This window comes from Medicago sativa, chromosome 6 (genome assembly GCF_051527215.1).
Source record: "Medicago sativa cultivar Bolivia chromosome 6, Bolivia_mono, whole genome shotgun sequence".
NCBI classification, from domain to species: Eukaryota; Viridiplantae; Streptophyta; class Magnoliopsida; order Fabales; family Fabaceae; genus Medicago; species Medicago sativa.
Genome location: NC_140754.1, coordinates 8,755,863 through 8,876,721, shown reverse-complemented (window position 1 = coordinate 8,876,721; position 120,859 = coordinate 8,755,863). Strand labels below are relative to the sequence as shown.

The following is a 120,859-nucleotide window of genomic DNA, read 5'->3' as shown; positions in this document are numbered from 1 at the left end:
ATTTTTTTAAGATCATTTAGGATGGCAAGTGATGTCGTTTCTGCTTTTTGAGATACATGTTTGTTTCATCCTTCAGTTTGTAATTTAGGCGTTTTAGTGCTTCTAGGCGATTTGATTTTGCTAACGGCGCTTGAGGCGTTTCCTATTCTTTGGTCTTGTGTGCATTCTTTTGAAAGCGTTTGATATATGTGGCTTAGTGTCGATGATGTTAGAGCCTTATTTAAAGGTCAGCTTTTTCCTTGGCGATTTCTGAAGAAAGTTTATTTGCAAAGTTCGTGTGTAGAACCCTTTGTGGCGTATGTGTATGTTTAGAGTCTCATAGGATCGACATTAATATTTGTTCAAAGCCTCTTAGGGCTGACAACGCGTTCAGAGCCTTATAGGGTTGACGTTAATATATGTTCATAGCCTCTTTATGGATGACAACGCGTTCAAAGCCTTATAGGGTTGACACCACGTTCAGAGCCTCGTGGGGTTGACGTTAAGATTTGTTCAGAGCCTAATAGGGTTTACACCACGTTCAGAGCCTTGTGGGGTTGACATTAAGATTTGTTCAGAGCCTCTTTAAGGTTGACAACGCGTTCAGAGCCTCATAGGGTTGATGCCACGTTTAGGGCCCCGTGGGGTTGACGTTAAGATTTGTTCAGGGCCTCTTTAGGGTTGATAATGCTTTCAGAGCCTCATAGGGTTGACGCCACGTTCAGAGCCTCGTGGGGGTTGACGTAATGGTGACGTTCAGAGCCCTCTTTTGGGGTTGACGTAATGTCGACGTTCAGAACCCTCTTTAAGGGTTGACGGAATGGAGAAGTTCATAGCCCACTTAAGGGTTGCAATGGAGACGCTCAGAGCCCTCTTTAAGGGTTGACGGAATGTCGACGTTCAGAGCCCTCGTTAAGGGTGGACGGAAATGATGACGTTCAGAGCCCTCTTTAAAGTTGAAGGAATGTCGACATTCAGAGCCCTCTTTAAGGGTTGACGGAATGGCGACGTTCAGAGCCCTCATTAATGGTTGACGGAATGCTTTACTCTGCAAGTATTATTTTCCTTTATCTTTTTCTTTATTTCTGCTGGAATCGGGTAGGGAGGACGATAACACTTTTCAGAAAGTAGGGTGCCTCGTTAAAAAAAACATGCAAAACAAATCTCAAGGGTCGAAAAAGGATAGGATAACTCAACGTCATCTTCCTGTTCTCAATGGCGGGACAATTTCTTCCATATGCATTCATTCTCCATGTTCGGATTCCATCGAGCTGTTTTGTGAGTTCTTTTTTAATTTTGCCCTTGGCGATCTTGTACGATTTATCTGAAATATAGCAATACTTGCAGGCTTCAGAATTGGTAAATAATGCAATCTCAAATATAGTCCATCATAATCTCTCAGAAACATCTACTTTCTTCCCATTAAATTGGAGCTAACTCGCCAATTCAGATATTTTATGTATTCCCCCTTTAACTTTAAACAACTCTTCCATCTCTTTATTAAATTTGAATTAATTATTTGTTGTCATCTTCTTATTAATTCGCCCATATTTTCTACTCCCCTTCCTATTCTTTTCATTTTCTTACTAAATTTGAAATAACCTTCTTACATGATTATCTTGTGCTTTCAATCCTTTTCTTTTTCTTCTATTAGATTGGAACTAAGTCTTCCTACTACTTCTCTTAAATCGAAATTCGCTACTTACTTATTAGATTTAAACTAACTCGCCCATTTTGTTCTTTTATTTTATACTCCTTATTTTTCTCCTACTAACTTGAATTTTAACTTGCTTGGTATTTTATTTTCTATGTCTTTATTTTCTTCTACTCCAAATTTATTCTTCTATGTGGGTCTGACGCTATTAATCCATTATTTTTGGCAGTTAGTTCAGTTCGCAAAGTAAATGGTACATGAAAGGGGTTCCCAGGAAAGAGAGGTGGGTCACTTAGGCCTCTTAAATACCAAGACTTTCCTCGTCAGAATCTCTCACATGTGACCTTTTAACAATACGACACTTTAATTCCTCTACGGGGTGCCTAGAGTAGTCTTTCTTCCATTAACTTGGTCCTACCTCTTGTGTTTTACTCATCTTTTTTTTTTATTAAATTGTAACTAAACCGCAAAGCGAGAATTAAGATCAAGTGAAGCAAGTTAAGTTTAAATCTAATTGTTCATAAGACTGATTGTCCACAGGTTATGTATATGCACCGAAAAACAATTGCAAAATGAACAAAATCGATAAGAGCCTTCGAAAAAGCATGAGGAATTAATTTGGTAAGTAATGTTCTACATACCAACTCTATGCGTAAAAATATATTGAAGATATATTTTTTATGCACAGTAAAATTGTAAAATTAAACGAAATTGTGATTGATTTAGGGTCCGTTTGTTACGGATTAAAATAAAAATGATTTTCACATAAAATAATTTAGAGATTATTTTTTAGAGATTTTATGAAAAATCAGAATCTATTTTGCATTTGTTTACCGTAATAAAAATCACTTTTTTTAAAAAATAATTTAGTTTGTTTGGATCCAGCTATATAAAAGCGATTATTTTGTTACAAAATTAGTTCAATATTTAGATCCATATTTTCTCTCTCCTCTAAAAAAAATCTATTTTTTGAGAAGCTGCTCTCAACAGCTTCTCATTTGAAGCTGTTTTTAGATTTTTTTTTAGATTCTGATTTTTTTAATAATCTGTAACAAACGGATGCAATATTCTTAAAAGTGATTATTTTCTTAAAAAAAGTGATTTTTTCCTAAAAAAAGTTATAACAAACGGGCTCTTAATTTTGCTACGTATATTCGGATTGCTTCACAAAATATATTAAAAACAATTTTTATTAGATGTGTAAATGTATTGAACGAAAACTCTTCTTCAAATAAAAAAGGGTAAATATATTTTCTCAAAATATATTGGGCGAGAAATTTTCTTGAAATCAAATAGTGAAATATATTTTCTCAAAATATATTGGGCGAGAAATTTTGTTCAAATCTAAAAGTGTAAATATATTTTCTCAAAATATATTGGGCGAGAAATTTTCTTCAATGTCTAAAAGTGTAAATATATTTCCTTTCTCTAAATATATTGGGTGAAAAATTTTCTTCAAATCTAAAAGTGTAAATATATTTTCTCAAAATATATTGGGCAATAAATTTTGTTCAAATCAAATAGTATATTTATATTTTTACAAATTAAGTTTGTAAATAAATTTTCTTCAAATCAAATAGTGTGTGTATATATATATATATATATATATATATATATATATATATATATATATATATATATTCTCAAAATATATTAATCAAAAAATTTCTTCAAATCAAAAAGTGGAAATTTTGCTCAATTTTATTTTGAAATAGTAAAAAGTAATTTACCCAACATTGAAACATATAGATTAAGCTTAATATAATTAAAAGATGATAGTTCCTGGCAGGGTCTTATTGCTATCACAAAAGAAAAGAACGCCCTAAAAGAATGAAAGCACATGACACCGAAATACCAAACAACAAATATTGTCGATGAAAGTTTGAAGCAATTAAAATAACTAAAACATGACGGATGTACGATAATCTACCAATTAAAATCAACATATAATATATATGCATATATAAAAGAATTGATGAAACCGACGTGTGCATGTGAGTATAAGAGCATGTTATTTGTTCATATGGTCAAAATTTTAGAAGTATAAAACCTGATTTGGTTGTCGGGATCGTTGCTTCTGAGGATATATTTGTGGTTCGCCGGTGAGTACCGATGTTGGTTTGGTTTTCGCCAGCCATCTTTTCTTCGAGATTGCCGAGAAGTTTATCTAATTCGTCGGCTACCATTTTTTGAGGTCGCCGGTAGGTTTTTAGGTTTTTGTCGGCTACCATTTTTTGAGGTCGCCGGTAGGTTTTTAGGTTTTTGAATGTGGTGTATGTTTATGAACCCGTATAGAAGAATAAATTGGGCAAAAGATCTAGAAGGAAATAAGGACATAGAAAATAAGATAACAAGCGAGTTAGTTTCAAGTTAATAAGAGACAAAGAATAAGCGTAAAATAAGAGTATGAAGTGGGCAAGGTAGTTCAAATAGGGAGGTAGCGAACTATGTTTTACGAGAAGAATTAGGATAAAATAGAAGACTACTCGGTTCCAATTTAATAGAAGAAACAAAGCTGAGTAGAAGCACAAGATAATTAAGTAAAACGGTTATTTCGAATCTAGTAGGAGAATGAAAAAGAATGGGATGAAGAGTAGAAAATATGGGCGAGTTAAAGAAGACAAAGAGTACTTAGTTCCTATTAAATATGAATGCTTACGATTTAAGACTCCCTTATTTAACTGATTACTTTGAAGTTCGGAAGTAATGTTATATTTCAAATAACTCAAGTTCGGGATGCAAACAAGCCCGCCAAGGGCGAGATTAAACAAATAAGAGAATCCATCAAACAACACGCCAAAATTTAAATGTTGAAAAAAGAATGCATATGGAAGGAACAGTCCCACCATTAAAAAGCATAAAGGTGAAACGCAGAATTATACTAAGCTTTCTCGAACTTTGAAATTTGTTTTGCAGGTTTTTTAAGGAGGCACCTTGCCTTATGAAAATTGTTGTCGTCTTCTCTACTTGATCCCAGATGAAATGAGGAAAAAAACAAAGGCAAAAAATACTTGCTGAATGTCGCCATTGCGTAAACCCTGAAAGAGGGCTCTGAATTTCGACATTACGTCAACCCTGAAAGGGGCTCTGAACGTCGCCATTCTGTCAACCCTGAAAGAGGGCTCTGAACGTCGACATTACGTCAACCCTGAAAGATGGCCCTGAACGTTGCTATTACGTCAACCCCAAGAGGCTCTGAAAGTGGCGTCAGCCCTATGAGGCTCTGAACGCGTTGTCAACACTAAAGAGGCTTTGAACAAATCTTAATGTCAACCCCATGAGGCTCTGAATGTGGCGTCAACCCTACGAGGCTCTGAATGCGTTATCAATGCTAAATAGGCTCTGAACATATATTAACGTCAACCCTATGAAGCTCTGAACGTATTGTCAACCCTAAGAGGCTCTGAACAAATATTAATGTCAACCTTATGAGACTCTGAACATACATACGCCACAAAGGGTTCTACACACAAACTTCGCAAAAAAAAAAAAACTCTCTTTAGAAATCGCCAAGGAAAAAGCTAACCATTAAATAAGGCTTTAACATTATCGATACTAAGCCACGTACATCAAACACTTTCAAAAGAACGCACACAAGACCAAAGAATAGGAAATGCCTCAGGTGCCGTTAGCAAAATCAAATCGCCTAGAAGCACTAAAACGCGTAAATTACAAACTGAAGGACGAAACAAACACGTAATCTCAAAAAGCAGAAACGACATCACTTGCCATCCGAAATTATCTTAAAAAGAGTCCAACTAGCCCTCAGGAACCATAAACAAGCCTGAAGAAATACATTCAAGAAGAAACTTCACCCTTTTTCTATGAAAAAACCTTCAAAAAATTCCCCTACCAAAGCACAATAAAAGACCGCCTCAAAAGGCTTATTCACCATCTCGCCATCCTGAACAAACCTTGCAAGACCATAAATCTCAGCGAAAAAGGCAATTTCAAGAAAGAAGGTAAGCATTTTTGTTAAAAACAAAAAAAAGACAAAGTCAAAGTAAATTAAAGCTACGAGTAAAATTGCTAAGACGCCAGACATAACTGCTCAATAAAATTACAGGGATTCAAAAAGGTGCTACAACATCATCCAAAATGCGCAAAGCTCGCCAATGGATGTGTAAAATGAAGACGTCGCCCATACTCCAATATCCAGATCAACGTCATAATTAATCACTTTGCCTTGTTCCAAGACCTGTGCTTGGGGGTTGTGGACTATCGACTTCATAATTAATCACTTCACCTGATCCCAAGACTCGTGCTTGGGGGGTTGTTAACCATCAGTATATGACTAAGTACCAATAAATCCTCGAAAGATCAGCATATGCTTAAGGAAAAACCCACGAAGCCCCCAAGGGGGACCTGATGCTTAGCGTGACCACTCTATGGGGGGCTCTGAAGCTTCAGCGGGAACATCCAGAGACACCTGCAAAGTACAGGCAAACGCCATACAATAACTTTTTAAGAAAGGAACGTCAAAATAATCACTTCGCCTTGTCCCAAGACTCGTACTTGGGGCTGTAAACCGTTAATACCTTCCTTAGGACCTAGGAGTCCTCCCAAAAGGGTCTTAGGGCCCTCCTAGAGGTCTCAACGCCCTTTAAAGGGCTCTAAGGCCTAGGGTGCGCCCCCCCGAGGACGCCACCTCCACCGGCTTAAGTCACAAGTAATCAAGCCCGTAGAGGGCTATAAATACCACCCCTGAGAGCCATCTCAAGGTCTAACACCCTACTTCTAATAAGCGGTAAAACGCGCGAATATACGAATATATTCTAGAAATAGATGCTACGTCATCACAACAAAAACAACATACATGTATAAATTGTCAAGTCTCATAAACATAGCAGCGGAACATATATAAAACCATGTGAATAACATCTCCAAATCTCATGACAATAAATACATCTCTCAGATACAATCAATGTCTCAACTCCAACTACATAATCAAAACAAGATCCAACATGCAAGTACTACCCTAGACCAGAGCCCTAATCTAGACACTTGCATATAAAAAGGAGGAACTCCGTTCCTCGGCAACATCAAGCACACAATCTAAGCACCCTGCACTCCATCTACCCGTCCATACGGAAAGGCAGGTGGTAAACCAATGAGGGTTTGCATTACATCATCATAATCCATATGAAAACATAGCATTCAAGGATTCATACATATCACATATACATAACTATCCCTCCTAGAATACTAGCATCACATGATTATCCCCAATCACTTGCGCTTCAAGCTATCACGTTATCATCATAGCACAACAGACATATATAATCTTTAATCAAGTCATCGACAAGAGTTCATCATTTATCAACATCCATCAAATGAAAATATTACTCACCTCATTACTCATCTAGCATGCTTAATTCAACAAGTACAATCCATCATTTCAAGTTATAAGCTAGCAATCATCATTATCAAAGGAATCATATATATATATATATATATATATATATATATATATATATATATATATATACACACACACACACATATACAATTCTCACCTCATTAGTATTATCAAAGTAATTATCATCAAATAGATTCACCAAGTGTATAAGCACAAGCAAGTAAAACATGCAATTAGAGAATAGTTAGATTATTCACAATCATCAACAAAATTGACAAATGTACATATACACTAATCCACACAATCACAACATTCATCAAAATCCACCAATGCACAAATTCACCAAGTCACATATTCAATTATGACACAACTCATCAATTATTCAAATGCATGCAATGTTCTAGACTCTTCTAGATGCATGCGGTACCAGATCACCTCAAGGTCGTCACCTTCGATGCAACAAAAACATTGTAATCACCTCAATTGGATATAAAATCCACCACCATCAGTCATGAATGCATGAACATATGACTCGACTCAATGCATATGTTCACACAAACAATAATCATCTCACCATCACCATCATTTTGCATACATGCGTTCACCAACAAGATCACCATCAATACTAGCATGTATGAATTCACCACCAACAATCAACATTTAACATGTTCAACAAACAACATAACATAAACATGTTCATCACCATTCAATTAGTATATATGCATCGACAACAATTCACCACCACTTGACATATATACAATCACCCACAACATCCACAATTCAATCAACATATAGTTGTCACATATATACATCATCAATCATCTCCACATAAATCAACATATAGTTGCCACATTTCCACATAATTCCTTACAATTTAAATAAAGGAACAAATACAACATATGATCACAAACATCATATTCATCACTCAACAACCATTCATACATCATCTCATAATCATATTAATCTATTCATAAAGGGTTCACAAGCAATTGACTCTCAAAAATCATTTTCTACCAAATTAGTCTCCAAAAATCACAACATTGAAAATAATTGAGTCATCTAACCAAAACCAAGTAAACAAGTTCCAATGCCTCAACTAAGCATACCTCTAGGCCACATATGAGTGCAGTAGAGGATACCTTGGCGTTTCACCGGCCAAATACGACGAATTCATAAAAATCACAAAGTTCGTCTCCCTTTATCACTTTTCAAGGAAATTTCCATTTTCAAAGCAAAACAAGTTAAAACTTGGTGAAACCATTCACAACCATTTTTAGAAGTCATATAAACATCATACATACTTAACCCTACTGCATTCCCTTGAGAAAACAAGTTTCGGAAAAAAAATCAGCGTTCTTGGACATTTCTTGAACAATCAACAATAAGCTTGATTAAATCCAAGGAGTCAAGTTCAACCCAATTCTTTTGATGTTTCCAAAGGTTTAGAAGACCTAGAAAATAGCGAAAAACATCAAAGGAATCGATTTTGGAAGTCCGGAATTGGTCCTAAAGCGCCCAATCAAGGAACAACAAAATTGTTGCCCTGAAGGGGCTGCCTGGCTGCGCCTAGGCGTAGGTGTGCTGCGCTCAAGCGTGAGCAGCCAGCAACCTGACGCATGTGCTGCAGTTCAGTGCAGTCCCGGCTCTTCCGGTTCGTTGTTTTGTTCGTAAAATCTCGACCGTTAACCCAAATTCAATTCTGTTTTCGCCTACGCGTTCTACTCAATTAATCCTATCATATTTTTCTAAAAAACTATACTTTCACATTCTCAAACCAGCTTATCCCAGAATCACTTATTTTCAAAAGCACTTAAAAATCACTTTTACAAGAAATCCTAATTTTCTCCCAAACGATTTCTCAATACTAATCAATGGCCAAAAACAGAAAATCATTATACATTCAACTTGTTTCATTCATTAAAAATCATCAACATCACAATTCAACTTAATTTCATCAAAAATTCACCAATTCACCAATTTGCCACAACTTTCAACAACAACAATAAACTCATCAATAATTCATCATTCCAATGACACCCATTGCATCAATTCAGCAACGGCATATGCCAAGATAACAACAACAATATTTGAACATGATTTCATCCACAATTCAACAACAACAACTTCATTCATCATCAATTTATCAACCACAACATTTTTCATCATCAATTTCACTCAAGAACATGTTATATGCATATAAACCCATTTTGTTATGCAAATTCAACAACAACAACAACACAATTATCATACAAATCATGTTCCCAAACATAACAAATAACAACAACAATCATGCACGAATTTACACCAATTAAAATCAATTCATCAATTTCATAAAAATGGGTAAAAGGGAAAAGTTATGAAATTATGAGTGAAGCCTAACCCTCTTACCTCTAGCACCAAGAATCTCTAACTCAAGCTTCAATTTAGCTCCTAGATGATGAATTCCTCTTGTAGCTCTAGCCTCCAACCCCTTTCTCTTGTTCTTCCTCTTCAACCCTTATCTTCTCTCTATCTCTATCTTAATTGTGAAAATGAAATGAAAATGTTGGTAAAGCCCCAATTTCACTACCAACTAGTGTTTATATAGGCTCACCTAATTGGGCTCAACTCACAATATCTTAATGGGCCTAACCTATTTCTATTCCAACCCCAAAAATGTTACTACTCACTTAACAGTAAAATATAACATTAACGGTCACTTAACAGTAAACTAAATAAATTACTACAACTCCCTAGCACTTAGTAAAATAACAACTCTCACTAAGCATCAAAACTAATCCTCAACCAAATTAAAAATTACCCCTACTCTCAAAATGACCATAATGCCCCTAAGTCCAAAATGACTAAAATACCCTTCTAACACCGAATTCTACAATTCCCAACCAAAAATACACACAGAGGCAAATAATCACATAAGAGCACATATAACACACATAAATAAATAATAAAATAAATCTAGCGAAAATCGGGCTGTTACAACTCTCCCCCACTAAAAAGAATTTTCGCCCTCGAAAATTACCTGAAGGAAACAACTCTGGATACGCAACCCTCATCCTACTCTCCGATTCCCAAGTGGCACTCTCACCAGTCGGTCCAACCTAAATCATTTTAACCAAAACGATTTCCTTGCCACGCAACTGCTTCACTTCCCGATCCTCAATCCTCACTGACCAAGTCTCAACGGTAAACATTCGACCTAACTGACACCTTGCTCCAACACACAAGCTCTCAACAAATCTTCCAAACTCTGAATAGTCCTCTCCGTTTGACCATCAGTCTGGGGATGATAAGCAGAACTCAACCTCAACTTAGTCCCCAAAGCGACTTGCAAACTCTCCCAAAACATAGAAGTAAACCTCGAATCCCGATCCGACACAATACTAGAAGGAATACCATGCAATCTAACAATCTGCTCAATGTAGATCTCAGCCAACTTCGCCACAGACATACCGGTCTTAATAGGAACAAAATGTGCCGACTTCGTCAACCTATCAACAATCACCCAAATTGAATCAAAACCCTTAACAGTCTTCGGCAAAGCTCCAACAAAATCCATAGAAATACTATCCCACTTCCACTCTGGCACGAACAACGGTTGCATCAAATCTGACGGCTCTGATGTTCAATCTTAGACTTCTGACAAACCAAACAAGCATACACAAACTCTGCGATCTTTTTCTTCATTCCAGGCCACCAAAACAACCTCTTCAAGTCCTGATACATCTTAGTCGCTCCTGGATGAATACTCAAACTACTTCTGTGACCTTCATCCAAAATCCTTCTCTTAAGCTCAAGAACATCTGGTACACAAACACGATCACGAAACATCAAAACACCGTTCTCACCCAACTTGAAGTCTCCACCCTTACCTTGGTTAACCAAAACCACTCGATCTACAAGTTCCAAATCTTCCTTCTGACCATTCTTGATCTCTTCCAAAATATTACTCGTCAGCTTCAACATTCCTAACCGCACACCATCCGGCGTCAACTCGCTAACCAAACTCAAATCTCAGAACTGCTCAATCAACTCCAACTCCTTAACCATTAAAGCAGACATATGCAACGACTTCCTACTCAAAGCATCAGCAACAACATTTGCCTTCCCAGGTGATAACTCAACTGAAAATCGAAATCCTTAAGATACTCCAACCATCTCCTCTGCCTCATATTCAACTTCTTATGGTCAAACAAGTACTTCAAACTCTTGTGATCACTGAACACTTCAAATTTAGAACCATACAGATAATGCCTCCAAATCTTCAACACATACACAACGGCCGCCAATTCCAAATCATGAGTCGGATAATTCTTCTCATGCACTTTCAACTGCCTCGAAGCATAAGCCACAACCTGACGATTCTGCATAAGCACACCACCAAGACCCATCTTAGAAGCATCACAATACACAACAAACGATTCCTTTGGATTCGGCACAATGTGTGTGTTCTATTTTATATGGGAGCCCCATTCTCTATTTTTTCAATTCACATCACATTAGCTCAAAGTCTTATTGTTTAGTGTTTAATCTTCCAATATTTTCTTCTAACTTCACATCAATGTATTAACACAATGCACACACATAAAAATATATAAGATCCATTATTTATTTAAAATTAGATATTATTTAATTATTTTTTTTCTAATTTTTTTCTCAAATGTGTATGCACCCAAATGAAGCGCAAACCATTAATTATTTTTTTCTAGATTTTTCAGTTTCCATTGTAGAGCTTCTCTAGCACTTAGAATTCACTTTGAATTTTAAAATTATGAACAATGTAAAATGTTTTTTTTTAAAAAAAAAAAATTAAATGTTTTTGAAATATTATATAATCATTTATCATATTGTTAATTCAATTTTCTAAAAATCATTTTATAATGTCTGTAATTAAAAAAATCATTTATCATGAATCAATATATGAAATGCGTATTTAAATCTATTTTTTTTTATCAATAAAAAAACCAACGAAAGGAAAAACAAAAGGAAAAAACTACAAGTCCTGATACGAGGACCACCAAACTTGGCCATTACGTAATTGCATACATCATCTTTTAATACGGTCTTGTTTGTTGGTTAAAATTTATTAATCTACCAAATCTATATGAAATTTATATGGATTTTAACAAATAAAATGTGTGATAAACTTCATATATTTTTTTCATGGTTGAGGAGCACCCAACTTGGCCATCAAGTGATTCATTTCAAGTCAATGAATACATATCTTTATTTGTCATTTTCTTCTGTTGGAAATTTCTTGCCTGCTCGTGAATTCAGCAGCAGTTCGAAAGGTTGACCTATTCGGGAGCCTTTGTCAGTTATGGGCTTTGCTACTTTAAAGCCAAAAATTTCACTAGTTTGTGTTTCAAATTTTCCATTGCTATGCTCTAGATCTATTGCATTTCTTTCATGTTTTGTGTTGGTAAGTTTTAATTGATGACTGAATTTAATCTTTCTATTTTGTGTTTGAGAATCAGAGCAGTTTGCATTCATTTCAAGCAAATAACTTTTTCCATTTCCAGCCTTTGTCACCATCAGCAACTCCTTTGGTAGTGTGGTGTAGAAACTTGAGACATGTGATCCCATACATATATGCTTAGGTTTATATTATGAAAGATGTTTCATTAGAGTTAGAAATTGATGTTTGTTTGTTAGTTTTAATTCAAGTTTTATTAGTTTTTGATTCAAGTTTGTTTGGATTCAATCCTCCTCAAGTATAGGTAATTCAGGCTCCACAAAAAATTTCATACTAGTTTGTATTTTTTGTTGCAGAGGAAAGCAGAAATGATTTTGCATTAGATTCTCTTCATTATTTCTTATTAAACAGTAAAATATGGAGAAATGTATAGATTGTTCATCTAGTTTTGAGTTTGTGAAATTATCTTCGATGCATTGTGGTTTAAAGGAATAAAAGAGAAATTGGAGATCATAGATTCAATTTTTCACTAAAAAGTGGATTGATAGCCAACATTTGTTACTTCAAAAATCATATTATGACCATATTAGTGAAATTCATCTATCATATTGCGATAGATATTGGTTTTGTGGTTTAAAGGAATAACAAAGAAATTATTGTTAGCCCATAAATCTTCCATGTATTGTTAATCAAACAATGTTAAGATGAAGAATTGTTTTTCATTCATGACATGATAATAGACAACTTTATTTTTGTTTTCTTTGAAGAAAAAAAAATGTCAGTTATGGGCTTTGTTTTTCTACTTTAAAGCCAAAAATTTCACTATTTTGTGTTAGTTTGCATTTGTTTCAAGCAAATAACTTTTTTCCATTTCCAGCCTTTGTCACCATCAACAACTTCTTTGGTAGTGTGGTATAGAAACTTGAGACATGTGATCACACACATATATGCTTATGTTTATATTGGGTTAATTTTCAGTCCTTACATTTTACGCCCTTTTGAAGAATAATCCCTACATTTCATTAAATATTTTTAAAATCCTCATATTTTATCTCCGTTATCAAAATTAATCTCTACTGTTAATTCTCTAACGGAATGTTGGAGTAGCGGTTAGTGGATCCCAATTATTTTAAGGTTATTGAAATGTAAGGACTATTCTTCAAAGTCACGCAAAATATAGGGACCAAAAACATATTTAACACTAAAATAATTGGGACCCATTAACTGCAACATCAGCATTCCGTTAGAGAATTAACAGCGGGGACTAATTTTGATAACAGAGATAAAATGTGAGGATTTTAAAAATATTTAATGAAATGTAGGGACTATTCTTCAAAGGGATGCAAAATGTAAGGACTAAAAACATATTTAACCCTTTATATTATGAAGATGTTTCATTAGAGTTAGAAATTGTTGTTTGCGTGTTAGTTTTTATTCAAGTTTAATTAGCCTAAAGGTAGGTCAAAAGACAAATCCTTCATGTTTATGATCTCAGTAATATTTTGAACAAACAAAGTAAGTTCATTGTTTGATCAAGTGATGTTTTGAGTATTCACGAGTTTATGGTGTCACTCACAATTTTATTCTACTTGAAACTAATAATAAGAAAGCCATTTTTGCCAAGGAACATATAAGTAAAAATGTGTTACAATATTTGCTGCCTTCTACAAATTGCTATTATCAAGAGAAAGGCAAACTCATATTGCAGTAATAATTAATAGCTCTAGTAAGATCAATTACACAATACTATAGACATTCAATCAACACAATAAATTGTAAATAGTAACTAATCGTTGATTGTATCAACGATTTTCTTCATGTTTGTTGCATAAGTTCTCAATACTATTTAAATAAACAAACATGAAAAGACATAATTAATCTGATCAAAATAAAACAAAGTAACATGCTTCAAGTTGAAGCTATCATTCCCACTGAAATGGCGGAAGAACCCACACTGAAGGTGGCATCCGTGTGAACCAATGTTCGAAATTGCAATGCTTACTAAAGCTTCCATCTTTTACATTATAGATTTTCATATCAAATGGTCCATTAGGGTAAGGATCCGGTACATCTTCGAAATAATCATCGGTGTAATAAATTGAATCCTTTTGTAGATAATTACCAAAATACGAAGCCGACATAGATACAGAATCACTATCACCCACAAATAAAACATTGTCTCCCAAACTATCAAGCTTTAACATTTGTATAAGCTTACCACTTTGAAGATCCAATTCCAACTTATACACTTCGAATCTTTTAGTACCACTACTAGACAAGTTACTATCTTCATCATCAGTGTCATCATCGGGAAAACCAATAAATTTCCTTACAAGCCACAAGTCTCCCTCCAATGATTTCACAAAATATGCTCGATGAGCAAAATCACCCCCCCATGGTGAAACAACATTAGGAATGATCTTCTCACAATCAAAAGAATCCTTCGAGTTACAAATATCAAAAGAGACAATGTTATTCCATCGTCCTGCGGCATAGACTAACCCTTTATAAAATATAACATCGCTGAAGCAAAAATAGTCGTCATCAACATAAGTCCAAAACTTTTGTCCAGCTTTTATGAAAGCAAGACATTTACGCGTACCATAAATTGCAACTACAACATAATCGTGAGGCCTAATTGTAGGATTTGCCGATAAAATAACCTTATGAACGTTACATTCATAATATCTAACTCTTCTATATATATCTGGCATGTAGATGGGTGGTAGAGGGATGGAAACTAGATTTTTGAAGGGATTTAGTAGGGTTATAATTGTAAGTTTGGAAATAAAATCCACCTTTGCTACCCAGCCATGACTTGAACCACAAAGCCTCTTGTTATAAGGGAGTGGTAATTGGAAGTGGTAAATTTTGTTGGATGAAATCCCATATAAACATCTCTTTGTTCTACACCTTCTTTTTGTGGGAATCATTAGCATAGGTAATACATTGTTTTTGATTTGGCGATTTTGATAACTAAACTTTGCAATGGAATACCAATTCTTGCATACCACGCTGAAATAAATGTGATCGATACGCTCTACTAACTTGTTAAAAATCAAACTAAGAGGAAGTGCTTCTAAGTTTCCCCAATCTACTGCCTCCATTGACAAGAAATTAAAGATATTGAAACCCCAAATAGTAATAATATTATAGGAAATAAGAAAAAGGGATTAGGTTAAAGAGTTACCAAAACATACTCTAGGGATCTCTTGATTTCAATCACCGGTGCCTGTAAACCCTTGAAGTTGCAAATCAAGGTTTCCTAATGAAATATATTGCTGCAGTTTGGTATATTTATAGGAGTAAACTATTTTTGGACTAAATCAGTAGCCAAATTTTTGAACTAAATTTTTTCTCAACTAAAATCATGAGGCTGAAATATTTTTTCATAACAAATTTTCAACAAAAATATCTCAGATACAAGCATAAAATCTGCATGAAAGAGAGAAAAAAACGTTACCTACAATTAATAGTAATGATGAGGGAATTAAAATTTAGACTTCAACTGTTTGATTTGATAACATGAAGGAAGATACTAGATAGAGTGAGAAATATTGGAGAAAATCTGATCTAGATGATGTGTGTATATAAATGCCAAAAGCAGTGTTTTATGAAGTTGTACTTTGTACCGGTGAGCATGTGTGTAACCGTACGAAAAATAAAAACCAATGAGATAAAATAAAATCACTTATTATAAAATAAAAATAAATCCCTTAAAAAAATTAAAACAAATAAGTAAACTTCATTTATGATTTTTATGATTTGGTGTTTTTTTTTTTTTTGGTAGAAGATTTGGTGTGTTTTTAATATTTTATATTCTTTCTTATACACCCATACTTTTTTATCTATTTTTTAAGGGACTTTTTTATATTATTGAAAGTGAGTTTTTTTTCCTTCTGATATATTTTTTACGGGACTTTTTTATATCATTGAGTTTTTTTCTTTTGACTAGCGAAAAGACGGACACTCACGTGCCCGTCTTTCCGCTCTTTATTGCGCTAACTTTTAAAAATTATTAACAGTGTTTTTTATATGAAATTTTGATTTGGATTAAAACTAAAAATATAAATGTTTGTTGCTTTCGAGTTATAACAAATCAAAGTAATCATAATTATTTATTTCAATGACACCAACAATATAACAAAAAATATATATAATCTAAATTCTTTTTTTTTAATGACACCAACAACGATCTTTACTATAGAAAAAGTTGTTTAAGAGTATAACTGGGATAATGAAAAAGTAAGTATAGATACAAACATCTAGTTTGTTACACTTTTTAAATGATAAAGGAAAACACTGGACATTTGTGTTTGTTACACTTTTATTTTATTAATATTTAAATTTATTCTTATATATTTGTTACATATGTTATTTGTATTAAAAATCAAGGACATTTTTGGAAAGAAAAAGCCAACCCAAAAAAGCCGAAAGGGGTAGTCTTCTTTATATATAATATAGATATAGATATCATGATGATAGTTTGATCCAATAATGATAAGCGAAATGGCTCTAACCTATGTAGTCCGGACATTTTTAATTGAAGACATGTCGGTGATGCTAACACAACACTGACGTGCATGATTATATTCAATCACGTTTAACTTTTTCAAATTATTACCTGCATGGCTAAGTGTGTGTCGGTGCATCATAGCTAGTAACTAAACTAAAAGTACGATGAAAATGATAAAAGACCATATATATAGATGAAATTTGAAATGCCAAACGCTCCATGCTTATTATCTCACAGTAATTCCATGATGAAGCAAAGTTATAGTTTCAGACAATCACACATGAAACTAGAGTAAGTGATTATTCACAACCCCTTCCCTTTAGCTCTAGGGCTTATTTGTGTTAAGACTTTTTATACAATTCGCGCTGATGCACATTCGGATTTCAGTGACAACCGTTCAATATTCTCCGATTGACATTCATATAAAGTGAAAGTTAAGCCCAAAATATATCAAAAGTTAAGAAGAGTATATGATGATTATGAAAAAATAGATATCATTTCTTCTGCCTACAAAAGAATTGATTGAAAATGTAACCCTCTTTACTATGCTCAACTATTCTTCCAACCTGCACTTTGGTTTCATTAACACTTCACAAAGTGTTTCTGTAAGTTTCAACGCTCACATGGATTCAGCTCATGTATTTTTCTCAGAACTCCTATGGATCATAATTGAGTTGCATAACATTTCAATTTTTGTTCTCCTAAAACTGTTCTATTTTTTTACGATATTATCTATAAGGAAGCTATATTGATCTAAAAAACCTTTATAATTTAAAAGGTCCTCATGAAATTTATTGCTTTTTGCAGTTAAGGGCAATGAAGTTAGCCCTGACACAAACGCAAACACGGACACGACACTGATATTGACATGTAATACCGGTAATAATTTTAAAAAATATAAGTGATTAAATGTAACTAATAACCACATGCAAGGTGCCATGTTGATGTCCAACACTTACATGTGTTGGCCACCGGACACGCCTTCAATGTAAAGTGTCGGTGTACACTGAAAAGTGGACAGAACCATTTGCCATTCTTATAGCAGCTAAATTGGGATAGACAACACTTTCGAGGAGTATCTACTAACATGGTTCTAGATTGCGGCTGCAATATAAAGATTTTAGAGGTCTCTGGAAAGGCATTACCACTACAATAGCGGCTGCATTTTGCTGCAATATCAACGTTCATAGTGTAATCGCAGCCTCAAATTTAGAATCATGCCTACTAAAACAAGAGGACTAAAGATTTTTCCATATCAGATTCACAAATGCTAATCCATCAGATTTTCTCTCTCCAAATATCTTGACAGTCTCGTAAGACAAGAAACTAGAATGATGACAATTAGAAATATGAAACATACCGCTTTCGCAATAATCTCTGTGCTGTGTTGAATATCAGCTGTGACTTCAAAAAGCACCCATGCCAATTTGTCGCTGTTGGCATCATCTGATATATACTGAATGCCCTTTTTTGATATCTTGAGGCTTCCATCCATGTTTTGCCTCCATCAACAGACACATCTACTCTCTATATGCCTCTGCCACCACCTGATGCGGCATAACCGCTAATTTTTACCTGCACAATATATGCCAGAATTAGGACTTAAGTCAACTACCAATACCAAAAATATAGTTAAGGGACCAAAAACACATTTAAGCCTTATAAATATGAAATAACATTAAAAAAAAATATGTTTAATTAATATTTTTTTTAATTAAGATAACAAGGGTAAAATTGAGTGAAAAAATGATAAGCAATAAGTTACTTAAAGAAGCTTATCAAAAAACCATATAAGCCGGTAAAAGTAAGCTCGTGAGAAAACCACGATTATCAAACGAGTCTATTTCAGTCATGTCATGTGAGCTTATAAGATATGAGTTATAAGTTAGCTTATTCTGCTGCAAAGAGTTTGGTATACACAACACTCTTAATATTTTTTTACACTGGCAGTCAATCATAACGATCAATTATTGAAAAGGTTTCGTAACTACTTCTGAAGCCACATTTGTTGTGATTTATCGACATTGTAAAACTTTTATATGTATGAAAATTAATCTTTATTCATTATCATGACTAGTTTGGTATTTATGAACAGATACTGTGTGGAAATATTTGGTCTTGTGGGACATTCCAAACAGCTCTTTATGAAAGATATCAGGCTAGTTAATTTGTCATCTTTTGGGAAATTAGAATTCAGAATTCAGTTAGGATTTTCTTAGGGTCTGTTTGGATCGACTTATTTGAGCTTATCTACTGACATAGACAACCATTGAGACTGGAAATAACTTGTGACATGTCCATACATTGATTTCAGCTTATTGCCATACTCTCTAAATAGTTTATGAAACAACTAATAGCTAATACAAAAATAGTTCGATTTTGTATTATGTTGTAGAAATAGCTTATAAATTAATTAGCACTTTTATGATAAGCCCTTATGCTATAAGTGATTAATGAAGTTGCTTGTCCAAAAGTAGCATAAAGTTATCTATTCTTGTTTTAATTGTTTTGGAGAGAAAATTGCCAAATGTCAAATTGTTAACTTGTGTATAAGCTTTTTATACAATTAAAGAAAATGAGGGTACATCTATACTATTTCTATAAACAACATACTCAAATAAGCTAAAACAACATACGAGCAAGTCATAAGCTATCTTTGTAAGCTCTCTTAAGAACTTACACAAGTGCTCATGTCATAAGACAAGTTTAAATCAGCTCTTCTAAACTTTCGCTGAATTATTGATTTGTTGGTTCATTATTATTACATTCTTGTGATGCAAGGAAGTAACATTGTTATTTTGATGGCAGGAAGCGTCCGAAGTATAATGTAACTGCCACACTGCATGTATGTGTTCTGTTGCTAACTTTGATTGAAATGGAGAAGTGGTTGTTTTGGTGTTTTTAGTTTTTACATCGATTTTAGGATTTCTAAATCATTCTGCAAACAAATTGTGTCAGTGCACAGGGAATCCGAGGACTGCTATGAGCAAGACAAGGACAGTGAAAGGGGTTGGATGTGATGTTTCTGCTATTGGAAATGGTTAGTGTTGTCAGCTTAATGTTGTGTTTGGATATCCAATAGTGCATGCAGTGGACAAGTATAAATAGAATTAAATAAAATTACAATTTTTTAATCCTATATCCTCGAAACAGAGAAGTAAAGGGTGGAAGTTTAACATTGGAAAGTAGAAATGTTTCATTATATTCCACTCCATTCTATGAATCTAAAGATTTTGGCCAAAGGGGTGTTTGAAAAGAATGTCTTAGACCTTTTATGAGTCAGGGTAGTTAGTTAGGCCGAAGTGCTAGCAAAGAAACCTGACTTGTATTTGATCTCTGGATGGCGTAGTCCTCAATGAAACATAGATGCCCTTTCAATGCTTAGCTAGAGACAACCCTGTTTGGATGTACGGCTTAATTAACTACTTATAATATAATCGCTTATCATATAAGTACTTATGTATAAGCTACTATTATTACAAAAGATAAACTAAAGTCAAACTATTTTCATAACCTAACCTGGAGAGCTTATGGAAATAAGCTGTAAATAGCTTATGGATTTGTCTTCCCTTAACTAAAAAACAGATTATTTCAGTATTTTATCTTTATTTCCGTTACGTATTTTGGTCCCTTCCGTTAAATAAATTCAAAAAAATTCAAAAAAAACGTTAGGGTTCATGATCTTCATCATCAACAACACACCAACCCAGATTTTGGGACCAAAACGATACCAAATAAATACTTAAGGGACCAAAAGAACATTTAAGTTTTTTTTTTATCATTTTCTTCATCTTCATCAAAACTCATATTCATCAAATCTGTCACCGTCTCCTCCTCTTCCCCAAATTGGAAATCGTAAATCTGGAACCTTCTCCACCTCTTCCCCAAATCGCAAACCCCTTACCCAAATTCTGGAACATAACTTTTTAAAACCCCTTACCTAAATCTGGAACCTTCTACTCCTCTTCCCCAAATCACAAACCACCAACCCAGAAACACAAACATACATCACAAACATATTCCTCTTCTTTCTAGGTGCTTCAAAACTCAAACCCAAAAATATGAAATCTCTATCCTTGAAACAGAAACTGAATCATCGAATCTGAAAACTCAAATCTGAAAACCGTATTCCTCTTTTTGCACCATCATTAATTCTTAGGAAAATTGATTCTTTACCATCACGAAAATTGATTTGCTGATTTTGTTTCGAATTTGTGTGTGTTTTTTTTTGTTTTGTTTGTAATTTGAGGTTTCAGATTTAGGTGTTTTTGCTTCATCATTGCGTTTGTGTGGTTTAAAGAATTGGTCGTTTCTGAATTTGGAAATTGTGTTGTAGATGCTGCTGCTAGTTGTTGTTTTTGTGGATGTTTTGAAGATTTTGAAGGTGAGAAAAACACAAGAAGGGGGGTTGAATTGTGTTTTGAAAAATTCTTCTTTTCTCCTAAAAACTGAACACACTGATCAGAAGCTAAGTGAGACAGCTTCTGAAGTGATAATCAGAATCTAAATGCAGCGGAATAAAACAGAGAGAGAGAAGAAGAACGACACAAAGCAATTATACTGGTTCCTTCCACAATCCGGAAGTAGTCCAGTCCCCCTTGCACTTCCAAGGAGATTTCACTATGAGTAATATCTGATTACAAATGCTCAAGCACACAAGCAAGAGACTTCCAATGCTCAAGCACACAAGCAAGAGACTTCCTTTGCTCAAGAACACAATCAAGAGACTTCCTGCTCAAGCACAACTGCAAGAGACTTCCTAACTAAACAAAATTACACAGAAAATTGTTTAAGGTTGAACACTTGATATACAATCAGAGGTGCTCTCAATACAAATCAGATACAGACTCAATGGACTTAAGAATTTCTAAGATATGACTTTTAGACACAGAAATTCTAAGTGAATGCAGAACAATTTCAGCAGAGATTTGGCACTTGTAAAAATGTTATGAGTCTTTCGTTTAGCGTTCTTGCATTACCAAATCTTTAGGTCTTCACTCTTTTATATAGAGGTGTGAAAGAGACGTTGTGAAATTGCCAGCACACCAAAGAGTCGTTGTTGAAGCTTGATCTTTCACCAATGATCTTTTGCCTGATTTGGTTGTTGTCCTATGAAGAACCAATTTGAAATCCATTCCTTATCCAAAGGAACATATATGCAGGCGAGACCGTATTCTGGAGCTGTTTTCTTGTCTTGAAGCGTGGACACAAAACAGAGTAGTGGAGAACGTGGCTGTACAATTCGTACAATAGTACAATGTCAACGCTTTCGTCTAAATTGCAAGCACATGCCTTCAAACACCTTTGAAATAACCGTTGCAATGTTCCACTGATTTTCTGTTGTGTTTTCGAAACCAATAGACAGCTTTTGCAATGTAGATTCTTCAATCTTTGAATGTTTTGCAAATCCAGTTGATCTTCAGCTTCTGGTGAAATGACTTCTGATGAGGCAGCTTCTGATGATGCAGCTTCTGATGAAGCAGCTTCTGCAGCTTCTGATGGTGCAGCTTCTTCAGCTTCTGATGATGTGGCTTCTGGACCTCTTGTCTTCAGAAGCACTATTCTTCAGGAGCAGTATTTCTTCAGGAGCAGCTTGACTTCAGGAGCGCTTTGCCTTCAGAATCATCTAAGCTTCATTTTCTTTTGCTCTTTATTTGCTCATTCAGAACCAATGATGATGTAACTTTATAATTATGGTCCTGTACACTTGAACAAATATTAGCTAGTCCAATTTACAATTTTTAATACCTTGTTATCATCAAAACTCTTTAAGGTTCATTGTTAAACACATTTTGTTCCAACAATCTCCCCCTTTTTGATGATGACAAACAAAAGTATTTAAAATTGATCAATTGTTGTTAATCTAATTAACAAGTTGACTTTGGGGTTCTGAGGTTTGTAAGCTCAGAGTCTGAGGTTTGTAAGCTCAAACTCCCCCTGAGTCTGATAGTCTTTAAGGTGAGGTTTGTAAGCTCCCCCTAAGTTCTATCCAGGTTAATTAAATTCATTTTTCGCACAATAAAAATATCAGAGCTTTAAAAAATTGAATCATTGAAAGAATTAACTTATAGATAAGAAGAATGGTTCAATTAATTTTACTTGAATTTTGATACTTCTTCGTTCGTTCATAGCTCATACCAATAAGGTAAAAAAAATGATAGAAGTTTTTCAAAAAATTCAAATGCCATTAATGTTAATGGGGCTCAGAGCCTTTAAATACTTGTCACATATACTCCCCCTTTTGTCATTATCAAAAAAAATGAGATAAAAATAAGCATAAAAGACAAAAAGATTTTGAGAAAAACTCAAACATGAGAGAGTATACTAAGAAATTAACTAAATAAATCAGACCAAAGTATATGAACATGAATATCCAATTATCAGAAGCAGCTAAGCAGTCAGAATCATTTAAGCATTCAGAAGTATAGAAAAATAAAACAAGATGGTTTCAGAAGCAAGGACTAAAAATTTAAAACACACAACAAACAAAAGATAACACTAAGGTGTGCAACTAATGATTGGTTTGTTGTTGTTTCTTCATCTTCTCCATTTCTTCAGTTTTTGTCTTCAACAATTCTTCAAGGTATTGTTGCCTCTGGAGAAGAGCCTGTTCCCTTTCCTTAGCCTCTTGTTGCTGCTGTGCCATCTGTTTCTTCAGAAGCTTACACAACCTTGCTTCTCTGGTCAAGTAGTCCTTTTCTGAGAAGAAAGGTTGGTTTGCCAGGAGCAGTGTAGAACTTCTTACTCTGAGATTCTGCTTCAGATGCTCCATTAAATTCCTGACTAGCTTCCTTGCTTCTGATGCACTTAGCCTTTACATTTTCAATAAGCTCAGCTGCCCGGTTCTGAAGAGATGCCCAGGAGTCTTCATATGCGTTGGTGAGATCAATTGACCTTCTTTGATCCACCAGATTATGCATTTGACTAAGGATTGTGAGAAGCTCAGCATTAATATATCCAGATTCCAGGATGTTTATGGGTGGTTGTTCAAGGGTTTCAAGATCAGAATCACTGTTTTCCAGGTCTTGAACAGGGTTAGGAACTGGAATGGTAAAGTGTGTTTGTGTGTTTGAAGATGAGGGCTGGTCAGAAGCAATGTGTGCGGTAGAGGTTGAGGCTTGAACATTGACTTGAGAGTTGTCAACATCCATGGGAGTTGGTTCTGGGGAGTGTTCAATTTCAGTTGGTGGTTGTTGTGGTGAAGTTGATGTTTGAGTGTTGAGTTGGGGGTCAATGGTAGCTGTTGGTGATTGTGGGGGTGTTGTGGGTTTATGTGGTTTAGGGTTTTGTTGATGGGGGTTTTCTGAAACAACATTTTCAGAAGCAGCTGCTTCTGAAGTTGGTTCAGAGGCTTTTTCTGAGGTAGACTCAACATTTTTTAGAGGAATCATGTTGAAGGGTTGAATGTTAAGGGGTTGAGGGTTAAGGCGAAAGATAGTATCAATGACTCTTTCTCTCTGCTCAGCCATTTCAGCCAACTTCTCATTAATTATGTGACCAACTGGTTCATAAGTAGTTGACTGAGAGGGCTTTGTGTTGGTTTTGGTTGATGTTGACTGGCATTTTACTGGTATTTGAAAAAGTTGAGCTAAGGGTATATCATCATCAGAATCATCAGAATCTGATAATGATGAGGATTTGGAATCTGATGATATATTAATTACCTTCTCTGGTTCAGGATCAGAATCCTCTTTAGCAGACTCACTGGTCATCAGCATCAGTTGCTTGGCTTCTGAAACTACAGACTCTTGTAGGTCAGCAGCAATTTCCAAGACTTTTTCAGCTGCTGCCTTCTTCCCTTGTAAGTCCTTTAACTCCAAATCAGAAGCAGCTTGAGCTGTCATGGTGATATGAGAAAAATCCTTGGTCCTCCTCAAAGCTGCCTTCCTCTTCCTCTTTGGTATAGCTGGTTGTACAGGGGCAATACCGGAACTTAGGACTACACAAGAGTTGTTGTCTTCAGCTACTTCTTCAATTGATGACATTGCAGAACCACCAATCTTAAGCTTGACAGAAGCAGGTCTTGCCTTCTTAGCAGATTCTTCAACCTTCAGATACTCTTCTTTGGTCATTTTCCTCTTAACACTCCTGCTTTTTGCCAGAGGCACAGTACCACCATACATTTCCTCAGGTACCTCATCCAACCTGATGACCTCTTTGGTTGCCACATAGTGTTCCTTGATGTACCTCATCTGTACTTCAATAGGATCCTGTTTGCAGATGGGTGGAAAATCCCTCATAAGATCAGACACGACATGAGATTCACTTAGATCAGTTCTAAGTTTGGTGACCTTGCTGATCAGCTTCATGTTCTTGAGAGTTTGAGCATTTATGAATGCTCCAGTTTTTGTATCCAGCATCTGATCTGTGTAGCCTTGAGCTCTGCTTAAATTGTCCAAGACACCTCCTTGATAGAATATCTCTGATAAGAGTGTGCCACAAGGAACCCAAGGCCTTGGTTTGTCCTTCAGCTGACTCTGTTTCAGACACTCTACCAAGTACTTGAACATGTATTTGGGCACATTCACCTTTTCCTTCTTGATGAGGTGCTGGAGAAAGACCTTCTGAGCCAAATTTGGTTTCTCATTATCACCACATGGAAACAAATCCTCATTCTGAATCTTCAGAAGCATCTTGGTTTCCATGTTTAATTCAGCATATTTCTTCTCCTTTTCAGAATTGTATATAACCAAGTTAGCTCTTTCCTTCCAAATGCGTTGTTCAGCAGCACTTGAAAGATCAATTCCAGAGTAATATCCAGACGCTTCAACCTTAAGAACAGCTTCTATTTGCCATTGAGTAATTCTTACTGGAATACAGCAGATACTTGATCTGATTTCATCCTCAACAAACGGCGCAAGACCCATTTCTTCTCTTGTTTTCCCTTTTAATTCAGGATACATTAACACCATCTGACTTTCCTCAGCTAGGGATGCCGCTCTGTTGTAAAATTTTGCTCTTACCCAGAAGTGTCTAACCAGAGCCTCGTATGTTGGTCCATTCAACATTTTGAAGTAATGCATGAGTCCTTGCTCTTCAAAGTAGCTTCTGATCCAACACTTATGAAAACTCAGAGAATCAAAATCCACTGGATTCTCTATCTGAACTTGTAAATCCCATTCTTCCAATTTCATGCTTCTTCCTCTGTAGTCATATTCCGGGACCATTCGTGAAGTAGATACTAAATCTTCTTGTTGCGAACTTGATGATGCCATTTGATGAATGACGAAGATTTGAAGAAGATGAAGATTTTAGGGTTCTAAGGTTGAGAGAATGCGCTTACTTCGCAAGAGGTTTGAGAGCAAATGTGTTTGTTGTGAGTGAGTAGTGTGTGAATTGTCAAAGTGTTAAAAGTAAAACGATTGCAATTCAAAAGAGACAAACAAACATAACATTAATGACAAAATTGGGGGCGCGTGAAAAGTACTTTCAAAGCTAAAATCATCATTGCCCTTTTAGTTATACACCAACACATACAGGCCACGTAAGAAGTTCACAGAGTAACTACCAAGTTAGTGGGCCAGAAGTTACTTTTTAAAAGGTAACTTCCAACGTTTCCACTAATTCAACTATTCAGAAGCAACAAATCCAGCTTCTGGACTTCAGATGCTGACGTCATCATCAGAAGCGAGTTTTCCTCAGAACCTCAATAAAGGGCTTCTGATGGACTACTGCTTCTGAACTAACTTCAGAACCTAAAATCCTATTCAGGAGCAAGCAAACATCTAATCAGACACGTAATGCATGTTCAAATTTTTCTTTATAAAATCAAATCTTTCAACAGTTAAAGGCTTAGTAAATATATCAGCCCATTGATTTTCAGTATCAATGAATTGTATATCTAAAATTCCTTTTTGAACATAATCTCTGATAAAATGGTGTTTGATTTCAATGTGCTTAGCTCTTGAATGCAAAATTGGATTTTTAGACAAACAAATAGCAGCAGTATTATCACAATAAATGGGAATACTGTTAGCAGTTATCTGATAATCTTCCAACTGATGTTTCATCCAAAGTAGTTGTGTACAACAACTTGCAGCTGAAATGTATTATGCTTCTGCTGTAGACATAGCAATAGTTGTTTGTCTTTTGCTGGCCCAGGATATAAGATTATCACCCAGAAATTGACAATTGCCACTGGTTGACTTTCTTTCAATCCTATCACCAGCGTAATCAGCATCACAGAATCCAATTAGCTTATAATCTAAGGATTTCCTATAAAGGAGTCCAAGATTAGTTGTTCCTTTCAAATACCTGAAGATTCTCTTGACAGCAGTCATATGAGATTCTCTAGGATCTGATTGGAATCTTGCACACAAGCATACACTGAATAAAATATCTGGCCTAGATGCAGTGAGGTATAACAAAGAACCAATCATACCTCTATACAGCTTCTGATCTACTTTAGCTCCTTCATCTTCTTTGCTTAAGGTGCACGTAGGGTGCATTGGAGTGTTCATCACTTTACAATCTTCAAGTTTGAACTTCTTCAGAAGCTCCTTTGTGTACTTTGATTGATGAACATAGACTCCATCTTTGCATTGATTGATTTGAATGCCAAGGAAGAACTTCAGCTCTCCCATCATGCTCATTTCAAATTCATCCTGCATTAACTCAGAAAATTCCTTGCAAAGAGATGCATTAGTAGAACCAAATATTATATCATCAACATATATTTGCACAACAAGAATATCTTTCCCAAGGGTCCTTCTGAAGAGTGTAGTATCAACCTGTCCTCTTTTAAAATCATTCTTGATTAAGAAATTACTTAGTCTATCATACCAAGCTCTGGGAGCTTGTTTCAAGCCATATAGTGATTTCTTCAGTTTAAAAACATGGTCAGGATATTAAATATCCTCAAATCCAGGAGGTTGCTTGACATACACTTCTTCTTCTATGACACCATTTAGAAATGCACTCTTGACATCCATTTGATATAATATTATGCCATGATTAACTGCATAGGAAAGAAGTAACCTGATTGCTTCCAATCTTGCAACTGGAGCAAACGTTTCAGTATAATCAATGCCTTCTTGTTGACTATACCCTTGTGCAACAAGCCTGGCTTTGTTTCTTGTTACTTCACCTTGCTCATTCAGCTTGTTTCTGAATACCCATTTTGTTCCAATAATGTTCTTGTGCTGAAGTTTGGGTACAAGATCCCACACATCATTTCTTTGAAATTGATTCAACTCTTCTTGCATAGCTAGGATCCATCCATCATCTGAAAGTGCTTCATCAACTGTTGTAGGTTCAATCATTGAGATTAGTCCAATCATTGACTCCACTTGTCTGAAATGTGATCTTGTTCTTCTTGGACTATCTTTGTTTCCAATGATTAGCTCCTCAGGATGTGAAGACTTGTGTTTGAATGTGTTTCTGGGAGGATCTGCTTGATGTGAGCCATCTTGTGCTTCATCAGAAGCAGCTTCATCTTGTGCTTCTGATGTGGGTTCAGCTTCTGGACTATCTTCAGACTCAGCTATCTGATCAGGTTCTGGAGTAGCTTCAGGAACCTGTATCTCTGCAAAACTTTCACCTTGCTTTGAAGTTTTATCTTCAAGCTCCTTGTCATCAAATTTAACGTGCATAGATTCTTCAACACAGAGTGTTTCTGAATTATACACTCTGTATGCCTTTGACCTTTCAGAGTAACCTAAAAAGATTCCTCTTTGGGCCTTGGCATCAAATTTCTTTAGGTAGAGCTTGTTGTTCAGAATGTAACATGTACATCCAAATTGATGAAAGTAAGAGATATTGGGTTTTCTTCCTTTAAAGAGTTCATATGCTGTTTTCTCCAAAATAGGTCTGATATAGATCCTGTTTTGAACATAGCATGCTGTATTCACTGCTTCTGCCCAAAAATGTTTTGGTAAATTGTTTTCATGAATCATGGTTCTGGCCATTTCTTGTAAAGTTCTATTCTTTCTCTCTACAACCCCATTTTGTTGTGGTGTTCTAGGAGAAGAGAATTCATGGAAAATTCCATGTTTTTCACAAAAAGCTTCAAATGGCTCATTTTCAAATTCTCCACCATGATCACTTCTGACTTTCAAAATTTTTGATTCTTTTTCAGATTGAATTTGAGTGCAGAAGCTACTGAATACATCACACACAACATCTTTACTCTTTATGAATTTCACCCAAGTCCATCTGCTGTAATCATCAACAATGACTAATCCATATTTACTTCCATATAAGGATGCAGTACTCACTGGTCCAAATAAATCAATATGGAGTAATTCTAAAGGTCTTGAGGTTGAAACAATGTCTTTGGTTTTAAAAGATGATTTCACAATTTTCCCTCTCTGACGTGCACCACAGAGTGCATCTGAATGATAGTCAATGTCTGGTAGCCCTTTCACAAGTTGTAACTTACTAAGCTTAGAGATTAACCTCCAGTTAGCATGTCCCAACCTTCTGTGCCACATCCATTTCTTATCATTCACTGATAGTAGGCAAACTACCTTCTGATCAGCCAGTTCAGAAAAATTGATTTTATAGACATTGTCAACTCTCTTTCCCTTGAACACAATGGATTTGTCTTCCTTGTTGATTACTGTACAGTTGGGTTTTTCAAAAAGCACATCATAACCATTATCACAAAATTGACTAATGCTCAAAAGGTTATGTTCAAGACCATCTACCAACCATACATTATTAATTGAGGTAGAGGAATTACCAATAGTTCCTGTACCTATGATCTTGCCTGACTGGTTGCCTCCAAATTTCACATTTCCTCCCTCTTTCATTGTTAGGCTGAGGAACATGGACTTGTCTCCTGTCATGTGTCTTGAGCAACCGCTGTCTAGGTACCATGATCTTTGCTTTGGCACTGCTCTTAGACATACCTGCATCATTGACATTTTTAGATTTAGGTACCCATTGTTCTATGGGTCCTGGAAGGTTAGTACTTAAGGCTTTACTCTTCACTTCTTGTACCTTGTGCTGTGAGTTGGGTTGCTTCTGATTAACCATCACCTTAGGTTTTGGTATTTCAGAAGCAGTAACTGTCTTCTTCTGAAACTTGGACTTTAGAGCCCCAGATTTTGGTTTTACCAGACTCTGAGGAATAGGTTCTGATCTTTTCAGGATCCTAACCTTTGAAGTCTTGGAATCAGATTTGATCATAACCTTTGACTTAGAGTTCTTTGGCTTTGAAGTAATCTTAGCCTTAGAACTAGAAGCTTCAGGTTCTGATTGAACAACAGTTTCCAACTCAGCCCCTTCTGGTACAAAGAAGGTTTTCAGTCCTTCCTTGATGCATTCACAACAAGATTTTAGATTGGTTTTCTCAAGTTTCACTTCTGGAAAACCAATTCCTCTGCCATTGTTCTTGTAAATGCTATAAATCATAGAAGCTACTCTGCTTCTGTCAATGCCAGATATAATAAAATCTTCAAGAGCAATTTCATGGTTACTTAAAGGTTTTTCATTACACTTTTCTTGTAGCTTCTGACATAAGAACCTGAGCTGATCTTCATATGTTTTACACATGAAGTCAAAGCCCCTAAGTCCTTGTTCAGAAGCTTTCAGATCCAATAGAGTTGATTTTTGCTGTTGTACCAAATCAGCATATTTTTCTTTTAAATCCTTCAACTCATTGGTTCTTACTTCAAAATGTGTAAGATTCTTTAAGTGACTCAACAAGTTCATCTCTGGGAATTTTGGAATATACCTCGTTTTCATCTTCTGAGTCTGAATCTGATCCAGCTTCTGAAGTTGCTGTTGCTACCAACCCAACAGCTACCTTTGCATCTTCATCAGCTTCCTCTTTATCAGATCCAGATTCACTACCCAAATCATCCCAGGTTGCCATTAAACTCTGCTTAATCTGCTTCTTGAGTTTGCTTGGTTTGAATGTAGACCTCTTTGACTTGTCCTTTGACTTTTCTCTTTGAAGATCAGGGCATTCAGCAATGAAGTGTCCAGGCTTCTTACAGTTGAAGCATCCCTTCTGATCTTCTTTCTTTGAGCTTCTGGAGTTACCCCTTCTGGAGAGAAACTTTCTGTTCTTCTTGGCCAGATATTGAAGTCTGTTTGAGAGCATGGCCATTTCAGCAGCATCTGGTTCAGAATCTGAACTTGACTGTTCTTCCTCTTCAGATTCAACTACTTTGAGAGCTTTTGATGACTTGCCTTTGGATGGAAGAGCTATTGATTTACTCTTCTTAGTAGACTCATGTTCATTAAGACTTAACTCATGAACTTTGAGAGAACTAACAAGATCTTCGACACTTAAAGTGTTTAAATCTTTAGCTTCCTCAATGGCAGTCACTTTTGGTCTCCATCTGGCAGGTAAGCTTCTGAGTATCTTGCTTACATGATCAGAAGCAACATAGCTCTTCTTTAGAATCTGTAGCCCAGAAACTAAGGTTTGAAACCTTGAGTACATCTCCTCAATAGTTTCATCATCCTTCATCTTGAATAACTCATACTGATGTACGAGCAGGAGAGCCTTTGCTTCTTTGACCTTCTTGCTCCCTTCATAATTTGAACAGAGAGAAGCAAACATAGCTTTAGCAGTGGATTTGTCACTCATCTTCATATACTCTGTTTTGGGTATGGCAGTGACAAGGGCTCCTCTGATAATATGATGCTTCTTGTAAAGTTCCCTCAGTTCTGGAGTATGTTTCTTTCTATCCACAGCAGCTCCTTCTTCATCAAGGACTAAATCACCAACACCATCTTCCAGAATATCCCATAATTCTTCATCTAGGCTCATGATGTAACTGTAAAAATTGGTCTTCCACCAAGAGAACTCTTCAGCATCTCCATTGAACTTTGGAACTTTTCCAACACTGGTTTTCTTACTATCACTATAATCATGTGAGACATTTTTATAGCTAGTATCACCAGGACCAGTAGGAGGAGGAGTAGACATGTTTTTCTCAGATCTTTGACTGTTGCACGGTTAAGTGTTACACAACAGACCAAGGCTCTAGATACCAATTGAAGGTGAGAAAAACACAAGAAGGGGGGTTGAATTGTGTTTTGAAAAATTCTTCTTTTCTCCTAAAAACTGAACACACTGATCAGAAGCTAAGTGAGACAGCTTCTGAAGTGATAATCAGAATCTAAATGCAGCGGAATAAAACAGAGAGAGAGAAGAAGAACGACACAAAGCAATTATACTGGTTCCTTCCACAATCCGGAAGTAGTCCAGTCCCCCTTGCACTTCCAAGGAGATTTCACTATGAGTAATATCTGATTACAAATGCTCAAGCACACAAGCAAGAGACTTCCAATGCTCAAGCACACAAGCAAGAGACTTCCTTTGCTCAAGAACACAATCAAGAGACTTCCTGCTCAAGCACAACTGCAAGAGACTTCCTAACTAAACAAAATTACATAGAAAATTGTTTAAGGTTGAACACTTGATATACAATCAGAGGTGCTCTCAATACAAATCAGATACAGACTCAATGGACTTAAGAATTTCTAATATATGACTTTTAGACACAGAAATTCTAAGTGAATGCAGAACAATTTCAGCAGAGATTTGGCACTTGTAAAAATGTTATGAGTCTTTCGTTTAGCGTTCTTGCATTACCAAATCTTTAGGTCTTCACTCCTTTATATAGAGGTGTGAAAGAGACGTTGTGAAATTGCCAGCACACCAAAGAGTCGTTGTTGAAGCTTGATCTTTCACCAATGATCTTTTGCCTGATTTGGTTGTTGTCCTATGAAGAACCAATTTGAAATCCATTCCTTATCCAAAGGAACATATATGCAGGCGAGACCGTATTCTGGAGCTGTTTTCTTGTCTTGAAGCGTGGACACAAAACAGAGTAGTGGAGAACGTGGCTGTACAATTCGTACAATAGTACAATGTCAACGCTTTCGTCCAAATTGCAAGCACATGCCTTCAAACACCTTTGAAATAACCGTTGCAATGTTCCACTGATTTTCTGCTGTGTTTTCGAAACCAATAGACAGCTTTTGCAATGTAGATTCTTCAATCTTTGAATGTTTTGCAAATCCAGTTGATCTTCAGCTTCTGGTGAAATGACTTCTAATGAGGCAGCTTCTGATGATGCAGCTTCTGATGAAGCAGCTTCTGCAGCTTCTGATGGTGCAGCTTCTTCAGCTTCTGATGATGTGGCTTCTGGACCTCTTGTCTTCAGAAGCACTATTCTTCAGGAGCAGTATTTCTTCAGGAGCAGCTTGACTTCATGAGCGCTTTGCCTTCAGAATCATCTAAGCTTCATTTTCTTTTGCTCTTTATTTGCTCATTCAGAACCAATGATGATGTAACTTTATAATTATGGTCCTGTACACTTGAACAAATATTAGCTAGTCCAATTTACAATTTTTAATACCTTGTTATCATCAAAACTCTTTAAGGTTCATTGTTAAACACATTTTGTTCCAACAGATTTTGATGAAGATGAAGAAGATGATAAAAAAAAACTTAAATGTTTTTTTGGTCTTAAGTATTTATTTGGTATCGTTTTGGTCCCAAAATCTGGGTTGGTGTGTTGTTGATGATGAAAATCGTGAACCCTAACGTTTTTTTGAATTTTTTTGAATTTATTTAACGGAAGGGAACAAAACAGGTAACAGAGATAAAGATAAAATACTGAAATAATCTTTTTTTTTTAGTTAAGGGACCAAAGTGATACCAAAAATATAGTTAAGGGACCAAAAACGCATTTAAGCCTATTTATAAACTAACTTAACCACTACAAATTCAATATGCTAACTTATCTGCTCTAAACTATCAACTATCCGCTGTAAGTTCACCGATAAGGTATCTTATCATATATCCGCTATTTTTTACTAATCATTTCATAAATTCATAGTTTAATACTAATAAATAACAAAAATAAAAAAATAAAAAATTATTGAAGAGAGTGAATGAACATGTTGACATCTTCAACGATGGGAATAGGACCATGATTCCTCTTATAGAAGAAATTGAAGGTGTAACATACGATGCAATATACGCTGAACGTTTTGGTTCTGCGTTGAAAGATGGAAGATGAAAACAGAGTGAGTCAGTGGAAATGAAAGAGATGGGTGGTGAATGCTGAATGGGGATGGAGATGAAGACAGTGTAGTCTTTGGAATAATCACTTTTTCTAAAATAACCACTTTTAAAGATTGTAATTGTTTAATGAAAAGTTTTCATTTTGTTTGTTTTTCTGGTATGAAATATGTATTCTTTGCGTAACAAATGTAGAGACTAATTTTTGAATCTAGTAAAATAGTAAAAAAAAAAAAAACGATAACAACAACAATGTTAGGAGCTACTTCATCAATTGATATAGTCTAATATGCACTACCTACCTTAAAACGTGCCTCCGTACTCATCGCTTTCTTCAATTAGTATCGATACAACATGGGGCACGAGCTAAATGCCTCATTGTCCAGTTATATTGTTGATTAGAAATAAGATGCTTAATATTTTTAGAAATAAGGTGCTTAATATTGTTGATGTCTTCTCTTGAGAACGCTGCCGACATTTCTTCTCCTTTGCGTGGAGTCTACAACTGGATAGCCTTCCCGCTAAGTGACATGACGGGGGAATATCTGGGTTATAAAGATATTGTCAAATTTGGTTATGATAAGCTTGATTGGTTGACTAAGTTCTGGTTAGAGAAAGAAGACTTCAAAGACACCTACTCATAACGAGGATACTTAGTCGTCGACATGAGGTTATAATGAGGATAACAAAATTGTTGATCGAAGAGGAGTGCATCAAGAAGGAGTTGAAGAAGCTAGCAAATAAAGCATCTTAGTTAGACAATAAGTTGAAGAAGACCAATAAACAGGAGATTAGTCTTTATACAGAATCAAATCGCCTTCACATCCAACTGAACCCTTTATTGACTAAAAAAACTGGGTTGGAAATGGACCTCCATAAGGGTCGAAGATGTTTGGATGCACAACGCCAGACTTATGCTATAACTTTAGTAAGACTTCCATGGAAAAGGTCAAAACGCCCAAATATCTTAAGTTTGATTGTGTGCCAACTAAAATGTGAGTTTTCTGTCGTTAAGGGGGTACACGGCTCCCCAAATTCGAAAATCAACTTTATACTTCACAATGTGATCCATTGATATAGTCTAATATGTGCTACCTACCTTAAAACATGCCTCCGTGCTTATCACTTTCTTCAACCAGTGGCGCTACAACATGAGGCACGACCTAAATGCCTCATTGTATACTTCTATTATCGATTTGAAATAAGCTCTTTAATATTTTTGGATAAATTGTTTGGCGCAACTATTAATTTTAGAAGATAACTTAATAAAAAGGTAGCCCAAACACACCCTAAGTCAGATGTCTTCAAGACCTTATGTTGAGAAAAACTGTCTAACACTTTTTCGAGTGTAATATCGCTCACCTAACCTGCCATTGACTAGGAGTAATTCGTCCATCTTTAAATCGCATAAATCTACCGATTTGGATTACTAAAACAATTGTTTAGATTTAAACTAAAGACTACTAAACATGCATTTTCCATATAACATCATTTTACACAAACATTCGATCATTTTTTTTTTTTGTGCGATATTATTCGTGACAATTTTTAAATAAAGAAGGGGAATTAGTCACTTTAGTCCTTGAATGGGGAACGATTCGTCAATTTAGTCCCTGAATGCAGATAATATGCAAAACAGTCCCTGCATGGTCAATTTAAGGGACTAAAGTGACTAACGAAGTCTACATTCAGGGACTAAATTGACTAACGGAGTCTGCATTCAGGGACTAAATTGACTAACAAAGTCTACATTCAGGGACTAAAGTGACTAATTCCCCAATAAAGAATCTATCATAACAATTTTTGAGAAAATTATGAATCTCAAATTTAAAAACAAAAATATATCCATTAAAAGAAAGCCACGTGTATGAACCTAGTTTAAGGTAGTAGTGTGTTCTTCACCGAACATAACAAACCCAACAAACGTGGTCACATTTCAACAAACACTTCACTTCACCATATGGTTTCGAACTCTCAATAAACTTTCACTGTTCACTCTCTCATCGCCGCATAATTGATCGGAGTTTTCATTCTCCGACGATGGCTTCAACGACGTCGTTTTCAAGTCTAATACTTCATCATTCTGTTCCAATTTCCCGGAACCGAAACAATGCTCAATTGGGTCCGTTTCAAGCGTCTTTTACCTCTCAATTGAAACCCACTTCCTTGAATTCGATTCCATTGAAGAAAAGAGAAGCTTTTTCAAATGGGTTTTCGAGAATGAGGAGAAACCCTAAACAGTTTATTGTTCGGTGTGCAGATTCAAGTGGAAAGGTAAAAACTTGTATAGGAAATTAGGATAGAGTTTAATGGATATGCTCTGTCGGTGTAAAATGAGTTTACACTGTCATCCAATAGGAATCAATTATTTCTTTCTCCAGTCATACTGTTAAAGTGGGGTGTAGTGAAGTGATTTGGCTTACTACATGGTATCTATTGGATGATAGTGTACAGTTATTTTACACTGTCAATGAGTAGCCTATTTTCTAATTAGGATATTATAGTGCATAGGACAGGATAGTGTACAATTATTTTACACCGCCAATGGCTGCTATTGGATGATAGAATACATGGTTTCTGTTGGATGACAGTGTAAAATAATTCACTTGTGCCTTCATAATGTAATTCTTTATTAAGAAACCATTGACATTAGATACTTTGAAAGAGGAATGATATAAACACACTCTTTAGAGTCTAGGAGACTCTCCTCAACACACTTTCAAAATTGGTTATTCAAATTAATCTCACTGAATCATATAGGTCCCACTTAAATTAAGTTAGACCGGTTTGAATTTTGACCAATTAGAGAGAAGTATTTGATTTTTAACTAATTAGAGAGTTTATTGAGAAAAGTGTGTTAAGAGAGTGTGTTGCTAGTATAATTCCACCTCAAAAGAGCAGTCTTTGTTGGAATTTCATGAAGTGTTGTCATACAGTGGTGCTATAGCGTAGCGGAATTTAACATACTGTTATTGTTTGGTTATTTGCGATTTAGTATAAAGTGTTTTCAAATAGTTGTTATGAAGTTGCTATAGCATTTTAGTACAATAAACTCTTCTCAACACACTTTCTAATTGATTATTTGAATGTAAAGTTAGTGAGACTCATTGGAATTTCAACAAATTAGGGAGACCTATTTGAATTTCAATCAATCAGAGAGTATATTGAGAAAAGTGTGTTAGAGTATGTATCTAGCATATTTTCCCCTTGAAATTGTAGTCTAGTTGTAATTTTGATAAGTGTTGTTAACTTGTTATATAGCTATGCTATAGCATAGCAGAATGTTAACAAACCAGCAGTGTTCGTTCAGGGATATGTGATTTAGAATGAAGGGTCTTCAAATAGTGGTTATAGCAGTGCTATAGAATTGTAATGTAAAGTCATATTTTAATGTATTGTCATCATCTCATATTATCATTTATGGGGTGTTTGGAAGAGCTTGTGTGGGTTTATCTTATGTTATAAAAGATGTGTTTGGATTGACTTATGAATAATTTATTTTAGTTTATCTGCTGAGGTAAGTACTTGACAGAGTTGATGAATATAGCTTATGACATACATATAATCATATTATTTTCTTTTTTACTATAGAAATAACGTATGCATAAGTATTTGTATGATAAATACTTGTTAGTTAGTTAGTTGAGGTGTGTTGAATGTAAAGACATCTCTCTGTATCACTTCAGATTAATGAATCAAATAATTCATTTTGATTATTTTAGCTTCTATGTTTTAAGTTTTAATTGTGATACTACTAAGTACACTAGAAAGTATCTTGATTATTGCAGATATGCTTGTATGAAACTATAAAAAATATCACAAAGTCTGAGTAATTAAACATTCAATTCCGTTTGTAATTGCGGAAATTGGAATTGTTTATGATTCGGGTCATTTGTGATGCTAATTGTGTCTGGGTGGATCTTCAAAGTGCAGTAGTTTATATTGGATTTTAATGCAATAGCAGGTTTCACAGCAAGAATTCACAGAAATGGCGTGGCAAGCGATTGTGTCATCTCCCGAAGTGGCAAAGGAGAACAAGCATCAAATTGTGGAGACAGAGCACTTGATGAAAGCTTTATTAGAGCAAAAGAATGGGCTTGCACGCCGAATCTTTACCAAGGTTGGGGTCGATAACACCCGACTTCTGGAGGCTACCGACAAGCACATTCAGCGCCAACCCAAGGTGATTGACTAAGTTTATAAAGTTAAGACCTAAATAGGAATTTTATTAAGTTTATAATTTGATGGTAGAAGTGAAGTTTGAGAAAATAGTAAAATTCAAGCTGGACAACACAGAAGCTTGGTAAGGAAGTAATACAAATTGAGTTTTGTTTTTTTTTTTTTTGGAACAAATTAACATTTGAAATGAAACTGACATGGGATCTTCGCATAACGTGGTTATGGAGTAATATGCTTATAAAATTTGCCCTTGAATTGTGTTAACTTGTTGAGTAAACTACTGTCCATATCTGCAGCTCACAAAACTGATTATAAATTCTTATTCAACTGTGTTAGGTTCTAGGGGAATCAGCCGGTTCAATGTTGGGGCGTGATTTGGAGGCATTGATTCAGAGAGCCAGGGAATTCAAGAAAGAATACGGGGATTCATTTGTATCAGTTGAGCACTTGGTTCTTGGTTTTGCCCAAGATCGGCGATTTGGGAAGATATTGTTTAGAGATTTTCAAATATCTCAGCAAGCTCTAAAAACTGCTATAGAGTCCGTAAGGGGACGCCAATCAGTTATTGATCAAGGTCATTTACTATTTCTTCTTTTTATAGTTACTACTAGTGGAAAGACGCATTGTGCTCACATGTATGCTTCTTCTATTGTGTTTCATTGTATATTCATTTGATTATGTTTTATTGTATAAATATCCGTTTTAATTAAAATTTGTTTGTTTTAGTTTCATAATATCTATATTCTCCAAACTTATATTTTAGTTTCAATATTTATGTAGTATATTTTTAATTTAAATTTATGCTGATAAAGGAGGTGAATTTATGTGATTGAATTTTCCATGTGATATATTAGAAGCTGTACTTTATTCTAAATATTTTGTAGTACTTAAGCTCAACTTAAATTTGTTATAGATCCTGAAGGAAAATATGAAGCCTTGGAAAAATATGGAAAAGATTTGACAGCAATGGCCAAAGCAGGGAAACTTGACCCTGTCATAGGAAGAGATGATGAAATACGCAGGTGCATTCAAATTCTCTCCAGGAGAACAAAGAACAATCCTGTGCTAATTGGTGAGCCTGGTGTTGGAAAGACTGCGATTTCTGAAGGGTAAGTTCTAGGTCTTCTTCCCTCCTAAGTGTTGTGTGTTTTAATTTTGTTTAACATTTTACTGCTAGAATATTTTTTGAATTAAACGTATTATGCTGTTATTTATCATTATTTCTTTTTACTGAATATCATAGTCGCATGTCGAGTCAAGTGATGCGATTCACAAGTTGTAAACATGCTGAATAATTAGCATGGAGATTGATAACATTGAAATATTGTCTTTTTACCAAAAGTCCAGTTTATTTTTTTTTTTTTTTCAGAATCGTTTTAGCATGAGCTGGTTAGATACTAACATGCTTTTGTCTGGATGCTTAGTTTAATTTTTTCACTAATATGGTCTGCACACTGACCTAACTCTGCCTTTTACACAGATTGGCTCAGAGAATTGTTCAAGGAGATGTCCCTCAAGCTTTGATGAATCGAAGGGTATACGATTTATCCAATTAGACTGTTCTAATTTCCTTGATAATAACACTTGGAATTGAAGAAAAGATACAATAATGTTGAATAACTGGCTTTTTAAGTTTTTATAACGTTAAACTATATTTTACCTTCTACAAATTCTACTCTTAATTCAATATATTTGTTTTATGAGATTGTAATATTTATCTTATTTTAGTCTCCTTTTTGAGTTATGTCTTAGCCAGAGTAGATGTAAAATTGATCAGATATTCTGATTTTTCAGCTTATATCTCTTGATATGGGTGCACTTATTGCTGGAGCAAAATATCGGGGAGAATTTGAGGATAGGCTCAAAGCTGTTCTTAAAGAAGTTACAGAATCTGATGGTCAAACTATACTTTTCATTGATGAGATCCATACAGTTGTTGGGGCAGGTAATGAGTTTCAAATTTTTCTACTTTTTGAAAGTTGATTTATTTTGTATTGTAAAAGTTGTTTTTAGGGTCTAGGACTCTAGGTAACAGTCCTCAATTTCTCTTAACTATATGGCTCCCAGTGAAAACGCGGTTACGAATTAGAAAGCACAACAAACCCATCATTGTTTGCAATAACCTAATATGCTAATGATGCGAGTGAATCCCGTCTCGGATGAGCTGAAACCTAGCTCAACTGAGTCGAATCCAGCTCCAACGAGGGATTCATAGTCGTATCATATCAATATTTACTCTATTGTAATTTTGAACGTGGTGATTTATCAACTTTTCCAACGATTTTTGAACCTGTCATGTTTTTGTGTGTGTGCTGAGTTGTGTACCTATCTCGTGATTTGTGAATTTCTCCATAAACTTTGAATTGTGATGGTTTTGGTCGTTTAAAGAATATTAGAATGTTGAATATTACTCTGCAAGTAGTATAAAATGAATGTTCAGAAATATTATATAGACTTTAAGCTGTTTATTTATATTAAACAAGCTTTACATGTTTACTAGTTGAGTCTGGAGATTCCATGAGTTTACAGACTCGAGTTTGACCACCTTGCCCTCACACAATTGATCAATAAATGTTCTGATCTTGGATGGTGCATTTTAACCCGTGTATTTTTCCTTGAAACATTCTATCTGTTTGTTGCCGATGACTGTAAGTAGTGATTTAAAATTAACATGTGGATGTTGAATTTGATTGCAACTCTAATCTATCCTAATGCTAGGTGCTACAAATGGTGCTATGGATGCTGGTAACCTCTTAAAGCCTATGCTTGGTCGAGGGGAACTGCGATGCATTGGTGCAACAACATTAGATGAGTATCGGAAGTATATTGAGAAGGATCCTGCACTAGAACGTCGTTTTCAGCAGGTTTATGTTGATCAACCTTCAGTTGAAAATACCATTTCAATACTAAGGGGGCTGCGGGAAAGATATGAGTTGCATCATGGAGTTCGCATTTCTGACACTGCACTTGTGGATGCTGCAATTCTCTCAGATCGATACATAAGTGGGAGATTTTTGCCTGACAAAGGTAGTAATTACTAGTTGAAAATAGAAACTCTTGGTTGGTGGATATATTAACAAAACTTGGGGAATTTCATAGGCATCTATTTTTTATAGTAAACTCTTTCGTGATGCTCATAAAGGGCTAACTTCTAGATGTTTATAAATCACAGCTATTGATCTGGTTGACGAAGCAGCCGCTAATTTTTTATAGTAAACTCTTTCGTGATGCTCATAAAGGGCTAACTTCTAGATGTTTATAAATCACAGCTATTGATCTGGTTGACGAAGCAGCCGCTAAACTGAAAATGGAAATCACTTCTAAGCCCACTGCACTTGATGAGATTAATAGGTCAGTTTTGAAACTAGAGATGGAGAGACTATCTCTCATGAATGATACAGACAAGGCTTCTAGAGATAGGTTAAACCGTCTTGAGACAGAGCTCTCTCTCCTAAAAGAGAAACAGGGGGAGCTTACCGAGCAATGGGAACATGAAAAGTCTGTTATGACTCGTCTTCAGTCAATCAAAGAAGAGGTGTGTCATCATATTTCTATTACTTTTGCTGAAACTTCTCTTATTTTGTTATCCAATAAATAGCTGAACTTTTAAAGGATAGTTATGTTGCAGCTTTTTGCACATTTCGTCACATTGAGCTAGTGCCCTTGTACATGTTGATTTAGTAATTATGCATTGGCATTAACAATGCACTAATATATTACTGTCGTAAATATGATCGTATATTTTGCAATTATTAGCACGTTGTATTCAATCCTCTAATCAGGCCCATTATGTATACTGTAGTCTATCCTTTTTAAACAGTTTAGCGATTGTACTTTCATTACTTTTGAAATAATATTTAGAAAATTATTCTCCAATTCTACATGCTATCAGAGCTCCTGGTTTTACTGTGCCTTGATTCAGCCAACTTAGTGAAAGCTAGGAATGGATCATCATTTTCAGTTTGAGGGGGAGTGTTAAATACAATCATTTATTTAATACAACAAATTGTATTCATCCTAGTAGTAGTCAGGCCCATTAGGTATAATATATCATATTTTAACAGTTTAGTGATTGTACTCTCGTTACTTTTGAAATAATATTCAAGAAATTATTCCTCAATTCTACAGCAACCATGATTTTTCATTATTGAAACATGAAAATCCTATTCTGATCATTTTTGTATCTATATTTACAGATAGACAGAGTAAACCTTGAGATTCTACAGGCCGAGCGAGAGTATGATCTAAATCGTGCTGCTGAATTAAAGTACGGCAGTTTAAATTCTTTGCAACGACAACTCGAGGGTGCAGAGAAGGAGTTACATGAATATATGAGCTCTGGTAAGTCTATGTTGAGAGAGGAAGTAACTGGGAATGATATTGGTGAAATTGTGAGCAAGTGGACTGGTATCCCGATTTCTAAACTTCAACAATCAGAGAGAGAGAAGCTATTATATTTAGAAGACGAACTCCATAAGCGTGTTGTAGGTCAAGATCCTGCTGTCAAGGCAGTTGCCGAGGCGATCCAACGTTCAAGAGCAGGTCTATCGGATCCTCATCGTCCAATCGCTAGCTTCATGTTCATGGGCCCCACAGGTGTGGGTAAGACCGAGCTAGCCAAGGCCCTAGCTTCTTACATGTTCAATACAGAAGAAGCACTTGTTCGGATTGATATGAGTGAGTACATGGAAAAGCATACGGTTTCAAGATTGATCGGTGCTCCTCCTGGATACGTTGGATACGAAGAGGGAGGGCAACTAACGGAAACAGTCCGTCGAAGACCTTATGCAGTTATTTTGTTTGATGAGATTGAAAAGGCACACTCGGATGTTTTCAATGTATTCCTTCAAATTTTGGATGATGGCAGAGTAACCGATTCACAAGGCCGCACAGTAAGTTTTACCAACACTGTCATCATCATGACCTCAAATGTGGGATCACAGTACATTCTCAACACGGATGATGACACTGCGCCAAAAGATTCGGCATATGAAAACATGAAGCAGCGTGTAATGGATGCTGCAAGATCCATTTTTCGCCCCGAGTTCATGAATAGAGTTGATGAGTATATTGTTTTCCGGCCTCTTGACCGTGACCAAATAAGTAGCATTGTCAGATTGCAGGTAATTTGTTCCTCACTGATTGATACATTCTAATATATATTTCATTTTATTTGCTTTTAGTCCGTTTAATATTTATATTTATGATAGGGACTCAAACAGAACTGAAAAAAGTATATTCTAAATCGAAAAAAAATTAGTATACTACTTGAACTAAAATGGAAAAACTATAGTATATTATAATAACTAAATGGAAAAATTCAAGATTTGCTGCAAACTTTTTTCATGCTATTTTATATCCCAAGACTCACTTTTTATGTTCATTACTACAGTTGGAGCGCGTGCAGAAGAGAGTTGCTGACCGCAAGATGAAAATCCGAGTAACAGAGCCTGCTATCCAACTTCTTGGAAGTTTAGGTTACGATCCAAACTATGGTGCTAGGCCGGTGAAGCGGGTGATTCAACAAAATGTGGAAAATGAACTTGCAAAGGGTATTCTTAGAGGAGAATTTAAGGAAGAGGACACAATTTTAGTCGACACAGAAGTCACAGTACTTGCCAACGGTCAACGTCCTCAGCAAAAGCTAGTGTTTAGGAGGGTTGAAGCTGATTCAGAATCTACTGCTAAAGACAGCAGGGAAAGTTTTCCACAGATTCTATGAAGAAATTTTAATGATTTCCTTTTATCTTCCATGCCAAGTTTACACGAATTTTGAGAATAGATCGTTCTGTTATTATAGATTGGAACTCTGATCCTGTGTATAGCTTGCATATAATTTATAGTTATTTATATTTTACTTTTTATTAGTCAATACAAATCATCATACTTAAGAAAGTGCTGTTACAAGCTACATTATATATTTTTTTTCCTGGAAATAGCATTTGAAATGACATTTATTTTGTCACAATGTTTGAAATTTTGATATGCTAGTTCAAAACATAAACTCTGGCAAGCACTTTGTTAGAATGCTAAATTCGGTTCTATTATGCAATGAAACTAAGGTTACAGAGTACAAAGTTTTGGTTAAATACTATGGTCAAGTTTACCCCTGAATCGTACATGTGCCTACGCCACTGACAAAGAGGGACCTAGTTCCGCTCCATTATTTACGTTCTGCTTTTAACTCTACTCGCTATGCTATGCTAGAGTGTCTGTCATTTATCAGCTAATGTGAGTCATGCTCACCAATATCTACCTTTGCGAATATCAATTTCCTTTGATGGTAACTGAATGTGTAGCAAGTTCAAGCAAACATTCTTATAAGTACTCACTTTTCATGTAATATTTGTTCAAATGCAAGCATTTCTATGATCTTGTGAAACTTCACATCAATATGTTTAATCCTAACAATACACACTTGGTTATTTGCCAAATAAATAGCACTTTGATTGTCAAAATACAACTGAACTTTACCTTGCTCAATACCTCGTTCCTTCACTAACACTATAACCCTGTCTAGTTTAGAAGTTTATTCTTGAACCGTACTGCTGAGGGGTGTACCTTATAGTTTAATTTGTACCTTAAAGTTTTGTCCTTCAAAACTTTTTATCATGCAATGAAATTAGGGTTTCAAAGGACAAAACTTTGATTAAATAATACAAATCCAATTTACAACTTGACTGCCTGAATTGTAGTGTGGTAGGCTTTGACTAATTACGCTTGTTGTTGTTGCACTTTCAACTCCACTCATTCTACTATGCTACACGAACGTATATCCAATTACCAACGAATATGAACCATACTCATCACCGTTGAAGTTTGGAGTTTGCTCAATCATTCCGCCTTTGTTTGACTATAGTTTTTTTTTTTAGGGAGACTAGAGTTAAAAATAAAATGAGTGTGATTGTATTCACTTTGCTCATTTGTATGAATTTGCATAAGATGGATTCTTTGTTTTTTTTTTTTTTTGCCTTTATTATGTTAGTGTTTAGAAATCATACTAAATCACAATTATTTTGGTTCTAGTTAATTAGATCTACTTAAGTTGACGAAACATAAGAAGACTTAAATCTTACCTATAAAACAAAATAAAACTTATATTTTACTTTATTTTTTGACAAAAACTTATATTATATGGTTTCCTCCACTGGAACTACCTCTCTGAGTTGAGATTAAAACTTTAATTCACCATGTTGTAGTAATTTAACCCTCCCATGTCGATAGTATATAACACTTTTCTATCAGCATGATAATTGTTTCCCTAAAAATGTTGTTAATTTTTTATTTAAATTAGATATTATATTTGAGAACAAAACACAATGAAAATAGTAGTCTACCGTATTCTCTAAATAATCTCTTCAACACTAGAGACAAAGCAATATAAAAGTGTAAATTACAAAAATATCGGACACATTATATACATATGTATGGAAAAAGGAATTAAAATAATTCTTAGATATCTAAAATTTAGTTGGGTAGCAATTTATGACAAAAATTCATTTAAACTTTGATTTATTTCTAAGTACATTAACACAAAAATATGACATGATACGACAAAAATATATATGACATGCCTGTTTCTTTTTTTTTTTTTTGAAAACTTGAAAATATGACATGGCTTTTTTTTTTTTTTTGACAAGATATGACATGGCTTTTAATAATTAAATGATGAGAATATATTCAATCATATTTGATTACGGCAAAAGTTATTATGCATAAGGATTTCCTTATGCATGGTGCATAAGCAAATCAGAACCATTAGATCAAGGACAAGTGTTATAATCTGGTGCTTCAGCTCAAACAGAAGCCAACACAATAACAGAGCGAGTACCTCACACGCGCTCACCAAAATCACCACCACCACAACCACCTCCATCAACGACGGCGAAAAACTCATCTCCAGTCACCGACGAAAAAGTCGTCTCCGGTCTCAGCACAATACTCGTCGCATCAATTCAAGAAGCCAAAGACAAAATCTCCCAAATCGAATGCGTTTTCTGCTCCCAACTCTACCCTAATTTTCAATCCACTTCCAAAAACTCCGACGCAAAACGCTGTCGTATCATCGAACTCGAACACGAACTCGACGAAGGCATGGCGCTTCAGAAGAATCTCCTTGATCTAATTCGTTCAAAAGATTCTTTACTGAAATCGTGCGAAGAGAAGCAAAAAACGCGCAATTGTTAGGGAAAATCGTTGATTTGGAAGAGAGATTAAGGTTGAAGGTGAAGGATGTTGAGGTTTTGGAATTGAAATGTGATGAGAATGAGGGTTTGTGTAGGAAATTGGTTGAAGAAGTTGAATTGTTGAAGTGTGAGGTTAAGGATGAGAAATTGAAGAGGAATCGTTTGAATGAAGCGTATAAGAGACTTAAATCTCAACATGTTTATTTGAGGAAAAAGGTTGGTCTTAATGAGGAGAATATGATTAGGGAGAGTGATTTTTGAAAATGGACTTTGTGTTTGCGATGGATTCGTCTCCTCTGTCTTCTCCGGCGAAGGTTTCTTGCTGTGAATTGATGAAAAAGAAAATTCAAAACCATTAAGTACATCTAATGGTTTTGGAGTACAACTCACAGAAACCATTTCGACAGCAAAATGGTTTTGGAGACCACGGAAACCATTTTCACTGCAAAATGGTTTTGGAGTACAACTCACAGAAACCATTTCCACAGCAAAATGGTTTTGAAACCAACTCACAGAAACCATAGCCATAGCAAAACCATTAGACAATTATTTTGGTTTCTCATAGAAGACTATCAAAACCATTAAACCATAATTATGGTTTCAGTAATAATTTCAGTGTATAACATCTTAATCATTAGGCTAAAGTGCAACTTTGGCCCCCTATCTTTCAAAAAGTTGCGATTTTGGCCCCCTAACTTTGAAAACTACAATTTTGGCCCCCCATGTTTAGGGAAATATGCTCTTTTAACCCCCTAACATAAGGGAAATATGTCTTTTGACCCCTTATCTTTTCAAAATGTTGCGATTATGACCCCTTATCTTTTCAAAATGACCCCTTTTTTTGGACACGTGTCGCCTTCTCAACAGTTTTCAAAGTTAGGGGACCAAAATTGTAGTTTTCAAAGTTAGGGGGCCAAAATCGCAACTTTTTGAAAGATAAGGGACCAAAGTTGCACTTTAGCCTAATCATTATTCAAAACCATCTAACAATAATAATTTCATTAAAAACCATTACACAATTATCTTGGTTTCACATACATGATTATCAAAACCATTAAACCATAATTATGGTTTCAGTAAAAATTTCAGTGTTAAACAACGTTCCAGTAAAGAAACTCATAATCCATACTCATTTCTCTCTCTAACTTATAAAAAGCTTATTCAAAACAGCTTATTTTGTGCAAAATAGCTGTTTTGCACAAATAAGCTGTTTTGTATAAATAAGTTGTTTTGAATAAGCTGTTTTGCACAAATAAGCTATTTTGTATAAATAAGTTGTTTCGAATAAGCTGTTTTGCAGAAATAAGCTATTTTGTATAAATAAGTTGTTTCGAATAAGTTGTTTTGCATAAATAAACTGTTTTGAATAAGTTGTTTTGCATAAATATGTTGTTTTGCATAAATAAGTTGATTTGAATAAGTTGTTTTTTAAAATGAAATCGGAATAAGCTGTTTTGTATAAATAAGCTGTTTTGAATAAGCTGTTTTGCACAAATAAGCTGTTTTGTATAAATAAGTTGTTTTGAATAAGCTGTTTTGCACAAATAAGCTATTTTGTATAAATAAGTTGTTTCGAATAAGTTGTTTTGCATAAATAAACTGTTTTGAATAAGTTGTGTTGCATAAATATGTTGTTTTGAATAAGTTGTTTTTTAAAATGAAATCGGAATAAGCTGTTTTGTATAAATAAGCTGTTTTGAATAAGCTGTTTTGCACAAATAAGCTGTTTTGTATAAATAAGTTGTTTTGAATAAGCTGTTTTGCACAAATAAGCTATTTTGTATAAATAAGTTGTTTCGAATAAGCTATTTTGCATAAATAAGCTGTTTTGAATAAGTTGTTTTGCAAAATATGTTGTTTTGCATAAATAAGTTGTTTTGGATAAGTTGTTTTTTAAAATGAAATCGGAATAAGCTGTTTTGTATAAATAAGCTGTTATGAATATGCTCTTTTGAACAAATAAGCTGTTTTGCATAAATAATTTTGAATAAGCGGTTTTTTAAAAGTGATCCTAATAAGTTGGGTGTAGAAAGCGGTTTTAAAAAATTATAATATGGGGTTTTATTAAGCCCACAAATAAATAGATTTTATAGTGGGCTTGACCCCAAATAATTCTTTTCACTTGGGGTGTAGAAAACAATTATGTTGAGTGTAGAAAACAATTATGCACGGTGCATAAGGATCTCCTTATGCACCATAACCACACCCTTTGATTACCACTACATTCACCTTAAATTGGCAGTTATTGAACTCATGTGGTTAATTACCTATACAAAAAACAAATGTTCAGAAGAATGCGAATTTGATTGTCAAGAACAGGGGTGAGCAAAAAAAAAAAAAAATCGAATCAAACCCTCACTAACAATTCTGAAACTAAACTGAAACATATTGATTCAACTCATAATTTATCAGCGCCCTTCCGTTCATGTCAATTTTGGTTTTTAAAAAGTTCAGACATTCTATCTTGTTTGGTTTTTTTTTTTTTTTTTTTTTTATATTTTTAACGGTACTAATAATAACAATTCGGTTAAAAAAAATTAATTTGGTTAAGATAGTGAATTTTAATTTTTAAAAAACTAGTTATGCTAACAATTTGTTTCGATTAAAAACACAAACAGTTCAATTTCGTTATTATATGGTTCAATTTGGTTTTTCTTTCTAAATCGAACCATGTCCACCCGTAGTCAAGTCAAGAGTCGGACTTGCCAACTCTAAATAAATAAAAACGGTTAAAGAAAGTGAAAGTAACGCGCTACTTTTCCCGCGCAAGTTTCCCACTTCATTCGTTCTTCTTCTTCTTCTACAATCTTACTCTCAAACTCGTTCAGCTTCATTTCATTCGGTTTCTTGATTCTTCTTCTCTTTCTGTTTCAAACCTTAACCCTAAAAATGGGTTCAAAACCATTTTCTGCTGCTAGTGCTATCTCTAACCGTTCAATCTCTGAAAATGCTAGCGTTGAAATTTCCAATGAAGATGCTGAAAATTTGTGGGAGTATGGAATTTCAATCGATGGTGAAAATGCAATCAAATGCAAGATTTGTGATGAAATCATAACTGGCGGGCTTTACAAATTTGCTTGTCACTTGTATAGATCAGACCATCATGTAAGAAATTCAAGCTCGTTTGTAATTATGAAAAATTAGATTTGTTTGTGATTTGGGTAATTTATTATGTTAATTGTGTCTAGCTCTATGAAGCACGGACACAGACACCGGACACAGACACTAACACGCTGACACCGATAAAATTTTGAGAAAATTATATAATTTAATGTAGGGTCTTGTTAACGAGTGCCTCCGGGTACTCTTTAAGCATTCTAAATTAAGATGTCATTCTTTAAAAAAAGTCAAACAGTTCAATTTTCAATGCATTAAATACACAAGTTTTCATAAAAAGTTACTATTTTAGGCTCTTAAAGAGTGCCCTGGAGAAACTCATTAACATTTTTCTTTAATGTAATCACAAGCGTTTGTGTCGGACACGACACGTGTTGGACACTAGGACACGTCTTTAATTAGAAGCGTCATGCAGCATAGGTCTGGTTTTGTGATTTGGGTAATTTATTATGCTAGTTGTTTCTGGTTCTATGAAGCTCAGACTCGCTGACACGTCAACATTGATAAAATTGTGAGAAAATGACATAATTCAATGTAATCACAAGTGTTTGTGTAGGACACGACATGTGTTGGACACTGGGACATGTCTTCAATCAGATGTGTCGGTGCAACATAGGTCTGGTTGGGTTCTCAAAGTATAATGGTTTATATTGGATTTTGATGCAATGGCAGGTTTCAGAGCAGGAATTTACAGAAATGGCGTGGCAAGCGATTGTGTCATCGCACGAAGTAGCAAAGGAGAATCATCATCAAGTTGTGGAGCCAGAGCACCTGATGAAAGCCTTATTAGAACAAAAGAGACTTGCTTGCCGGATCCTCAGCAAGGTTGGGGTCGATAACACCCACCTTCTTGAGGCTACCGACAACTACATTCAGAGGAATCAGAGCGAACCCAAGGTGATTCACTAAGTCAAATATGCTTTGGTGCTATGGTTATTTCTTTAGCTTGTTATTGTCAGTCAACTATGAAGCACGGACACCGAACATGACACTGATAATAATTTTGATCAATGCGAAATTGATTTTAATTAGAAGTGAGTTTTAGGTAAAGTGATCAATGTTGGGAGTAAAAATCACTTTTGAAGGCAAAAATTACAAATCCTAGCTTCAAGTTAGAATCAATTCTAGAGGTAAAATCAATTCTAATTGAGAACCCCCAAACATACCAAAATCAATTTTAAGTCTTTAAAATCACTTTTGACTCTCTTAAAAGTGAATCCAAACACACACTTCATGCTGACATGCATTTTAGTTGCAGTATTTTATTGGTTATACTTATATTCTCTTTCAACTTCCTTTACAGATATGATTTTTCTTCTTAAAAGTTAAGACCTAAATAGAAACTGTAATAAGTATAATTTGGTGGTAGAAGTGAAGTTGGAGGAAATAGTAAAATTCAAGCTTAACAACAGAAGCTTGGAAGGGAAGTAATAGCAATCAAGTTTTGTTTTTGGAGTGACTTAACATTAGAGATGAAACTGACATGTGATCATCACATAATGTGGTTAGAAGTAATATGCTTCTAAAATTTGCCCTTTATTTTGTTAAATAGTTCAGTAAACTACTGCACATATCTGATGCTCACAGACCTGATTTTAAATTCTTATTCAATTGTGTTAGGTTCTAGGGGAATCAGCCGGTTCAATGTGGGGGAGTGACTTGGACACATTGATTCAGAGAGCCAGGGAATTCAAGAAAGAATATGGGGATTCATTTGTATCAGTTGAGCACTTGGTTCTTGGTTTTGCCCAAGATCGACCATTTGGGAAGATGTTGTTTAGAGATTTTCAAATATCTCAGTAATCTCTAGAAGCTGCTATAGAGGGTGTTAGGGGACACCAATCAGTTATCGATCAAGGTTATTTACTATTTCTCTTCTTTTTATAGTTACCAGTGAAAATTTGTCTGTTTTCTATTGTGTTTTATTGTACATATATTTTATTGTATAATATTCATTTTAATTCAATTCGCTTGTTTTAGTTTCATAATATCTGAACCTTTTTTAAATTATAGTTTCAATATTTATGTTGTATGTTTTTAAATTTAAATTTGAAAAAAGTTCTTGTTAAACTTAGAGGTAAATTTATGTGATTGACTTTATTAGAAGCTCTACTTTATTCTAAATATCTTGTAGCACTCAACCTCAACTTATATTTGTTATAGATCCTGAGGGAAAATATGAAGCCTTGGGAAAATATGGAAAGGATTTGACAGCAATGGCCAAAGCAGGCAAACTTGACCCTGTTATAGGAAGAGATGATGAAATACGCAGGTGCATTCAAATTCTCTCCAGGAGAACAAAGAACAATCCTGTGCTAATTGGTGAGCCTGGTGTCGGAAAGACTGCTATTTCTGAAGGGTAAGTTCCCAGGTCTTCCTCCCTCCTAAATGTTATTTTTGTTTGTATTTTTGTTAACATTTTTATTGTTAGGTTAGTATTTGAATTAAAAAGTTGCCGGCATTGTGATAATTGAGGTGTGAGTTGTTGCAGTTTTTTTATGTTCGCAACTGTGGAATTTTTACATGTTAACAAAAACTTCAATGGCTATTAAGTTGCACTGTGGTTTTTCTTGTGAATTTAACCCGCAATTGCTGGACGGTGCAGTTGCGGACGCTATCACAAGAACAATATTATAGCCGCATCAAGTCAAGTGATGGGATTCACAATTTGAAAATATGCTCAATAATTAGCATGGAGATTGATAACATTGAAATATTTTCTTTTTACTGAAAGTCCAGTTTTTTTTTTCATAATTATTTTTTAGCATGTGCTGGTTAAATAATTTTTTTAGCATGAGCTGGTTAGATACTTTTTATAGCATGAACTTTTGTTAATTTTTTCGTTAATATGCTCAGCACATTGACCTAACTCTGCCTTTCAAACAGACTTGCTCAGAGAATTGTTCAAGGAGACGTCCCTCAAGCTTTGATGAATCAAAGGGTATGCTTTATCCAATTAGGCCATTCTAATATTCTTGATATTGGCACTGAAAATTGAAGAAAAAGATACAATAATGTTGAATAACTGGCTTTTTAAGTTTTTATAAGAATATAATATTTGTCTTATTTTATTCTCCTTTTTGAGTTGTGTTGGCCAAAGTAGATGTAAAATTGACCCGATACTTTGTTTTTTCAGCTTATATCTCTCGATATGGGTGCACTTATTGCTGGAACAATGTATCGGGGAGAATTTGAGGATAGGCTGAAAGCCGTTCTCAAAGAAGTTACCGAATCTGATGGTCAGGTTATACTTTTCATTGATGAGATCCATACAGTTGTTGGGGCAGGTAACGAGCTTCAAAGTTCCCTACTTTTAGACAGTTGATTTAATTGGTATTGTAAAAGTTGTTTGAAGGGTCTAGTTGCAGTCTTCACTTTCTCTTAACCACACCATGACTCTCAGCTTAAACGGGTGACCACCAAACCCATCATTGTTTGCAATGAAGCTAATAGGCTAATGATGTGAGTGAACCCAACTTGGATGAGCTGAAACCTAGCTCTACCGTGCGGAATCCAGCTCTAATGAGGGATACCTACTCCTACCAATCTTCACTCTTTTGTAATTTTGAACCTGGTGATTTATCGTTTTGTCCAACAATTTTGAACTTGTTATTCTCTATGTGCTGAGTTGTGTCCATATCTCGTGATTTCTGAATTTTCTCATAGAATTTGAATTGTGATGGTTTGGTCACTTAGAGAATATTATCAGAATGTTGAATATTACTATGCACCTGGTATTAAATTATTGTTTCCTAATATGATAGATATTTTAAACAGTATATTTATATCATCTTTACTAGTTGACCGAGTCTATGGAGATTCCATGAGTTTACATATTCTCGAGATTGACAACGGTCACGATTTGTATATGATAACCCTTCAGATCAATAAATGTTCAGATCTTGGATGATACATATTAATTCATGGATGTTTAATTTAATTGCAACTATAATCTATCATATGCTAGGTGCTACAAAAAATAGTGCCATGGATGCTGGTAATCTCTTAAAGCCTATGCTTGGTCGAGGAGAGCTGCGATGTATTGGCGCAACAACATTAGATGAGCATCGAACATATATTGAGAAGGATCCTGCACTAGAACGTCGTTTTCAGCAGGTTTATGTTGACCAACCTTCAGTTGAAAATACCATTTCAATCCTGAGGGGGCTGCGGGAAAGATATGAGTTACATCATGGAGTTCGCGTTTCTGACACTGCACTTGTGGATGCTGCAATTCTCTCTGATCGATACATAAGTGGGAGGTTTTTGCCCGACAAAGGTATTATTACTCGTTGAAAATAAAAACTCTTGGTTGGTGGATATATTAAACAAAGATTGGGAATTTTCGTAGGCATTTATGTTTTTCTTTTTCTTTTTCTAGTAAGCGCTCATTTGTTACTTATTATAAAAAATGATTTTGCTATTCAATAATTTAGAGATCACTTTTTAGAGTTTTTTACGAAAAGAAGTTATTTTGTGTTTGCTTATCGTAATGGAAATCATTTTTTCTTTATAAAGAGATCCAGCTGTCATAATGAAACTAAAGAGAACTAGAGGAGCAAAGCTACACTAGTTTCACTTATATGTCTAATAATTGAAAATGATTTTCAAGAAAAGCTACTCAACTTTTTCCCATTTAAAGTAGTTTTCCCATTTTTCTAAAAGTGATTTTTTTAAAGAAAAAGTTGTAACAAACTGGCCCTGAATAATTACAAATATATTATTGGGATTCATCACAAGTTTAATTAGAATGAGGTTTGGATTTTGGGTTAGCACATTTTCTGATTGGTTTAAGCATCCATAATGCTCATTGAAGGCTAACTTCTAGATATTTATTAATTGCAGCTATTGATCTGGTTGACGAAGCAGCTGCTAAACTGAAAATGGAAATCACTTCTAAGCCCACTGCACTTGATGAGATTAATAGGTCAGTTTTGAAACTAGAGATGGAGAGACTATCTCTCATGAATGATACAGACAAAGCTTCTAAAGATAGGTTAAACCATCTTGAGACAGAGCTCTCTCTCCTGAAAAAGAAACAGGGTGAGCTGACTGAACAATGGGAGCATGAAAAGTCTGTAATGACTCGTCTTCAGTCAATCAAAGAAGAGGTGTGTCATCATATTTTTATTACTTTTGCTGAAAGTGCTCTTTCTTTTGTTATTCAAAATAGATGAACATTTAAAGATAACCAGTTTTGTAGCTACTTGCTCGTTTTGAATTTTGTCACATTGAAGTTAGTGCCCTTGTATATGTTGACTTGGTAACTATGCATTGTCATTTGCAATTCACTGATATATTACTGTTTTAATGTAAATATGATTGTATAGATTGTATTCGGTCCGTTAGGTATAATGTAGTCTATATAAACATGTTAGTTATTGTACTCTCATTACTTTGAAAATATTCAGAAAATTATTTCCCAAATTCTACATGGTCTCAGCGCTCCCGATTTTGAGGGCCCTGATTCAACGAACTTACCTGCAACCTGGAAATGCTATATATTCAATCACCAGCTTGATGAGAGCGTCGGGAATATATTAGTACAGATTGTATTCAACACGTTAATCAGACCCCTTATGTATATCGTAGTTTATTTGAACAGTTTAGTGATTGTACTCTTGTTACTTTTGAAAATAATATTCAGACCCTAATTCTACAATAACCATGCTTTCTCTTAATCGAAACATGAAAATCTTATTCTAATCCTTTCCGTATGTATATATGCAGATAGACAGGGTAAACCTTGAGATCCAACAAGCCAAGCGGGAGTATGATCTTAATCGTTTTTCTGAATTAAAGTTCGGCACTCTAAATTCTTTGCAACGTCAACTCGAGGGTGCAGAGAAGGAGTTAAATGAATATATGAGCTCTGGTAAGTCTATGTTGAGAGAGGAAGTTACTGGGAATGATATCGGTGAAATTGTGAGCAAGTGGACCGGTATCCCGATTTCTAAACTTCAACAATCAGAGAGAGAGAAGTTGTTATATTTAGAGGATGAACTCCATAAGCGTGTTGTAGGTCAAGATCCTGCTGTCAAGGCAGTAGCCGAGGCGATCCAACGTTCAAGAGCAGGTCTATCAGATCCTCATCGTCCAATCGCTAGCTTCATGTTCATGGGCCCCACAGGTGTTGGAAAGACTGAGTTAGCAAAGGCCCTTGCTTCCTACATGTTCAATACAGAAGAAGCACTTGTGCGGATTGATATGAGTGAGTACATGGAAAAGCATACAGTTTCAAGATTGATCGGTGCTCCTCCTGGATATGTTGGATACAAAGAGGGAGGGCAACTAGCAGAAACAGTTCGTCGAAGACCATATGCAGTTATTTTGTTCGATGAGATTGAGAAGGCACACTCTGATGTTTTCAATGTATTCCTTCAAATTTTGGATGATGGCAGAGTAACCGATTCACACGGCCGCACAGTAAGTTTTACCAACACTGTCATCATCATGACCTCAAATGTGGGATCACAGTACATACTCGACTCGGATGATAACACTGCACCGGCAGATTTGGCATATGAAACCATGAAGCAGCGTGTAATAGATGCTGCAAGATCCATCTTTGGCCCTGAGTTCATGAATAGTGCACCGAAAGATTTGGCATATGAAACCATGAAGCAGCGTGTAATGGATGCTGCAAGATTCATCTTTCGCCCCGAGTTCATGAACAGAGTTGATGAGTATATTGTTTTTCGGCCTCTTGACCGTCACCAAATAATTAGCATTGTGAGGTTACAGGTAATTTTTTCCTCACTAATCGATCCATTCTAATTTATATTTCATTTTAGTCCTCGTTTTTTGAGTTCCTATAGTATACTTTGTTCTTTGCTTTTAGTCAATGTAATATCTGATTTAAGTTCAATCAGTATTTGTATGATAAGGACTCAAACAGAATTTAACAAAGTATATTATAGTAACTAAATCGAAAGAAAGTAGTATCTTTTCATGCTATTATACATCTCATGACTGACTTTTTATGTTTGTTATTACAGTTGGAGCGCGTGCAGAAGAGAATTGCTGACCGCAAGATGAAAATCCGAGTAACAGAACCTGCTATCCAACTTCTTGGAAGTTTAGGGTACGATCCAAGCTATGGTGCTAGACCGGTGAAGCGAGTGATTCAACAAAATGTGGAAAATGAACTTGCAAAGGGTATTCTTCGAGGAGAATTTAAGGAAGAGGACACAATTTTAGTCGACACAGAAGTCACAATACTCGCCAATGGTCAACGTCCTCAGCAAAAGCTAGTTTTTAGGAGGGTTGAAGCTGATTCAGAATCTACTGCTAAAGACAGCAGGGAAAGTTTTCCACAGATTATATGAAGAAATTTTAATGATTTCCTTTTATCTTCCATGCCAAGTTTACACGAATTTTGAGAATAGATCGTTCTGTTATTATAGATTGGAACTCTGGTCCTGTGTATAGCTTGCATATACTTTATAGTTGTTTATATTTTACTTTATATTGGTCAATACAAATGATCATACTTGAGAAAGTATAGTTACAAGCTATATTATCTTTAATTTCCTAGAAATAGTATTTGAAATGACATGTATCTTGTCACAATCTTAGAAATTTTGATATGCTAGTTTAAAACATAAACCCTGCTGGCAAGCACTTTGTTTTATTTTATTTTTTTGACAAAAGGCAATCACTTTGTTAAAATGGTTCTATTATGCAATGAAATTAAGGTTCAAATGAAAGCATTTCTGTATTTGTTCAAATAGAATTTATATTTTATTTATGGATCATACTAACATGGGTCATTGTTTAAGAAATCCATAAAAAGTAACATTGTCTTGAAAATACAAGTAGAATAAAACAATGTAGAAGTAATAAAAATACAACTTTTTATGCAAATGTTATTACTTTTGATTTCTTAAACAAAGTCTTAAGTGTATTTGTTAGCATTTTCCTTTATTTTTGGAGAAAACTTACCTTTTCATAGGTTTCCTCCACCGGAACTAAGTCTCTCAACTAGAGATTTAAGCTTTAGTTTGTCACATCGTAAGAGTCTATCCCCAGCTAGTTCCAACCATTTTCTTTTGTGACTAAAATAACGACATTGATATATTCAAATTAGTGAAATACATCAATTGAGAACAAACTCTTTCAATTTTTTTTTTTTATTATTCAAAACTAGTTAAAAATTGCTACGTAAAATTTTAAAAGATGAATTTGCGAGAAAACCCACGACAACCAAATTAATAGGATAAAATAAACCTACAAATGTGACAAAATCTAACCTTTGTTGATAATATATTACAACTTTTCTATCAAAATAATAATTGTTTCCCTATAAAAAAAAGTTGCTACTGTTTATTTAATTATACAGTTCTAATCTTTTAGAAGAAAACACCGAAAATAACTGCCTACACAATTCTCTAAACAATCTCTTAACCTCAAATTCACATAACTTCTTGAACCTGATTCATAAGGGTTGCTATAAACCTTATAATCTTACAAAAACAAACCCAATTTTTTTTCCTAATCAACCTCTTCCCATCTATAATAATTCAATGCAATTAATAGCTTTTGCTTCAGCTATAACTCAATCATTATTGTAGCCTAATAATGAGACAAATTAAAGAGGAGAAAGATCAGTGAAAATAGCACAGTACAAAATAGCATAAAATTGATTTTTTTTTTTTTATGTAAATTCGGATCCATGTCTAAGGACCAATTAATTCGGGGACCAATCCCACTGTCCACTAGTAGGGGTTCAATTGAAGACAAAGTAAAGCCTTGGACGGACTGACCCAACACAGAATCGTTGATCTCTGAGGGAGTGGAACACACTTCCAAGTCGCAAGTTTTTACCACCAAATCAACCTCCAAGGGTTAAAATTCATCTCTTAATGTCAGTGAATTAGTACAGTACTTCATTATAGAAAACAAACACAACTCGATCTAATATTGGTTAAGCAACACCTCTTTAATCACATTGTCTAAATTGATGTATGCAAGTAAACTCTCATTTTGAATTAATTATAATTATTAAAAACTCCCTAGATGTTAATTTCATTAGTCAGATGCACATGACTTGACAACGTTGGCAAGGGATGAAAATGAACATGAGCTCATCCCTTTTACTACCATCAAAATGTATATGCACAAATTGAATGTTTAAATAACTTTTCTTGTGCATTGGTCAGGAAGGTCTTAAATATAGGAGCAAGTGAGTAATGTTCTTGGTAACATGACTTTAGAAACTTTAGGAATTTGATAATGAAACACTTTTGAGACATGGTGGTTCTCTATATGATCCAACAAAATATATATACAATTTCACATTACATTAGTTATAACCATACTTTTTAATCACACCACCAACAAATGACATAATAAATCTCACTTATATGGCTTACACTAAATGCATAATTTTTTAACCATAAAACAAATTCAAGAGAAGATGACACAACCACATTTCATAGAATAAATCACTTTAATCTAGTATTGTTTAAGCATGACCTCCTTAATAACTTTGTCCAAATTCATGTATGAACAACCACCTGGACTGGTGTTCTCCTCTGCCTTCTTCTTCAAACACCATGGCATTTTGCCTCATCTTTTTTCCTTTATCTCCCAACATCAATTCATTGATCAGCTTCGCTACCTCCTCTCTCTTCACATTAGTATCAATTTCCATGCCAATCTCCCATATATTGGAGATATACCGACAGTTTGTTGGCTGATCGGCAAAAAATGGCCAACACAACATTGGAACTCCAGCGCATATGCTTTCAACGGTTGAGTTCCATCCACAATGAGTCAAGAATCCTCCAATTGAAGAGTGGTTCAGCACTTGCTCTTGTGGACACCAGCTCGCGATTAGTCCTCTGTCTGAAATTTCATTCTTAAACTAAGATGACAAAACCACGGAACCGCCAATGACAAGATCAGACCTAATGATCCACAAAAAGGGTTTCTTGCTATTGGCCAAACCCCAAGCAAACTCTAACAGTTGATCTGGAGTCATAACTGTAATGCTGCCAAAATTCACATAAACAACAGACTCAGGTTCCTTGGACTCAAGCCATTCAAGACACTTGGTATCTTCTTTCCAAAGATTGGAACCTAAGGATTCCAAGTGATTATGTGAAGTTTGATTTAATAATGAAGGTAAAGGTCCAATAGTATATAAAGAAGGAAACATAGAATAGAGCGCATTCATTACATCACTCTCAAGTTCATCGTAAGTGTTAAAAACAATAGCCGAGGCTTTGTGGAATCTATCTGCCGTTTCAATGACAAATTCTACTATGAAATCATTAGGATTTGTTGTCCTTATTAAGTCGAGAAGGTCCTTCAGCCGAAAGTTCTGCAATCCTGGAAAACAGTCTACTCTCGTGTCTAAATATCCATTTGTCAAATAACTCTCATCTGCTTTTCATAATTGATAATAAATTTTTACCTTTGAGTGGTATTAGACCTTTTTGAAACAGTGTACGAATGTGTAGAGCAGACAAGAAAGAACATGCACTGCCAGTGGAAAAGAGAACAATGGGGAGTGCATGTTCTTCAGCAGCTTGTATGGTAAATGACATGTAACAATCAGAAACTAAGCAAGTAACTGGTGGAACAAGACCATCAGTGGCAGAGTCATGAAGTTTAACAAGAAGTTCACTGAATGGCTGAAACAAATTCTTTCTTATAGATTGAACAAGAGAGGGTATGTCTTGACTAACATCGCCATCACCTTCCATTGGTGTTAAACCATCTGGAATAGTCTCAAAGGTAAAATCAGTGAAACCATCAAGAGAATTAGGACCTCTTGATTTGAGCAAGCGTTTATGATTGTATTCAGTGTTGACAAAGGTTATGTAAAAGCCTCTAAGGTGAAGAATCTTAGCTAGTTTGAACATTGGATTGATATGGCCTTGAAGTGGATATGGAATCAACACAGCATGTGGCTTTTCTTTATCAGCAAAATAACTCATCTTTGATGAAACTTCAAGTGTGTATGATAATTAAAGTGCTTGAAAAACAAGGGTGTAATATAAGGCTTTTTTATAGGATAGATAGTTGATTGGATAGATAAGGATAAAATTGAAATCAAAATAGTTTGAGGAGTGTGGTGATTTATGGACTATTATTAGCCTCTATTCTCAAATGATGTGGGACTTTTGGTGTGCCTATATAAATGGTAAAATTGGAATAAAAAAAAGGTTTAATAGCAGTTTTGGCCCCCTATATTTACAGAAGTTGCGATTTTAGCCCCCTAACTAAAAAAAAAAATAAAAAAATTACACACGTGGCGCCACGTCAGCATTGACTTGGTCAAAATTGGCCTAGGGGGCCAATAGTGCAAAGGGGGCAAAACATAGGGTGCCAATATCGAATTATTTAAGTTAGGGGGCCAAAATCGCAACTTCTTAAAACATAGAGGGCCAAAACTGTTATTAAGCCTAAAAAAAAACTACATCAAAACTTAGGATTCACATTATATGTAGGTAGAGATATCACATGGACCACTAAACCACCAACATTAGTATCAGTTTCAGTCATTCATTCCTTATCCAACCCAGAACTAAATTGTGGAATATTTTGAGAGGTTAAAGTACTGTTTGGACTATAAAAGAAATTGGTAGGAAAAAACAAAAAGTAAGGTGTAAACAAGTGTGAGAAGTGAAATTGCAAATTAGGTGAATTTGTAAGCTGTTTGTATGAATGAAATTGAACAAATTGGAAGGAATATATATTTTTGCTATAACTCTTTGGTCTTCAAGAGAAAGAGTCCTTAGTAATCTGGTGTTTGGTTGAGAGGTAAATAATATTTTTACCAAAGATTGTTACTGCTATTATCGATTTGAAAGATTTTAATTCTTTCTACACTATTTTAGTTGGAAAAAAGTTATGGAAAAAATTGTACAATGATCTTTTTATCTTTGAAACCATGATAAGAGACTGTATTCGCGGTAAAATGCGGTCTCAACTGTGGTCGCATAGATCCCAAAAACTATGATGACGTGACTCATATTGCTGTCGCAGACCTTTGTTTAAAACGTAATTTTTACATAACCTCAACCTGATTCATAAAGTATAGCTAAAAATCTTATAACCATCTCCATAATCTACTTATACTTTCAGTCATGTCCCTCAAATTCTGCAACATTTTACTTTGAATCCTCATACCTATAGTTCTATATCTGAACTTGTTAATTATGTTTAAGCAAGACCTCCTTAATCAGTTTGTCCAAGTTGATGAATGAAGACCACCAGGTCATGTGTCGTCCTCTGCCTTCTTCTTCAACTCGATGGCCTTTTTCCTCATCTTTCCTTTATCTCCCGCCATAAAGTCATTGACAAGTTTATCCACCTCCTCTCTCTTCACATTGGAACTCTAGAACAAATGCTTTCAATGGTTGAGTTCCATCCACAATGCGTTAAGAATCCACGAATTGAATGGTGGTTCAACACTTGCTCTTTTAGACACCATCTTGCGACTAGAATCTATCTGAAATTTCATTCTCATACTCATATAACAAAACACATAAGCTGCCAATGACAAGGTCAGGCCTAATGATCCAAGTATCCAATAGTTTCTTTGGATTCATTACTCGGGTTCTGATAGATAGGTACATGTCAATGAGTCACATGAGGATCACTACCTAGGCAGTAACTAACTAACTAACTAAAAGACGATCCATGTTAGAAGGACGGGGGATTGCACTAAATCAATAGTATATATATAAAGTAAGGTTTTTTATGCCACATGTCTCATCCACATTCATTCTCAATATTTTTATTATTTTTTCTATTTTTAAAAACCAATATTTTATTTAACATAAATATCTCAACAAACTTTTGATCTTATGCACTCAGTATTTTTTTTTAATTTTTATTGAATTTCTAATATTTTATGTAGTAGAAATATCTCAACAAACTACACGTCAATCAATAGTATCAATCAATAGTATATATATAAAGTAAGGTTTTTTATGCCACATGTCACTTCCACATTCATTCTCAATATTTTTATTATTTTTTCTATTTTTAAAAACAAATATTTTATTTAACATAAATATCTCAACAAACTTTTGATCTTACTCCTTCAAAAAAAATTTTTTTTGATCTTACGCACTCAGTATTTTTTTAAATTTTTTATTGAATTTCTAATATTTTATATAGTAGAAATATCTCAACAAAATTTTTTTTCACTACCAAAATATTTTTTTTCACTACCAAAAAAAATCTCAACAAACTACACATCAATCAATCAATTGCATATCAATAAAGTAAGGTTTTTTACACCACATGTCACTTCCACATTTATTCTCAATATTTTTATTATTTTTTCTTTTTTTTAAAACCAATATTTAATTTGGCATAAATATCTCAACAAACTTTTGATTATATCTATTAAATATTTTACTTATCTTTTTGTATTGAATTCCTAATATTTTATGTAACGGCGTTGTTCCAGAAGTTCAATAACTCCAAACCAGGTATTTACAAATTACTAATCAAACAAAAATCATTAATTAAGAGATCCAGTTATATATTATTTCATGTAACAGAACAATTGTATAATTTTATTAATTTAATAGCAAATATGGATTTATGTGAGTTTGAAAACATAAAAAAAGTTAATTTATTCTATATGTGTTAATATTTTTACTAAATCCACTTAATGTTATCTGTATGTGCATCTATAAATTTACGAGTATTTATAATATGATATATTTTATTATATTTATGTGTATTTATTAAAATATTCATCTTATACCAATTCGTGATAAATTTTATTTGCGGATATCACATATATAATTTTTTTATCTTCTTGAATATGTTTAACCCGGGCAACGCCAGGTAAATACACTAGTATATTTGGTGGGTGAGTATCTTTGTAAGAGTTATTGGAGCTTTGAGATATATCTCGACCCTAATGCACCCCCGAGGTCGAATTTAAAATAATATATGAAAAAATAAATTATAATAATAAAAGGTTTTTTGCCTTCAAAAAAAAGATTTTTTTTTTTGAAAACTCGGTATCCGATTCAAGAACCGACTAATACAAAGGGACCAAGTCAACCGCCCATTTGCAAGCATAGTTTTAAAACTCGGCTCAACCCCGGCTGATCGAACCGGGAACCAGTGGGTAGACCGTGTCAAACAGGAAATCAGACTGGCCATGCAATTGGCCCAATGAGAATCAGTCAGAACCAGCATGAACCGGTAAAAAACCAGTGACTCGGTCAGTCGGACCGATCTAGTTGTTTTTTTTCCTCTTTTTTTTTTGCTATAACAGAAAAACATATTTTTTTATTCCTTTCGGTTTTCTTCTTCCCCTTTTGTTTCTTACTTGATTTTTTGTTGGGAAATGCTAACCGGTGCCAGCGGGGCACTGGTTATGGATATGAAAAAGGAAATTATATAGTAGTTAATGCATTGAAATTGTGTAATTAATTTATAATAAAGTCAAAAGCAGTTTCCTTTTATGGTAATAATTCCCTTTTATGGTATGCTTAACCAGTGCCCCGGGGGCACCGGTTAGCAGGACCCTTTTTTGTTTTGATTTATTTATTGTCATCATTAGTTTTTATTAACTTTGGTTGTTTCAATCATTATTTTGGTATCTATTTCAAACAATTGTGGTAGTTATATATATATATATAGTGTATACTATACGTTAATAACAACATTTAAATATTGATTAAAAAAATTATGAGCATTTAAAGCCTCTAAAAAACATTTAAATGATTGTAAATCATTTAAATATTGATTAAAAAAATTATGACCATTTAAAGCCTCTAAAAAATCATTTAAATGAGTGTAAATAAAAGAGTATTTAAATATCGTTGGGCACACATGTGTGATATACCTTATACCTTTTTTTTTTTTTTGGTGGCCGGGGTTCGAACCCCAGAGATTTTTTTTGTGGTGGTCGGGGTTCGAACCCCAGACCTTTTGCATATTTTATTTATTATTTATGCATTGTCCATACCAGCTGAGTTATGCACACGAGGACATATACCTTATACCTTATAATATACATAAAATGATGTAATAGTGTATTGCTAGGATTCTATTCATTTTTGTTTAATCTTGTTATGATTAAGAGATTGATTTGCGTTTCTTCTAGGGAAAATATAAGATTGTTTTGTATTAATTTAATAGTGATATGTTGTCATATTTTTATTTTATTTCATATGTGTCATTTTTAGAGTAATTGAGTCACTGGTTCAATTTGATTTTGTGTTATATAAAAATCTAGAGATTTTGAAAAATAATCTGAAGCTATTTGTGTTTGTTTACTATCCAAAAAAATCACTTTTTTTAAAAAAATGATTTTTAACTAAGTCATGCCTTACCCTTAAAAAAAAATAGATTTTCAGAGCAGCTTTTCATTTTAAAGTCAAAATAGATTCTTTTTGATAAAATGGTTTTTCTAAAAATCTTAAACAAACACTTAAAAATGATAAAACAGATTTTTTTGACTAAAAAATAAATTTTTCCATAAAAAAAATCCAAAACAAACGGGACCAAAATAAGATAAGACAGGCGAAATGGATGCGGTGAAAAAAAAAAAAAAAGAAGTAAATACCTTAATAATGTCCCGCGCTACAATTTCCCGCGTCCATTCATCTTCTACTCTGAAACTCGTTGAATCGTAAAATCGCTCCGAGTTTACGATCTTACTCAAACGGGTTTTTTTGACCCGATTGCAAAACCCGTTTTTGTTTTTACAGTTTAAATACAAATCCTAACCCTAATTGCTCTTTCACCTTCATTTCATTCAGTTTCTCGATTCATCTTCTTTCTCTGTTTCAAACCCTAACCCTAAAAATGAGTTCAAAATCAACCTCTGTTGCTTCTGCTTCTACCCCTAGTGGTTCAATCTCTGAAAATGATAATATTGATTCTAACATTAACATTGAAATTTCAAACGAATATGCTGAAAATTTTTGGGAACATGATGGAATTTCAATTGATGGTGAAAATGGTGATGAAGATGTTGTTGATGATGATGAGGTGGATGAGGAGGAGGAGGAAGAGGATGAAAGTTTTGATTTTGAAGACATTTTCAAGAGAATGAGAGATGGGTCATTAGCTAGTGGTGATAATATTCAGGAGGAAGCGTGTAGAGCGATTGCGAGGTTTTTCTACAACAATGCAATACCGATGAAGGCGGTGAAGAGTAAGGAGTTTGTTCAAATGATTGATATGGTTTCGAAATGTGGGGTAGGGTTTGTGCCGCCGTCTTTTGATGAGATTAAAGGGAAGTATTTGAGGGAAGAAGTTAAGTTGGTGAATGAAGCTTTGGAAGATCATCATAGAGTTGAATGGAAGAAAACGGGGTGTTGTGTAATGGTTGATGGATGGACTGATAAGAAGAAGAGGAGTATATTGAATTTGTTGGTGAATAGTGTGAATGGGACGTTCTTTTTGAGGTCGGTTGATGCGTCTGATATGTTGGAATCGTCTGAGAAATTGTTTAAGATGATGGATGATGTTGTTGATGAGGTTGGGGAAGAAAATGTTGTTCAGGTTGTGACGGATAATACGGCTTATTTCAGAGCTGCTGGTGAGATGTTGATGGAGAAGAGGACTAGGTTGTATTGGACACCTTGTGCGACCCACTGCATTGATTTGATGTTGGAAGATTATGAGAAGAAGATACCTGTTTATGAAGAGACAATTACAAAGGGTAGAAAAATTACAACTTTTATTTATTCGAGGGATTCTCTCATTTCTCTATTGCATAAGTTTACAGAAGGAATAGATTTGGTGAGACAAGGCATTACTTGTTGTGCCACATCTTACTTGACTTTAGACCGTCTTAATGAGACAAAGGGAGCTTTGAGAAGAATGTTCACATCCAAGGCGTGGAAGTCTAGCCCGTTTGCGAAAACAAGTGGTGGGAAATTTGTTGAGGATGTGGTTTTGGACAAGGAGTTTTGGAGAAATGTTATGATTTGTTTGAACGGCGCAAATCCTCTGATTGATGTGCTTCGTTTGGTCAATTCAATTGATGATCCAGCCACCGGTTTCATTTATGAAGCAATGGAGCAAGCTAAAGATGAAATACGAAGGGGTCTTTCAAAAGGGGGCATAGAAAGGTATATATTTTCAGCAGGATCGATTATCAACATTAGTTTTTATAATTGATTTTTTTGTTTCGATATCTTGGTTTGAACTGTTAAAAGTAATTCAATTTTTTCTTTTATTTTTTGTTTTTAGTTTTATGCCTCTATGGGAGATCATTGATGAACGATGGGACGAACGACTCCATGGCCCTTTGCATGCAGCAGGCTATTTTCTTAACCCTCAGTTTCACTATAGCCATGGATTTAGAGATGATATTGAAGTTACAGGTGGTCTACATGATTGTATAACAAGGATGGTGGCCGATCCTGAAGAAAGAGCGAAGATTGAAATTCAACTTGATGATTTCGATAAACGGGCGAACGATATGGGTCATCCTGTAGCCGTAATGACAGCTGGTAATGAGGTTCCATCAGTTTGGTGGAGCGCCTTTGGAAAGGGACTACCAGAGCTCCAAAAATTTGCGTGTCGTGTATTAAGCTTGACATGCAGTTCTTATGGGGGAGAGCGTAATCAGAGTGCATTTGAGATGGTAAGATGAAAAAATATTGAACGTGAATTGTAATATACCTAGCACTTAATTGCTTATCTTAATTGTATTTGTGTTTGTTTAGGTCCATGTTAAGAAAAGAAACGTTTTGTGGCAAAAAACTTATAATGATGTTGTCTATGTCATGGCTAATTCAAAATTGGCTGAAGAGAAAGCTAGATGGTTTGTTGAGCTAATTCAAAATCTGAAGGATAATGGAAACATTGAAGGTACTCCAAATCTGAAATCTCTACATGATGTGATTGCTGATTTGTATGATGAGTATGGAGTTGGAGATGAAGTTGAAGATGGAGAAAAAGATGAAGATGATGAAGATGAAATGGAAGATGAAGATCAAATGGAAGATTCTGATTAAATTTGAAAGATTTTCTAGATTTAATACGTAGAATCGATGTTTATCTTGGTACTTGTTAAAAGCATAATACTATAGCTTAAGGTTTTAATTTGTGACTTATGAATTGTGTTTGGCTTTCTTATGGGTTTTGACTTGAGTTTAATGATATGCTTGTAGTGACTTTCTTATCTATGTTCTTTTACTATATGATTATATATGAATTGATATGCATATATATGGTTATTATGAACTCTGTAGGATCTTGCTATCCTTGCTAAAATCTCAATCTGTATGAACTCTTCATCATGATATGGTTATTACGTGTCTATTTTTAAGCACATATGCTACATTACATCATGAACACTTCTTAGTCATTGAAACATAAAACATGATTTTTCTCCCAGCATAGTTTGTTGGTTTTAATCAACTAAAACACCTACATAGAAGGATTAAGCTTTTGAAAGTGGTTCCAGTTCTCAATAAAAACTTATGGTCATAATTACTAGAAAACACATTTTTTATATAGCACCAACACTTTAAATCGATGACACGTCTGGTGTCGGACACAGACACATGTAGTTACATTCAATTACTTCCATTTTCTTTAATTATTCGAGTGTCTGTGTTTGTATCTGTTTTGGTGCTTCATAGGACATTTCCAGCCTTAATTTTAATATTTCACAGAAATTGTTAAACTGAAAAGGAATAAAAATAAAGGTGTGACGTTAGGATTTTTCATGCACAAGAAAATACCTTAGAATCATGAATTTCTTACTCCTCATACGCCTCTTTTGAATCAGACAATGATAAAAAGGAGCTGATCCAAACCATGTGACCATTGAGGCACACATGATAATCGACGCATTCTTCATACGAACTCAACCTGCAACTAGGTGTTTGAGGTATCATATTAGATTACAGCATGCTCCACAACCTCGCCTTACAAAACAGACAAACCTGTCGGATGGAGTTGACCGCCTCTGTTAATAAGCATCCTCGTGACATTCGTAGTTGCAAACGGTAAACATCAAGACAAAGATACACAAAAATTACCAGTTCACATAACAACTGATCTCTGTTGACAGGGTGAGCTGACTGAACATCAAGACAGAGATCTCTCTCCTGAAAAAGAAACAGGGTGAGCTGACTGAACAATGGGAGCATGAAAACTCTGTAATGACTTGCCTTCAGTCAATCAAAGAAGAGGTGTGTCATCATATTTTTATTACTTTTGTTATTCAAAATAGATGAACTTTTAAAGATAACTAGTTTTGTACCTATTTGCTCGTTTGAATTTTGTCACATTGAAGCTAGTACCCTTGTATACGTTGACTTGGTAACTATACATTGGTATTTGCAATTCACTAATATATTACTGTTGTAAATACGATTTTATAGATCGTATTCGGTCCGTTAGGTATAATGTAGTCTATATAAACAAGTTAGTTATTGTACTCTCATTACTTTGAAAATATTCAGAAAATTATTTCCCAAATTCTACATGGTATCAGAGCTTCTGATTTCGAGGGCCCTGATTCAACAAACTTACTTGCAACCTGAAAATACTATATATTCAATCACCAACTTGATGAGAGTGTTGGGGATATATTAATATTAGTACAGATTGTATTCAACACGTTAATCAGGTCCCTTATGTATATCTTAGTTTAATTAAACGGTTTAGTGATTGTACTCTCGTTACTTTTGAAAATAGCATTCAGACCCTAATTCTACAATAACTATGCTTTTTCTTAATCGAAACATGAAAATCTTATTCTAATCCTTTCCGTATGTATATATGCAGATAGACAGGGTAAACCTTAAGATCCAACAAGCCAAGCAGGAGTATGATCTTAATCATGCTTCTGAATTAAAGTATAGCAGTCTAAATTCTTTGCAACGTCAACTTGAGGGTGCAGAGAAGGAATTAAATGAATATATGAGCTCTAGTAAGTCTATGTTGAGAGAGGAAGTTACTGGGAATGATATCGGTGAAATTGTGAGCAAGTGGACCGGTATCCCGATTTCTAAACTTCAACAATCAGAGAGAGAGAAGCTGTTATATTTAGAGGGCAAACTCCATAAGAGTTTAGTAGGTCAAGATCCTGCTGTCAAGGCAGTAGCTGAGGCGATCCAACATTCAAGAGCAGGTCTATCAGATCCTCATCGTCCAATCGCTAGCTTCATGTTCATGGGCCCCACTGGTGTGGGAAAGACTGAGCTAGCCAAGACCCTTGCTTCCTACATGTTCAATACAGAAGAAGCACTTGTGCGGATTGATATGAGTGAGTACATGGAAAAGCATACGGTTTCAAGATTGATCGGTCCTCCTCCTGGATATCTTGGATACGATGAGGGAGGACAACTAACAGAAACAGTTCATCGAAGACCTTATGCAGTTATTTTGTTCAATGAGATCGAGAAGGCACACTCAGATGTTTTCAATGTATTCCTTCAAATTTTGGATGATGGAAGTTTAACTGATCCACAGGGCCGCACAGTAAGTTTTACCAACACCGTCATCATCATGACCTCAAATGTGGGATCACAATACATTCTCAACACAAATGATGGCACTGCACCGAAAGATTTGGCATATGAAACCATGAAGCAGCGTGTAATGGATGTTGCAAGATCCATCTTTCGCCCTGAGTTCATGAATAGGTTTGATGAGTATATTGTTTTCCGGCCTCTTGACCGTGACCAAATAAGTAGCATTGTTAGGTTACAGGTAATTTTGTCCTCCCTAATAGCTACGTTCTAATATATACTTCATTGTCGTCCTCCTTGTTTTTTGGTTCCTATAGCCCATGTCTTATTCAATTTAAGTTCAATTAGTCTTTGTAGGATAGGGACTCAACGGAATTGAAAATAATATCTTTGTAGGATAGGGACTCAACGGAATTGAAAATAGTATATTATACTCCCTCCGTTTCAAAATGAGTGTCGTTTTAAGTGTTTACACACATATTAAGAAATGTAATGATTAAAAGAAAGGGAATGGTTATTTTACCAAATTATCCTTATTAGCTATTGGTTAGTTTTAAAAGTAATACTTTGGAAGTAGTATGCAGAGTATTAATTGGAGGGTACAATTGAAAAGAAAAAGTTATTATTGCATTGGAAACTGAAAGCGACATTCATTTTGAAACAATTTTTTTTGGCTAAAGCGACACTCATTTTGAAACGGAGGGAGTAGAAACTAAATCGAAAGAAAGTAGTATATTACTTACAGGGACTAAAATGGAAAAACTATATATTGGGGACTGTTTTGATCTTTGCGATTTCAAGATTTGCTGCAAACTGTTTTCATGCTATTTTAAATCCCAAGCCTCACTATTTATGTTCATTACTACAGTTGTAGCGCGTGCAGAAGAGAATTGCTGACCGCAAGATGAAAATCCGAGTAACAGAACCTGCTATCCAACTTCTTGGAAGTTTAGGGTACGATCCAAGCTATGGTGCTAGGCCGGTGAAGCGAGTGATTCAACAAAACGTGGAAAAAATGAACTTGCAATGGGTATTCTTAGAGGAGAATTTAAGGAAGAGGACACAATTTTAGTCGACACAGAAGTCACAGTAGCTTGCATATACTTTATAGTTGTTTATATTTTACTTTATATTGGTCAATACAAATTATCATACTCGAGAAAGTATAGTTACAAGCTGCTTATCTTTAATTTTCTGGAAATAGCATTTGAAATGACATGTAATTTGTCACAATGTTAGAAATTTCGATACGCTGGTTTAAAACATAAACTCTGGCAAGCATTTTGTTAGAATGCTAAATTTGGTTCTATTGTGTAATGAAACTAAGGTTACAGAGTACAAAGTTTTGTTTAAATACTATAGTCAAGTTTACCCCTGAATTGTACTTGTGCCTACGCCATTGACAATAGAGAGGCCGAGTTCCGACTCCATTATTTACATTGTGCTTTTAACTGTACTCGCTATGCAATGCTAGAGTGTCTGTGATATGAGTCATACTCACCCAATCTCTACCTTTGTGAATATCAATTTCCTTTGAAGATAATTGAATGTGTTCCACATCCTGAGAGGCTAAAGGCACAAGTCATGCATAGCAATGTCAAACATGTAACAAGTTCAAGCAATAGTGGTGACTAACTTGATTAACATGTCTGATACTTTCTTTTTAGTATGAACTTTTTCAAGTAATATTCGTTCAAATGAAAGTAATTTTATGATCTTTTGAAACTTCACATCAATATGTTTCGTCCTTCTTGACAAGATACACTTGGGTTTTTGCGAAATAAATAGCACTATGATTGTCGAAATACAATTGAACTCTACCAACTTTTGCTTATATTTGATACTGGAATAATATATGAAAAAATGTATTAAAATAATAAAGGAATTAAAATTATCAAGTGATTCAATTCAAATGGTTAATAAATTTTTTCAAATAGTGAATCGTTTTGTAGTATCTGATTTTGATTTTTGAATATATCAGAATTTAATTATTATCTATTACTTTTCCTACCCATATTCATTTCTTGTGTGTCCAATATTTTTCCCCAAAATACCCCTATCGTTTGGATTATATAATCCGAACTCAAAAAACATGATTCATATTTTTGTTGTTGTTGAAGCAAACATGATTCATATTTTATAATCTGAAATATGCTTATATATAGGCAACAATAAGAACCCATTCCATTTCAGCAATTGCAATTTTTCCTTTTAAATACAACCAAAAAACAAAGTAAAGAAAATTTAAAACTTGTCAAATAAAATCAAGAAATATAAAATACCACCAAAATTCTAAAAATCAAATAAAGCAAATGCAAAAAAAATTTCCGATTGTTCCCGGAATATGAAAAATAAAAAAAATGAAAAAATGGGTCTAAACAATAAAATTTTGGATTTTAAGGGGAGGAGTCCCGTAAGAAGTCTCTTCTACGAGATACTTGTTCCTTAATTCTTTTCTTCGGATTTTCTAGGCAAGTTTTAGAGCATTCCGATCAAGTAGTCTGAAATGTTTTTCGACTAGGACACGGTGGGAACAACTAACAATGACCTAAAACACAAAAATAAAGTTATGATTCTATATCTCTTACAAACAAATCCAATCTTTGTGCTGATACAATTCATATTTTATAATCCAAACCTGTTAATTTTTTAAAGAATTTAATTTTGAGGTTTCTTGACATCAAGGGCTAGTGAGTGAGAAGACAATGACATGAAGCGGAGTTGATATCAACGGAGGAAGGAAAATGATTTTTCTAAGGTGGGAATTTCATGATTTTTCTAAGGAATGAATTGACATTTGAATTCCTCTTTCTAATAAATATTTCGATAATTTAGAATAATAAATTTTAATATATGTAATGAATTTTTATACATGGTTTGATTATTACTTTTGATAGGTGATGAAAAGACTTATGATAGTTCTGACTCCAAGGTCAAGCTGAAGCTAACAATTGAAGAAGCTAAAAATTGGCATGCCAATCATGTTGTTGAGAAATTTATATCAAGGTGAGTGGTCATGTAGTGATACTATCTTGATTCTTGAATGTTACTAAACTTGCAAATCATGTTATTGAATACTACAAATGTTGAGTTTAAAGAGTTTTCCATAACACCCTCAATGGAATCCATGTTGCTTCTATGAAACTTATATGTACTTTATTAAGACCATATTTCAGAATTTATGTTTAAAATTTTGTTGATGTGATGACAACATGATCTTTTCTAAATTTGTAATGTATTGCTTCCCTCAAGTATCAAACCAACTTTGCTTTTATATTGTTATAGTTTTTCTTATTAAGCAATTTGTAAGACACCATAATTATTTGGGTCAATCAATTACATTGTATAAACATACCCGAGACACGTGCGGATGCACGAGTTTGTAACTAGTTGAATTGTAAAATCGCTCCAAGTTTGCGATCTTACACAAATGGGTTTTTTGATTCGATTGGAAAACCCGATTTTTTACGGTTTAAATACAAACCCTAAACCTAATCGCTCTTTCACCTTCATTTCGTTCAATTTCTCGATTCATCTTCTCTCGCCGTTTCAAAAGCCGAACCCTAACCCTAAAAATGAGTTCAAAATCAACCTATGTTGCTTCTGCTTCTACTACTGGCTCCATCTCTGAAAATGCCACTGTTGATTCTAAGATTGAAGTTCCAAAAGAAGATGCTGAAATAATTTGGGAACATGGAATTTCAATTGATGGTGAAAACGCAATCCAATGCAAGTATTGTGATGAAATAATAACGGGTGGGCTATACAGATTTGCGAGTCACTTGCTTGGATCTGAACATGGTGGTGAAGCTTGTGGTAAAGATGTTGATGATGAGGTGGATGAGGATGAGGGAGAGGATGAGGATGAGGGGGAGGGGAGGAAGTGCGTCGGAGTTGGCAAAAAAAGAAAAGCAAATAATGTTGGTGGCGAAGGTTTTGATTTTGAAGATGTTTCCAAGAAAAAAAGAGGTGGGTCAATAGCTAGTGGTGATAATAATAATAATATTGAGGAGGAAGCGTGTCGAGCGATTGCGAGGTTTTTCTACAACAATGCAATACCGACGAAGGCGGTGAAGAGTATGGAGTTTGTTCAAATGTGTGCTATGGTTTCAAGATGTGGTGTAGGGTTTGTGCCGCCGTCTTTTGATGAGATTAAAGGGAAGTATTTGAGGGAAGAAGTTAAGTTGGCGAATAAAGCTTTGGAAGATCATCGAGTTCAATGGAAGAAAACGGGGTGTTGTGTAATGGTTGATGGATGGACTGATAAGAAGAAGAGGAGTATATTGAACTTGTTGGTGAATAGTGTGAATGGGACGTTCTTTTTGAAGTCGGTTGATGCGTCAGATATGTTGGAATCGTCTGAGAAATTGTTTAAGATGATGGATGATGTTGTTGAAGAGGTTGGGGAAGAAAATGTTGTTCAAGTTGTCACGGATAATACGGCTTATTTCAAAGCTGCTGGTGAGATGTTGATGGAGAAGAGGACTAGGTTGTATTGGACGCCTTGTGCGACCCACTGCATTGATTTGATGTTGGAAGATTATGAGAAAAAGATACCTGTTCATGAAGAGATAATTACAAAGGGTAAAAAAATTACAACCTTTATTTATTCGAGGGCTTCTCTTATTTCTCTATTGCATAAGTTTACGCAAGGAATAGATTTGGTGAGACAAGGCATTACTTGTTGTGCCACGTCTTACTTAACTTTATACCGTCTTCATGAGACGAAGGGAGCTTTGAGAAGAATGTTCACATCAGAGGCGTGGAAGTCTAGCCCGTTTGCGAAAACAAGTGGTGGGAAATTTGTTGAGGATGTGGTTTTGGACAAGGAGTTTTGGAAAAATGTTATGATTTGTTTGAACGGCGCAAATCCTTTGCTTGATGTGCTTCGTTTGGTCAATTCAATCGATGAACCAGCCACCGGTTTCATTTATGAAGCAATGGAGCAAGCTAAAGATGAAATACGAAGGGGTCTTTCTGAATGTGGCACAGATAGGTAAATATTTTCATCAGGATCCATTATCAACATTAGTTTTTATAATTGGTTTTGTGTTTCGATATCTTGGTTTGAACTGTTAAAAGTAATTCAACTTTTTTTATTTTTTGGTTCTAGTTTTAGTTTTATGCCTCTATGGGAGATCATTGATGAAAGATGCGACGAACGACTCCACGGCCCTTTGCATGCAGCAGGCTATTTTCTTAACCCTCAGTTTCACTATAGCCATAGATTTAGAGATGATGCTAAAGTTAAATATAGTCTACATGATTGTATAACAAGGATGGTGGCTGATCCTGAAGAAAGAGCTAAGATTGAAATTCAACTCGATGATTTCGATAAACGGGCGAGCTATATGGGTCACCCTGAAGCCATAAGGACAGCTCGTAATGAGATTCCATCAGTTTGGTGGAGAGCCTTTGGAGAGGAACTACCGGAGCTGCAAAAATTTGCGTGTCGTGTATTAAGCTTGACATGCAGTTCTTATGGGGGTGAGCGTAATCGGAGTGCCTTCGAGATGGTAAGATGAAAAAAATATTGAATGTGAATTGTAAAATACCTAGCAGTAGTACCTGATTATCTTAATTGTATCTATATTTGTTCAGGTTCATGCTAAGAGAAGAAACCTTTTGCGGCAAAAGGCTTATAATGATGCTGTCTTTGTCATGGCTAATTCAAAATTGGCTGTAGAGAAAGCTAGAAGGGTTGTTTGGCGAAATGGAAAAATTGAAGCTACTCGATATCTAAAGTGTCAACATGATGTTATTGCTGGTTTGTATGATGAATATGGAGTTGGAGACGAAGATGAAGATGGAGACGAAGATGAAGATGAAATGGCAGATGAAGATCAAATGGAAGATTCTGATTAAATTTGAAAGATTTTCTAGAATTTGACTATTATCGATGTTTATCTTGGTACTTGTTAAAAGCTTAATACTATAGCTTAAGGTTTTAATTTTTGACTTATGAATTGTGTTCGGCTTTCTTATGGGTTTTGACTTGAGTTTAATGATATGCTTTCTTATTTATGTTCTTTTACTATATGATTATGATTATATATGAATTGATATATGCATATATATGGTTATTATGAACTCTGTAGGATCTTGCAAATTCATGACCTTGTTGATTTATCTGAATGTTTGTTACTTGGTCATGAATTCTACTATGTAAGCCAATTCTCTTTATGGTTGTTATTGTTGATTTATCTGGAATAATTACTTATGTATGTTTTCCTAGTTTATAGGAGTGTTGTCTTCACCAGCACCTGAGAAATGCTCCTCAAGATATTAAGTGTCTATTTTTAAGCACATATGCTATTACATCATGAACACTTCTCAGTCATTGAAACATAAAACATGATTTTTCTCCAAGCATAGTTTGTCGGTTTAATCAACTAAAACATCTACAAAGAAGGATTAAGCTGTTGAAAGTTGTTCCAGTTCTCATAATTACCAGAAAACACATTTTCTATATAGCACCGACACTTCAAATCAGTGACGCGTCTGGTTCGGACATAGACACATGTAGTTACATTCAATTACTTTCATTTTCTTTAATTATTATCGGTGTCTACATGTCATTGTCGTGTTCTTCCGGTGTCTATGTTTGTATCTGTGTTGGTGTTTCATAGCACATTTCCAGCCTTAATTTTGATATTTCATAGAAATTGTTAAACTGAAAAAGAATAAAAAATAAAAGGCGGGACGTTGGGATTTTTCATGTACAAGAAAATACCTTAGAATCATCATCTTAGCCCTCGTACACCTCTTCTGAATCAGACAATGGTTAAAGGAAGCAGATCCAAACCATGTGACCATTGAGGCACACATGATAATCGACGCATTCATCACACGAAGTCAACCTGCAACAAGGGTTCTGCGGTATCATATTAGCCTACAGCATGATCCTCAACCTCGCTTTACAATACAGACAAACCTCTGTCGGATGGAGGTGAGCGCCTCTGGTAATAAGCATCCTCTTGACATTCGTAGTTGCAAACGGTAAACATCATGAAAACAGAAGAAACCAATAAAAAACTATGCAAACAAAACAAAAAAGAAAGCACTCTTCTTCTGTTACTCTTTTAGTTACATTTTTGTGTTTTTATACTAAATTTACACTATATATTGTGTCAATGATGTGCCATATCCTATAATTTCTAAAACTTATTCTATTCTAACTGGAAGTCTCTTTTAGCTGTGTCTCATATCTAATTCTAGCTTCCTAGATCCTAACATGAAGGAAGAACGACCGGTTTATGGAACAACATACAATTACAAGCAGAATGAAGCGTAAATGGAAACTCAAATGCAGTAGACCGGTTTCGTAAAGAGTGATGAACAATGCATTTCAATTCAAGCAATATCACTGTAGCATATACAAGACTAAATCAGTGTTGTTAAGTAGTGGCTATAATAAGTTGTAGAATTTGAGCAATTTGTTCTGCGATGCGCTATTTAGTACAAAATGTTGTCAAATAAAGGCCATAGCGACTGTAGAGCATTGTTGTGCAGCGGAATTTCAACAATCTACTATTTTCTGCAATTCGCGATTGATTGACAACATGGACTAAATTTCTTCAAAACTCAACAAGCACAGCACTTTCAGAATTTTCCCAAATTCCACATGCACAAAGAAGATAAAGCACATGTAGCATAAAAATCTCAGTATTTGGAGCAATTCAAATTCCAATCTCCCAAAAACAAACAACGCAACAATCCTCAACACAGTGAGTTTAGTTAACAGCATCAATAGATTTCAAAATATTAGCATTTGAAGTTCGAACATCTCACAATCTTGCATTTGAAATTCATATATTGCTATCATAATTCACAGTTTAGAGATAGCAGAAAGATCTGATAATCAACACACAAACAGTAGTAATGCACTAAACAAAGATTTCATACATAGAAATAATTTGCAAAGGTAAGGAGCATTAAAATCATAAACTACTCCAAAATTTTATTAACAAACACCAACGCTGAGAATATTCTAGAATTCCATATCATTGTCGTGTATTTGAAATCCCATGTCTTACGCATATTAGTCTCTTTCGTGATCCACAATCCCACGTTCTAGCTGAAAGTCGCCCATCTCACCCAATATTCCGTCATTCCTCTCATCGTTGTAATATGGTTGTAAAGCCATAAAGGCTCTCGAATTAGATCCAATAGCCTTGTAAACAAGTTCCATCTCCTTTAAGGTGTAACAGGTGATGATCGGTTGTGGGAGGTGATCATTTCTTGGATGTTCAATTTTATCAAGTCGACCCAACTTTGAGTTGTTTGCGATTACTTCCTCCAACATATGACCATAGGCTTGTGCAGAAACATAGTCGGATATGTCAAAAGATACTGCAGGTGCACCTCCAAGAATCACATACTGCTCAACCAAACTCCTAAATTCTGGATAGCTTCGAACATACACGTCAAAATACTTCTTTTTTGCAATCTTTGACATGCATAAATAAAGAAAATCAACATAAACAAACAATATACTAAGAAGAGAACATGAAACTAAACAAGAAAGTGACCTTTAAGACTGCATGAAAAGAGAGGTGTTTCTTAGTCTGGTTGTTGCTAACCAGTGCTCCAGGGGCAATGGTTAAACATCTAAAACAAGTAAGTTTTCATGAAAAAATTGTGTAATCATTACTTAAAAGTAACATCTATATTTCCAAAACAAAATTTCTATTTGTAAATTTTTTAACCATTGCACTGGGGGCATCGGTTAGACACACACACATATTTGGATAGAGTATTACTTTTCCCACCCTATGTCTTTCCTCGCGCGCCCTATTTTTTTCCAATTTTACCCCTGGTCCGGATTTCGTATTCCGGAACGTATTGTTAGTATTCTTCAGATGTTTTCGGATTTTAAAATTTGGAATAGTATTTTAGCAGAATTTTTGCAATTTTAAGCTCTACAATTCGTAAAATAAAATCCGAATAAAATAAAAAACAGAAATAAAAAGACACAAACATAAAAACAACTCATTTTTTTAATATATGAACAATACATTACAATAATTTTCAAGCTTTTTAAGCTTATTACATAAGATCCTAAATCTATTTCTAATCTCCTAAGAGCCTAATTCTAATCTCCTAAGAGCCTAACCACTGCTATATGATAGGACATAGCAGTAGCTTGACTATTGGAGGAAAACCGGAGGAGGGGGGAAGAGGAGGGCGGGAAGAAGAAACCAATGCCCCTGAGGGAGGTGGGGGGTGCTCAGACTTACGCCCAGACAGGCGAAGCTAAGAACCACACTGACCCACATGACCCTCAGATGAACCGCCCTTCGTTGCAGCGCGGTTCCATTCTCATTGACCGTTCATACAAACCCTGAAAGTTTTCAACGAGGCCCTTATCTATGAAAGGCCAACGGTGGAAAACCATGGTTGTAGAAGGAAGAAGAGGAGGAGAGGGATGGTGTGAGAAATGGTGGGGTTTTGAAGGGTATTTATAGGGAGGGGTGGTGAAAAATGGTTGGGAAGCCATAAATGCAGTCAAAAAACGTGGTAAAACACGTTTTTTTGACTTGATCAGTGTCAAAAACGTGTGGGGCAGACCACCGGCCATGACACTGATGCGTCCCGGAATATACAATCCGGAATGCACCTTTGGTTTCCGGAATATACTTTCCGGATTAATGCGATAATGGTGAACGAGGGGAAAGTTGGCACTTCCTGTAGGGCTAAGGAATTCCGGAATGTAAAATCCGGAACGCTTCAGCATTGGATTCTTTTGAAAGAGAGCCATTAATTTGGGTTTGGACGGTTACAACCACTAACACGTTTTCATTGACTGTATTAATGACCTAGGACTTGTTTAAGGCTATAAATAGGCATCCATCTTCAACAAATACCTCCATTATTCACTTCACCTCTTTTCTTCAATTTTCTTCAAATGTTTTTAGTTTTTTAGGGGTGTCGGTGGTGTCATGGTCATTGTTGACCGTTCATATGAACCCTGCAATAGCATTTCAGCTTGTGTGGGGTTCATATAACGGTCAACAGAGACCCTTGACATCAAAGAAAGACACAAAATATTCATATCGTTTTTGTTCGGATTTAATTTTCCGGGAAATCTCTTCACCTCTTTTCTTCAATTTTCTTCAAATGTTTTTAGTTTTTTTGGGGTGTCGGTGGTGTCATGGTCATTGTTGACTGTTCATACGAACCCTGCAATAGCATTTCAGCTTGTGTGGGGTTCATATAACGGTCAACAGAGACCCTTGACATCAAAGAAAGACACAAAAAAGCGCACAACATCTGGTCCGGATTTTATTTTCTGGAAGTAAATAACAATCTTGTTCGAAAAACAAAATCCGGACCAGGTGTATTTTTGGAATTTTTACAAGGAGCGCGAGAAGACAGTAGGGTGGGAAAAGTAATAGTCATTTGGATATAATCAACACTTAAATGTACTTTTGGCCTCCTAATTTTGCAAAAATAGCGATTTGGACCCAACTAAAAAAACAACAATTCAACCCCCTAACTTTACCCCTTTTGCAAGTAGTCAGTTTCGATCGGTTTACAATTACTTGTCACCTGACTTAAGTGTTCTGGACACCACGTGTAATTTTTTTAGGGTCTTGCTTAAAAAATGCCCAAAACTAAAAATAGTAACTTTGCATTGGAAATAGCAATTTTTAAATTTTTATAAAATTAAATTCACCACTTTTCATCATTTCCAACATAATATTTCTGTGTTTGTTCCCTCCAATACCAAAAAAAACACTTTTTAGCATTTTCCTCTTTTTAACACGAGAGTAAAATCGCTACCTTTGTAAAGTTAAGAGACCAAAATAACCTGTAATCAGTCAATATTCCAAGATAGAGAAAGGTATTGGAGGGAGTGACACGAGAGAATAAGGAAATAGCGGGAAAGTGAGTACACCAAAACAAACCGATAAACACATAGGAGCTGCAGCAGCAAGAAGACCACAGTGTTGAATTCCATCCCCATTTTCTTCTTCATCAGCTGACATTGTTGGAAAACCGAAACAAGCACTGTTCTTATAACACAAACATGGGTATGTTTTTTATCATCCCATCTTCATTGTAGTGTTAAAAATTCAAACTTTTTCTGTTTAGATTTGCTTTTTCAGTGACCCATTTTCATTTTCGTTCTTTTTAAATTTAAAATCCTGAAATTTGCTATCAAACAGAAAACGGGTTTGTGAAAATGGGGTTTAGTTGGGTCAAAATTGAAACTCTTAGAGTGTGTTTGGATTGAGGGTTTATGAGGGGAAGGGAGGGGGAGGGTTTACTTTTCATTTATAAATTACGGATTATATAACATGTTTGTCTAAAATAAATGAAGTGTGATTGAAGTATTATACGATTGTTTATTATGTTAAGATGTTAACTTTTTAAAAAATATTTCATAGTGTCTGTAATTTAAAAATGAAAACTAAACCCTCCCCTCCCTTCCCCTCCATCCAAACACACCCTTACGGTTCCCATGAGCTTAGCTTAGTTGTGAGGAAGGTTACTGACCTTAAGAGGTCAATTTCTAGACACTAAACTACTTGATTGATTCTTTGTGTATTTCTGTTTCAGACTTTATAAATGCCCAAACAATGCCTAAAAAGATCATACCCAACAATGTTGTTGATATTGTTTCAAAGCATTGCATTTCACTTGATATTAAACTATATGAACAAGATATAGTTTATTGTAAATATTGTGATAATGTAGTAACCGGTGGGTTTTACCGGTTTGTATGTCACATAACTGGAAGGGACAATGTTGAAGCTTGTATGGGTGTTAGTTATGAGGTTAGGAAGGAAATGTTGGAGATTCATACCAATTTGCAAGAGGGCGAAAAAAGAAGTGGCAATGAAGTGGTTGTTGGAAGCTCTAGAGATGGTTACAAGAGAAGGAGAATTGGCCCAGAAGCCTCTGCCGTTAATAACAAAAATGAGAATTCTTCGAGAGAGAGGAAGCATGTCAAGCGATTGCAAGGTTTTTCTACAACAATGCCATACCGTTTGCTGCGGCAAAGAGTGATGAATTTAAAACTATGTTTGATTTGGTTTCAAGACAAGGCGAAGGATTTAAGCCACCGTCTTATGATGAGATAAGAGGAAAATATTTGACAAATGAAGTTAAGTTGACAAATGAAGCTTTGGAGGAACATAGAGCTATATGGAAAGTAACAGGTTGCACCATAATGGTTGATGGATCGGGTGACACGGAGAGTAGGACCATACTAAACTTGTTAGTGAACAGTCCAAAGGGAACATTCTTTTTGAAGTCTATTGATGCGTCTGATATGTTGGAATCGCCTGACAAACTCTTTAAGATGATGGATGACGTTGTTGAAGAGGTTGGGGAAGAAAATGTTGTCCACATTGTGACGGAATATACAGAATACTACGCAGCAGCCGCTATGATGTTGATGGCGAAAAGGACTAGGCTGTATTGGACCCCTTGTGCAACAGATTGCATTCTGACGATATTGGAAGACTGTGAGGAGAATATACCTATTCACTCAGAGGTAATTAAGAAGTGTCAGAGTCTTATAACCTTTATTCATACAAGGCCTTCTGTCAAGTCTCTATTGTTGCACTTCACAAAAGGAAAAGATATTTTAAAATTTGGCATGTATCAATGGCAAACATCATACTATACTTTATGTGTTATTCACGAGAACAAAGGAGCTTTGGTAAGAATGTTCACATCCGAGGAATGGAAGTCCAGCGAGTTTGCAGAGCCGAGGTCTAGGAAATGGGCAGAGGATATGATTTTGGACAAGGAGTTTTGGAAATATGTTATGATTTGTTATAAAGGTGTAAAACCTCTGCTGAATTTGCTTCTTATGGTCGATTCAACCATGGTCCCGATCATGGGTTTCGTTTATGAGGCAATGGAGAGAGCTAAAGATAAGATACGGAGGAGTCTTTCCAAAAGTGCCATAGAAAGAGAAAGGTAAATATGTTCGGCGGGATCAAGTATCAACTTTTTTATTTTTTATTTTAAATTGGTTTGAAAAGCGAAAAGTAATTCTATTATTCTACTTTTTTTTTTTTAGTTTTGTGCTTCTAAAGGATATCATTGATGAAAGATGGGACAAACAATTCCATAGCCCTTTGCATGCTGCAGGCTATTTTCTTAACGCTCAATATCACTATAGTCTTGGATTTAGAGATGATGTTAAAGTTAAACGTGATCTACAACATTGTATAACAAGGATGGTGACCGATCACGAAGAAAGATCGAAGATTGAAATTCAACTTGACGATTTCGATAGACAGGCTAATCAATTCGGTCATCCAATAGCCGTAATTACAGCTGATATGGAGATTCCACCAATTTGGTGGGCATCGTTAGTAGATGGACCACCAGAGCTACAGAAATTTGCAATACGTGTATTAAGTTTGACAGGCAGTTCTTATGGGAGTCCCCGTCTTCAAGAAGCCTTCGAGATGGTAAGCTGATAAAAACTATTGAATATGAATTTTAAAATACCTACTACTGTCTAATCTTAATTGTATTTGTATATGTTTAGGTCCACGCTAAGAGTTTGAGGTACAGAACTGATCATGATGTTCTTTTTGTCATGGCTAATTCAAAGACAGGCAGTTCTTATGGGAGTCCCCGTCTTCAAGAAGCCTTCGAGATGGTAAGCTGATAAAAACTATTGAATATGAATTTTAAAATACCTACTACTGTCTAATCTTAATTGTATTTGTATATGTTTAGGTCCACGCTAAGAGTTTGAGGTACAGAACTGATCATGATGTTCTTTTTGTCATGGCTAATTCAAAATTGGCCGAAAAGAAGAGAACCTCAGCTGAGCTAAATATTGATGATAATGGAGACGTTGAAGGTTTAAATGTGGACGCCTCGGATTTGGATACACCATGTCTAAAGTGTCTAGCTGGTGCCGGAATTGCTAATTTGCATGATGAAAATGCTAATGGGGATGGAGATGAAGACGGAGATGACAATGGAGATGAAGTTGAAGACGGAGATGAAAATTAAATGGAAGATTATGTTTTTATTTTAAAAGACTTTCTAGATTAAATATCTTGAATTTGACTCCTTGTTTTCGGTGTTTACGTTTGCCACTTTGAGAAGCTTAATACTGCAGCTTAAGTTGTTAATTTGTGACTAATGAATTGTGTATGACTTTCCTATGGGTTTTGAACTAAGTTTAGTGTATTGTCTGTAGTGATTTTCTTGTGTTATATGATTATATATGAATTGATATGCATGTATATATGGTTATTATGAATTTTGTAGGATTTTGCTATCCTGGTATAATCTTCATTTTGATGACATGTTCATTTTATTATTTGCATTCACCTTTGAATAGTCGGGATAAATCGATCACAGGTATGGTTGAACAAAAGGATGGGAAGAAAAGAATCACAGTTTCATTAGAGTGTGACTCATTGAAAGCTGAGAATGTAGCTGAAGATCACATCAGGCAGTTGTTCTTGCCAAAACTAGCTGGGATGGATGGTGTTGGTATGTCAATATTCGAGATTTGTTTCGGTCTAATTTATGTTTATGATAAACCCTATTGGATATTACTGAAATCTATTTTCTTTCATTTACATGGATGAAGTGTTAGGGGTTGCGGCATCTTGAGGGTGCTGATGGTTTTTCTTTGGGGGTTTTGTTGTTTTTATTTTCTCTTTTCGGTGTAATACTTGGGATTTAATCCCTCTATTTATATAATATATTTTGCCATTAAAAAAAATAAAAAAAAAACATGGATGAAGTTTTATGCATTCATTGTATTATAAACAACTAAATCTGCTTAGTACATTTATATATTTAAATCATAGTTTCTTTTTTTACCCCTGCGTGACTGGTCCTCCTGGTTCTATTTTGTTTAAGGCTTTGTTTGGGAGTTTGGAGGGGAGGGGAGGGGAGGGTTTTGGAAAAAAGGAAGGAGCAAGTGGAAGAAATAGAAGACATTAGGAGGAGAGGGCTTTGGAGGTTAATGTTTTACTCATAATAAAAAATCTCCCTCATTTGGGGGAACTCAAAAATTGTATTGGGGGAGGGTTTTGGGGAGTTATGGCGAGTTTATATGAATTTTTCAAATTCAATCTATGTTGTTATAATATTCTTAAAATTAAAAGTATATTAATCATAAGTATTAGTTTATCATTCTCTAAAAAACTGTTCTTTCAAAAAATGTGAATTTTTTGTCCATTTTTCTATATATTTCCAACCCCCCAAAGCTCTCCCCTCCCTTCCCCTCCAAACTCCCAAACAAAGCCTAAATGTTTATCTTTCTTTAAACTCTTGTATTTTGAACAAGATGATAGCTATTCCTCGTCCTGCAGTGGAGAAGATAATTATTGTTAAAAGTTTTTACATTAATTTGACGTCAAAAAACAAGTATTGTATCTTTTAAACTTTTAAGTGAAAACCTTTAACAATCATTCTTTGATGTGTATTTTTTTTTTTTTTGTGGTGGTCGGAGTTTGATGTGGATTTTTAACAAAACATTAATTAAATATGAATTTTTCTATTTTTTCGATTAAAAACTCATTTAATTCATGTCTTGTTGAAACAAACTAATTTTTTTGGTAGAGATTTTTACAATATTCTACACAATTTCGCTAAGAAATACAAATGTTGCAATTAATTAACTTAAAAATAAGGACAAAAAATGATGATTACAAATTGGGTTTTTCTATCATGCTCAAATTTGCACAAAGATTAAAATAAAAATTTCGTATTGGAACTTGCACATTTAATATTAAGGATAAAACTTTTGAATAAATAATTGTTGTTTTCAAAGAAAAAGTTACTATTAGTTGTTTTAACATGTGTAATGTTCCACATGCCCTTACAAATTTTATAGAGATTAAAAATCAAACTAAAATTTTAAAGAGATTAAAATGAAAAATTGGTATATGTACGGATCCAAAGAGATATTTTACCCTGATCAATCAATATATTTACAAGGTAGACAAAAGTATTGGAGGGAGCGACACGAGAGAATAAGGAAATAGCGGGAAAGTGAGTTGACCAAAACAAGCTACAGTGTTCCATCCTCAGCTGCTTCTTTCTTCTTCATCAGTTGCCATTGTTGGAAAACCGAAACAAGCACTGTTCTTGCAACACTGATGTAAGATTTTTCCTACACGTCATATAACTATGTACACGTGAGTATATATAGGATCGTTTCCACAGGGAGTTACGTTAATCATAAGCATTTACACAATCGTTCACATTAAGGGTTTGGATATAAATTGTTTGTTTGTAACACTATATCCATATTTGACATTTAAGTAAAAACGAGAGGGGATCGAACTATTTCGCTTGCGGTATAAGATAACGAGCAAGCATAACAGCAGCAATCTCTCGATCGATTAACAGACTCTAGCTTTATAACCAATATTATTACAATCATTTCTACAATATCCTTCGTGTCCAAAGTGACATCGTTATTTCTAGGTTATCGTTTAAACATTCGTGTCCAAATTCCTTAAACGATAACAAAGTCGATCGGATGACTTAATCGACCGTGTCCAGCCTGATTAAGTATCCGAAAGCATTAAAAGCTTGATTAAAAGTAATTATCAAAGGTTTACAAACTTGTCAAGAATGATATAACATAAGATAGATTGTTATTCTAGGTCTAGATTCAAGGGTTTGTGTCCAAATCATCTTGAATCTCTTTGAAAGCATTAAAAGCAAGAATAACAACAATATTGAATCATTAAGCTAGAACCTTATATATTAAAAGATCAAAAGATTACATAATAGCTTGATAGTTACCTCAATACTACAAAGAAGGTTAGTTACATATAGACATGTAAACTAATGCAAGGAATGAAGGAAAGATGAAGATTCCATGCCAAGATCCTTGATGTCTCAATGAATCTAGGGTTGAATCTACTCCTTAATCACTTGCTTTGTGTTTCTCTCTATGAAATAGCTCTAACCTCTCTCTAGAAATGTGTCAAATGTTTTAATGGAATAGTGAATACCTAAAAGAGAGGTAAAAATGCTATTTAAATGGCCTGTGTTTTTGCACCTGCGCTAATAGCGCATCTCACGCTAATAGCGTGGTAAGGCGGCCTATAATTTGGCCAATGGGAGCCTGCCACGTTGTTCTTGCCCTGCTGCTACGCTCCAGCCACGCTAATAGCGTGGCTCTCTGGAGCATTTACGCTAATAGCGTGAAATACGCTAATAGCGTAGCTCTTCAAACCCAGCTTCTGCTTCCACGCTCCAGGTACGCATATAGCGTAGCTCTCTGGACATTGTACGCTAATAGCGCAGAATACGCTATTAGCGTACTCTTCAAGAGAGCTCCAGATCCACGCCCCAGGTGCGCTAATGGCGTATCCCTCTGGCCTTGGGTATTTCTTCATCACGCCAATAGCGTAGGACACGCTAATGGCGTAGCTTCATGAACTTTGACATTTCTTGCTCCTTGCTTGTAATTTCCTGCACAAAAAGGGTAGACTAAGGCTCAAAAGCATAAATGACATATTAACACAATATTTGGAGTTTTCCATAGAGAATCTTGCAAAACAAGTCACTAAAACGACTAAACTCCTATGCGAAATATATCACTTTTAAACACTTATCAAACTCTCCCCAACTTGGCTTTTTGTTTGTCCTCAAACAAATTAATTGAAAAGGAAACTAACAAGGCTTTGGACAAGGTTTTCAACATGGTGTCAAACAATTCAAAACAAAAATAAACAAATGGTGATTCAAAAATGATTGCGTGGACAAGCATGAAGTCCTCCGCTACTCTAGGTTCAAACTAAGAATGCGAAAAATGTCCTAAGAACAAACTATACATCATAAACTTCAATACATAAACATAACTATCTATGAACCACACCTAACACACTTCTTTGAAAGTAAATGCAATATAATGATAACAATGAATGAGGTAATGAACACACATCCAACAATCATGCTAACATCCTATTTAAGTTAGGTGTCCATCCTAATATCGTCTCAAAAAGCATAAAAGCATGGATCAAAAGGTCTTGCAAGGGTTATAACTTGGCCGGGCTACAAAAGAAATGTCATATGTGGGGCAATTGATCAGAAAGCCTATCAAAGAGGAACATTTTTTTGTATCACAACTTGAAATCCATATACTTCCCTACCAAGAATTAAAACCTTTGGTGATTAACAATAAAACTTATAACCTTGACAACTTATTCTCTTTTTGATTTTTCACTTCCTTTTTCTTTTCTTTTCTTTTTTTTTTCTTTTTTTTTTTTTTTTTTTCAAATGTACAATTTTTTTCTTTGATTCAACGTTGTCAGGTTATTTTACAACTTCACCAGAACTTAACATATAATGCCTCCTTTTTCTCCCCAACTTGAATACAACAAAAACTCTAATTGAATGTTCCCCTATCCTAAGGCAAGGGACAAAGTACAAAAAGGTTAAGGGTTCAACAAAGTAAAAATATCAAAGTCCTATAAGATTCAAGCATGAACTGGATTTTTTTGAAAAATTCCAGGCAAATTCAACAAGCATTGTGCTTATGAATATTGACAGTTCATGTTTGAGGACTTGATTCATTAGGCTCGGATTGGGGTATCAGATACTCGCTCTTCTCACAGGTAGGCTTTATGTGGTCAAGTTGGTTACTCTCAATTCAAAAAGTGCCTTGATCCTTTCCATGCTTTCAAACAATTCAAAATAATTATCAGATTTAACATAACTAAAACAAGTTAGACGGTGATTATTGGTCTCCAGCATATATACAACAGATTGAAGCTACCTCACATTTATGTTAAGTACTAAGTGGTTCAAAAATATTTATGTCTATGAAAAGAATTAAATGATATATATTTGTGCAAAGTACAAGTTTCAAATTCTTATTAAAAACCTAGAATAAAAGAAAACCAATACCTTGGCCTTACGCTTTATCACAAGTAATATCATTATCACTCACCTGCTTTTGCTCAAACATGGCTCCATGGAGCACTTTAAGATTTATTGTTCATGAGCAATTTTCTTTTGAGAGACACAAGCAAGATGTAACAAAAATTTCATCCAAAGCATAAGTTATTAAACTAAAAAGCTAAGTTATTAAACCAAATATAAAGTAACAAAGTAACAAAGTAACAAATCAAGCACTAAAAACCACAGTGCTTGAAGAGTACAAAATACAACCAAAATAAACAGATGTTCCAACATGAAATAAAAACATAGAGTTATAAAGCAAAAAGAAAAACATCACTAAAAACTCAAGTTCACTGATCATCCTCTCCAGCATCATCCATATCAAGATCCTGGTACACATCATCATCATCACCCACGACTCCAGCATCATCAGGTGTCGCCTCATCATCAACAGCATCAGCCACCCCCACATAAGGATTTGGCCTGCCCTCAGGCCAATGAACATAAGTCTGGTACTGCTCAGGAGTCATAACCGGGTACTCAGCATTTCCCGGATGCATGTGAGCATTGTAGAGGTCCTGGTGTATGCCCATGTTACTCCTCCAAATTGCTTCATTCTGGTCCATCAAGAAGCTGTTCTGGTCCCTCACGTACTGGTTATGCATCTGCTGCTCCAGCATAAAGGTCTGCAAACCTGAAAAGTCAAAAGAACCAGCAGCCTCAGATGGGCCACCTTCATCATCAGAGAAATGGTATTGAGCTGCCCTTTGCTCTGTTTTCTCCCAGGTGCGAATATGAGTGTCAGTAATGACCCCTTCAATATCTTCATCATAGGGTCCAGAAATAGGCACTCCATAAGCCTTCAGCAATCCCATAATCAAACCCGGGTAGAACAAAGCCACCTTCTTAGCACCAGTGGCTACTTTCAAAGCCACAGCCTTCATCTCATTAGCAATGATGCGAGCAATATCAACAGGCACTTCTTTCATAATGCACCAGATGAGTGGTAGAACGGCTTTTGGGGCATCGGAAGTATGGGCTCTTGGAAGGGCATTGTGGACAAGGAATTGGAAAATTAAGCGGGCAGTAGCTGTCATCTCCTTGGTAAGTGCATGCCTAATCTCTCCCTTGTCATTTTTGACAAATAGCCTACCCTTGTTCATTATATCACGCTCAATTTGCTGATATTTCCAATTTCCTTGAGCGTTTCTCTTAGCATAGGTACACAAGGTGGGCATTGTGGGGTCCTCAGATGGCTCAAGGTTTAAAGCATTTTCAAGGAAATCATTGATTGCATCCCTATCAAAAGGGATTTGCTTTCCTCGGACGTAAGAAGTCCAAGAGAAAGTCTCAGCAAAGGTAGCGGGTGAGGCATCAGGGACAGCATTACAATAAAACTCCCTGATTAGGTCGGTGTTAATCTCGGTTGCAGGCACGAGGAGTTTGGTCCATTTGCGACCAGTGAAAATGTGGAGCATATCAGAATGCTCACCACTAGGATGAATATCAAAAGTTTTCTCGTGCCAGGTTTTGTACTGCACCATTTTCTTAAACCTGGCAGAGTGGGCAGGGGTGGGGAAACGGTTTGGGATTGCAGGTGCAGCAGAGGAAGAGGCACCTTTGCCTCTAGGACGCTTAGTCCCGGTAGTTTTTTTCAACATTTTTCGGTGCCATCTGCAACAAAACCAGGAAACACCAACATATTGCATAGAAAATATTAGCACAAAATACAATTGGTCATTTAAAAATATCAAAAATTTTGAAAATCTGGGCAAGTAAGAAGATCTACGCTATTAGCGCCTGCCACGCTAATAGCGAAATTTTTCTGGGAAACTTTCGCTATTAGCGTAGAATACGCTAATAGCGAAATTTTCTGGAAAAGTTGCGCTATTAGCGTAATTTTCGCTATTAGCGTAGCTCTTCGTACCTGCAATTTTCAAATTTTCAAAATCTTTGTTCCTGCAATTTCTCAGCACAATCCAGCATATTTCAACCCTAGGTTTCATCCTATGTCTCTAAAACACAATAGAATCATGAAAAGGAATCAAAATCACATCATTGGCATACAAATCATTCAAAACCCTTATTTTTCAAATTTACAAAATGGGTCAAAATCAAAAGATGAATGTTTGTTGCATGTGGGTTATGATTATTGTTCCTTTTCCAACTATTATCAATGAAGAACAATCTCTATTCACAAATCAAAACTCTAACCCTAACCTAACCATCTCTAATCATGTCAAAAACATGGATTTTTCAAATTTAAGAACAAAGATAGGAAGAGAAGATCAAACCTTGTTAATGCAGAGAGAAGCAACACAAATGCAAGAAGAAATGATGCAAAAATGGATGCTTGAACCAAAATGAAAAGTGGGTTTGATTTCTAGGGTTAGGGAATGGGAGAGAAGTTTTTATGTGTGGTTATGAGATAATGGACAAATGAAACCGTAAAAGGGGAAAAAGAGGGGTTGTGGGAAGTTAAGGGGAGTTAATCCCCTGGGCCCACAAAATTTTTTTCTCCCACGCCAAACTCACGCTTATAGCGTGGCTCTCTGGAGCTCTCACGCTAATAGCGCAAATTTCGCTATTGGCGTGAGGCTTCAGGATCAGTTTTTCAAAGTCTTTCATTTCTGCTGTAAATGTATATGTACTACTACTATATGCAATAACCATAAAAATACTTACAAAACTGGGTGTGCCTCCCAGCAAGAGCTTGTTTTACGTCCTTAGCTTGACGCATTTTGAAGAAATCATGGCTCGATTAGTGAAATTGTCGTCAAACACCGATCAATTTCACCACCGAAGTAGGGCTTAAGCCTTTGCCCATTAACAATCCAGTTGGCTTTGGTGACTGGGTCCTCAAGTTCCACAGCTCCGTATGGTTTGACCTCTTTAACCATGAAAGGTCCGGACCACTTAGACTTCAATTTGCCCGGAAACAACCTCAGTCTTGAATTGAAAAGTAATACCATTTGTCCCGGCATGAATTGTCTCAGAGTGATCTTCTTGTCATGATACTTCTTGGTCCTTTCTTTGTAGAGCTTTGAAGATTCATAAGCTTGATTTCTCAATTCTTCAAGCTCATGCATTTGAACTTTTCTTCTTTCACCGGCTTTCTCTTGATCGAAGTTTAGGAACTTCAATGCCCAAAAGGCTTTATGTTCGAGCTCGACCGGTAAATGACAAGATTTGCCATAAACCATTTGGAAAGGAGTGAGGCCTATAGGAGACTTGTATGCAGTCCTATATGCCCACAAAGCTTCATCAAGTTTAGCCGACCAATCCTTCCGAGATGTAGAGACCGTCTTCTCAAGTATGCGTTTGACCTCCCGGTTAGAAACTTCGGCTTGTCCATTCGTTTGCGGATGATACGGTGATGCTACTTTGTGCTTGACTCCATAATGATCTAGGGCCTTGGCAAGTTGTGCGTTGCAAAAGTGTGATCCTCCATCACTAATAAGCACTCTTGGTGTACCAAACCGGGTGAAAATATTCTTCTTTAGGAACTTCACCACCGTCTTGCTATCGGCTTTAGGCGATGCTACGGCTTCCACCCACTTTGACACATAATCAACAGCGACCAAGATGTACTCATTTGAATATGATGAAGGGAAAGGGCCAACAAAATCTATACCCCAACAATCGAACACTTCCACTTCAAGGATGAGTTGTAGAGGCATCTCATTTCTTTTTGACATTGATCCGGTTCTTTGGCATTCATCACAATGCTTGCAATGTAAGTTGGCATCTTTGAATAAAGTTGGCCAATAGAACCCGGATTGAAGTACCTTTGCGGCTGTTCTCTCCCCGTTGAAGTGACCTCCATAGGGCGAATTATGACATTGCCATAGGATCTTCTTTGCCTCTTCATCATCCACACACCTACGCAAGAGATTGTCCGCTCCAATTTTGAACAAATAGGGCTCATCCCACACAAAGTGGTTAGCATCATGGAGGAACTTCTTGCGTTGTTGCCATTCAAAATCTTCCGGAATGAACCCGGTTGCTTTGTAGTTCACCATGTCGGCAAACCACGGTCTCACATTGATTGCTAGCAACCGTTCATCTGGAAATTCTTCACGAACCTCCGGTTCATTCTTGGTTACCTCATTGTTTGTCAACCTTGAAAGGTGATCAGCTACAAGATTCTCCGTGCCTTTCTTATCCTTGATCTCTAAGTCAAACTCTTGAAGCAACAACATCCACCGGATGAGTCTAGGCTTTGAGTCGGACTTAGTAAGGAGATACTTGATAGCTGCATGGTCAGTATAAACAACAATTTTGGAACCTACAAAGTAAGAACGAAATTTCTCCATTGCATAAACTATTGCAAGTAACTCTTTTTCAGTTGTGGCATAATTGATTTGTGCCTCATTTAAAACCTTACTTGCATAGTGAATAGCATGAAAAATTTTATCCTTACGTTGACCCAAGACCGCACCAACAGCATAATCACTTGCATCACACATTAATTCAAAATTTAAATCCCAATTAGGAGCAATGATTATTGGTGCGGTGGTCAACTTTTCTTTTAAAGATTCAAATGCATCAAGACATTCATTATCAAAAACAAAAGACTTATCTTTGTTGAGCAAGTTGCTCATAGGCTTTGCAATCTTTGAGAAGTCTTTGATGAATCTCCGGTAGAAACCGGCATGACCAAGAAAACTCCGAACACCTTTGACATTCACCGGTGGTGGAAGCTTTCCTATGACATTGACCTTTGCTTGGTCTACCTCAATACCCTTAGCAGAAATCTTATGACCAAGGACAATACCCTCGGTAACCATGAAGTGACATTTCTCCCAATTGAGCACCAAGCTAGTTTCAATACACCGCTTCAGCACGGTATCCAAGCTATTCAAACACGTATCAAATGACGAACCGAAAACTGAGAAATCATCCATGAACACCTCCATGCATTTTCCAATAAGTTTGGAGAAGATTGCTTGAACACACCGTTGAAAAGTTGCGGGTGCATTACACAAGCCAAATGGCATTCTTCGATAAGCAAAAATACCAAAGGGGCAAGTGAAAGCCGTCTTCTCGTGATCATCTGGGTTCATGGCGATTTGATTGTAACCGGAGTAACCATCTAGGAAGCAATAAAAGGATTGACCGGAGAGTCTTTCAAGCATTTGGTCCATGAAGGGCAAGGGAAAGTGATCCTTCCTTGTTGCTTGATTGAGTCTTCTATAATCTATACACATCCTCCATCCGGTGACGGTTCTAGTTGGGATCAACTCATCTTTATCATTAGTGATCACCGTCATTCCTCCTTTCTTGGGAACTACTTGAACCGGGCTTACCCAAGCACTATCCGAGATAGGATAGATCATGCCGGCTTCAAGCAACTTCACTACTTCCTTTCGCACCACCTCTTTCATGTTTGGATTCAAGCGGCGTTGCGGTTGTGCTACCGGTTTAAAGTTTTCTTCCATCATGATCTTGTGCATACAATAAGATGGACTTATCCCTTTCAAGTCGGATAGCTTCCACCCTATTGCTTCCTTGTTGGCCTTGAGAACCTCTACCAACTTTGTTTCTTCATCGATGGACAAGGAGCTACTAATGATCACCGGTTTTGTACCATCTTTCTCAAGAAAAACAAATTTCAAATTAGATGGTAAAACTTTTAATTCTACCTTGGTGTCATCAACTTTGGCTTCTTCCTTGGATTCTTCTTTCAAATCTTCAAGTATGGCTTGATTAGGAAGAACCTCCTTCAAGGAATCTAGCTCCTTCAAACACTCTTCAATGGCACTTGCTTCGTCTTCATCAATAGCATTGAGTGCGTCCACCAAAGCACTCTCAAGGGGTGTTCTATTGTGCATTTGCTTCCGAGTAGTCAAGATGACTTCTTCGGTTGCATCCATTTTGAAACATGCACCCTTGTCTTTCGAGTACTTCAAAGCTTCTCGGATGTTGAAGGTAACCTCTTCATCATTTACCTTGACCTTCATGATATTATCATCAAGATCAATCATCATCCGAGCCGTTTGCATGAAATTCCTTCCCATTAAGATAGGCACATCCTCATCTTCTTCGACATCCATAACCACAAAATCAGCCGGAAAAATAAATTTGTCCACTTTTACAAGAACATCTTCGGCCATACCTAGTGGTTTTGCAAAGGATTTGTCGGCCAATTGCAACATCATCCTAGTCCGCTTTATACAAAGGTCACCAACTCTTTTGGCAACGGACAAAGGCATGAGATTGATGCTTGATCCAAGATCAAGTAGTGCTTTACCTACATGTGTTGTGCCAATAGCTACCGGTAGAGTGACTCTTCCCGGATCTTGCTCTTTCTTTGGCAATGTTCTTTGAATAATAGCACTACAATTGGCATCGATTTGGATCGTCTCTTCATCGTTGATTCTTCTTTTCTTGGAAAGGATATCTTTCATGAACTTTGCATAGACCGGCATTTGCTCCAAGGCTTCCGAGAATGGTATATCAATTTGCAACTTCTTGAAGAGTTCAAGAAACCTTGCGTATTGCCGCTCTTTGTCTTTCTTCGATGGAGCATGTGGGTATGGTAAGCGTTGAGCCACCTCTTGCTTCTCAACTACTTGTTTCTTCCCTTTATCTCTCCCCACATCTTTATTCTTCCTCTCCATCTCCTCTTGTAACTCTAGATCTCTTTTTTGATTTTTTTCTTTTTCAACTAATGCTTCTTTATTCTTTATATACACTTCCTCCTCTATCTCTACACTATCCTCCTCGAACTCCTCTTTATTGACAACCTCATCATCCTTTTCCTCAACAACAATATCATCACCTACCCCTATACCTACTACTCTCCCACTTCTTGTAGCTATAGCTTTTGACTGCTATGCCTTGTTGTGCTCCTTAGGATTTGGTTGAGTGTTAGCGGTGAAAGCTCCACCTTGCGGAGGACCTTGAGCCATTTGTTGAGCTAACTGACCAACTTGCGTTTCAAGGCCTTTGATGGACGCGTCGGTGTTTTTCTGGTTAGCCATGGACACTTGCATGAATTGTTTCAAGACCTCCTCGGTGCTTTGGGAATTATTTGGTTGTTGGGGGTTATTTGGTGGTGGATTTTGGTATTGATTATTGAATGGTTGTTGGTAAGGTTGTTGGTAGTAGTTTGATGGTGGATATTGATAGTTATTATTGTACGGTGTTCTCCAAGGTCTTTGTTGGTTCTGGTTGGCCGGATACCTTCCTTGGAAGTTGGAAGTACCCGGATTTTGTTGTGAGGTTCCGGCTTGTTGTGATTGGTTAGGCCTTTGTTGGTTTCCCACATAGTTGACCTCTTCCCCTTCAAAAGAACCGGGCTTGGGACAATAGCCGGTGGGATGATCCCCCGTACATAGTCCACAAGTATAGACTTGAGCGGTTCCTCCTTCTTGCTTGAGAGATTCAAGAATTTGTTTAGGCATAGCTTTCATCTCCTTTTGCATAGCTTCTAATTGTTGAGTGAGAAGCTTATTTTGAGCTAAGACCGCATCATTTGCTTCAAGCTCAAGAATACCGGCTTTCCTTTGATTAGGATTCCGATTGTGAGAAGATTTTCTTGTGTTGAGCGCCATTTGGTTAATGATTCTGACAGCTTCAGCTGGGTTTTTCAAAGCAATAGAACCTCCAGCACTTGCATCTAGCATCGTCTTGGACATGTCTTGAAGCCCTTGACGAAAAAGATATAGTTGCATTTGGCTATCAAAACCATGCTTTGGACAATTCCTTAGCAATGATTTATAGCGCTCCCAAGCTTCACAAAGAGTCTCACTTTGGCCTTGAGCAAAAGTTGTAATTGAAGTTTTAGCCTCAAGATGCCTATCCTCCGGAAAGAACCGTTCTTGAAATGCTTTCTCTAGCTCACCCCAATTTTCCATCAAAGAAGTTGGTTGATCAAGATACCACTCCTTAGCCTTCCCGATCAAAGAATGAGGGAACAATTGCACAAACACACCCTCTTCCTCATCTTCTTTCATACCAAGTGTACCGGCGGTAACATAGAAGTTGGTAAGATGTCTATATGGATCCTCATGATCCATACCGGTAAACTGGTTATGAGTTATCAAGTTTATCAACCCAGACTTAAGCTCAAAAGATTTGGCATTACGGTTGCCAAGATTAGCTAGCCTCCTCGGACTAACCCACATAGGTAGAGCATTCTCATCTTCATTAGCCATGACTACTTCTGGATCACTCCTCGGAGATGAATGTGCAGAAGAATGTGATGAAGAATCACCTAGTGATATAGTATGCACCGAACCTGACGGAGAAGGAATAAAAAGTAAAGATTCCGGCTGAGCCAGCCTGGCTAATCTCCTAGCTTCCTTTGCTTGCTTTCTAAGTAACCTAGCAGTTTTCTCAATTTCAGGATCAAATTGTAGGTCTTCCTTATCAACGGTACCTCGCATAAACAAAGTTCACCAAGACTATACCAGGTGGTTAGCATAAAAAATAATGAATGACATAAGTGTATAAGTATATGCATGAAAGAATTTTGTGCAAAATTGACTTAACATGACAAAATTGTTTCAATACTTATGATAAAAATTTCCGTTACTCCCCGGCAACGGCGCCATTTTGATGTAAGATTTTTCCTACACGTCATATAACTATGTACACGTGAGTATATATAGGATCGTTTCCACAGGGAGTTACGTTAATCATAAGCATTTACACAATCGTTCACATTAAGGGTTTGGATATAAATTGTTTGTTTGTAACACTATATCCATATTTGACATTTAAGTAAAAACGAGAGGGGATCGAACTATTTCGCTTGCGGTATAAGATAACGAGCAAGCATAACAGCAGCAATCTCTCGATCGATTAACAGACTCTAGCTTTATAACCAATATTATTACAATCATTTCTACAATATCCTTCGTGTCCAAAGTGACATCGTTATTTCTAGGTTATCGTTTAAACATTCGTGTCCAAATTCCTTAAACGATAACAAAGTCGATCGGATGACTTAATCGACCGTGTCCAGCCTGATTAAGTATCCGAAAGCATTAAAAGCTTGATTAAAAGTAATTATCAAAGGTTTACAAACTTGTCAAGAATGATATAACATAAGATAGATTGTTATTCTAGGTCTAGATTCAAGGGTTTGTGTCCAAATCATCTTGAATCTCTTTGAAAGCATTAAAAGCAAGAATAACAACAATATTGAATCATTAAGCTAGAACCTTATATATTAAAAGATCAAAAGATTACATAATAGCTTGATAGTTACCTCAATACTACAAAGAAGGTTAGTTACATATAGACATGTAAACTAATGCAAGGAATGAAGGAAAGATGAAGATTCCATGCCAAGATCCTTGATGTCTCAATGAATCTAGGGTTGAATCTACTCCTTAATCACTTGCTTTGTGTTTCTCTCTATGAAATAGCTCTAACCTCTCTCTAGAAATGTGTCAAATGTTTTAATGGAATAGTGAATACCTAAAAGAGAGGTAAAAATGCTATTTAAATGGCCTGTGTTTTTGCACCTGCGCTAATAGCGCATCTCACGCTAATAGCGTGGTAAGGCGGCCTATAATTTGGCCAATGGGAGCCTGCCACGTTGTTCTTGCCCTGCTGCTACGCTCCAGCCACGCTAATAGCGTGGCTCTCTGGAGCATTTACGCTAATAGCGTGAAATACGCTAATAGCGTAGCTCTTCAAACCCAGCTTCTGCTTCCACGCTCCAGGTACGCATATAGCGTAGCTCTCTGGACATTGTACGCTAATAGCGCAGAATACGCTATTAGCGTACTCTTCAAGAGAGCTCCAGATCCACGCCCCAGGTGCGCTAATGGCGTATCCCTCTGGCCTTGGGTATTTCTTCATCACGCCAATAGCGTAGGACACGCTAATGGCGTAGCTTCATGAACTTTGACATTTCTTGCTCCTTGCTTGTAATTTCCTGCACAAAAAGGGTAGACTAAGGCTCAAAAGCATAAATGACATATTAACACAATATTTGGAGTTTTCCATAGAGAATCTTGCAAAACAAGTCACTAAAACGACTAAACTCCTATGCGAAATATATCACTTTTAAACACTTATCAAACACACAACACAAACATGGGTATGTTTTTTACTTAATCATTTATTTATTATCCTATCTTTATTGTAATGTTAAAAATTCCTACTTTTTCTGCTTAAATTTGCTTTTTCAGTGACCCATTTTCATTTTCGTTCTTTTTTAATGTAAGATCCTGAAATTTGAGATCAAACAGAAAATGGGTATTTTTTTTGACCCAATTTGCAAAAATATTTTTTTTGGGTCAAAATTGAAACTCTAAACCTAATTCATGAGTTTCTTGATTGATTCTCTGTGTCTTTCTGTTTCAGACTTTATAAATGCCCACACAATGCCTAAAAAGATCACACCCAACAATGTTGTTGATGTTATTTTGAAGCATTGCATTTCACTTGATCTTAAACTATAGGCTTAAACACACTTTTTACACTTTAACTTTTAAAAAGTTGCGATTTTGGCCCTCTAACAAAAAAAAAAACAATTTTGGCCCCTTTCGTCCCAAAATTGCCGAGAAAACGCCACGTGTCCCAAAAAAGAGGGCCATAATCGCAACTTTTTGTAAAGATAAGGGGTCAAAAGAGCATATTTCCCTTAACATGGAGGGTCACTTTTGCCATTTTTTTTTAAAAGGGGGTCAAAATCGCTACTTTTGCAAACGTAGGGGATGAATAGTGCGTTTAAGCCTAAACTATATGAACAAGATATAGTTTATTGTAAATACTGTGACAATGTAGTAACCGGCGGGTTTTACCGATTTGTATGTCACTTAACTGGAATTGAAAATTTTAAAGCTTGTGAGGGTGTGAGTGATGAGCTGAAGAAGGAAATGTTGGAGATTCATACCAATTTGCAAGAGATTAATGAAGAAGGGTGTGTTGGAGTTGGCGAAAAAACAAGTGGTAATGATGAAGTGATTGTTGGAAGCTCTAAAGATGGTTTCAAGAGAAGGAGAGTTGGCTCAGAAGCCTCTGTTGTTGATGAAAAGAATGAAAAGACTTCAAGAGAGGAAGCATGTCAAGCGATTGCAAGGTTTTTCTACAACAATGCCATACCGTTTGCAGCGGCACAGAGTGATGAATTTAAAACTATGTTTGATTTGGTTTCAAGACAAGGCGGAGGATTTAAGCCACCGTCTTATGAGGAGATTAGGGGGAAATATTTGACGGATGAAGTTAAGTTGACAAATGAAGTTTTGGATGAACATAGAGCTATGTGGAAGGTAACAGGTTGCACCATAATGGTTGATGGATCGGTTGACGCAGAGAGTAGGACCATAGTAAACTTGTTAGTGAACAGTCCAAAGGGAACGGTTTTTTTGAAGTCTATTGATGCAACTGATATGTTGGAATCGCCTGACAGACTCTTTAGGATTATAGACAAAATTGTTGAAGAGGTTGGAGAAGAAAATGTTGTCCAAATTGTGACGGACAATACACCATACTGCAGAGCTGTTGGTGAGATGTTGATGGAGAAAAGGACTCGGCTGTATTGGACCCCTTGTGCAGCAAATTGCATTCAGATGATATTGGCAGACTGTGAGGAGAATATACCTATTCACTCAGAGATAACTAAGAAGTGTCAAGATCTTATAGCCTTTATTTATATAAGGCCTTCGGTCAAGTCTCTAATGCGGCACTTCACAAAAGGAAAAGATATTTTAAAAGTGGGCATGTATCAATGTGAAACATCATACTTTACTTTATGTTGTATTCACGAGAACAAAGGAGCTTTGGTAAGAATGTTCACATCCGAAGAATGGAAGTCCACATCTGACGAGTTTGCAGAGCCGAGCTCTAGGAAATGGGCAGAGGATATGATTTTGGACAAGGAGTTTTGGAAATATGTTATGATTTGTTATAAAGGTGTAAAACCTCTGCTGAATTTTCTTCTTATGGTCAACTCAACCGTGATCCCAATGATGGGTTTCATTTATGAGGATATGGAGAGAGAGCTAAAGTTAAGATACGGAGGAGTCTTTCCAAAAGTGCCATAGAAAGAGAAAGGTAAATATGTTCGGCAGGATCAAGTATCATTTTTTTTTAAATCGAACATTTGTTCTGTAGTCTTGGTTTGAAAAGCGAAAAGTAATTCTATTTTTTCTACTTTTTTTTAGTTTTATGCATCTACAGGAAATCATTGATGAAAGATGGGACAAACAATTCCATAGCCCTTTGCATGCTGCAGGCTATTTTCTTAACCCTCAATATCACTACACTCCTGGATTTAGAGATGATGTTAAAGTTAAACGTGGTCTACAACATTGTATAACAAGGATGGTGACCGATCACGAAGAAAGATCTAAGATTGAAATTCAACTTGATGATTTTGATAAACAGGCTAATCAATTCGGTCATCCAATAGCCGTAATTACAGCTGATAAGGAGATTCCACCAATTTGGTGGGCATCGTTAGTAGATGGACAACCAGAACTTCAAAAATTTGCAATTCGTATATTAAGCTTGACATGTAGTTGTTATGGTGGTTTCCCTCTTCAGGATGCGTTCGAGATGGTAAGATGATAAAAACTATTAAATATGAATTGTAAAATACCTACTGCTGTCTAATCTTATTTGTATTTGTTTAGGTCCACTCTAAGAGTATGACGTACAGAACTGATCGTGATGTTCTTTTTGTCATGGCTAATTCAAAATTGGCTGAAAAGAAGAGAACGTCAGCTGAGTTAAATATTGATAATAATGGAGACGTTGAAGGTTTAAATGTGGACGACTCGGATTTGGATGTACCATGTCTGCAATGTCTAGCTGATGTGGGAATTGCTGATTTGCATGATGAAAATGCTAATGGAGATGAAGATGAAGATGAAGACGGAGATGACGATGGAGATGGAGATGAAGATGAAGATGAAGATGAAGATGGAGATGAAAATTAAATGGAAGATTATGTTTTTATTTTGAAAGCATTCTAGATTAAAGATCTAGAATTTGACTCCTTGTTTTGGGTGTTTACATCATACCACTTGTTAAAAACTTAATACTATAGCTTAAGTTGTTAATTTGTGACTTACCTGTTGTGTATGACTTTCCTATGGATTTTGAATTAAGTTTAGTGTATTGTCTGAAATGATTTTCTTATTTATGTTATGTTATATGATTATATATGAATTGATAAGCATGTATATATGGTTATTGTGAATTTTGTAGGATTTTGCTATCCTGGTATAATCTTCATTTTGATGACATGTTCATTTTATTACTTGCATTCACCTTTGAATAGTCGGGATAAGTTAATCACATGTATGGTTGAACAAAAACATGGGAAGAAAAGAATCACGGTTTCATTCAAGTGCAAGACACTGAAAACTGAGAATGCAGCTGACAACCACATCAGGCAGTTGTTCTTGCCAAAACTAGCTGGGATAGATGGTGTTGGTATGTTAATATTCGAGATTTGTTTTGGTCTAATTCATGTTTATTTTTCATAAACCCTATTGGATTTACTGAAATATACTTTCTTTCATTTACTTGGATGAAGTTTTATGCATTCATTGTATTATAAACAGCTTAATCTGTATTGTATTATAAACAGCTTAATCTGTTTTGGTGGTGGCCGGGGTTTGAACCCCGGACCTTGCATATTTTTATGCATTGTCCATACCAACTGAGTTAAGCTCACGAGGATAAATAGCTTAATCTGTTTAGTACATTTATATATTTAAGTCATTGTTTCTTTTTTCCCCTGCATCCTGGTTCTGTTTTGTTTAAATTTTTATCTTTCTTTAAACTCTTGTATTTTGAACAAAATGATAGTGAATTTGGATTCTTGTATCCGGAATCCAACTTGTAACCAGAATCCAAATAGTAGTGTTTGTCATTTTTTTATAGGAAAATAAAGAAAAGATTCTGTAGAGTTAGGACAGCTATTGTATGAGGTCTAATCAAAGCCAAATGCAAAAGCGCATAATAGATCGATATGAACATCTATTCTTCATTCTGCGGTGGATAAGATATGAATGTGTGCGTGTTTGGTCTGATGCTGAATTAGGAAGTTTGTCTATCAGTCTAGTATCTTGCTTACTGTCAAATTTCAGGTTGGCAGAAGGTTCGCAAGTGTGGCAATTGCATATGCCGAGAATGTCATATGCACTTGGGTAATAAGGATTGCAGAGATGCATGTGTTACGCGATTGCCTCATAGCCATGAAAATTTGGCTTAATATATAGTTAATGTTAACAGAAGAGATGTTTTCTTTTGTAGACCTGTCCATGGCTGCATTATTTTGAATTTTGAGAGGAATTTGGGAGGGCATGGAGTGGTCTATCTTTGAAAGTAGAGAAATTAAATGATTCATGATGAGGACCTTTGTTTTCCTGAGTTGAAAATTTGATATTGCATGATTTAAATTGCATGATTTGAACAAATCTTGTACAAAGGTAGGAATGTGTTATTTGCCCCAAAAATCATCCTTTTATTAGAAATATGTGTTTGAACCTCTTTATCACTTACTTAAATTGTTTAAATTCCTTACCACTCGGTGTTTGAATTTCTTTTTTTGAAGGACGGTGTTTGAATTTCTTGTTCCTAGTTTTTTTTTTGTGGTGGTCGGGGTTTGAACCCCAGACCGCATATATTATGCATTGTCCCAACCAACTGAGTTAAGCTCACGAGGACTTCTTGTTCCTAGTTTAATGTGGTGTATATCGCACCGGATTGGGATTTATTGACTTGGTGGAAAAGTCATAGTGATTTTAGTGTAGTTTTGTGTTTTATGCATGGCCGGTCAAATATATTTTTAGGCCTAAAGCGAAATTTGAATAGAGGCCTTTTAAGTGTGTTTAGAATAATCCTTCAAAAAAAAAGTGTGTTTAGAATAAGACAAAATTAAGAAAAAATTTCGTAAGTTCCCTCAATGGAAAGTAATTTTAGATTATGTGTGTCAGACACTAATTAAATATGAGTATTTTGTTAGCTATAAATCAAATTTTGGTTTGTCACATTGTAAGATTACATCTCTTTCGCTATAATCAACTTTGTTAGTGTGTGACCTTTTTAATGTGTGTGTTATGCACGCGCGCGTGCGTGCGTGCGAGCGGGTTGAAAATAATATTTAATATAGACATTATATATCAATTGTTAGAGATCTTAAAATAACAAAATAATATTGAAGATACAAATATAAATTAATTTTTTACTTTTACAAACTTTGATTACGCATTACTTGTCTTAATATATTTAAAACAACCGACATCGAATTAGATTGATAGGAATATGAAGGCAAAAATAATTTAAGGTTCAAATAACCAATAAAATAGCTAGCATTAAAATCAACTTGCAACATGAACTATGACTCTTCATTTACATACCACTTGAGCTTGAACATGTTTACAAAATTTGACGTACGAAAATATTTTCTAAGACAAAAATATGAGGCCTAATACGGGGCTTAAAAAACTCGGGTTGCTTTAGTGGCATCCCCCTTGGGCCGACCCTGACTCTTCCTTACCAACCCTCTTATTAGCATCCAAAATTTGAATCTTTGCTTCCAACTCAGTCACCGTTGGATCATTACTTGCTGTCATGATTGAATTTCTTCTGTTTAAGTTTTGAATGTAGAGTTATACATATGTGTATATTACATGTTAATAGTGTATTTATAGAAGAAGAATGTAATCCATTGTCATCATGGATTTCCACTAAAAGCAAAGATTCTAAGAAGAAGATCAAAAACAAATAGGGAAATTTGAAAAACTAGTTTAACTAGTTTGCAATGATGTAATACGGGGAAGAAAAGCAGAAACAAGAGAAGGAAAAAAAAATGCCAAAGAGAAACTGATCTGAATTACGTGGGACTATGCTTCCTATCATGTACACTCTTTCTCTGCCATCTGATCAGAACAATTTTGATGCCAACTTATCACAGACACACGATATACTCGTGATCTGTACCTCCTCATTGTTTATAATACTGGATCCCAAATCTACTCATTGTGACCTTGCAAGATACAACTGTTGAGTTGTATGTATCCATCAACCACGTCAAAGCATCTTGAAATCAAACAATCATGCGTATTAATTAATTGCACAGTTTAAAGATGTTGCAGAATCACGTGCCTAGAAAAAGAATAAGGGAAATGCTAACGAGTAAAATTTTATGACACTCTTTAAAAGTTTAAAATAGTAAGATTTTATAGAAATGTGTACATTCAATGCATTGGAAATTGAAATGTTTAACTTTTAAACTAAATACAGAAATAATTAATTAAAGAAAAGAAGAAAGATATGAAGCAAGCTTGATTTCATTCATAATTAACCAACCATTACCATTACCAACATCTAATTTCTTGATAGAAAATAAAAAAACTTAATTATAGAAATAAAAACAGAAAATACAAGTGCTTGCTTCTTCATCAACCCTTCTTAATTACCACCAAGCTGCTCCATGAGAGTAATCTTGGAGGCAGCAAGAGCCTCAATGCTAGAGTTGATATCAACAAGTTTGTGATAAGTTTCTGGTTTTTTTCAACATCAGTTAGTGGATGTTGAATCTCTTGCACCAACAAAGCTATAAGCTCTTCCCATGGTCGGCCCAATGTATTTTTATGTCCAAAGCAAAATTTAAATAGAGGCCTTTTAAGTGCGTTTAGCGAGAATAAGACAAAATTAAGAAAAAAATTCCATAAATTTCCTCAATGTAAAGTAATTTTATATAATGTAAAAATCAAACTTTGGTTTGTCACATTGCGAGATTATATCCTCTTTCGCTATAATCAACTCCGTTAGTGTGTGGCCTTTTTTAATATATGTGTGTCTCTGTGTGTGTGTTGTGCGTGTGTGTGCGTGCATGCGGGTTGAAAATAATATTTAATATAGACATTATTTACCAATTGTTAGAGATCTTAAAATAACAAAATAATATTGAAATGATGCAAATATAAATTAATTTTTTACTTTTACAAACTTTGATTACACATTACTTGTCTTAATATATTTAGAACAACCGATATCGAATTAGATTGATATAATTTAAGGTTCAAATAACCAATAAAATAGCTAGCATTGAAATCGAACTTGTAACATGAACTATGACTCTTCATTTACATACCACTTGAGCTTTGAGTGAACATGTTTACAAAATTTGACGTACGGAAATATTTTCAAAGATGAAAATATGAGGCCTAAAAAACTCAGGGACCTAAAACCCTTGCTTTAGTGGCATCCCCTTGAGCCGGCCCTGATTTTATGAAAAATGAAGATGAAGGAGAAATGATAAATAAAATAATGAGAGAGATGATAATATAAGAGATGTAGACATTAACTTTTTGAGACAAACATGTAATTGTCCAATTTTTTGTTGAAGAAATGTAATTGATGTTTTTCTATTAAGCTTTAGAAGTGAAATCTTAATTGGTTTAAAGCTCAGGTCCCGACGATAATTGAAATCTTAATTGGTCAAAAAGTTGAACTGTTGAAGCACTAATTGGTAAATTTTATCTTAATTAGGATTTTTTTTTTTTTAAGAAGCCAAATCTTAATTTGGGATCTTATTGTTGCAACCAAATGCCAACAATGCCTAGTTCATTAATATACATGATATACCAAATTGAAAACTCAGGTTCAGATATCCCAGCATCACAATATACATGATATACCACATAGTTCACATATTCCTTCTATGGTCACTCCATTTTCTTCTAAACTCAAAATTTAAAATTCTCAATAAACCTTACAATTTTTTTGATACGTAGAAGAAACGATAATCATCATTGAAATTCGTACACAAACTATAAGGTCTTATGTTCTAACATGTATCGTACAACCTAACAATATTGATATTGTCAAATGAGACATGTACAATCACAATCATTCATACTTATGGTATTATAGATAACAATGATTAAAGTTGAAAAATCTTTATAATTTAACAAGATCTTTACTCACTACTTTTCAAATTAAGTGTCGCATTTGAATTGTGAGTGGTTCTTAAATAAATTATTAGATTGATTGATTTTAAATTTTAATAATAAAATTAATAGTATGATTTTCTAAAACACTCTTGTTCATTATAGTTAGAGCATCCACAATGGTAGTTTCTTAACAGAGACTCCTTAAATGGACTCCACGTTACACATAATTTATTTATAATATTTTAATAAAAACACCTATTAAGGACTCAATGACTCCAATGAGAGTACACTAATAAGGACTTCAATTAAAAGTACTTAAATAGGCACTAACTTTACATCATTAAACAAAAATAATTTATTTATTAAATTATAAATTACCTCATAATATCTAATTATAATTCTTAAAAAAATTAAATTATAAAATATTTATTTATTCGTATGAACTTAAATTTCTACCACATTTGCTAATAATTTGAAAATGGAAAAAATTGACATTACTAATATTACATTCCTTCATTAAAAAATAATAATAATAATAATAATTTGCATGAATTACATTTTATTTAAAATGATGACAAATAGATAAAATAATATTTAAAATAACTATTAATTTATTTATTTTTTGAAATCAAAACAACTATTAATTATTAAAATATTGCTTCTTTTGTAAACGGGACCACATAGTACATATTTTATTACTTCTTTTAGACGTAAGACCCGTTAGTTACTCGTTCCTTAATGGACTCATTTTTTCTCCCTCCAATGGAGTTCCTTAACAGGGAGTGATCCTTGTTAAGTAAGGACCTCTCATTGGAGATGCTCTTAGTGTCTCATTAACATTTCCCTTATAGTTATTAGAGTAGTTAAATAAAGTGAAATTCAATAAATAAGAATATATTAGTGAAAAAAATAATAATTTTTGTGTTAAAATTTTAAATTGACAATTATTTTAAAATAGAGAAAAAAATGCAAAAAGTTACACTTTTATGAAGATGGTCCAACAAAAAAACACATTGGAGCAGCAGCTCAAGAAAACAGCAGTTCTACTCTCAACTTCTTCTTCTTCATCAGTTGGCATTGTCGGAAAACCGAACCAAGCACTGTTCATACAACACACAACACAAACATGGGTATGTTTTTTTACTTTCCTATAGTTATTTCAGTCTTAAAAATTTAAACTTTTTCTGCTTAAATTTGAATTTTCATCTTTTTTTTACTTACCCATTTTCATTTCCTTCACTTTTTTTAATCTACAATGGGTTTGTGAAAATGGGTATTTTTTGTTATCCAAATGCAACAAAAAAAAAATAATTTTTTTTATATTTGTCTCTTTTTGTTTCAGATTCAATTATTGCTCTAAACATGCCTAAAAAGATAGTGGCAAAATATGTTGTTGAAGTGGTTTTGAAGCATTGCATTTCACTTGATCTTAAACTACATGGACAAGATATAGTTTACTGTAAATATTGTGATAATGTTGTAACCGGCGGGTTTTATCGATTTGCATGTCACTTAACTGGAAAGGAAAATGTTGAAGCTTGTGAGGGTGTTGGTGATGAGGTGAAGAAGGAAATGTTGGAGATACTTACCACTTTGAAAGAGATTCATGAGGAAGGGTATGTTGGAGTAGGTGAAAAAAGAAAAGGCGGTAAAGATGGTGTTGGGAGGAATAGGGATAGTTTCAAGAGAAAGAGAGGTTGCTCACAAGACTCCGTCGATAGTAAGGAGAGTTTGAGTGAGGAGGCATGTCGAGCGGTTGCAAGGTTTTTCTACAACAATGCCATACCAGTTGAAATGGTAGAAAGTGATGAGTTTAAGACTATGTGTGATTTGGTTTCAAGACATGGTGTAGGATTTAAGCCACCGAGTTTCTTTGATGTTGGATGGAAATATTTTCCGGAAGATATTAAGTTGACGAATGAAGTTTTGGAAGAACATAGAGCTATGTGGAAGATCACTGGTTGCAGCATAATGGTCGATGTATTTACTAACTTTCCCAAGAGGAACATACTAAACTTGTTAGTGAACAGTCCAAAGGGAACATTCTTTTTGAAAACTATTGATGCGTCTGATATGTTGGAATCGTCTGAGAAACTCTTTAAGATGATGGATGACGTTGTTGAAGAGGTTGGGGAAGAAAATGTTGTCCATGTTGTAACGGAATATACACCATACTATGTAGCTGCCGCTGGGATGTTGATGGCGAAAAGGACTAGGCTGTATTGGACACCTTGTGCAACACATTGCATTGGAATGATGCTGCAACACTGTGGGGAGATACCTATTCACAAAGCGACACTTATGGAGTGTCAAAGAATTGTATCCTTTATTTATTCAGAGGATTCTCTCAGGACTCTATTGCTACTCTTCACAAAAGGAATATATATTTGGAAAGTTGGCATTACTATACATGACTCAGTATACTTAACTTTATGTTGTCTTCATGAGAACAAAGGAGCTTTGATAAGAATGTTCAAATCCAAGGAGTGGAAGTCCAGCGAGTTCGCAAAGACGATGAATGGGAAATACATTGAGGATGCGGTTTTGCACAAAAGGTTTTGGAAAAATGTTATGATTTGTTATAAAGGTATATATCCTATACTTGAAGTGCTTCGTTTGGTCAATTCAATCGAGAAACCAACCATGGGTTTCATTTATGAGGCAATGGTGAAAGCTATAGAGGAGATACAGAGGAGTTTTTCCGAAGATGACAAAGAAAGAGAAAGGTAAATATGTTCGGCAGGATATAGTATCAACTTTAGTTTTAAAATTGAACATTTGTTTTGCAGTCTTGGTTTGAACAACGAAAAGTAATTCAATTTTTTCCATTTTTTTAGTTCTATGCTTATATGGCAAATCATTGGTGGGACATGGCTCCATTGCCCTTTGCATGCTGCAGGATATTTTCTTAACCCTCAATTTCACTATAGTCCTGGATTTAGAGATGACATTAGACTTAAACATAGTCTACAACATTGTATAACAAGGATGGTAGCCAATCCTGAAGAAAGATCTAGGATTGAAATTCAACTTGAAGATTTCGAAAAACAGGCTAATCATTTTGGTCATCCAATAGCCGTAATTACTGCTGGTGAGGAGACTCCACCAATTTGGTGGGCATCTTTCGCAGATGAATATGCAGATCTCCAGAATTTCGCAATTCGTGTCTTATGCTTGACAGGCAGTTCTTATGGGGGTGAACGTAATCGGAAGGCCTTCGAGATGGTAAGATGATAAAAAATATTGAACCTGAATTGTAAAATACCTATTACTTTCTATCCTTGATACTTAATCGTATTTGCATATGTTTAGGTACACGCTATGAATTTGAAGGAAGAGACAGTTAATAATGATGTTGTTTTTATCATGGCTAATTCAAAATTAGCCGAAAAGAAGAGAACATCAATTGAGCTAAATCTTGATGCCAATGGAGACGTTGAAGGTTCAGATGTGGATGCCTCGGATTCGGATACACCATGTCTGAAGTGTCTAGCTGATGCGGGGATCGCTGATTTGCATGATGAAAATGCTAATGGGGATGAAGATGAAAACAGAGATGACGATGGAGATGAAGATGGATATGAAGACGAAGATGGAGATGAAAATTAAATGGAAGATTATTTTTTAATTATAAAGATTTTCTAAATTAAATATCTAGAATTTGACTCCTTGTTTTTGGTGTTTACATCTTGTCTAAAAGCTTAATACTATAGCTTAAGTTGTTAAGTTGTGACTTATGAATTGTGTATGACTTTCCTAAGTTCAGTGTAGTGTTTGCTGTGATTTTCTTATTTATGTTATGTTATATGGTTATATGAATTGATATGCTTGTATATATGGTTATTACGAATTTTGTAGGGTTTTGCTATCCGTGCTTACATGTCACTACCATGTCGATTTCCCTTCCCAATCCCTAATATAATCTTCATTTTGATGACATGTTCATTTTATTGTTTGCATTCACCTTTGACTAACCGGGAAGAAAAGAATCACGGTTCAATTGTAAGACACTGAAAGCTGAGAATGCAGCTGGCGACCACATCAGGCAGTTGTTCTTGCCAAAACTAGCTGGGATGGATGGTGTTGGTATGTTAATATTCAAGATTTGTTTCAGTCTGAATTATGTTTATGTTTATAAACTATATTGCATTCATTGTATTATACATATCTTAATCTGTTTAGTACATCCTGGTTCTGTTTTGTAGCTGACTGATCTTCCTGTTTCTGTTTTGTTTGAATGTTTCTCTTTCTTTAAAACTCTGATATTTTGAACAAGATGATAGTTATTTTTCTTCTGCAGACGATATGGATGTGTATGTTTGATCTGATGTTGTAATTTTGAGCCTCTATCTGCTTGCTCAAATTGTTTGAAATCCTTACCAATCAGGTGTTTGAATTTCTTACACTCATTTAATGTGTTGTATACTGCACCTTGTAACATAGCTCTGGAAACAGCACATGAGATTAAGAAACAAATGTGTATTGTCAATTCTTTTTTTGGTTTGTAGACGAAGTTCGAAGTGGTAAGCACCATTATAGACTCGGACACAAATTGGAAGGTCTCGGGTTTGAACTTTTGACCAATATTAAACATATTCCTTAATTTATCTTAAGTTGCTAGAGTGACTTATAATTTAGAACAGATTCATTGATTATCATATTACATTAATGATCAAATAAACATAATTTTATTAAATTTCAAAATAGTTATATTAATATAACTACTAATATTTAAATCTGAATGAGAAAATGTAACTGAAACAAAATCATTCTTTAAAAACTATGAATATTGCACTACCAAATTGGTCACTCAGGTTCAGATATCCAGACATCACAATATACATGATATACCACATAGTTCACAGTAACATCTTTCTATCTGATTCATGAAGAAAAATTGTTGGCAAATTTTGCCCTTTGCAGAAAATGCTAGCATTTATTGAGATGGCAACATCAGGCATAGTGGTTTCAATGAAATCATGACACTTCTGACTATCCTTAGGCAGAAATTTACCCTTGAGCAAAACAGCAGTGTCTTCAACCAAACTTCTAGTGAGGACTTGATGCCAATCTGTTCAAGGAAATGTACATTGTCAAATCATCAGCATAAAGTATGTAATGCAAGTGCATCTAACATTTTCTTCATATTAATTTTGGATCTTGTTAATAAGTTCCCTTGCAGCTATGAAGCATTGACACATTAACACGAGTAATAATTTGAGAAAATGAAACAATTGAAGGTAACCACATGTCTAGGGCACCGACAAGTTTCGGACAACGTACATGTCTTGCATGTGAAGTGTCGGTACTATATAGCCTAAGTGTACTACTAAATAATCAAGAAATATTAAGTTTTTTAAAATAAAATAAAAAAAAATAAAAAAAATAAAACACAGCAAATATCCATTGGTAACATCAAATGTTGCAAAACCAAGGCCCTTTAGACACCTACTAGAGTTTACTGTTAAATTTAAACATTTTCAATTCTGATATGAATTTAACAGGAAAAAGATTTTTCCACCAGATAGTAAGCTGTGTTCTGAGAGTGGATTTACAATAAAAGATGGAGCTAACACTCAGCATCTTAATAAACATTTGCAAATGCAGAATGTATTCTACCTATTGCGTCAAATCAAATTATAAATATAATGAGTTGAAATCACGCTATTTTCTAGTCTCCTACTTCCTGTGAAAAGCTTCTCAAAATACTAAGCATATGTTTGGAGCAGCATTTGAGTTAGGCAAAATCGCGGCAAGAAACCGCATCAACATGAAAGCTAAGTATTCTAGCTTCTCTATTTCCACATCAACTACCCATTGAGATGCACGATTGACACTCCCCACCGCCAAACCAAACAAGCTAAAGTGTCTATTTTTTGTGCTCATATGCTACGGTTACATTACGAACTCCTCCAAAACATTTACTGTATCCAAATTTCTCCAGATTCAAACATGAGTTTTCTGCAAGCAAGGTTAGGTTTTACACAACTAAAACACCTACTGCCACAATTACCAGAAAACACATTTATAGCTTTAATTTTGATTTTACAAAGAAATAATTTAACTTCTTAAAATTTTGTTTAAACTCAACAAAACCAATTTGTAAGGTGAGGGATGCCTCCCCTCACGCCCAGAACTAGACACATGAGTGTGATCCGAGGGTCTGAAGCGGGTGTCCTAACAGATCTTAGATAAGCTGTGATACCATCTAAATGTTTTAGTTGGGGCCTAACTCAACTTTACAAAACCGGTCTATGTGTGGGACTCAACAAAACTAAAAACGAAAAAATAAATAGGTATGATACAAGAAAATACCTTAAAATCATCAATTATCTTACTCCTTCTCAGATGCCCCTTCTGAATCAGACAAAGGTAACAGGGTGCAGATTCCAACCATGTGTCCATTAAGGCACACATGATAATCGACGCATTCTTCATATGAACCCAACCTACAACTAGCGGTTTGCGGAATCATATTAGCCTGCAGCATGCTCCACAACCTCGCCTTACAATAAGGACAAACCTCTGTCGGATGGAGCTGAGCGCCTTTGTTAATGAGCATCCTCCTGACATTTGTAGTTGCAAATGACTTGAAAACACCACGGAAGAATCCTATATCACCCTCTTCTCCTTGGTCAAGATGCTCACAAGGATCAGACACATATAAAACATCATTTATACATTGCGGCAAAAGAAAGCTCTTTCCTGATGTTTTAGAAAATCTAGTCCTGTAAACGAAATGACCGGGGATATGAATATTCTTGAACAAACCGCCTTTCTTGCATCCAGAACAGTATATAAGAAGCTTCCCTAGAGCACTCCAGTTTCCATCGATACTGTGAGTCCCACTTGTTTGAAGATCAATCATCATTTTAGGAGCTCTTGTTCGACAAAACTCTTTCCATAAAACTCGCTTGGCAAGGTCATCAAACCATTTGCATACTCCGGACAAAGTAGCTATTAGCTTCGGGTTCCAATTCAAATTGTTAAACACCAAAAATATAACATCTTCACTTAAATGACCTTTTGTGCATTGGCAAGAAGAAGAGTGTATGCATCGGTACTGCTTTGTGATAATCATGTCCCTCATCTGAGAAAACAAAGAAAAATTATCAGTTCACAACAACTTTATGTGTCGACAAACATCAAAATGGTAAACATCAAGCCAACGGAAAAAACCAATACAAAACTACACGAACAAAAAACAATTTTTTGTTCGGCGTTGTTAAATTACGGTTGAACAAAATCACTTGTTCCACTATACTCTATTTAGTACAAAATGTTGTCAAATAACGGGCTATAGTGACCGTATAGCAGTATTATCTAGCGGAATTCGAACAAACCAGTAATTTCTTCGATTCGCGATTGACAACTCTGGACTAAATTTCTTCAAAACTCAACAACCACCACAAGTTCAGAATTTTCCCAAATTCCACATGCACAGAAAATTAAGCAAATGTAGCAGAAAATCTCAATATTCAAACCAATTAAAATCCAATTTCGCAAAAACAAACAACAACACAGTGAGTTAACATGAATCCAATCTTTTACTACATAGACAAAACCAAAATGACCCATCACAAGATTTCACATAATCCCAACTAAAAATCATAAATTTATGAAATCATTCACTTCAATAAACAAAATCAATCAAATTTAAACCTCACACTTTAAAATTGAATCATAAAATCTTGCAATTAGATTAAAAACAAACCAAACAAAACCCAAACTGTGTCTTATCTCAGCTAAAAGAACAAGCTTTATGATCCAAACATAATCACCAAACCCTAAAATGAAGAGTTACACATGCAATTGGAGAAAACAAGAAAAGGGTATTTGAGAAAACAGTAAAATCAAGAACAAACAACAAGAAAGTGAGAAACTTTATTGTAAAAGTTGTGAAATGAACATAGGTAATTTTCACCTTTGAGTAGGGGTAATTTGGTCCAAGAAAAGCACAGAAATGAAGATACACAGTTGAAGCTGAGAAATGCAGAGAGAGAGAGAGAGAGAGAGAGGTGGTGGGAAAGGAAGAACTAAAAAGGAACAAAATCAAAGCTTTTGAAGAGAAAGTGTAATAATAACAATTTTTTTTTTTTGAAGGAGTAATAACAATATTATATTATCCCCATTTGTGAGAATTAAAAATTTCTCTTTAAATAAATAATTCATATTAAATTATTAGATAAATTCATTTTATTTTGTCAAAAAATAAACATTTTTTTTTTTACAAAAGCAACGACATTCATTCAAGTTGATATAATATATCAGTAAAAGTATGATTGAGTGTTTTAGAAGATAACATAAAAGTTAAATATAGAAGATTTTTTTGATATTTTGGAGTTTTGTCGAGTATCAATATGCAGACAAAGTAATATTATATATGAATTTTTTTTTGACGAAGGATATGAATTTTTTTTAAATTATTATATATAAAAAAAGTGACATTTTATTAAATGCTTGAATACTATCAAAATGTAAAGGGAATAGAGTCGTCTAAAATAGACAGGAAAAAAATCATCTTGGCATCCTAAATGAGCTAAAGTATGGGTGCAAGAATTTATTTTCCAATACATATGATTAATGCAGATATGACAAGAATCATCGTTAATCAAATGAAGAATCTCATTTAAAAAAGATTGAAGAAAAATTGTGTTAGTATTTGTTGGCGTTAACTCTATGTGATTATCAAATGGCGAAGTTTGGGAAAGAATTGTTTTATCTAGGAATTAAAGTTAGATTCTTCTGAATAATTCATCTTTAATGAAGTTTATTAATCATTTGAACTCAATTATTTGGTTAAATTATGTCTGTATATACATGCGACAACCTTAAATATTCTATATAAAAAAAATGCATTATAAGAATATATGTGAAAATTGTTAAAGTCAATCTTATCAAAAGGAAAGATTGCAGTATTTATCTTTGAAGAAGAAAAATCTAAATTCAACATGGTTACTGACAAATGACAATTTAATACTATACAGGGTCAATTATTTTTTTTGACGAACTATATAGGGGCAATTATAGTGTCAATTTTTGTTTAATGCACGTGAGAGTTAACTAAGGTACTTATTCTCATCTCAATTCCTCCAATCTCAATTTCTTCAAAGAGAACAACACTTTTTTCTTTTGAAGAAATTCAGAGTAACATAACAGTATCTTTGTTGAAAATGTGCTGTCAAAAGGCTTCAAATTGGTCCCTGAACCATGCTTACGTGTCATTCACGCAATGGAAGTGTCTTTAAAGTTCCTTAAAAATATCAAAGGTTTTGGTCTTCTTCTTCAATTCAAGTGGAAAATGATTCTTTCAGTTTTGGTCTACACTTCCCACGTGTCATGTTTCTAATTTTTTGGCTTTCATTTTCCTGTTGAGTGTGCATGAATTTTGCTATTGGTAAATGAAGATTCTAAACCCCTTTAGTTTTCTAAATCAACAAAATTTGTGTGTCTTAAGTAGTACTCCCTCCGTTTTAAAATGAGTCTCGTTTTAGGTGTTTACATACATATTAAGAAATGCAATGATTAAAAGAAAGATAATGGTTATTTTACCAAATTATCCTTATCAACTATTTGTTAGTTTTAAAAGTAATACTTTGGAAGTAGTGTGCAGAGTATTAATTGGAGGGTACAATTGAAAAGAAAAAGTCATTATTGCATTGAAAACTGAAAGTGACATTCATTTTGAAACAATTTTTTTTAACTAAAGCGACACTAAGGATGGAGTAAAAGGTTTAAGGTGGTGTTAATATATTTTTTTGAAATAGATTTCTTTTGTGTGTCTATTATAAGGATATTGATTGAGGGGGAATGGAATATTCCTCTTCACATCCATTGATTGAGCTATTAATTAAAAGTGCGGTGCTACATACCATGATACCCCACTAAGGTTGCGTTTGGCCCAACTTATTTTAGGCCTAAAAATTACTTTTGAATCAAAGTAGAAAAAAAGAACTTTTAAAATAAAGTCTAAGCTCTTTGGTATATTTCAAAGTTTTTAGCTTAAGACTGTTCTGAAGTTAAAATTTATTTGATAGAACATTTTTACAAAACTCTGTTTTTTTAATGCTATAATTAACTATAAATTTTGATTAAAATTTTAATGTACAATAAAAATTCAAATACATTATATTCAAGAATATATTTTGATCTTTTTTTTAAGAAATATTTTGATCATTTTTTATTTTGGTAATGATCAAGTGACGAACATATACTCAAATAAATAAACGTGGAAAATGTGGTGACTTAGCTTCTACCACAAGATTTTTTCATAAAATATGATCACAACCGAACTACTAGGATGTAACAACAATGACGGTGTATTTTCTTTAAAAATTAAGATGACATAGTGTATTTCTTTTTGCTGAAGTTTATTTTATTATTTTCTAAAAAATGAGTTTTATTTTAATGGAGTTTCTCCCATACTTGTTATAATGATATGATCAATGCTTGAAAGTTTTATTCTATAGCTTAGTTCAAATAGGTCTATATTATATTTAAAAAATTACTCATCAATATGAAACATTGTATCTTCAAAACAAAAAAAATATGAAACATTTTCTTGACAAAAAAAAAATAAAATATGAAACATTATCGCATACTTTTTTCATTTAATTGCAGTGAGACAATTTTGATGAGAATTGGCACTTTTATATAGTATAAAAATAAAGTATAAAATAAAAAAACAATGATCACCGATTGAGAGGAAGTAACATTCTTAAATAAAAAATTGCAATTTAAATGTTGGAGCCGAGAATCGAAGGACTAAAATCTGAAAAAAGGAGCCGAGGTTTTTTAAAAGTTGATCTCAACAACTTTGTCAAAAGTGCTTAAATTGTATATTTTACACAAGAAAAATAAGTAACTTTTTATATCAAGAGCTTCTCAAAAATTATGTTTGGCCGAACTTCTCCTTTTTTTAGAGTAGAAAAGTTGAAAATAAGTCAGGTCAAACGCTACCTAAATCAAGGCCCTTTAATGGTTTATTTTTGGTCAAGAGCCTTTTGATGGATTTACACTCATGTCTATAAAGAACAATTAACTTACACATTTAGTAATATGATATATATACATCTTTTTCATAATATATGAAATTTTAAATTTGAAATGAAAACAAATAAAATAATCTTTTGAAGATAAAAACTCATATAATTCATTAGTGGAATTACATTTTTTTTAACCATGATATTTATACGAAGTTTTCACCGCTGCACAACAGTGATTAATCTTCGTCAGAGAATTTGTGGGATACACAAGGTAGATTTTCTTCTTCTAACTGAATTTTGTTCATACATATGAGTCAGAAATCGAACTTCTGACCACATATTTAATTTAAGGAGCTCAAATCCCTTACCACTTGGATTAATTCATTGTTAGTAAGTGGAATTACAATTTATTAATAAAAACACAAAACTTAATTAATATCTATATTTTTATTTTCTAGAATATATTATACTTTTGTTAATCATGTTATGAGTGTAAAATATGTATCAACTTTATCAATGACTAATCTATATCAAAGTACCAGTATCTCTTTCTTCAAACTATATTTTCTCATGCAAGGACCAAGGAGGCTCAACTCCGAAACGTTATTTAAAATATTTGAGTTCAGTTCCACTTGTATCAATGTAATATTATTGGTATATACCTTTTCTATTGCATATTAAGATACAAGTGTATAAATTTATATATAGAACTTGTCTCATGGCCGTGGCCTATAATCAAGTATTAAGCTTTAACCTCATCGATAAGTCAGCTAATTTTCCCACTTGTGGCTAATTATTGGTACTTCAATATCTAGAAAACATAATCATCGTATAAGTATTGGTTAGTTGCAAAGAAAATATTCAGAAGCTGCCAAGAACTTTGAGCTGGAACATTAATGTGACAACAAATGGTGGATATTGTCAATAGTTTCACCATCAAAAAGGATAAGAGGGAATCAGAAAAAGAAGCAAATGAAAATGAATTATTAGATTTAGTGACGGCAAAGGAAAGTGTGGAAACAAAAATATCTACAAATAAGATATAGCTGAAGATGGTGACCGCAAATAAAGCTTCCTATCATAATCATGTGGGTCAAAATCAAATGCCATGCAAATAACAAATTTTGTAAGATATTTAATTTGTATAGATTGTTGCTGTAAAAAACTATTACAATGTCAATTAATTGAAATCATAATCATCATATCATTGTATAAAAGGGACATTATCTTTCTAACACTCTAATATCACTCTTTTGTTGAATGAAACTTGTGCAGGTCTCACCACTTTATATAACATCGATCCATTTTCAAAGTACGAGACCTACATGATTTTCATCCAATAAAAGAACGAGTATTATAGTGTTACTAAAGAGAGTGTTTATAACACTTTTCTTAAAATATATGTATAACTGTTTGTGATTCATAGACATGTAAAGTATTTATATTAACCAACATAGTATGACACAATTTACGCACGGATGATATCTTTGATTTACCATAAAATATATTAACGTTAAACTCTTTTGTCATGTATATTAAATTTTGAAAAATACTAACTTTTCTAGTGTAAAAAAATATTAATTTTTAAAACTACACTTCTAAAATATGATTAGAATCCAATTAGAATGATTCGGTGAGCATCATACACTAAACTTGTATGTGTAAAAGAACCAATCTTCAATCTCCACATAATGCATTTGTGAGGAGGAACATGAGCTTTAGGTATATCTAAACTTTAAGTGTTTCATAGTTTGCCGAAAAAGTGAAAAGTTATGTAAATTACTTAGTTTTATGTCTATCAAGAAATTCATACAATAATACAAAGAATGAGAATATTGTGATTTCGAACTAATACGTTCCAGCATATCAAATGTTTCTACGATTTTTTATAATATGAATTGCATTTACAAGACTAGCAATAAGTTTCACTTAGGAGTTAAAAACTCTAATTAAGCCATTGAGGTAGGTAAAAAAGTATAGAATATTGAATTTTGTTAGTTATTCCATAGAATGAGAAGATAGGGGCATGATGGGTCCCCCAAAGCTTTTTTTCCCCTTTGGATTTTAGGAACTTAGTTAGTCACTGTTGAAGCAAGTTGAGATACCATCATTTTTTTTACATAGCGTGTCTTTGAAGCACCTTTTATTTGATTTCTAAGTATTGCAATTTTCCAATTCCTTTGACTTGCATGACCATGTCAAATTGCATTATTTTGTTTGCAATAATGTATTGCAAAGCAGCCATAAATTAAGTTAATATGTTGCTTATCTCCAACATATGATTGCATTTGCAGCCCCTTTCTAACAATTTATTTTTTTAATATTTGGAAATTAAATTAAGACAGCCATGATAAATAATTTAAGGGAACACTAGTTGATAGAAATATTCAAGTTACATTTTGAAATATAAAAACATATATGGTTTTGATAGAAATATTCATATATAGTTAAATTTGCATAACTATATTAGGTTTTTCTATATAGTGTAAATGTTCATTGTCACTATAAAAACATATATATTTCATTGGTTATGCAAATTTGATATTTGCATAATCGTTATGCAAGTGAAGATCCTTTATCAGATTTGATTTCTATGTTAAGGAAAAATAATATGTAAGGAAGTTAAGTTATAAATATCCACACCGATTGAAGGTAGTGTAAATCTTTTCGATCTAATTATAAAGTTTGTGACTCATATTATCTAATATAATGTTAATCTTCACTATTTTTCTTTAAGTGAAGGATTCATGGTTCGAACATCGACTATTGAATATCAATGTCTATAGAACTTATTACCAAGTTGCACTTAGATGATAAAGATCAAGTAAACAAAAACATCCATCAAACTTAATGACGGACCTAAATATTGACTTGAATAAAATCTTTCAAATTGTGGGAATAGTCTCTTATATTACATCATAACAAGCATAAAATCTTTCAAATTGTTGTGTGAAAATGATTGACATTGTTAGATTTATGAAACTATTTTTTCATTTAACAAATTTAAAGGATTAAATCGAGTGACATTTAAACTGGTAAGAATGAAGTTTTTATGTTTATATCGAAAACATTTTGTCAAAAATATTACTTACATAGAAAACTTTATTTCATTTTTTAAAACATATGTTACTTGTTACATAACCTCATTTTCAATCAAAATCAATTTTATAACATATAAGATTATTCAATTTTTTAACTTAAGGACTCAGGTATCATATTAGAGAACTTCTTCTTTTCACTCCCACATTTGTGAAAAACCACTTTTGTTGGAAGTTTACTTCTAAAGTGAATTTGGGGTGGAAAAAGAAAATTTAC

General features: G+C 34.8%; 10 protein-coding genes and 3 pseudogenes across 13 annotated transcripts; 9 read left to right on the top strand and 4 right to left on the bottom strand.

Annotated features, from left to right (window-relative positions):
- Positions 1-14,082: 14,082 nt before the first annotated feature.
- Positions 14,083-18,508, bottom strand: LOC146912578 (putative F-box protein At5g55150). Its single transcript, XM_085722143.1, has one exon. It carries the CDS (start codon positions 15,510-15,512, stop codon positions 14,328-14,330), a length of 1,185 nt encoding a protein of 394 aa, XP_085578269.1. The 5' UTR covers positions 15,513-18,508; the 3' UTR covers positions 14,083-14,327.
- Positions 18,509-35,849: 17,341 nt separating this feature from the next.
- Positions 35,850-44,058, top strand: LOC146912577 (chaperone protein ClpB3, chloroplastic-like). Of its 2 annotated transcripts, none has more exons than XM_085722139.1 (10): positions 35,850-36,185; positions 37,876-38,094; positions 38,427-38,664; positions 39,004-39,199; positions 39,571-39,625; positions 39,885-40,035; positions 40,809-41,117; positions 41,360-41,625; positions 42,287-43,213; positions 43,483-44,058. In XM_085722139.1, the coding sequence occupies exons 1-10, from the start codon at positions 35,952-35,954 to the stop codon at positions 43,810-43,812; spliced, it is 2,925 nt and encodes a 974-aa protein (XP_085578265.1). In that variant the 5' UTR covers positions 35,850-35,951; the 3' UTR covers positions 43,813-44,058. The 2 variants fall into 2 exon arrangements, with proteins under 2 accessions (XP_085578265.1, XP_085578264.1); XM_085722138.1 differs by having other exon boundaries at positions 37,873-38,094.
- Positions 44,059-45,758: 1,700 nt separating this feature from the next.
- LOC146912576 (uncharacterized) lies at positions 45,759-46,552 on the top strand (annotated as a pseudogene).
- Positions 46,553-48,956: 2,404 nt separating this feature from the next.
- On the top strand, positions 48,957-56,894 carry LOC146912575 (chaperone protein ClpB3, chloroplastic-like). Its single transcript, XM_085722140.1, has 10 exons — positions 48,957-49,381; positions 50,066-50,290; positions 51,014-51,251; positions 51,557-51,752; positions 52,280-52,334; positions 52,530-52,680; positions 53,361-53,672; positions 54,239-54,504; positions 55,124-56,137; positions 56,392-56,894. Exons 4-10 carry the CDS (start codon positions 51,610-51,612, stop codon positions 56,719-56,721), a joined length of 2,271 nt encoding a protein of 756 aa, XP_085578266.1. The 5' UTR covers positions 48,957-49,381; positions 50,066-50,290; positions 51,014-51,251; positions 51,557-51,609; the 3' UTR covers positions 56,722-56,894.
- A 1,742-nt stretch (positions 56,895-58,636) lies between these two features.
- LOC146912574 (7-deoxyloganetin glucosyltransferase-like) lies at positions 58,637-60,395 on the bottom strand (annotated as a pseudogene). The gene is made up of 2 exons (XR_015016757.1): positions 59,814-60,395; positions 58,637-59,782 (listed from the first exon to the last, which is right to left on the bottom strand). The product of XR_015016757.1 is annotated as a 7-deoxyloganetin glucosyltransferase-like (transcript).
- Positions 60,396-64,904: 4,509 nt separating this feature from the next.
- LOC146912573 (uncharacterized) lies at positions 64,905-67,520 on the top strand. The gene is made up of 3 exons (XM_085722141.1): positions 64,905-66,462; positions 66,584-66,980; positions 67,063-67,520. The coding sequence occupies exons 1-3, from the start codon at positions 65,189-65,191 to the stop codon at positions 67,351-67,353; spliced, it is 1,962 nt and encodes a 653-aa protein (XP_085578267.1). The 5' UTR covers positions 64,905-65,188; the 3' UTR covers positions 67,354-67,520.
- An 851-nt stretch (positions 67,521-68,371) lies between these two features.
- LOC146912572 (chaperone protein ClpB3, chloroplastic-like) lies at positions 68,372-70,832 on the top strand. Its single transcript, XM_085722142.1, has 3 exons — positions 68,372-68,538; positions 69,137-70,063; positions 70,691-70,832. Exons 1-3 carry the CDS (start codon positions 68,509-68,511, stop codon positions 70,694-70,696), a joined length of 963 nt encoding a protein of 320 aa, XP_085578268.1. The 5' UTR covers positions 68,372-68,508; the 3' UTR covers positions 70,697-70,832.
- A 2,441-nt stretch (positions 70,833-73,273) lies between these two features.
- Positions 73,274-75,780, top strand: LOC146912571 (uncharacterized). Its single transcript, XM_085717901.1, has 3 exons — positions 73,274-74,818; positions 74,936-75,338; positions 75,424-75,780. The coding sequence occupies exons 1-3, from the start codon at positions 73,398-73,400 to the stop codon at positions 75,685-75,687; spliced, it is 2,088 nt and encodes a 695-aa protein (XP_085574027.1). The 5' UTR covers positions 73,274-73,397; the 3' UTR covers positions 75,688-75,780.
- Positions 75,781-77,863: 2,083 nt separating this feature from the next.
- On the bottom strand, positions 77,864-80,813 carry LOC146912570 (uncharacterized). Its single transcript, XM_085720751.1, has 2 exons — positions 80,733-80,813; positions 77,864-78,271 (listed from the first exon to the last, which is right to left on the bottom strand). Exons 1-2 carry the CDS (start codon positions 80,811-80,813, stop codon positions 77,864-77,866), a joined length of 489 nt encoding a protein of 162 aa, XP_085576877.1.
- LOC146912569 (uncharacterized) lies at positions 80,614-84,113 on the top strand. Its single transcript, XM_085722137.1, has 5 exons — positions 80,614-80,858; positions 81,388-82,758; positions 82,862-83,258; positions 83,339-83,452; positions 83,533-84,113. The coding sequence occupies exons 2-5, from the start codon at positions 81,851-81,853 to the stop codon at positions 83,812-83,814; spliced, it is 1,701 nt and encodes a 566-aa protein (XP_085578263.1). The 5' UTR covers positions 80,614-80,858; positions 81,388-81,850; the 3' UTR covers positions 83,815-84,113.
- A 15,009-nt stretch (positions 84,114-99,122) lies between these two features.
- LOC146912568 (uncharacterized) lies at positions 99,123-101,779 on the top strand (annotated as a pseudogene). Its single transcript, XR_015016754.1, has 3 exons — positions 99,123-100,701; positions 100,812-101,208; positions 101,283-101,779. The product of XR_015016754.1 is annotated as an uncharacterized LOC146912568 (transcript).
- Positions 101,780-107,571: 5,792 nt separating this feature from the next.
- On the top strand, positions 107,572-110,350 carry LOC146912567 (uncharacterized). The gene is made up of 4 exons (XM_085722136.1): positions 107,572-107,689; positions 107,902-109,285; positions 109,397-109,784; positions 109,872-110,350. The coding sequence occupies exons 1-4, from the start codon at positions 107,686-107,688 to the stop codon at positions 110,166-110,168; spliced, it is 2,073 nt and encodes a 690-aa protein (XP_085578262.1). The 5' UTR covers positions 107,572-107,685; the 3' UTR covers positions 110,169-110,350.
- Positions 110,351-111,311: 961 nt separating this feature from the next.
- LOC146912566 (EID1-like F-box protein 2) lies at positions 111,312-114,638 on the bottom strand. The gene is made up of 3 exons (XM_085722135.1): positions 114,484-114,638; positions 112,875-113,649; positions 111,312-111,630 (listed from the first exon to the last, which is right to left on the bottom strand). Exon 2 carries the CDS (start codon positions 113,647-113,649, stop codon positions 112,894-112,896), a length of 756 nt encoding a protein of 251 aa, XP_085578261.1. The 5' UTR covers positions 114,484-114,638; the 3' UTR covers positions 111,312-111,630; positions 112,875-112,893.
- Positions 114,639-120,859: the final 6,221 nt, after the last annotated feature.

Excerpts from the sequence above, each read along its gene's own strand:
- LOC146912567 (XM_085722136.1), top strand. Across the intron at positions 109,286-109,396 it reads GATGACAAAGAAAGAGAAAG|TTCTATGCTTATATGGCAAA; the intron begins GTAAATATGTTC and ends CCATTTTTTTAG. Across the intron at positions 109,785-109,871 it reads ATCGGAAGGCCTTCGAGATG|GTACACGCTATGAATTTGAA; the intron begins GTAAGATGATAA and ends GCATATGTTTAG.
- LOC146912573 (XM_085722141.1), top strand. The coding sequence starts at position 65,189 with ATGAGTTCAAAATCAACCTCTGTTGCTTCTGCTTCTACCCCTAGTGGT. Across the intron at positions 66,463-66,583 it reads TCAAAAGGGGGCATAGAAAG|TTTTATGCCTCTATGGGAGA; the intron begins GTATATATTTTC and ends TTTTGTTTTTAG. Across the intron at positions 66,981-67,062 it reads ATCAGAGTGCATTTGAGATG|GTCCATGTTAAGAAAAGAAA; the intron begins GTAAGATGAAAA and ends GTGTTTGTTTAG.
- LOC146912566 (XM_085722135.1), bottom strand. The coding sequence starts at position 113,649 with ATGAGGGACATGATTATCACAAAGCAGTACCGATGCATACACTCTTCT.
- LOC146912577 (XM_085722138.1), top strand. The coding sequence starts at position 35,952 with ATGGCTTCAACGACGTCGTTTTCAAGTCTAATACTTCATCATTCTGTT. Across the intron at positions 36,186-37,872 it reads GTGCAGATTCAAGTGGAAAG|CAGGTTTCACAGCAAGAATT; the intron begins GTAAAAACTTGT and ends TTAATGCAATAG. Across the intron at positions 38,095-38,426 it reads ACATTCAGCGCCAACCCAAG|GTTCTAGGGGAATCAGCCGG; the intron begins GTGATTGACTAA and ends CAACTGTGTTAG.
- LOC146912572 (XM_085722142.1), top strand. The coding sequence starts at position 68,509 with ATGACTTGCCTTCAGTCAATCAAAGAAGAG. Across the intron at positions 68,539-69,136 it reads TTCAGTCAATCAAAGAAGAG|ATAGACAGGGTAAACCTTAA; the intron begins GTGTGTCATCAT and ends GTATATATGCAG.
- LOC146912571 (XM_085717901.1), top strand. The coding sequence starts at position 73,398 with ATGAGTTCAAAATCAACCTATGTTGCTTCTGCTTCTACTACTGGCTCC. Across the intron at positions 74,819-74,935 it reads TCTGAATGTGGCACAGATAG|TTTTAGTTTTATGCCTCTAT; the intron begins GTAAATATTTTC and ends TTTTGGTTCTAG. Across the intron at positions 75,339-75,423 it reads ATCGGAGTGCCTTCGAGATG|GTTCATGCTAAGAGAAGAAA; the intron begins GTAAGATGAAAA and ends ATATTTGTTCAG.
- LOC146912575 (XM_085722140.1), top strand. The coding sequence starts at position 51,610 with ATGGCCAAAGCAGGCAAACTTGACCCTGTTATAGGAAGAGATGATGAA. Across the intron at positions 51,753-52,279 it reads AAGACTGCTATTTCTGAAGG|ACTTGCTCAGAGAATTGTTC; the intron begins GTAAGTTCCCAG and ends CCTTTCAAACAG. Across the intron at positions 53,673-54,238 it reads GAGGTTTTTGCCCGACAAAG|CTATTGATCTGGTTGACGAA; the intron begins GTATTATTACTC and ends TATTAATTGCAG.
- LOC146912578 (XM_085722143.1), bottom strand. The coding sequence starts at position 15,512 with ATGGAGGCAGTAGATTGGGGAAACTTAGAAGCACTTCCTCTTAGTTTG.
- LOC146912569 (XM_085722137.1), top strand. The coding sequence starts at position 81,851 with ATGTTTGATTTGGTTTCAAGACAAGGCGAAGGATTTAAGCCACCGTCT. Across the intron at positions 82,759-82,861 it reads AGTGCCATAGAAAGAGAAAG|TTTTGTGCTTCTAAAGGATA; the intron begins GTAAATATGTTC and ends TTTTTTTTTTAG. Across the intron at positions 83,453-83,532 it reads TTCAAGAAGCCTTCGAGATG|GTCCACGCTAAGAGTTTGAG; the intron begins GTAAGCTGATAA and ends GTATATGTTTAG.
- LOC146912570 (XM_085720751.1), bottom strand. The coding sequence starts at position 80,813 with ATGTCAGCTGATGAAGAAGAAAATGGGGATGGAATTCAACACTGTGGT. Across the intron at positions 78,272-80,732 it reads CAGCTCCTATGTGTTTATCG|ATTGCAAAAAAGAAGTATTT; the intron begins GTTTGTTTTGGT and ends TGCATGTCAAAG.